Genomic DNA, 141998 nt, shown 5'->3' on the forward strand with positions numbered 1-141998 from the left:
ACTGCTTATTGATCCCTTCGGCAGCGATCTGAACCATTCTCCCGCTACTCCAGTTAACGTGATTGGGAAGTACTTGCACCAACAAGCTTCGGAGTAGGGACTTAGGAACATTTGCTGCTCGTAAGAGATGACATGATCCCTGTTCCGTTATACGTTAGGTGCGTCGGCAACCTAACCTTTGGGATCTCCTCCATGACCATCTCTTTTGTGAATGGGGAGGACGTTGGGGTCATGATTTTCCTCCCTAGCCTCGCTCTGATGTCCCCACTTTTCGAGGTTCTGTGGTTGGAACGCTCGGGAGTTCGTCGGGGGCTAGGGGTTCGATCACTCCTCCTGTCTCTCCTTCTCGCCGATCGGCTACTGATCTCAGGTCGTTCGCTGGATCTGCTTGACTCACCTATCCTTGAGTGGACCGATGGCCTCAGTCTGTTGTGCACCGAGCTTCGGATCCGAGTATTCGGGGCCGTTGACTTGCTTTGGAGAGCTGATGGGGTAGGCGTTGGTCTTGTAAACCAATCTGGCTGTAGTTGAGCCCTTTTCGTTGTATCCCACGTGCTTTCCATCCACCTCAATGTTAGGCGAGTTCCTGTCATGGGAGGTAGCTCTTGTTCGGGTCTGGAAACCTCTTCATTGGGCGGCATGTTCAGCTTTCGCCTAGTTCTCCTTTCCTCTCGGCGGTCGTTTGCCAATCCCTTCTCCTTCTCGTTGAAGAGGAAGTTTTGCATGATGGTCATGGCCGCGTTGAGTTCCTCCCGGGAAGGAATTGGAGGTCTTGCGATCGTGGAGGTCGTAGCTCTTCTTGGCCGTGACCTCGCCGCCGACCGCGGTTGCGCCTCCGCCTCCAATTCTGAATCTGTGTGGACTATAATTTCGTCATCATTATTGTTGACATTGTTGTTATCAATTTTCAAAGAAAAGATGGTTAATGTTTCAAGGCTTTGAAGTGTTTTTCCCCACAGACGACGCCAAATTGTTCCGGTGTTGGAACAATGGGCTTCGTATGAAGGCCCTTCTTGTATGTGTTGAAAATCTTGCTTGCTTGAATGATTTGGGTCCGAATTCACCTGCACAATGACAAAGTCACTAGCCTCGGGGGTGTTTCTGAGGAAAGCCCCTCCGATTCCTAAGTAAGAACGATGATCGGATTCTAGAGAAAAGTTCTCTAGAGAGTAGTCTTAAGGCGGTAAATTGGACGTACCTTGAAGTGTGAGCCTTGGCGGTTTATTTATAGTGTTTGTGTAATAAATGCCCATAGGTCATTTATTGCTATTGGGCTTTGGGCCTTTGTTGGTGGTTGATCAGCCATGTAGAGTAGAAGTGGGTTTGATGTTGTTGTGTTGAGCCATTGGGATTTGGACTTAGTGGCCCAATTGGGAGCCCAAACAGTTAATAAATATTATATCCCAGTATCAGGGATGAAACTTATAAATGTAATGCTTGTTACCTTTCTAATGTTAGGGTTGTTACTTTTTTAATGTTAGGGCTGTTACTTATTAGATTATAGTCCGGTACTTTTCTTCTAGTATTGTAGCTAGTTTAATAGTTTTAGGAATGTTACCTAAACATTAAGTAGATATTACCTAAGTTATAAGGATGTTACTGATAAGACTAATATATGTTACTTTATAGTGTTAGGAATGTTACCTCTAAATAGATGTATTGTTATAAAGTAGATAATATCTAGTGCTAAAAAGTTAAACCACCTTTAATATTATTAGTGCTGCTAACAACCAGATACTTTTTTAGTCATAAGATGTCACTTTTTCTAAAATCCCCATAATATAATTGAAATACCTTTTTCATCGTGAACTGTCAATGTTAGTTCTTCCTCTTGTTCCACCATGATTGTTGGGTCATCGATTTGATCTTCCATTGTTGTTAGATCTTCGATTTCGTCTTCGGTGTTACTTATTATGTTTCTAGTTTCACCGCAATCCCCAAGCTGTAGATTTTTCATTGAAACTTGAAGAGATTGATCGATTTCCATTTGTACTTGATTCTGATATGTGTGGAATTCCGATCCCAAAGCCTTAGATCTGGTATTTTAGCAGAGCTCGAAAATCGAAAACATATGATTCAATGCGGCGCAAAAAGAGAAGAACTCTATTTATTAACGGCGTTAAGTTTGTCGTTTCCTTTTTTGAGGGACGCGCGTTTTCCAACTGATGAAGCCCACGCGCGTCACATCATCAACTTGATGATGTTGCCAGTCTCACAAAAGACGCGCTGAACCTGTAAAGAGGGTTTAAGCCTAGCTAGAGAATAAGGGGGAAAACACATTGGTGAGAGGAATCATCAATTGAGTGTTATTGTATTATTTTGCAAGAACTTAATAATACAATAATATTTGAGGGGAGGAAATCTAAAATTTTCACAAACACTTGTGTCCTTTATTTTTGTTATTGATATTTGTTCTATATTGTATTTGCAGGGTTTGTTCCCAATCGTTCGTGGCACGTATTTGTTTATAACAAACTATTTACGGGTTACTCCATGAAACCATTTACGGGTATAAAATCAAATACCTCTTAATAAATTATATATATATATATATAAAAAATACAATTTAGATTCGTTTATAAAAATAGAGTGAGTATGTGTGAATGAGAAAAAAAAAATTACAATTAAACATTTATTAACAATATTGTTTTAACATTGTAAAATTTGTTTGGATTAAATTGTAAATTATTTCATAAAACCAATTACGGGTACAAAATCAAATAGTAAATTATATTTAAAATATAGGTAAATTCAATTTCTCCATTTTCAATTCCTATAATTTTCTAAAATATTAAAGCAATTGGTATCACTAATCGGAAAATTAACCTAAACCTAGCAAGGTAATCCGAATCCCTAATAAAAACTCACTATGATTCAATCAAAGTTTCTACCTTTCTAAATTCAATATTCAATTCCTATGATATTTTCATTTGAGTACATAATAACTAGGAAAAGTGTTCAAAAGTGCAATCTTTGGGAGAATTCACTCTTGAAATTTCTCTCAAATGATTTTTTAAGCACATTTTCAATATCAATATGCAAGTTTCAAGCTTTATTTTCGAAAATGATTAGTAAAGTGAAGAACTTTCATGCTTGAAAGGTTTCCCTTTTACAAAAATCATCATACAAATTTACAAAATACAAGTTTTTTCAAAAGTTCAAGGATGTTTGGAAAAGTTCAAACCTTTTCCAAACTAGAACACATGAGAATTTCAACTTCTATCTTCAATATTCAAGTTCTATATTCAATATTTAATGATGTTTAAGTGAGATAAATTTCTACTTAAACTAGAATCAATTTCAAGTCATGGAGCATACTAAAGGTGAGGCTTTTTAACATGGAAATGTCTAATCTTTAAGAGCCAAAACTCCTAATTTCAATGTAATCCCCCGTAAATTTATAAACGTTATTTATATATTTTAATGTATAGTTGATTATATTTAAATAGAATTTGCGAATTTTAGAAATAAAAATGTAATTAACGGATATTTATTTTTATACGTTTTAAATATTTCATCGATTTATGAAATTAAAATATTTTAAATTTTAATGTTGAAAAGAACTTGAATTACGAAAACACGTTCGAAATTGGAAAACAATCCTAATTGGTTCTGGATTCAAATTCTAAAACTAAATCCTAATTCTAACCCAATTGGGTGAAATCCAAAATAATAAAAACCAAAATCTCTCCTCCCTTCCCTTTCAATTTCACGTGAAAACAATCAAACCACCAAAACCCTTCCCTCCTACTTCACTTTCAGGTAAAATAATAAAACCCTCAAACTCTCCTCCTTCCCTTTCGATGTTGCTTCCCTTGCTGCTATTGCCCAGCCACCGCCACCGGCGACCTCCGTCGCCCATCTCCGTCTTACCGCTGATAACTTCTCCTCACCTTCGTTCTCTCCTCTTTATTGGTTCATTTCTTGAATCCTAAGTAATTAATTAAATATTTTAATTATATTTTATAAATTTAATTTATGTTTTGATTGAATTAAATTTATGATTTTTATGATTTATTTACGAATTTCAGATTTAATGTTTGCAAAATTGAAATATTAATTTTCAAATTTCATAAATTGATTGAAACGAGAATTTGAATTAATTAAAGAGTGAATTTTAAGTTTTTAATGGTTTTAAATCATGGTAGAATGATTAGGAATGATTAAAACTATTATTTTTATACTCTAAGCATGATAATTTGGTGTTGGGGAAGTTTTAAACAAGTTTATGCTGGAAATTTAAAGTATGATGTTTTGAAGAGTTCTCAATGAATTTCAACCATTAATTCAATAATTATTATGCTAGGAAATCAAATATCCAAGTGTTGATACTGGGGAAGGTTCTAAATTTGTTTAGGATGTATTTAGAATCCTTTATTATTGTTGTGAATGATTAGAAGTTGATAGGGAATCTTTTTTGGTTGTTAGGCAAAGAATTCTCTATAGGCGACTTTTGAAAGTGCTAAAGTGGCCTATCAATTTGTTTACACAAGGTACGTACATACCTGTGTGTTTGTGGATGTGTGCTATTATTGAAACCATGTTGAATATGTCTATGAACTGGGTTGTATTGAAATGTACATGTTTAATGTCGTTGGATGAACATGTTGAACATAGAGTTTATTATGAGAACTATAACATGTCAGCATGTATGATTGATGCAAGCATGTCAGTTGGGAACATTATATTATTTTATAAATATTGGTTTAGATCGATTGATCGTTGTTCCCTTTTAGCATTTCACTACTTTATGAGGGTCGAGTACCTTGTTTAGTGAGTTGACACTTTACGCCTACATAAAGGTGGTTAACCATTATTAAAGGAAGGATTGAATTAATTGGAATACATTCTTGATTGACAGCTTTGTGATCACTTATTTAATTCCAAGATAAAAACAAGTGTGAATACTTATTGATTATATGATTTACGTGATTGTTGAGTCATAACAAAGTATTAATCGGTAAATCATGTAAAGTGAAACTGAGTAGCAATAGCTTTAGACTGTGCATGTCTGAAGTGACGGACAATCATAAGTTGGGGTCATGTGTCGCCTATGGCTTTTTCCGGGGTCGGTGACAGGCTTAAGTCGTTTCACCTAATCAAAGATAAACCTAAAATCACTAGCTAAATAGCAAGGGAAGTCAGGATCGAATCCACAGGGAAACAACGTTCTTTCTATTACTAAGAATAAAGTCTAGACTATTGCGAACAAGAGTTTGGTTGGTTTTGATACTAAAACTACGACAATAATTAAACAAAGAGGAATTCGGATATTAAAAGGTCTAGGGTATAGGTTCACCAATGAACAACAATCCAGGATGATAAACGATCGATAACAATCAATAAAGCAGTTAATTAGACTAGCATGCTCTCTCGAATCGATACTAATCATAGACTTAGAATTAACGGGCCCTTGCTACGTATTAATTCCAATTCTACCTATTGACACAAGCCTAAACATCAAATTGCACGCATCTCTCGAATCTTAACTTGATATTGCTTGACTAAAACAATTAAACCTGCGCAAATTAATTGCATAGTAAATGAAACCAATCAATAGGAATTAACCACAATATTAACAATCAACAACATTCAATTATCCCTTCATATTATCCCCAAACCCTAGAAATTGAACTACTCACTCATATTAATAATAAACAAAGCAAATAATACTATTGAAAGCATGATTAAAACAAATGAATAATGCAAAGTAAGAATTAATACCTTAAATGAAGAACAATGAATAATGAAAGCTTGACTTTTTGATTGAAATTAAAAACTAAGTGTTGCAACAATATGAGTGAATAAACTAAGTGTTTAAAACTAAGGAATAAGATGTCCACTAAAAATAAAAGGGCCTAGTATTTATAGTTTGCCCAAAATACAACCCAAAAACCGGAAATAAACTCGCGAATAAGTGCAGGGGGTTGACGTCGCCCGATCGGGCAGATGGCCGCCCAATCGGGCATTCTGCTTGACAAGCAGGTCGATCGGGCGGTTGCGAAATGCCCCACATAGCCTCCAGAATGGTCGCCCGGTCCGGATCGAGCGAAGCCCGCCCGATCGGGCGCGCGTTGAAACTTCAAGAAATCTTTTTCTTCGCCTAGTTTTCTCATTCCGCCCTCCACTCAAAGGGCGATTTGCAGAATGCATCATCCTTCATTCAAAGTACCAAGTCTAACTCTCGGGGCTCGAACATAGGCACCTAGGCTTCCAAAGGTCGATCATAATCATCCCGAACCTACTCGTGGTCCGTGTAGTGGCCTATATCATCGCGAAACGAGCCTAAAAAGGCTAATTTCTCATCGAACAAATCCTGAAACTCAAGGCACACTTACAACACATATCAGTACTAAAAACGGCTCCTAAGAGCTCATTTGATGCAGAAAAGTATTAAGGGACGGGGGTAAAAACTCTATATAAAACACACATATCAGTCGGATTGATCACCAGTTCTATTTTATTCAAAAGTTCCTCGATGTCGCAGGTCATTGGGGTTACGGAGTCGCGCCCGTACCTCGTCTTCCTTAGTGAAGGTTTCTAGTAGACAACTCGGTCCATTGAATATTTCAATTAAAAATATTAATGTTATACAAGTCTAGTCCAGTCTAGTCTAGTCTAGTCAAGTCAAGTGTGGTCTTCAAGTTAATATGTTTTGGTTTTCCTTACCTATGTTTTATTAATATCATGTTAGGATTGTTCGTTTAATAGAATCATGTTAGGACTATTATTGATTTAGTATGTAGTACTCAGCTTTGTTGATTACGTGATTTGTTTGTGTGTGTTGATCATGGCTATGCCTTATTGATCATGTGATGACCCATTTTGGTGAGCAGTCTCTAAGGATCAATAAGCATTGTCCATCTGCATGTTTGAAGATTATGCATCATTGGGTTCGGGATTGGAGAGCTTGTAGTTTAGTTTAATATTCTAAGTAAGTTGGGTTTGTTTTAGTGGACTTTAAACTTGTTGAACTAGTTACATCGACTTTGCTTTCGTTGGTTGGTTTTGGAATTAATTTCGTAGTTGACTATTTATAATTTAAAGTTAGTTTTATGTTTTCCGCTGCAAAATTCTGAATAAGCCGATACGTTTTCACACGGGCGGTAATGCCTTGACAATTCTCTACGTTGTATATTAAAAGGTTATTCTAGAAAAGAGAGAATTGTCGGGGTGTCACAGAGTGGTATGTTTGAGCTATAAGTTTTACTGACTTTTCGTGTCTACTTTTTAAATTTTAAGGCGCCTAACTAACTAATTATTTACTTACAAATTTCGTTGAATTAAACTGCAACTATTAAATTAAATAAATTAAAATAACTTTTCGCTGAATTCAATTCAGCCTATTTCAGATTCGATTTTGCTCTAAATAACGGATACTGAGATAATCCGTAATGTAGTTTTTACCATTTTAAATAAGAACTAGTGTGTGGCCCGAGCGATGCCTCGGTTGCTACATTGAATAACTAAAGTTTTAGATTTTTCTTGAGCTCAATATTTGACCAAAATACTTGTATTCTCTAGAATGAAAAATATTCGTTAAGTTCGTCAACTACACAGGCACACTAAGTCATTTATCATGGCAAGTAAGTTTTCAATCATATCATCTTACAATTTGTATAATTTGTTTTCTCGTGGAACTAAGTGTGTCAAATTAGTAAACACCAAATTAGATATATATGCAGCTATGTAAAACAATCCTATAGTTGATTCTTATGAGACTTATGACATCAGGTTTCTTCACGGTTGTCATAATGCTTTAATTTTTTTCCCTTTTCAAAATAGTCCATATAAATTAATAAGTCACATAAATATTTATTTGTTTTAGATTTCATGTGAACATTTATTTATAAATTAATGTGAAGAGATAAACCACAATTGGTGGTTGATTAAGATGGTAATGAGAATTATCATCCAAACTGGAGGTCTGGTGTTCGAACCTCATTGTATTGATTTTTGGTTGTCCATTACATAATACATGGTGAATGGTGAGTGGATGATGTGGCGTGAGGAGAGTACTACGTGACACATATATATTTTCCACAACGCCTTTTAATATATTAGTATAGATAACTCACAATCTCACATGTGGTACAAACTCCAAAGTGAATTTTACTACTCTAACATACTGCAATTTAATTTAATTTTTCGAGATGATTTTAGCTCTTCTTTTCACTTGTATGCTTTTTACCCCCTCTGAAATTCGTTTTCCTCAAGTATTAAAAAATTAGTACTCAGTAATTAAAAAATTAGGAATGGGTTAATTGTGAGTACAAAAATGGTAAATGGGTCAAAAATAAATGGACCGGGCTGCAGTGTTTAGACATTCTCTGCATTGACAGGTCTGCTAAATGCGAAGGCTCAAAAATTAAGTGTCGGGTGGTCTTTGGGCTTTTTCTGTGAGTGGTGGGGTCCACTTGGTTTAGACCCAAAACATTCCTTTGGAATTTGGGACGCAACAGTCACACCCCGTCTATCATTAGATCATTAGCGCCTCTTATTTTGTTCAACTAATTATACCAATGGATTTTAAAACTTCAATTAATTACTCATACGTTTTTAATTCTTCATTTTAAATTTTTGTACTTGTGTCATTGTGTGTTGGGGGTTCTGGAAGGAAATAATTCAGTTCAAAATATTACTCGTTATGTTTTATTCGTGTTTTAATATTTTAATAATTCACTGACTAGACATTTTACATATCTATATTCTCAAACACTTTGTATCTTAAAAGTGTTGATTAAATAAACATTATGTATATGTATCATTTTAGAAGGTCGGATAACTCAAGTGGTATGGAGGGAAATAATATTTTTTTGGTATGGTTCTAATTTCATTTTATATGGAGTTTTAGTTTAATCCTTCATATATAGAGTATATTTCTTTGTTTTTTGTAAATTGTTTTCGGTGCAAAGTATTCAAAATTTTGAAGGTTGGTGACGTTCATATTAATGTATAAGGTCTTGATAATGTTAGCAGCGCGTCTCCTGTGAGACCAGTTACACCATCAACTTGATGGTGTGACGAGCGCGAAATCAATAGCGTACCTCCCCTAAAACTATATAAAAAAAAGTAACAGATCTAAAATATAGAAGTAACATACCTAAACTAAAAAAGTACCTCCTCTAAAATTATATAAAAAAAAGAAGTAACATGTCTAAACTATAGAAGTAACATACCTAAACTAAAAATGTACCTCCTCTAAAACTATTCCGTATAAAAAAAAAAAAGTAACATGTCTAAACTATAGAAGTAACATACCTAAACTAAAAAAAATACCTCCTCTAAAATTATTAAAAAAAATTTAACATGTCTAAGCTATAAAAGTAACATACATAAACTACTCCGTATAAAAAAAAGTAACATGTATAAACTATAGAAGTAACATACCTAAACTAAAAAAAGTACTTCCTCTAAAATTATATTAAAAAAAAGTAACATGTCTAAACTATAGAAGTAACATACCTAAACTAAGAAGGTATCTCCCCTAAAACTACTCCGTACAAAAAAAAAGTAATATGTATAAACTATAGAAGTAACATATATAAACTAAAAAAAGTACCTCCTCTAAAATTATATAAAAAAAAGTAACATGACTATAGAAATAACATACCTAAATTCACAAGTGTGAACTGATCTCACCATCAGTTGATGATGAGGAGAGTCTCTTATAAGCTTGGGTAATGCTAGTTGGTAATCTTGATTGAAAGGACAAAGTATAGGGGTAGTAAGCTAGGATAAATTTTATGTTTGAGACTTTGAGCCAAGATATACTACTAGAAGGGATTGGATTATTGGAAGAAACAAGTATCATTGTTGATGTAACTTTACATTCAATGGTCCATTACCTTTTTATTCTTTTCACACTAATTCAACCTTTGTTCCCAACAGCCTTTTATATATATTTTAGAGAAATTACGCAATTCCTTTTTCTATACACCGTAAATAAATATATACAGAGTAAATTACATTAAAAAAAATACTCCATCCGTTTCTTTTTGTTCTTTACGTTTAGCCTTTTGCAGGTTTATTAACGTCTAATTAATGTGCATTGAAATTCCTCTATTTTTTTTATTTAAATAAGGAAAATTACGTTTATTTATAATGTTTTTTACTTTTATACAAAATCTGATATTGAAAAAATGGGAAAAATTAATGTCCCAATAGAAAAGTGTGAGAAATTAAATAATCCAATAAATTTAATTGGTTAAAATAATCACTTGACATAAATTTTAATAAAATATTAAATGATAATATAAAAGAAAATGTAAATAACATTTTAAAACACCCAAAAAGAAAAACGTAAAGAACAAAAAGAAACGGAGGGAGTAATTATCAGCGGTGGACACTTCAACAAGAAAATGCCAGCCAGGATGATGAAATTACCAAGTATTTATATGAAATTATGAATGCATGCATTAAATTACTTTGAAGCCCTATTTATTGTGCATATTTCATATGTGAATTGTCCATTGAGAAATTACTATTCTCAAGCCATTAAGTACCTTTAGGTAGAACTTTACCTCGTCTTACCAACTACCCTCTTTCTTTTTAGGTATCGTATATCCAAAGTCATTTTTCACATTTTCTTTAAACATCATCCAAGATCCATTAGGACCATTACAACATTGGAAGAGAATTTTTGTTGAATGGACTTGTGTATAGTATCTATCATTGACATGATGAGAGGCTAAGCTTATTTAACCAATGAAGAATTGACTTCTTATCCAATCATGCAAATTTAATTATATTTATTGACATAAAAATGATAAAATAAAAGGAGGAGCATACTTGGCAAACAAAATCTTTGTAATGGGATTTAAATGGGCTTTTAACCAACAAAAATAAAGTGAAAAAAGAGACTTTGCCTACTTATATGGAAATTACTCGTACAAAAAACCCAAATAAAAATATAAAAAAAATTAAGTAGAAAAGAAAAGAAAAGTGATGACATTGCTAAATCTTTGATGCCGTTGACCTCATTCTCAACGGCCATGATGAGGCGTGTGGTGTCTTAGGGAGACAGAATTATAAGCTTTTTTTTTTTTGCAAGCTCTTAAAAATTTAGAATCTTTTTTTTCCTTTTTTCACTTCCTTTTCCTTTCTTTTTCTTCCAAGAATAATGGGCCAACTTTTTTATTTGAAGTAATATTAATGGGCCAACATTGTTACCACAAGTATACAAATGATGAGTTTTTTTTCAGTAAGGAAATGAAAATTATTAAGATTAAAACCTTATGTATATTATTTCAACTTATTTTCATTTACTTCTGGAAAAAAATAGATTTTGATCAATTTGGAAAAAATAAGTCCATGTAAGGAAAATAAGGGATATCCAAGTACATTATATAATTAAAATAATAAAAATTTGTCAAAACTACCTTATACAATTGGAGTTTGCGAAAAACTACCTTATAAAAAATGTTGTAATTAATTATCTTATAAAAAAATGTTGTAATTGGAGTTTTTGCAATAGTACTCTGCAAATGCAGAGAGCTTAAATGTAATCTGCGGCCTCACCGCAAACTTTGTACTTTCGGAAGCAAAGCATTAATTAAATGATCCAAACAATTATCAAACAAAAAAAAAACTATCTTATAAAAATTTTTAGTTGTAAGATACTACCTTTGGTTGAATTATAAACATTGTTGAAACATTCCAGGTTGACTTTACTAGGTGCATCTCACGAGAAATGAGTAATTAAATGACACGTGAGATGCATATGATAAAGTCATTCCCGGAATTTTGATTTAACGTTCATAATTCGGGAAATTGTAGTATCTTACAACAATTTTTTTTTATAATGTAGGTAATTACAACAATTTTTATAAGGTAGTTTTTTGCAAAAGCCCAAATTTATAAGGTAGTTTTTGATAAATTTCGTTAATATAAAATTAAGTTCGAAAAAAGAAGAAGTGAAAATCAGGTGAATAGAATGCAACTTAACATAACTCATCTTCGGGGAAATAGAGGTGAGCAAATCATTATAAGAGTTAAAACAATAAAACATGAAAGAAGAATGGATGATTATGGAAAATGTAATGTCTAATTTGCCTCTCTAAAGCAGTGGTGAAAACTGAAAAGAATTAACGAACTTGCTCGAACTTCGAAAGATCCTTCTCCGCATCGTCAATTATCTCAATTCGAACTTTGCTACTACAGTGTACAAATGATGAGTGAAAATAAAGCCACCTTTTTCCCCTTTGATCATTAATAGTGTGTTCATTTTCTTCCCACCTAGCAAAATAAAAATCGAAAATGGGGCTTCTTAGGCATTGTTTAGGCAGACATTTATAATTATTGCATTTTAAAGTAAAATTATAACAAGTAAATAATCCATATATAAATTAAAAATGCCGGTTTAAAAGGACCTCCAATCATTATTTTGGTTTAAAGTATGCTTCATTTTTCAACATCTTAATCATAGAAAACATTATAACATTCAATCAAATTGGTCATCTTTTATGAGTTAAGTTTGTTTTTGTGCATAAAATGGATAATTTCAAATCTCAATTGGGTCAAGATGATAAGATTGATCATATATTGTTTTGTGTTGATAGGCCAAATTTAAAGGGTATATACAGTAATGTTAATAAATGATTTGAGAGGGAAAGAGGTGCCTAAGTCAATATTCTCATACATGGAAAAGGAGATTATGTTTTTTTGGGGACCATTTTTAATTTGTATTATTTCATTGTTTTTGAATTTTAATCATTAAATTTTCGTTAATTGTCCTCATATATGCAAGACACCTAAAATCAATCTATCCAACTTCATAACAAATATGCTACAATGGTACAAATTTGGCTACTCCTAAGTACGTACGTCTCAAACTGCATATAGAATTATCATTTACTACTCATACAACATTGTAAATGTAAAGTTGTCATCAGAGAAAATTTATGTATACATAAAATGACACGAACTTGAATGCGCATGTTTTTTTTTTAAAAATAGCACGCCTACTATGTATTCTGATTTAATCTGGTTCGTATGAAGAACTATGAATGTTCACTCTTTATATGGAGAAAGTGCCTCGGATGCCCTTGACTCTCCTATACACACATTATTAGAAAGAAATATGTGCCCAAATTTGTTTGGTGGACTTGTAATATAGTGGCCGGCTATTGTTTGTTATGTACTCCGTATGATGAAGAGCATGATTATTTTTAACCCCTTTTTAGTTTTTACCCCACCTTATATATTTACTCCGTACCTTTAACTATTACTGGACTAACATGGACCAATAGCCTGTTTTCTGCACATTAATCTGGTAAGAATACTATGGAATTGGATTTTTTCATGCAAAACATTCTCTTTTTTTAAAAAATAAAAATAATAATTTGATGAAAGGAGCCAAGGCTACGTACTACTCAATCGTATTTCGTATTATTTATTGATAAAAACAAAAGTTTGTAACAATTACATGTTCTACAGGTCTAGTCATATCCTTTATTAAGAAAGAGAGTCTACGTCACAAAATCAAAAGAGGTACATATATGACAATAAGAAGAGTAACCCCTCATTGCCCAAAAACAAAAACAAAAACAAAAAGAAAAAGAAAAAAAAGAAAAGAGTACCCCTTTGACTTTATTAAGTAATACTTTCTCATCTTTTATCAATATGTAACGGTCATAATATGATGTTTTGTTAGTCAAATCTTAACATTACTTATGATCAACAGGGCTAAACGACATCTCCTACCCGAACTCTTGTGGAATACTCGTAATCAAGTTGGTTATGTTAGGTGAGCCACGCCATTTCATGCAAAATTAACATTCTCTATATATGCAGCCATATTGCTAATAATGGTATAGAAAAACAAAAAACAAAAAACATAATTTTGTTAACATATAGTACCGCATAGTACGGAGTTGAATAATACAATAATCTTGTCTTTGAACACAATTGACTGGGTTAAGAAAATGTGATGATTCAATTAGTATCAGCTGGTATAATTTAAGATGAGTAAAGTAACAGCTAATTAATTAAGATTAAAAACAAAGAATTGACTTTGTTTGTGCAAATATTTAATTTCTATCTTATTGGATTGTTCTAGAATATTTGGTGGAATTATATATTATTGTTGAACTCACAAAGTATAGTAATGTGTTGCTTCGTTCTTTTATTAATTTCCTCCAACAAAAAACAACAATTTGTTTTACAATTCATAAGTTATTTTTATTAATTCTAAGGATTGCTACACAAGTACACATGTTCTATTTGCAATTGCAACTAATAATACACATGTATGTCTTGAATCTTTTGATGAGGTCGGGTTGATAAGTACAGATAAAGAAACAATAGGCCAATATAAGAAATACGTAGTACTCGGTAAAGCTTAGATCAATAAATTAAAAGAAGTAGAAACTTGAGTTTTACTACTCCGGCCGTTTCATAATAATCTTTACCGCTATTATATTATTTGCACAAATTAAGAGAAATTGGAGAAAACATGTAAAAGAGTGGACTGGTATAATAAAATATACCCCGTATATGGATAAAGTATCGAAGAGAGAGTGTAAAAAATTAATAAAATAAGAGAAAGTAGGTGAAAATTCATAAATTTTGTGTGTAAGAGGATAAGATGTTACATATTCATGTATAAAAGTACGGAGTAGTATAAAACACACATTATAAAAAGGTCGACCAAATTAAAAGTGTAAAGATTATTATGAAATAGGGTACGATATGTTAGGTTATGATACATATGACAATTCATAAATCATGCGGAAAAACCATAAACCCAGGAATACATATTATTTACACATAATCATTTAGCATAGATTAGATGCATACTCTTTGTTGCGTGCCTACCCTAGCTGCGCCCGAACCGAACAAGAACAAGTCTTTAGGACTCCAAGTGTCGTCCCTCCGTAGATAGTCCACAGCACGTCCGGATCCGCCTTAAGATTGACCAACTAGAATCGCCCTTAAGGTACTATTATTTTCGGCACTTTATAGGCAAATGTGTGACTGAATTTTTCTCTCAAAAACTCACTTTGAATACTTTGAAACTTTTTTTTTTATAAATTGTGAGCCCTAGCCTCATATTTATAGCGGTATGGAAAGGGAATCGAAATCCTATTCAGATACAAATTAATCAAACCTAGAATCCTACAAGAACTCTAATTTAATTAATTTATCAAATAGAATTAGGAATTTAATCATTAACCGAACTCTGCATGTTTTAGGAAACGTGCACGAACACAAACACTTGCACACACACGCACGACAGCCACGATGGGCCTCATGCGTGCGCGCGAGCAGCAGCCCACTCAGCGCCCGCGCGCGCTGCGCGTGCTGTGCGCGCTGTGCGCGCTGCGCGCTGCGCGCAGCCTGCTGGGCCTGGCCTTGCTGTTTGTGCGGCGCGCTTGGCTTGCTGGGCGATGGCCTGGCTTCGTGCTGGGCCTCGTCCGGCAGGCCTCGTCCGATGCTTATTCGTACGATGCGCTTCCGATTAAATTTTCCGATTCCGGAATTCATTTCCGATACGAACAATATTTAATATTTCCGATTCCGGAATTAATTTCCGTTTCGAACAAATATTTAATATTTCCGTTTCCGGAATTATTTTCCGATTCCGGTAATATTTCCGATTCTGACAATATTTCCGTTTCCGGCAATATTTCCGATTCTGGCAATATTTCCATTTCCGATAATATTTTCCGATACGTACCATGTTTCCGTTTCCGGCAACATCTACGACTTGGATAATATTTATATTTCCGATACGATCCATATTTCCGTTTTCGGCAATATCATCGTTTCCGGAGTATTCATTTCTTGCCTGTGACGATCTTAGCTCCCACTGAAACCAAGATCCGTCGGTTCCGAATATTCATAGATAGAGTATCTAATGCCATTAGATACTTGATCCGTTTACGTACTATTTGTGTGACCCTACGGGTTCAGTCAAGAGTAAGCTGTGGATTAATATCATGAATTCCACTTGAACTGAAGCGGCCTCTAGCTAGGCATTCAGCTCACTTGATCTCACTGAATTATTAACTTGTCAATTAATACTGAACCGCATTTATTAGACTTAACATAGAATGCATACTTGGACCAAGGGCATTATTTCCTTCAGTCTCCCACTTGTCCTTGGGGACAAGTGTGCATTTCCTAATTCCTTTGTCGCTCGATGCTTGCTCTTGAACATAAGGTAAGAGTTGTCATCCTTATTATGTCCAGAGGTGTTCCTCGGTTTCAGAGTTCAACTGATCAAATAAACAGATAATCATAGCCTATGATTCATCCGAGCACGGCCATGCATTTCACAGTTTCTAGCTCTCCGAGTGGCCTTGTACAACTTTTAAGCATCTCATCCCGATTTATGGGAGGACAATCCCAATCTTGCGATCTTGAGATTAGACTTCGTTTGATAGGTGATTACCTGAGCGTTGCCTTTATAGCCTCCTTTTACGGTGCGACGGTTGGTCAACGTCAAAGCAACCAGTTCTCAAACAAGTAATCTCAAATCACTCAGGTATTGAGGATTTAGTGTCTAATAATTTAATGAAATTTACTTATGACAGATTTTCATCTCTTACAGTAAAGTTTCATAGGTCTTGTCCGATACTAGTCTTCCCAAAGTAAGTATCTATGCAAATGATTATAACATTGCCATGTCCACATAGTTCAAGAAACAGAACTACTAGTCATCTTGCATTCTAATCGTCTAACGTTTTCTATGCGTCCAATTTTATAGAAAACTCCGATTAGGGACCATTTTCAACCTTTGACATTCAAGTTCACTTGATAGACATTTCTTAGTCACAGGACTGGTCCTGACAGTCTATCTTGAATATATCGTCAAATTTGAAGGGACTCATCATTTAATAAACCACAAATTAAATGGAAAAATGAATTCCTTTCATTTATTGTGAATGATTAACCAATAATGTTTTACAAAGATTTAAACTCTAAAACTTTAAAACATTAAACAGAGACATCAAAGCCATTCTCCAATATGCTTGATTCCCATAGCTGCAGTGTGCGAGTTGTGCTTCGCTTGCGGCAGAGGTTTAGTTAATGGATCTGATATGTTGTCATCAGTTCCAATTTTGCTTATCTCGACTTCTTTTCTTTCAACGAACTCTCGTAGAAGGTGAAATCTACGAAGTACATGCTTGACTCTCTGGTGGTGTCTAGGCTCTTTTGCCTGTGCAATAGCTCCGTTATTATCACAATACAGGGCTATTGGTCCTTTAATGGAGGGGACTACACCAAGTTCTCCTATGAACTTCCTTAGCCATATAGCTTCCTTTGCTGCTTCATGTGCAGCAATGTACTCCGCTTCAGTTGTAGAATCCGCAATGGTGCTTTGCTTAGCACTTTTCCAGCTTACTGCTCCTCCGTTGAGGCAGAAGACAAACCCAGACTGTGATCTGAAATCATCTTTGTCGGTTTGGAAACTTGCGTCCGTATAGCCTTTAACAATTAATTCATCATCTCCACCATAGACCAGGAAGTCATCTTTGTGCCTTTTCAGGTACTTCAGAATATTCTTGGCAGCAGTCCAATGCGCCTCTCCTGGGTCTGACTGGTATCTGCTCGTAGCACTGAGTGCGTACGCAACATCCGGGCGTGTACATATCATAGCATACATTATTGAACCAATCAATGATGCATATGGAATCCCATTCATTCGTCTACGCTCATCAAGTGTTTTTGGGCACTGAGTCTTGCTTAGAGTCATTCCATGAGACATGGGTAGGTAGCCTCGCTTGGAGTCCGCCATCTTGAACCTATCAAGCACCTTATTGATATAAGTGCTTTGACTAAGTCCAATCATCTTTTTAGATCTATCTCTGTAAATCTTGATGCCCAATATGTACTGTGCTTCTCCTAGATCCTTCATCGAAAAACATTTCCCAAGCCAAATCTTGACAGAGTTCAACATAGGAATGTCATTTCCGATAAGCAATATGTCGTCGACATATAATACTAGGAAAGCAATTTTGCTCCCACTGACCTTCTTGTATATACAAGATTCGTCCGCGTTCTTGATGAAACCAAAGTCACTGACTGCTTCATCAAAACGTATATTCCAGCTCCTGGATGCCTGCTTCAATCCGTAGATTGATTTCTTTAGCTTGCATACCTTTTTAGCATTCTTTGGATCCTCAAAACCTTCAGGTTGTGTCATAAACACAGTTTCTGTTAAAACGCCGTTTAAGAAAGCAGTTTTGACATCCATCTGCCATATTTCGTAATCGTAATATGCAGCGATTGCTAACATTATTCGAATAGACTTTAGCATTGCAACTGGTGAAAAGGTTTCATCGTAATCCACACCGTGGACTTGCCTGTAACCTTTTGCAACCAATCTAGCTTTGAAAACTTCAAGTTTCCCATCCTTGTCCTTTTTCAGTTTGAAAACCCATTTGCTTCCAATGGCTTGGTAGCCATCTGGCAAATCGACCAAATCCCATACTTGGTTTTCAGACATGGAGTCTAATTCAGATTGCATGGCTTCTTGCCATTGCTTGGAGCTAGGGCTCGTCGTAGCTTGCTTGTAAGTCGCAGGTTCATCACTTTCAAGTAATAGAACGTCATAGCTCTCGTTCGTCAAAATACCTAAGTACCTTTCCGGTTGAGATCTATATCTTTGCGATCTACGCGGGGTAACATTTCTAGATTGACCATGATTCTCACCAGATTCTTCTAAAGATCTCTGAGTTTCATCTTGAATGTCATCTTGAGCATTCTCTAGAGTTTGTTGTTCGACTCGAATTTCTTCGAGGTCTACTTTTCTCCCACTTGTCATTTTGGAAATGTGATCCTTCTCCAAAAAGACACCATCTCGAGCAACAAACACTTTGTTCTCAGATGTATTGTAGAAGTAATACCCCTTTGTTTCCTTTGGATAGCCCACAAGGATACATTTGTCAGATTTTGGATGAAGTTTGTCTGAAATTAATCGTTTGACATATACTTCACATCCCCAAATCTTAAGAAAAGACACATTTGGAGGCTTTCCAAACCATAATTCGTATGGAGTCTTTTCGACAGCTTTAGACGGAGCTCTATTTATAGTGAGTGCAGCTGTATTTAGTGCATGTCCCCAAAATTCTAATGGAAGTTCGGCCTGACCCATCATTGACCTGACCATGTCTAGCAAGGTTCTGTTCCTCCGTTCTGACACACCGTTCCATTGTGGTGTTCCAGGAGGAGTCAATTCTGATAGAATTCCACATTCTTTCAGATGGTCATCAAATTCATAGCTCAGATATTCACCGCCTCTATCAGACCGCAGTGCCTTGATCTTCTTGCCTAATTGATTCTCTACTTCACTCTGAAATTCCTTGAATTTGTCAAAGGATTCAGACTTATGTTTCATTAGGTAGACATAACCATACCTACTGAAGTCATCAGTGAAAGTGATAAAGTAGCTGAAACCACCTCTAGCATTTGTACTCATTGGTCCACATACATCTGTATGGATTAAACCCAATAGTTCATTTGCTCTTTCTCCAACTTTAGAGAAAGGTTGCTTCGTCATTTTGCCAAGTAAACATGATTCGCATTTACCATAATCCTCTAAGTCAAATGGTTCTAGAATTCCTTCCCTTTGAAGTCTTTCTAAGCGTTTCAAGTTTATATGGCCTAATCGACAATGCCACAGATAGGTGAGATCTGAATCATCCTTTTTGGCCTTTTTGGTATTTATGTTATATACTTGTTTGTCGTGATCTAATAAATAAAGTCCATTGACTAATCTAGCAGATCCATAAAACATCTCTTTAAAATAAAACGAACAACTATTGTCTTTTATTATAAAGGAAAATCCCTTAGCATCTAAGCAAGAAACTGAAATGATGTTTTTAGTAAGACTTGGAACATGGAAACATTCTTCCAGTTCCAAAACTAGCCCGGAGGGCAACGACAAATAGTAAGTTCCTACAGCTAATGCAGCAATCCGTGCTCCATTTCCCACTCGTAGGTCGACTTCACCCTTGCTTAACTTTCTACTTCTTCTTAGTCCCTGTGGATTGGAACATAAGTGTGAGCCACAACCTGTATCTAATACCCAAGAAGTTGAATTAGCAAGTATACAGTCTATAACGAAAATACCTGAAGATGGAACGACTGTTCCGTTCTTCTGATCTTCCTTTAGCTTCAAGCAATCTCTCTTCCAATGCCCCTTCTTCTTGCAGTAGAAGCATTCGGATTCAGAAGTGGGTTGACTGACCTTTCTCTTTGCAGATTTGGCGCCAGTTTGCTTAGTTGGGCTGGCTTTGTTGCCACCTTTCTTAGCATTCCTCTTCTTTCCAGATTTCTTGAACTTGCCCCCACGCACCATAAGCACATCCTGCTTATCACTTTTGAGCGTCTTTTCAGCGGTCTTCAGCATACCGTGAAGCTCAGTGAGCGTTTTGTCCAGACTATTCATACTGTAGTTCAGTTTGAACTGATCATACCCGCTATGAAGAGAATGGAGGATGGTGTCTATAGCCATTTCCTGAGAAAATTGCTGATCCAGCCGACTCATATTCTCAATGAGTCCAATCATTTTGAGAACATGTGGACTTACGGGCTCGCCTTTCTTAAGCTTGGTCTCAAGAATTTGCATATGAGTCTCGAATCTTTCGACTCGAGCCAGATCTTGGAACATGTTCTTCAACTCACTGATGATTGTGAAAGCATCTGAGTTGATGAACGTTTTCTGCAGATCCGCACTCATGGTGGCGAGCATTAGACATTTCACATCCTTGTTGGCATCAATCCAACGATTGAGGGCTGCCTGAGTGACCCCGTCGCCTGCAGCTTCGGGCATCGCCTCATCTAGGACATACTCCTTTTCTTCCTGCATAAGAACTATTTGCAAGTTCCTTTGCCAGTCAAGGAAGTTTTTCCCGTTCAACTTCTCCTTTTCGAGAATTGATCGAATGTTGAATGAATTGTTGTTTGCCATATTAAAAACTACAATTGAAAAGAATAAACAAATAAATAACCATTCACAGTTTCTCTTAATAAACTTAAATTCTAGCATACATGCATAATTCAATGTTTATTAAGCATTTTATTCAATTTATGTGTTCCGGCAGGTGTGAATAAAATGATTCCAAGATCCTAAAATCATTGAAGAACTAAGCACAGTTTGTCGACTTAATCCTAGAACATCTTAGGTAAGCAAAAGCCTTTTGCTAATAGTCTAGAAACTATTCTTGGTTGATAGGTACGTCTAAGAACTTATTAGGTAAACCTATCGAATTTGCCACGACATAAAAGGACTCCTTACTTATATCGTTGAGTTTCACCAAAACTAACATGTACTCACAATTATTTGTGTACCTTGCCCCTTTAGGACCAATAAGTAACACCTCGCTGAGCGAAAACTATTACTAGATTGATGTAAAGGATATCCAAGCAAGTGTATATTTTGGCATGGCACCTTTTAACTCAATTTTTAAGTTTGGAACTTAAGGCTCTTACTATGTTGGTTAGATTTTAAGTGAACTAAAATCCTTAATCATGCAACATAATCAAGCTTTTGATCTCATGCATTTTAAGACATATTTAAAACAATAAATAACTTAAAACATGCATAAGATATTTGTGATCTAGTATGGCCCGACTTCATCTTGAAGCTTTGACTTCAAAGTCCGTCTTGAAAATCTCCGTGGGAGGCACCATTTTCTTCAAATAGGATAAGCTATAACTAATTACAACTATTTGATGGTTCGCAGACCATATTTGAAAAATAACTTTGGTACTTTAGACCAATTACATTCAAATTAATGGTACGCAGACCATATTTTCTATCCTATTTGGGCCATACTAGTCACTTCATAACCTGCAAAACAGTACATATACAATATATACCATTCACCCATTCATTATCATGAATGGCCCACATAGCTGGTTAGTAAAACACATTATGCATCACGTAAACATTTGCAGCAATTAATCAAGGGCACCAATAATCTACCAATTATTCAGTCCTTATTAATTCTAATCAAGTTGTTTTAACCTTAAGGATTTGTAGACCTAATCAAGAGTTTATGACTAAAAAGCGCTCCCACTTAAACCAATAAATTCATATGCTTTACCAATTTTAAACATAAAAATGTATTTCTAGTCCAACCGGAAACATACAAATTTAATTAAAATTTAAAGCTCATATCAATTTATAATTGAATCCAAAAATTTAATTTAATTTCAGTCGTATTTAAATTAATTCATGATTTTAATTTTAGTAAAATAATTAGAATAAATAACATTTATTATAATTATAATATTCAAAATTAAAATCCAAGAAAATAATTCAAATTATTAATTTTAAAATTAATTAAAATTACGTGAACTGAAATTTTCAAATTAAACATTCAAAACGATCTAATCGTAACGCAAACACCCTACGCGTTGCACGCCCATGGGCCATACGCACACAGCCATTGCTGGCCATGTGCGCGCAGCCCATGCGCTCGTCGCATAGCTGCTGCTTCCCTATCGCAAGCCTCCGCACGCATTGGTGCTCGCTGCGCGCGCCAGCGCTCATCGCACGCGAGCTATCGCTCGCAGTGCGCGCGCGCGACATCGCTCGCTGGGCGCGCGACATCGCTCGCTGGGCGCGCGAGCCATCGCTCGCTGGGCGCGCGACATCGCTCGCTGGGCGCGCGACATCGCTCGCTGGGCGCGCGACATCGCTCGCTGTGCGCGCGAGCCATCGCTCGCTGGGGCGCGACATCGCTCGCTGGGCGGGCGACATCGCTCGCTCTGCGCGCGAGTAATGCTGGGCGCCGCGCTCGTGGCACGCGAGCTTGCGCTCGCTGCGCGCGAGGCTGCGCGCTCTTGTGCGAGGCAGCGCGCGTTGTGGCGCAGCTCGCTTGCTGCCCACACGCGACTGCCTTGGCTCGCTCTTCGCCCATGCCCATTCGTTCATTGCTCGTGGCACACGACACAAGGCAGGGCTGCTGCCTTGTGCTCGTGCACTACGCCCTTGCTCATTGCATTCGTGCCGCACGGGCGACGAGCTCCCTTGCTCGTCGTCGCATGCCCGCATTATACAACACCCCTTAAGGGTAACACGAAGCGTCCATTGCTTCGTGCGTGCAAGTTATATGAACGAATCGCATAAAATTTAAAATTTATATTTAAAATTAATGACAAATTAATAAATAATATTAATTTCATAATTTTAGGGCGAAAAATCGAAAATTTATTATCCAATTGATTTCCGATTGTTATGGATTCAAGTCTAGGTCATAAAAATTTAAAATTTATTGTAAATTTACAATTTTTATGGTGGTTTTTAATCATAGGTTTCTAATTAAATTACAATTAATTATGAAAATCAAATTAATTCTAAATTATTCTAATTTTCAACAAATTAATCATAATTAATAATTAGATTGCATAATTAACAAGACTAGGCATTCAAACTTGTTAAACATATGCAGTAGGTCAATCAAAAATTCAAGATTTATCAACAAGAATCGCAAATATTTAATTTAACATCTTAAATTTACGAAATTTTGCATTCGAAAAACTAAAACCTTCGAAAAGTCATAGTTAGGCTTCGAATTTGAGAATTCTGGGTTCGGCAGAAAAATACTATTTTTGTCAAAATTTTTAGAATGCCTTTTACATGCGGAATTGACACAAAAATCACTCAATTCGGATGAGTAACGAAGAAACTGCCGAAAAACTGCGTACGTATAATTAAATAAACGCAATTTGCAATTAATTAACAATTACGAAAATTAATCACCCCTTTTAATTCTTGCAAATTTGTAATATTTAACCATGTTCATGCAATTTAGATTATGAAAATAATAAGGGGCTCGTGATACCTCTGTTAGGTTATGATACATATGACAATTCATAAATCATGCGGAAAAACCATAAACCCAGGAATACATATTATTTACACATAATCATTTAGCATAGATTAGATGCATACTCTTTGTTGCGTGCCTACCCTAGCTGCGCCCGAACCGAACAAGAACAAGTCTTTAGGACTCCAAGTGTCGTCCCTCCGTAGATAGTCCACAGCACGTCCGGATCCGCCTTAAGATTGACCAACTAGAATCGCCCTTAAGGTACTATTATTTTCGGCACTTTATAGGCAAATGTGTGACTGAATTTTTCTCTCAAAAACTCACTTTGAATACTTTGAAACTTTTTTTTTTATAAATTGTGAGCCCTATCCTCATATTTATAGCGGTATGGAAAGGGAATCGAAATCCTATTCAGATACAAATTAATCAAACCTAGAATCCTACAAGAACTCTAATTTAATTAATTTATCAAATAGAATTAGGAATTTAATCATTAACCGAACTCTGCATGTTTTAGGAAACGTGCACGAACACAAACACTTGCACACACACGCACGACAGCCACGATGGGCCTCATGCGTGCGCGCGAGCAGCAGCCCACTCAGCGCCCGCGCGCGCTGTGCGCTGCGCGTGCTGTGCGCGCTGCGCGCGCTGTGCGCGCTGTGCGCTGCGCGTGCTGTGCGCGCTGTGCGCGCTGCGCGTGCTGTGCGCGCTGCGCGCAGCCTGCTGGGCCTGGCCTTGCTGTTTGTGCGGCGCGCTTGGCTTGCTGGGCGATGGCCTGGCTTCGTGCTGGGCCTCGTCCGGCAGGCCTCGTCCGATGCTTATTCGTACGATGCGCTTCCGATTAAATTTTCCGATTCCGGAATTCATTTCCGATACGAACAATATTTAATATTTCCGATTCCGGAATTAATTTCCGTTTCGAACAAATATTTAATATTTCCGTTTCCGGAATTATTTTCCGATTCCGGTAATATTTCCGATTCTGACAATATTTCCGTTTCCGGCAATATTTCCGATTCTGGCAATATTTCCATTTTCGATAATATTTTCCGATACGTACCATGTTTCCGTTTCCGGCAACATCTACGACTTGGATAATATTTATATTTCCGATACGATCCATATTTCCGTTTCCGGCAATATCATCGTTTCCGGAGTATTCATTTCTTGCCTGTGACGATCTTAGCTCCCACTGAAACCAAGATCCGTCGGTTCCGAATATTCATAGATAGAGTATCTAATGCCATTAGATACTTGATCCGTTTACGTACTATTTGTGTGACCCTACGGGTTCAGTCAAGAGTAAGCTGTGGATTAATATCATTAATTCCACTTGAACTGAAGCGGCCTCTAGCTAGGCATTCAGCTCACTTGATCTCACTGAATTATTAACTTGTCAGATAATACTGAACCGCATTTATTAGACTTAACATAGAATGCATACTTGGACCAAGGGCATTATTTCCTTCACGATATACTATGTAGATCTTAATGAGTGTATAAGCGCGCTTAGTCTCTAATAATTTGAGTTATTTTAATTTCATCTTAATAAAAATATTGTATCTTAGAGCAACATCAGAGCAACTCCAATGGTGGGCTACAAGGTAATGTGGCTAAGTTTGCCACATCATATTTCTAGCTACAATTATTTTAAGCTATAAACTTTCACATTGGTGGGCTACAATCCCTTGTAGCTCCCTATAATATTTAATTCATATCTTTCCCCATTTATTTTTTGAGCTACCTGCCCAAAATAGCTACAATGTTTTAGTAGCTGTTGATGTCATTATTGCAACAATGGTGGGCTACCTGCTCATATATTTTTTTTTTTTTTTTCGTGAGCAGGTCCATTTTCCAACCATTGGAGTTACTCTCAGCGTCAAGTCTTAAGACTTGAATTTTGCTGACATGACATATATATGACCCACCTAGCTAGTTTTAAGATCAGACATATCATTTTGTAGTATTGAAGTGGGTTAGTCTTAATAAAGTCTTAAATCGACCTTTAAAAATTTAAGACTCAATATGGGAGTTAAATTAAAAATAATAATCATAATGTTATATTATTTGAGATGTTTTAAATGAGTTTGAGGGGTGAAGAGTTAAATATGGATAAGTCTGAAAAAATCTTAACAAAATTTAATTAATTAAATATTAGTGAAAATCTAACATGGCATATGAGATAAGTTTTAAGATAAGACTCCTAAATATTGCACTTAGAGCAACATCAACGCTAAGTCTTAAGATTTGAATATTGCTGACATGTTATATGACTCAGCTAGTCTTAAGATTACATATATCAATTTGTTGCATTGAAGTGAGATAGTCTTAACAAAGTCTTAAATGGATTCTTGAAAAACTAAGACTCAACTTAAGACTCAATGTGTGAGTTAAATAAAATAAAAATTAAATATGTTATATTATTTGAGATGTTTTAAATGAGTTTGAGGGGGTGAAGAGCTAAATTTGAATGAGTCTAAAGAAGTCTTAATAAAATTTAATTAATTAAATATTAGTAGAAAGCTGACATGACATATGAAAAAAGTATTAAGATAAGACCCCTTGATGTTGCTCTTAGCTTGAGTGTTGGCCTAGTTTAACCGCATTTTGCGTAAATATTAAAAAGGGTTAAGTGTTGGCTATATGCATGTGGTCTTCTATTAACCTTTGATAAATTAAAGCTACCCACGTAGGTTATAGTTTGTGTCGATTTATTATTTTAGTTTTTTGACATATAAATTATTTAAATAAAATACGGATACTCCATAGTACTTCATCCGTTTCAAAAAGATCTTTACAGTTACTATCTGCACAACTCTAATGCAATATTTAACTATTAATATATCTAATTTCGTATGTGAAAAAATTATAAAAATTTGGTATTCTGAAAATACATACCGAGATCAATCTGACAAGATCTTACATACAACGTTTTGATGTATATAATAGTGAGAATTTACGGTCAAATTTTTTATACTTTGGACACATTTTTCAAAGCGTAAAGAACTTTCAGAAACGGAGGTAGTGGTTTCCGAATACGTAGTACTCCGTATTTGATTGTAGTCGTCATGTCGTCCATTTTGTAATCACGATTTGCACGTACGTAGTAGTAACGGTGTCTGGTCAAATTTATTACTCCGTATAACATACGTAGTACTACGTATACGCTTAATCTTTAGGCATATATAGGTATATACCGACAAGACAAAGATTAGATTTTACATTCCTAATTAAGAAAAAATATGGATTCTCACGTGGGAATGTATATGTAAGCCCTAAAATCAGAATAAATAAAATAAACCTAGATTCTAATTAATAATAATCCATACGTAATACGTCGTTTAGCAAGTAAAATTGTAAATATATAACGTGTGCAACAATTATGTCACGCGTGGCTAATGGGTTAACAACTCTTGTCATGCTAATTTTAGAAACTAATACATAAATGCTTTCCCTTCTAATAATAGAATATTGTATTTACTACTACGTATTACTATATCCTAATAATATAAGAGTATTTTACACCCACGTGGCATGTGTTATTTCCGTATGCACCTCACCCTTAATTGTCCAAAATACTAATAGTAGTTGAACTCCATTTTTTTTTTGTTAGGAAACCTTAGCTTGTGCTCCATATGTGTAGAACACCAAATATATATATGATCAACGATGATGATTATATATATTCAACATTATTGAACGCAAAACTTGCATGAGTGTCGACATGTATTCGATCAATCCGTTTGAATTTGGTTGTCTCGGTCATTTCAAGTCTAAATTACACGAATAATATATATTTAAGTGAATAATATTACTTGAAGTTTAACTAAAAAAGACATTTAGAAATTAAAAAAATCATAGCCGTCCTCCTCCCTTTTTTTCTCTCTAGGGTTTACAAATTTCAAAGGGTTTTTAGGGCGGAGTTAGTCAAATTTCTTCGGAAAAAGTCAAATTTCTTCGGAAATTTGGCTATTTTTGGCCCTTTTGGTTTAATTATTCATGTGTTTGTATTCAGATTCAATAAAACTACATCGTTTGAGTGTAGTAAGTTCCCCTATGGTGGGATTAGTGAGTGTAGTAAGTTCCCCTATGGTGGGATTAGTTGAGTATTTGGATTTTAGTATTAGTATAGTTTTGGTGGAGTATCGTCGTGAATTCGGTTCGTTGATAAAGAATTATACGAGATTGAACCAGTTATCAAAATTTTCAAATTGACTTAGATGAATCGGATGGAAACCGTCCTCGTGGCTACAACAAATCGTTAGACCGTCTCTCCGAAAAGGCTGTATGTTCCAGCGATATGTGCGAGAGATGTCCCGCAGTGCAAGATCTTCCTAACGATGGTAGTTTTGATGAAGGAATACCTATTTTTGATTCAATTTGTTATGTATTTGTTAAATTCAATTTCTGTTGTAGATGCCGTATGACTTTCTATTAATGAATTGATTTTACATTCAAAAAAAAAAAAATTACTTGAAGTTTCAACCGTATTAGGTCGCTAGGGTTCCATCTAGCTTTAAAACATTGAATGTATATATATATCTCAATTACTCCGGTGTTGAAGATTGAGTCTTCTAATTCTAGGTAAACAAATTAAAGCTTCAATTACGTTGTTAGTTGTTACTCATCATGCATGCATATAATTAAGCGTACGTACTAGCTGCTCCCTTCAATATGATATTTAGATATAAAAACACAATAATTTTTTAAGAAATTTAGTTACAACTAAAACTAAAAAGAATCATTCTAACAACACACACATAATTACAAATAAAAGTCTAAAATAAAATAAAATGAAAAGCTAAAGAAAATCTAGAAAGGGAGCAATATCTAGCAATTGTGAGTTGTTGAAGTTACAAAATGTAAATTATCTAATAATGATGTTCATATACAATCTCATTTTTGTCTCGAAGGAACAACTTTAGCCGTAACTAGCTAGTTGTCCACAACTTAGACAGGGTACAAAATCGATGGACATCTTCAATTCACATCAATATGGGGCCAATGTAAAACAAACAAATTAATAAATGTGGGAGAAACAAAGAGAATCCTAGATCTTATTATCCCCCAAAAAATTAAAAATTAGATCTTTAATTATATGGTGTGGAGAAAAAAATTTGGCATCTCAAATAGTAGCGGATCCATAAATTATAGGAGTATAGGCTTAGAAATTCTGTTAAAATCTGACCCAAAACTCCACAAGGCTACGAAACACCCCAAATTGATAAAAGAATAGAGAAATGTTACTTTATAATACTCCCTCCATTCCTTTTTGTTCTTCCCATTTCCTTTTTTAGCATTTCTTTTTGTTCTTCCCCTACTGAATCTTTACTATTTTTGGCCATAGTTTTTTTACCAATTTACCCTAAGATTCCCCACTATTTACCAAAAAACCCTAAGATTCTACCCTTTTTCCACCCTCTTTTTCCCCACCACCCTTATTTAATTAATTTCCCATCCCCCATAACCCCACCCCACTACCGTCACTTTCACTCTCTCTCACCTCTCTGATTTCTCTCTCTCTTCATTTCTTTACTGATTCACTTCAACCCCCTCACCTCTCTGATTTTTCTCTCTCTCTTCATTTCCTTACTCTGTTTCTCTCCTCCTCTCATTTTCACTATCTCTCCTCCAAAACATCTCTCTGTTCTTCAGAGATCTGGAATTGAGATCGCCGCCACCACTACAACCAAACCTCCGCCGCCGCCGCCCTCCATTGATGTTGTAGAATACGAAAAAATGGCTTTAGATGGTGAAATTCGACCATAAAAACTCTAGATCTAGAGTTTTCATGGTCGAATTTGACTTCTAAATCCTTAAAATCGTGAGTGATAGTAAGGATCAAGTGGGTCTTTATTTATTTTTGTGTATTTTATTTGTTGAATTTTCTGGGCAAATTTTTTTGTCGATTTTTCTGGTTGAATTTGGTCGAATTTCTCAGTTGATTTTCGTCGAATTTTTGGGTTAATTTTGGTCGATTTTTTGGCTGAGTTTTTGGGTTGAATTTGGTCGATTTTTGGGTTAAATTTGGTCGAATTTGTGGTTGATTTTGGGTTGAATGTGTTCGTATTTATGGGTTGAATTTGTTCATAATTCTGGGTTGAAGTTTGCTCGATTTTTGGTTGAATTTGTTCGAGTTTCTGGGTTGAATTTGTTAGATTTTGGTCGAATTTTTGGTTGATTTTGGTTGAATTTTGTGGGTTGATTGTGGTCGGAATTTTGGGTTGATTTTGGTCGATTTTTTGGGTTGATTGTTGTCGAATTTCTGGGTTAATTTTGGTTGAATTGCTCGTCGAATTTCTGGGTTGATTAACTCGAATTTTCGGGTTGATTTGGTCGAAATTTTGGGTTGATTTTCTCGAATTTCTGGGTTGTTTTGGTCAAATTTCTGGGTTTAATTTTGGGTTGAATAAATCTCGATTTTCTGGGTTGAATTTTGGGTGTAATTTTCTCGAACTTCTGGGTTCATTGTACCGAAATTTTCTTCTGGGTTTATTTATGTCGAACTTCTGGGTTCATTGTACCGAAATTTTGGGTTTTATTTATGTCAAATTTTCTTGATTGTTTGTTTTGTTTGTTGATTTGTTGATTTCGAATCTGGTTTTTTTGTTCGAATTTAATTTGGTTTTTTTGTTCGAATTTAATCTTGGTTTTTTTGTTCGAATTCTTGATTGTTGATTTGGTCGAATTCTTGATTGTTTGTTGAATGTTTTGGTTTGATTTTTCTTGATTTTTTTGGTTTGAATTAAACTGGTTTTTTTTATTAATAATAAAATATCTCCTATTTATCTTATTTCTTTAATATTTTCTCTCTCCTTAATTTATTTTAAATATATAATCCCTTACACCCAATCATTATTCTTACACTCAATCATTACTCATATCCCAATACAAACCAAGATTCAGTTTTCTTAAACCACACCCAACATTCTTTAGGGGAAGAACAAAAGGGAATGGAGGGAGTACTAATGAATTACATCCCTTAGTTGTCATATGGTTTTACGGTGAATTTCATTTGGTTTTGTAAAATGAACTCTCTCTTTTGATGAATATTCCCATATTTGGCAGGCTCACTGTTAAAAATTAACGGAAAAAATAGTAAAATTAAGTTTTTAAAAAAATATTAAAAAAAAATAACTAAAATTAAACAAGTTTATTTTATCAAGTGGAGTCACGTGACCCACTTACTAGTTACTAACTTACTACATATTGATTCAGCCGCTGATCTGAAATACAAATCAAATTAGCATTTAGATGATGTACGGGTAATGATCTTGCGTATTTATTTTCTTTATATTTTTTATAGACCATATAATTTATTTTCAATTAAATAGGTCATATCCACTAATATTTGTATGACAGATTTAATTAAATAAATATTATTCACCCTACATGAAATTAAAATCAGTAAAAGCATTATGCATTAATTATTTATTTATTTATAATTTTTGGTTTAGAAAATCCCGTTGTATGTACAAAGGGATTATTACCTTTAGATGCAATCATGCAAACCAAATGTATACTAGTTTCACTAACAAGGAAATTAATTGTCATTCAAATAAACAAATATGGAACAACTTCTAAAGGCCGGACGACAAAAAAGAAAACGGGAAAGTTTTTAAGGAGGGGAAGGAATATGAGAAAAGTAATTAATACTCCGTACGCCATTCATCTGACTGAGAAATATAGTGTAGTAAGGTTATAGAGGAAGATAAAACCCTCAGTATGACTCTGTTCTGTTCGACTTATTTTGACTTATTTTAGACTAAATAAGTTCAGATAAGTTCAGTTAAATTCAGATAAATTCAGTTAAGTTTAGTTAAGTTCAGATTATATAAGTTCAGCAAAAATAAGTTTTTTCTAGACATTTTCACACACAAATAAGTTATTTTTAGACAAAATAAGTTATTTTTAGATAAAATAAGTTTAGTTTAGTTAAGTTCAGATAAGTTCAGTTAAGTTTAGATAATATAAGTTCGGTCAAAATAAGTCCAACAGAACGGAGCCATAGTTTTTTTTTATTCAAAATGTTTTGCAAGTATAAGGTGTACAATAAACTTATTGTATACCGGAAACTTTTATATAATACAAGAAATAAAAACCACGGCTTTCCAGTTGATGGTTTTGTTTTTTTTTTTTTTTTTTTTTTTTTTTTATTTATTAAAAACACTGACTGTTATGATGGTTGGTAAAGTACCGACTAATATAGTAGTCGGTCAAATATCGACTATTATGGTAGTCGGAAAAATACGACTGCTATTGTGGTCGGTATTTTAACGACTACCATTTCGGTCGGTAAATACCGACTACCATGTTAGTCGGAAAATACCGACTGCAAGTGTCGTAAACTAGTCGGTAATTTTTTCCGACTACTTTTTAGTCGGAAATTATCTAAACACCGACCAGCTTAACTCCGACTACCCTTTACCGACCAAAATCAGTGTTTTTCCGACTGTATTTTACAGTCGGAATTTTGCCGTTTTCTTGTAGTGTATTCAGCTATTTGTAATTTTTACCCTATTTTTTTTATAACTTTTAAGTATGTTTTATTAAATTTTATATTAGGAAAAAAAGTTGATGGATAATTTTTTTTTAAAATGTTAAATAGTTACATTTATACATCATCAGTTATTTTTGAAGGAATGATGTTTATTAAAATGAAAAAAAGATTATCACTAAAAATATTTACATATATCGATGTAACTTTTAAGCATTTTAGCTTAAAAATTTTATTCCGATATACAATATTTATTTTACATTAATTTTAAATAATATTTTTTTTTAAAACTTTTTTTTTTAAGTAAGTAGAAAGTTCATATATCCTTGATAAATCCTAAAATAAGTTTGGTGGAGTTTGATCCCTAACCTCGCCACCTTGGGTCTAGAAGTTGGAGACCTAACCAACTAGTGTATCCTCTTATCTTGAATAAATACTTAGCTAATACTAGGGCTCCCTAATTACTTAATTAGACAGTCATCTATACTTAGTATTTAAAAAGAAAAACCACAAACAATTAGATGACACGTGTCATCCTATCTTACATCCACAATTTTTTTTCAATTTTTCCTTTTGTTGTTTGTTAACTATACAAAGCATTTTACAGTTTTTATACATGCATCTTTCTCATTTAACATCAATTCACCATTTAGTTTATGTATTTATTCAACCTCTTCCACTCCATTTGTCTATTTAACACTCAATATAATTAACCATCTATTTTATATTTCGTATATTTTTTCAACTTCTAAATTTCAAACTTATATAAATCATATATATATATATATATATATATATATATATATATATATACATATATATATATATATATATATATATTCCCACTAGAATCACAATCCCTCAATAAAACTAGCACTTTAAAAGACGGCTTAAAAATCACTATATAATTGTCCGTTCATTGAACGGGCTTAAAAGCTAGTTAACATATTGGTATTGCATACATACCGTACAGAGCACCCAAAATAAAGTGACATAAGCGAGGTGAGGACCAGGGTAGACAAGTCCAAAACTACGGTCAATAGTGGGGAATAATGCCAATTAATGGCAGAGGCTTGGTTATATTAGGAAATTTGGATGACTATATAATTAATTGAAATCTACCTGCATTTAATTATTTACCCAAATTCTTATATGAGACTGTCCTCACCATTAACTGATGGTGAGACCAGTTCATACTTGCGAATTTAGGTATGTTACTTTTATAGTTTAGACATGTTACTTTTTTTTATATAATTTTAGATGATGTACTTTTTTTAGTTTAGGTATGTTACTTCTCTAGTTTATACATGTTACTTTTTTTATACGGAATAGTTTTAGGGGAGGTACATTTTTAGTTTAGGTATGTTACTTCTAAAGTTTAGACATGTTACTTTTTTTTTTTTAATAATTTAAGAGGAGGTATTTTTTTTAATTTAGGTATGTTACTTCTATAGTTTAGACATGTTACTTTTTTTTATAATTTTAGATGAGGTACTTTTTTAGTTTAGGTATGTTACTTCTATAGTTTAGACATATTACTTTTTTTTATACAGAATAGTTTTAGGGGAGGTACATTTTTAGTTTAGGTATGTTACTTCTATAATTTAGACATGTTACTTTTTTTAATATAATTTTAGAGGATGTACTTTTTTAGTTTAGGTATGTTACTTCTATAGTTTAGATCTGTTACTTTTTTTTTTATAGTTTTAGGGGAGGTACGCTATTGGTTTTGCGCTCGTCACACCATCAAGTTGATGGTGTGACTGGTCTCACAGGAGACGCGCTGAATTATTTACGTGTCCAATATCGAAAATAAGTCATACGATAATAATTAAGCAAACAGTCATTTTGTATATTATCACATAAATGTTTTAGTATTCTATCAAAATCTGTGTTCAATGATTATTTTAACCAATTAAATATATTGTATCATCTAATCTCTCACACTTTTTCATTGTGACATTAATTTTTTCTCATTTTTCCAATATTGAAATTTTGATAAAAATGAAAATATTATAAATAAACGTAATTTATCTTAATTAAATAAAAAAAATAGAGGAATCTCAATGCATATTAATTATTTGTTAAAACGCATGCAAAATATCAAAGGTGTAAAGAACAAAAAGAGACAGAGGGAGTAGTAAACATTAGGAGAGGCCAAAAGGAGGATTTTTTTAAAAGGAAAAATAAACTGAAATTAGGACGGTTTTTTCCAGTGGCGTATCTTTAACTGTTTTACGAGGTGAGCGAGTACAATAATTAAGTAATATAGAAAAAATTTATACAACTATATTCAAATTTTAGGGGGAGCTAAAACTAAAAATTCAACACGAAAATACAATCGATACTACGTATTAAATATAAAAAAAAGAAAAAAAAGAAAAAGAGGATGAACAAGAATGAGGAAGTGGTTAAGAACCGTTGGTAAAACAAACAATAAGAAGTAAGAAATAAGAAGTGATCCAAATTAGTTTTGGTCCCCCAACTGAAACATTATTGTAAGCATTAGCTTAGGGTATGCCTCTATCACCTATATTCCCCTTTGCCCTTCTAACTTAAAGAGGTCCCTTATTATTAAGTCATTTTCACCATTATCAAAGGTGGGAAAGGAACTTAACACAAGGGACATCACCTTCGATCTTTATTGTATTAATGTTTGTTTTTGTACGGGTACGTATATATCATGGCATTCTTCTAGCTAGAAAACTGTATACTCTAACTTATTTGAAGAAATAAAATAAGAAATTTTCCTGTATATGTAAAATATTATTCACTACAAGAATTTGTATCTTTAACGACAACCTAATTACGACGGGTCAAAAATCCCGTCGCAAAAGCCTTTTGCGATGGGGCTAACAACCAAACAATGACGGGAATAACCGTCGTAAATGTCTTTTACGACGGGTTTACGACGAATTTACGACGGGATTTCTATTAACGACGGCCTCTTTTTATGACGGGTTCGCGACAGGAAATCCCGTCGTTAATCAACGATTACTGGCCTTTTGCGACGGGATTTCCCGTCGTTAATAGTACAATTTCTTGTAGTGATTGATGGAAAAATATATTGTTGTGTTGTGTGTTTATTATTCGTGGGCATACGTCTCTATTATACAAATCATATATCCTAAGCATCGTAAGTTTCTTAAGTCATATAGAATTCTATCTTATATCATATAACACTACAAGACATTGTACTATTAACGACGGGAAACCCCGTCGCTAAAGGTCAATAATTGTTGATTAACAACGGGATTTTCCGTCGCGAACCCGTCTTAAAGGGGGTCGTCGTTATTGAAAAATCCCGTCGTTAATCCGTCGTAAAAGACATTTGTGACGGTTGCTCCCGTCTTTGTTGGGTTGTTATCCCCGTCGCAAAAGCCCTTTTGCGGCGGAATTTTTACCCGTCGTTATTAGGTTGTCATAAAAAATACATATTTTTGTAGTATAACTAGGATGTAACACAACTTTACCACATACGATATTCTAGGATAACCGTTATCTTCAATAGTATACGTAAGAATTAATCACGTCTGAACCGATTGTAATAAAAATTTGAGTTTCTTGAATATTAAAGTGGAAGGAACGGATGAGAAATATCAATTATGCATATATTGTGGTTGAAGGACCCAAGCATTATCTCTCCTATTTTCATACCTATCATGCAATGATAAATTGAAGAATTTGTTTTGCATTTTTCCTCTTAGGGAAAGGCTACACTAATGTTGCAAAATCGGCTACCTATCAAATTTTAGAAATTCAATATCAACTTGAATTGGTTAGGTTTAGGGGATATGTATGGGCTTAGTGTTCATTGTTTGCATTGAACTTATAATTGCAAGTTAAAAATTTCATGGGCAATTCGGCGTATTTTTATTGGAACGAGTCATGAGTAGATGATACTCCGTATTATCAATGGATTGGACTCTTAAGGATCTATACGGCTATACCCTCAAATTTTATATCCGATGGATCGTTTTGACGGAATGTATTTGGATTTTAGATAGATCTTGTTTTGGAGTTATGAATCAAACCTGAATCGTGAATCCATTATTAGTACAATATTTATTTTTAATTTTTTTTATAAAAAAAACATACTACGTATAAAATTTAACAAATTGAACTTTTAGTGTTTTTCATGGTCTTGATTACTTATATATTTTGTGATGCTAAATTTACTACTTTTATACATTATTCCAAAAGAATGATGGCACAAATATCAGATACTCACTTTGTATTCCATATTACAGCAATCAAGAAGATAGATTTAAATATAATGTGATCTTATATGAGCTATATAAACATATAGTACTAGCACTATTATAATAAGTCCTAGTTTTACACCAATCTATGAGACTGTGAGTATTTGGATGACCATTATTAACTCATTCTTTTCGGGTATATGCTCTCTTGTATCTTTGACCAAGACTTGCCTATAGTCGCTAGACTCGTTACCCTTGGCCCTAAGGCAATAATTAATTTAATTTACTCCTTTCATTTAGGTTGTGTTTAGTTCACCTGAATTAACTTATATGAAGTACGTACTACGAATTTATCTGAATTATTTATGCGTTAAATTGTCTAAAATAATACCAATTAAGGTTGGCATGAGGTTTTAAAGGCCTTTTGCTCCTTAATCGAGGTCTCGGGTTCAAGCAATGGGTATGGAAAAAATCTCTACTGTGAAGAATGTTGGCCATCGAGGTACCCATGCAAACTTCCGCGCAAGATTGCTCCACTCGCCGAAGACGGTGGAACTCCTTATAGTAAAACCAAAAAAAAATTGTCTGGAATAAACTTATTTTATTGAACTTATTTTTGTTAAAATAAGTCAAAATAAATTAAAACATGTTAAAATAACATACCCTTGTACGAAAATATTTGAATTGAACTTATCTTATGAATTAAACCTAAGTACTCTGTAACTCTTGTCAAACTTACTTAACGAACTAAAATGAACTTATCTAAATAGATCGAACTTTTAACTAGACTTTATTTTCATAAAATTAGTAAAAACACGATTGAAGCCTTTGTCAATTTTTGATTCAAAAGGTCTTGTACGCATGTACACAATATAACTTCTACCCATTTTTTTTTTTTTTAATTTTACCTAGTTTTTATAACTTTTAATATGTTTTAATTAACTTTCATATTATAAAAAAAGTTGATAGAAATAATTTTTATTAAAAATAAGATAATTTTTACGTATATAAGGTTAATTTTATTTTGATGTACAATATTATCGTACTGATTTATACACTACTTATAAATAAGAATTTGTGTATTTGATTAGGCAAAATGGTAATCCGACAAAACGATGAGTAATAATTAGGATTATATAGGATTTGGAAATGGTTACTCCGTAGTTGCAGAGCCGTGTAGGGTGACGGTAAAATGATGTAGTGCCTACAAAATCACCATTTCTCGAAAATTCGTTGGGTAAATTCCCAAGACAATGGCACCCCTCAGTGCCTACCATGACTGATAAACATCGAAATAACAAAGGACTCAAAGCCCCATCAAAAAATTGGAAATGTAGGGTGTGATTTTCATGGTCCTTTCATGGATCCCAATTACTACTATAGTAAGAATCCACTCAAGAGAAATAAGAAAGTGGTAGTACTGTATTATTTTGTGTCTTTCTTTTTGAACGATTTCCCTCTATATTGTTGTTGAATACATAAGTTAATTCCTTCCTTGTGCCTCGAGCTGTTAAAACGGTTATTCGAGTCGGGTCCGGGTGTGGTCATCTCGGGTCATAATTTGGTCGGGTCGTATCGGGTCATTTTATCACCACGGTGCAGGTCAGGTTCAGGTCGGGTTCAGGTCGGGTTCGGTCAGGTAGATTATTTGTCGGGTTATTTTTTCATTTCGTTATAGGTCGGGTTCGGGTCAGGTTCAGGTCTGGTCTTTTTCTAGTCAGGTACAATTTCGGGTTCGGGTCTTAACGAGTTGGGTTTGAGTCAGATTTGTACTCCCTCCGTCCCATAATTATAGTCCCGTTTGACAAAAACACGGGTTTTAAGAAAAAAGGAATATAGTACATGAAAAAGTAGAATAAAATACAAATGATGATTGAGTTGCATGGAAAAATGGAATAAAGTACAAGAGAAAGAGAATATAGTACATGGGTGCGGTTTTTAATGCATTTTTAATTACTCCGTAATATAGTACATGAGAAAGTGGAGACCTTAATAGCCAAAATTAAAAATATAACTATAATTTTGGGACGCCCGATTTAGAAAATAGGACTATAATTTTGGGACGGAGGGAGTAGTAGTTAATTTCGGGTTCGGAGTCAAGTTTGGATCGGATAATTATCGGGTCGCTTAAAATTCAGGTCGAGTTCACTATTAGACACTGGTTAAGACCGGGTCCGATAACTATCAGGTCTAGTCAAGTTTTAACCTTATAATTAACTTTTATAAATTTGGTTAAATTTGGTTTAACACTTTTCGCTTGTTCTAGGTCAGGTAATTATAAAAAATAAAAAATAACTTGATTTAAGTTATTATTTAGTTAGGTAAATGACAAATCGGTTCATGTCATGATATGTGACTTAGTTTTACTGTTGATCGCCACCAACCTACCGCATCCCTCCTCCTTTATATGAGCTTGGGACCGACAGTGAATGGCGCATATGCGACACTCACATGCGGAGTTAAATTTTAAATTTTTTTTAATTTTTTTAATTTTACATGTTATTGTGAAATGTACTTATTTTACTTATTCATTTTTTAAAAAAAACTTACTTATTTTTACTATCTCTTATAATATTTTTCCTGTAATATATATATATATATATATATATATTCCTCTTATCTTACTTTCATTAATTCCACTTTCTCTTCCTTGTTTTGTATTTTTTAACTTCCTGCTCCTTTCTGGTTTGATTGGTGACAGTGACGATCTCCTACGACGATTCATGTTAGTCGACCCAAAACATTTTGGAACTAAGGCTTTGTTGTTGTTGTTGTTGTTGTTGTAATGACAAATCGGGTTGTAAAAAGGTCGCGTAAAATCAGGTAACGAGTTGTCACGAGTTGGTTCAATAACAGGTTTTATTGAATTATAATCGGTTTCGGGTTGACATCGGGACGGGTGTTGAATCAGGTTCGGGTCATTTTTCCATTACGTCAGTTGACTTAGTTGTGTTATCGGTTATATTTCGGTCGGGTGTCAGGTACGGGTAATGCATTAACGTATCAAAATCGATCGTCGATTTTAACGGGTTGGATATGGTCGGATTATGGGTTTCCTATTTTAACAACATTTAGGGTCTCGGGTCGGGTCCGGATCCTTAAAATTATAGGTCGGTTCAGACCGATTTCTCAAATCGGGTCAGTTTTTTACAACTCTTTTGTGCCTACGTACATTAACTGTTTTAGTCTAAGAACCTAACAAGTGTTATTGGACTCATGTTGGAGGCGAGTCTAATCACACACAATCCCAACGACACTACATCCTAAAACCAATTGGTAATAGATAGTCTCTTACGGATGACAATCTTAGATGAATATCCACTAACCTAATTCATACGATATTAGTAAACAGATGAATATCCGATTTAAATGGATAAAGGAGGGTGGTCGATTGGGTCGGATTCAGGTGGAGCTCCAAGTCATTCGTCACCCATCCGTTTAATTTATATACTTCATAACCCACAACTTTGAGTTCAAATTAAATGAGGATTAGAGTTTTTTGACTAGGAAATACAATTGATCTTTTTGAAGTATTGGTTAGAAATAATGTTGCTTTCATAAAATTAGGAATTATAATTATCACCCGTTAAGCACCCGGTCCACTTTTCAATCTGCGAGCGATGAGTGGATCAGATGCGGGTGTTAGGTGGATAGGAGGTAGCGGATCGGATGCGGGTGTTAGGTGGATAGGAGGTAGCGGATGGATGCGGGTGAAACTCCATCCAACTCGAATCCGATACATTGTCATCCCTAGTGATGAAATAATCCACCAACTCACATACGAGTTTTTCTTCGCAATATAAACACTAATAAGCAATGAGTAAATGGCGTTAGCGGTTCTATAATTTTCTTTGTGATTCAATAAATTCTCTTATTTCAAAGATTGACTTATCAATCATTTTAACCTACCCACAAAACTTTACAGTCTAACCACTTACAAGTCTAGTACAACCCTATTCTTAAAATGAGACGGATTAGCTCACATCTTAGGCCCTATTCTTTTGGACTTTATTGCAGTTTTATTCAATTCAGTTCAGTCCAGCCAAATAAAGTCCAGAAGAACAGCGCCTTATACTAACTTATAATAGGGTATGTAAGGGCCCACATACCCCCGGAGTATATATAGCCTTTGCGAATATATGGAGTATAATTTAAGTAAGTATTAATAAAGAAATAATGGTAATTAGTTGGAGTTGGAAGATCGAGAGAAGAGGCAAAAATGACAGAAGATAGAATCAGAAGATGATCCCTACAAACCCCACAATAGATAAAGGGGTCCACATTGAATTCCCCTTACTATGGGTCATTTTAAATTGCCCCCCTCCCTACATTATTCCCTTCCCTATATAATTATCCCGAGGCAATGGCATAGTTTTGGACCAAAACCTAATCAAACCTTGTCTCTATAATTCTAATAATCACCACTTATTCCCTATCTCGATTCTCTTCATCATCAATTATTTTTTTTACAGTTTTGTTTTTTACCTTGATTCTATCTAATTACAGCTGGCTGCGGGCTGCCCCATTTTGTATTAGGAGTATGTTTGTTCTTGTTTATTGTGTTGCTAGGTGGTCTATACTCTACCCTCGATCATGACACACAAATTTTGAGATGAATTAACTACTTCCTCCGTTTCTTTTTGTTTGTTACGTTTGAATTTTTGCATATTTATTAACGTATAATAAAAATTCATTCTTTTTTATTAAAAAAATAAATCCAAGTAAAACCTCAATCCACTAATCATTACAAGTTTACAACAACTAATAAGATTGTTTTATTTATCAAAATGAACCAATAATGGAAAAGCACACAGATTGTTAACTTAACATACTTGGGAAATTGAAAAGAAATTTAATGAGTTGAAAAAATGGACCAATTGAAATTAAAAGTTGACACAAAAAATGATAGTATAATAATTTTATAAAGGGAAAGATTCTCCAACGTAACAAACATTTTGAAACACCGTAAAAAGGAAACGTAACAAACAAAAAGAAACGGAGGGAGTAGGAGTCTAAGAGTAATTAGAAATTTGGAATGACTAAAAATGAAAAAAGCCCTAATATGGAGTGTGGTGCACATAATCAAGGTGAATCGGACCGTTCATCCTTGGAATGACTTATCATGTACATCAGTATGTACAATTTGTTTGTGTGTTTGTAATAGAAATATAGAGTACTACGCATTCCATTTATATTATACATGGGTACGCCTTTTAAGTAAAGATGATAGTGGATCGGGCCTTGTTTTGGGTTGTGCCCGGCCACGTGTTGAAGAACTGAACGGATCCGACACACACCAAACCCATATTCTACGTGTCGAGTTGGGATGAAATTCCAAAAATGCGGCCCAAGTACAACCCAGGCTCACGTGCCTCGTGCCTAAACTTAATTTCACCAAATTTAGCGTATTTTGTAGTGCTTTTTCTAAAAAAATAAACAAAAAGCGTTTCGAGTCCAGCCTGCGGCCTACGACTTCGTGCTCGTAATGGACCTTGTTTTTTTGTGCCCATATATGTTGGCCCGTATTTTTTTGATATTGGGTCATGTCGGGCCTCGAACCGGTCTAACCTAGTGCCATATTTGTATTTAGGCAGCGAGATCATGCTTTATAATTTGTATCCTGTATTCTTTTTGGAGATGGTGATCTATCATATATTCATATGCATTCCTTAATTTGGAAATGAGGAAATATAAGAAAATGAGGCAAAAATTTAATTACCATGTTAAGAGGTGTTTTAATGAGGCATCATGGATTGGGTTAGGTGGTGGTCCCCACTCTCCTGGGTATGGCTTATAGTATGAGCTCCATCTCCATGGAAGCAGTTGGATGCTGAGCAACACCAAGTTAGAGGGTACCTTTTGGCATTTAATGCATTTTTACACCATACCCTCACTACTGTTTTTGAGTACAAAAGTAAAAAAATCACTGTTCATACTCCGTATATATAGTACACCAAGCAAGGTTTGGATTTATTGGAAAAGTTTGCATCTTATGATCTTATCCCTTAATTAATTAATTAATTAATTAATTTAAAGGTGGAGAATCATTTATTTTATTTCTTTCGTTTAAGAAGTCTGGTCTGCTAACTCAATATAGATTGATCTATGTGAGATTTTGACTCGGATTGACTCGTAAAGGTTCCAATTTAACACAATTAACCAATTTGATTTGAAATATAACACGGTTACATAAAATTTTAACTTTCACAAAAATTGATGGATCAAATTTTAGCTTTTTCTTTGTTACACCGTGTGTAATAAACTTGAAGTTATGACATTTATTTCTTGATGTGTGCTAATTTTGTAATTTTCTTTGATATCCAAAAAATAAATTAATTTACGTACCAAATTTAATTATGTATTTACACTTGACCAAAAAATGCCTTTAGTTGGCTAAGTTTGAATTGTGGATTTTGGATAGTGGCTTAAGATATGTGTGATCTTTGCTTTAGCATTTGGACTATGACTATAATGCCCACAAATGTTATACTATTACAGTACAAAGTACTGTAACTGTAAGTACTTAATCATGTATTACGGCTCTAAATCTTTATTTATTTCTTTCACCTAATACTTATCGCTTACTTATACTAATCCAGAACAAACATTTAGGGTATTTCTGTATTTTCTTAATGAAATTCAAATATCATGGATTAAACAAATTCAAATGATATTTTTTTATTTTTATTTTAATGTGAATATTAGTTAGAACTTAGAAACTCGACTTGATAAATCTTCACTAGACTAGACATAGGCGCATGTTGGATAAAGTTTATTTGGTTAGAACTATGGCGATAGCCCACCGTATAGGGTATTTTCACCTTAAAATCAATTGTTAAAATGAGATGTAATTAGCTACCTTATTGTTAGTCTACATTTCTCTTTAGTATAATTAGTCTCAACTCACATACTTCATAAGTTATTTTCCCACAACAGTTACCCTATTTAAGAGAGGGATGAACAAATAACTAAGTGAAACTTTAAAGGGTTGTAGCTTGTAGGAACTTGGTAGCACTTCTCTAATTAATTGAGAAATATTTAGGATATCTAATTATTTTAAAAGATGATTAATGTTAAAAGGCGACCCTTCCTTATTAATGAAAATGGATTTGCTCATTAATGTTGTTAACTTGTTTTTTTCCTTTTTCCAATTTAAGGAATATTGAAGATTCAAGTGATAAAGGGTGATTATAACATATTTTTAGGTTTATGTTAATATGTACTCTGTAATTAAATGTAGTTGCTTAACTTCGATACATGCGAATTTTGTCATCTATAATAAATTGAATTTTTTTAAAGTCTATTTCAAAATCACTAGTACAATACACTCTGTATGACCGAGTCCATACAAATTGATGGAATCTCTCGTGCAGGACTATTGAACATGACAAACATCAATGTAACCAGAAGTATATCTCACTAATAACTATCGTTGTTTAGTAAATATACGGAGTACTCCATAATTTACCATCGGCTGAACTTCACTTGCTAATATTTTTAATTATAGTAATTTATTTTACAACAAGTTATAACAAAAATTCCAAAAAAGAACAAAAGAAATACAAGTAGCAAATGGAATGGACAACACCAAGAGCAAGATATGACATCAATTAATAAATAAGGGAAGGATCTCCTCGATCCCTTTCATAGCATCTGATTTTTGTATTTAGGAGAGAGACAAAAACAATAACTAAATTACAATTATAAAGGAAAAATCATAATCCACTTTTGGTCCCTCTTCTTCTTTTACTCATTTCCTTTCTTTCTCTTTTTATAAAACCCCCTCTCTTCCTTTTTTTTAATTTAATCTTCAATTCTTCGCACTTCTGCTCCACTTAGCTCAAAGAACACTCCTTTTGTTTTTCATATTGCGAATTCAGCAAAACCCAGTTTCTATTTTGATCTTTAAAGTTGAAGAAATATTATTTTTTTTCTCGAGGAAAATTAAAAATCCAGCCTTTTCTGTGTTCAGAAAAGCTCTGAAATCAGAAATTACTACTTGGGTGTTTCTTGGTTCTTTTACCCTGTACTTGTATACTTCTGGGGTGAAAAAAGTTCCATTTTTTGGGCAAAATTTGATCTTTAGAGGGTAAATTTTGTAGCAGGAATATGATTGTTTTATAACAGGAAAAAAGATTGTAATTTGAGAAAGAGAAAAAAAGATTTCTCTGATTTCTGGGAAAGTTTAGAAGGAAAAAAAATGGGGTTGGAAGTTGGAGAGTCATTTGTTAAGAAGACACTCAGGAAATTATGTTTGAGCCATGGTTGGTCTTATGGTGTTTTTTGGCGTTTTGATCCACGGAATCATATGTAAGTTCATTTTTTTTGTATGCTTGCAAAAAAATAATAAAAAAAAGGGGTTGTCTTGGAATTTCTACAAATTACTTTTTATTTTGGAAATTTTGTTTCCATACTAGTATTAAATTCTTCCGTTTGTTCAGCTCATGAAACGAATTAAAGAGAAAGTTAATGTTGTAGTTAATTTCTACTAAAATAACCATCCAAAGATGGAGATTATTTTTAATTAAGGAGTGTATTATTATTATTATTATTCATGTTAATAATCCTAGGGTATATTTGTTCTTAAAAGTTGTTTTATGCTAGTGAAGTGGGGTTGGTTACTTTGGATCGTTCCTTAAAAATGTAGATTTATTGTATAGGATGTACAACTTTCCCTTTAATTTCACTTTAAGAATCGTAAAAAAGTAATAAAAAAAATGAAATTTGAGATATAATTAATGTACAGTTTGTCAAAATTAACCAGTGTTGAAGATTAGTGAAATTGGTTGAATTATTTTGAATGACTGAACCCAATTCTGGAAATTTTTGATGTTATCAGGTTGTTAACTGTAGAAGATGCTTACTATGAGAATCATGTTGCAACTGTAATGGATAATATGCTTCTGCAAGTCCACATGCTTGGTGAAGGGTATGCTCTAGATTACATTTTACCATCTTTTTTTTTGTAATTTTATTTTAGTTTTTTGGGTTTTCCTCATCTTGAAAAATTGATTGTTTAATCTTGAGGTATAAATTTCTTCAGATTAATCGGTGAAGCCGCTCTGGATGGGAGACATAGATGGATGTTTGTAAATCCTTCAACAGTAAATTACAACCTAAATCTCCAGTTTTCATCTGGGATTAAGGTATTTCCTTTTGTTTTAATGTGTCCTGCAAAATGCAGTTCAATTAGGCAACTCTGTTTAGAGTTTATGCTTGAGTAAATTCTGCAATTGATTAGCTATAATAGTATATTCATGGATGATTTCATTGGTTTTGCAGACTGTTGCAGTAATCCCAGTCGATTTGCGAGGCGTGGTACAATTCGGGTCCACGAAAGAGGTTAGTGCTTGAAGAACTTGCATTGTGCTTTTGCTTTAGAGGTGATCAACATCCGGGCTGGGCCGGGCTTTAACACAAAAATCATGCCCAAACCTATAAATTTGGTGTGGGCAGAAACGGGCTTTTTCAGCCAAGGCTCGAGTTTTGGTCTAAAAGTGCATATCTTAGGCTACCCAAACACACTTTTTCGGTCCGGGTTGTACGGGCCAACGGGCTGGGCTATAGTTGATCAGCTCTACTTCAATATATGCTGTTATTGTGCTCTGTTGCTAAATGTATGTGCTGTTTTTTTTGCTGTGGTAGATTTTTGAAACACCTGAGATGTTGGATCAAGCAAGGAAGTGTCTTCTTCAAGACAATGATTCTTTTTCCGGGGTAGCAGGAAGTCATCCTTTGTTGTCCAATTCCGATACCGGGGGCCCGAACGGGCTGTTTCCTTCCTTGTCTACATCTTGGGAAACCGGCATAGAAGACTGTTCGTTGTTTGATTCGTTACAGTTTCCTGGAGAATTGTACGGGATCGAGCAGTTTGAGCCCGTTCATCTTCTACCACCAGTATCATTGCCTGATACATCTCAATCAGATGATCTTTCACAGTGGCTTGCAGATTCATCAAAGCTTTGTGTTACTGGGTTAGATCTAGAAGCCATGCTTTCTGATGACATCCCATCAAATAACCAAGGAAAACAACCAGCTTCCTCGTCACAAAACTCATTAACTAACGCGTTTGATTTTGGCTATGGCGAGTTGGGTGATGTGGTTAATGCTGTTGAAGATAATAAAATCAACACCTTGTCGGGCCATGGCCCGAAAAAAGGGTTGTTCTCTGAGTTGGGTTTGGACCATCTTTTGACAAATGGTTGTTCTAGTGGAAGTTCTTCTATAGAAGATCAATGGCAGTCATCCAAAAAGAGGAAAACCGAACCCTATCAAACCACGGTCAATAATAATAACCAAATGCAGCAAAGTTTCCAATCTTGGGGAGTAAAAGTGATGCAACCTACAAGTACTGGTGTACAAATGCAGGATTTCGGGTCATTAAAAGAATGTATGGCGAAATCACAAGGAAGGTTGTGGATTGATGAAAGCTATAGTGGTGGGGATGCTAAGAGCTGCATCAGTGGTGCTAATATACCAAGTAAGCCCGAAGAACCTCCAAAGGCCACTAAGAAAAGAGCCAGGCCCGGTGAAAGTACCCGTCCAAGGCCCAAAGATCGACAATTGATTGCTGATCGTATTAAAGACTTGAGAGATCTTATCCCTAATGGTGCAAAGGTATTGTTCTACTACTTTCTGTTTTAGGTAGATTTTGTTATTCCTAAAATGCTCCTGAATGCTGATTATGTTGTTAATGTTGCAGCTAAGCATTGATGCGTTGCTAAATCGCACCATTAAACACATGCTTTTCTTGCAAAACTTGAACAAGCATGCAGACAAACTCAAACAAGTTGATGAACCTAAAGTAAGTGATAATTTTGCTGAATTGTTATACATTTTTCTGAGAGATTAATTAATCAAAATATGTTCTAACAAATCTAACAAATCACTCCTTGTTTTGATTCTGTCAGTTGATGATTGGCCAAGAAAATGGCTTAATTCAGAAAGCTATTTCAACCTCAGGATCTTCGGGTGGTAGGCGTAATGCTACTTGGGCATACGAAGTTGGAGGATCGAACCTTCTTTGTCCAATTATAGTAGAGGATCTTAATGAACCAGGTCAAATGCTCATTGAGGTAAGATCTTGATTAGAATGCTGATTATTCTGTTCCTCTTTTAATCAATAATAAGAAAACACTGGATTTAACCTTCTCCGATTTCACCTATGTAGATGCTCTGTGAAGAACGAGGATACTTCCTAGAGATAGTTGATGTAGTTCGCGGCTTTGGCTTAACCATACTCAAAGGAATCATGGAAACGAGAAACGACAAAATATGGGCACACTTCATTGTTGAGGTACATACTTTCCTCAAAGTTAATCAACAACTTAGGGCCTATTGGCTTTACCTGCAGTTTCAGGACTTATCTGACAGTTCAACTCAACTCAGCTCAGCTCTAAAGAACAGGGCCTTAGTGTAATTAGCAACTAATCATTGTTTATAATCGTGCAGGGAAACAAGCATATAACGAGAATGGATGTATTCGTGTCCCTAATGCAGCTATTGCAAGGCACAAACACGAGTGAAGTACGAAGCACAACGTGTGAGGCGGCTAACATAGTCACCAACGCAGCTCCATTATGGTGCGATTTCCAGCAACATGTGGTGCCACTTCCCATTTAAGCATAATGACAAACACTAAAAGGGAATTCAAGTTGCTTAGTATTTGGTTAATGTATAGAGATCTAGGAATTTAACCCAAGTGCACAATCAGCACGAAGAGGAGTAATCAACAAAGTGTAATCAACCTGTTTATATCGATCCTCGGGCTTATTGCAGTTGTAGCTTAATTTAGCTTGTTGTTATATAGTGTTAGAAATTTAATTAGTTGGTATACTTAGGCCTGACCCTTGAGGCTCTTCTTTGTTTTGCCTCAATTTTTTTCGTAATCTTTCTTGTGGCTATTTTGGTAAGTAAATGGAAGATGATTAATCTCTTTCTTTATTCTCAATGCTTTCTGGTTCGAGGTTTGATATTATTTTCATATAAGTTATGTCATTCTCCACAAAAACATGTTAAGCTTGAAGTTTTACTGAAGTTCCATGTATTATTTTTTAAGGTAACACAAGCCCACAACTTTAGCCTAATTTGATCATCTAGGATATTTGGGTTGGTCAATCAATCTACCCTTTTTGGTCCCTTTGTCTGGAGCGGAGTCTATTAGATGGTTGGGTAGGGACGGGTCGGGGATCTTTTACCAAAATGACTACTTTTATAATTTTATTTACCAAAATAGCTACTTTTGGTAAATCAAAATATCTATTGAACCGGTTGGGTCGGTTTGGGCCATGTTTCTATTGAGGGCACGTCTCTTGGGCCTAAACGGGTCGGTGCCATGCCAAACCACCTGTTTTGTGACAGGGCGTGCCAAAAGTTTAACATGACGGCCTAGGCACAACCAATGAACCAAAGCCCACGTTCCCAGGTCGGGTCGGGTCGGGTTGTACATTCGTGTCTAAGCTTAATTTCACTCAATTTAACGTGTTTTATCGTGCAAGGTCGTGTCGTGCTGCACCTGGTCGTGTTTTTTCCTTAATAAAGACAACCCCAACCCAGCCCACAACACCTTTTCCATGCTAGAATGTATCGTGTCTCAGCCCTGCCTGACCCAATGTCATCTTTCAGTCTATCCTTGGGTTCCCTCGGCGGATCAGGGTTAGACCAATCAGATCAATCTAAACTATCGATTTCTAGCCGGAATTTCCCACGATGGTTACGTATCGAGGTCGTCGATCTCCATCGAATTGAAATCACCATATCTGCTAAAGATGAAAAATGAAGAGGACACTGGCATTACTAGTCAAGTATAGATAACATTGATGGAAACAAGTGGTACAAAGTTAGGTTTCCATATATGATGAAACACAAGCCTAATCTATGTGAATACTGTGGAAATGCCTGGACAATGTATAGACACCATTATTCGTAGGGCACTACCCATTTATTACTCAAGCAACTATACGCACATTATCATTGCAACTTCTGAATTCTAAGTACTTTTAGCCTCTAAAATTGAATCACCAAAATTGTAGCTTTAGTAAGTAACACTACTGTTATTTTTTACCTATCAACATACTCACAAAGTAAGTTAAGTTAAAGTCAGAACATATATATGTCATATACCCTAAAGAATTGACAAATTGACAATACATAAGGCAAATCATATTCCCTGTATCAAAGAAAATTGTGACTTGATGTTCTACTATGTTGGAGTAGTTTTACTGCTCATTTAGGTAGCCGTATCCGTAATACGGTTTTGATATATGCAATCTTAAAGATCGATTTACAATAAGTACGTACAAGTTTGATTAGAAATTCAAGACAAGATTATGTATCTATTACTCTATTAGTATTATTACATAATTACGATTTACGGAGTACTTAATGTTCACACTTTTAGCTTGCAAAATAGTCTATCGTATTTAATCTAAGATATTGTATTCTTCCATATTACATTTTTTTTTTGGTTATAACTACCCCTCCGTTTCTTTTTGTTCTTCATGCTTTAAAAATTATTATGAGACAAAAAAAAAAAAAAAAAAATCAAATCAGGTAGAATATTTAGAGACAAATGGAGTATTATTGATCATATCAATTTTAACACATGTGTAATAAATTTAGTGTACACCAGTTGCGTATAAGCTTTTTAAAATCTAGTTTGTTTATTGACTAAGACCCTATTCTTTTGAGATAAATTTTATAAGAATTATATTGAATTGTTAAACCGTACTAAACTTTAAAAAAAAGAAATTCAACCAAAAAGAACAAGACCTTTTTTTATTCTTTCTTTCTTCGAGGCGTGATATGGCTAAAAAATAATAAATAAACTCGATATCTCAAATTGAACCCTTACGGGTGTTTGGTTCGCGGATTTTAGGTATGAGGTATGAGTTTGGAATTGTCTAAACCTTTACCATGTGTTTGGTTGGAAATTTTAAGAGATTTGAATTTGAACCCATAACTCAAACCCCCAACCCCCAAGATTTGGGTTTTAGAAACCTAGGTGGAGGTGGGTGTGAGTTGTGACACATACATTTAAACAAAAGGAAAAAAACTCATTCCTAATTTGAACCAAACACATGGTATTAAGAATCAAGTTCCAAACCAATACTATCTTAATATCGTTTCTAATTCCAACCCTATACCAGTTTGCGAACCAAACATCCCTTATAGTTTTTCCACTCTAATTTAAATATTTCACAATCTTGTTTAATCTTATTTTGTTAATTCTATTCTCTGTACATTGCATTTTACTCCTAATTACTGCGTAACAATTAATCAGAGAGTATCTGCACTAGTGTGAGTATGTGAAATGCTAATAAATTTTGTGTGTATACGAAAAGATCATACATTAAGTATAACTTAATTTCGGCGCGTTTAAAAAAATTCTATAGCATAAATTATTTTCGATCACATAATCACATAGTATAAATTTTATACTAATTGCTTGTTGGTTCAGTGGTGATTGGGGCTGAACTTGGTAGGGAGAACCCGTGTTCGATCCTCCGCAACAACAATTGGGAGGAGACTGAAACCTAACCACTCAGAACTCGCCCCGAATCCGGATTAGCCCTAAGGGTGAATCAGGTGCAAACACCAAAAAAAAAACATAGTATAAACTTTATCCCCTTAACAAATAAATAAAAGGAAATTTGGTGAAACACCAATTCAAGGATCTGTTCGATTTGACTTATTTTGTCTGAACTTCTAAAACTTGTTTTATATGAAAAATATTTTGTCGTAAATAAACTTAGTTGTGTGTAAAAATATCGGAAAAAAAAACTTACTTTTTTGGGAACTTATATTATCTGAACTTATCTGAACTTATTTTATCTGAAATAAGTCAAAATAAGTCAAAATAAGTCGAAGAGAACAAAGTCTTATAAGGTAGTTAATTTTTTTTGGTTAAAACGTAGCAACTCACAAAACCTCCAAACTTAAAAATAATATTTTACCATGTTTCCTAAATAAAACATATAAAAACCTTGTTGACCGTTTGAGATAACGTACACTACAAATAATCATTTTATAGAGACGATAAATTTCGTCTCTAAATAGTCCTAATGCGTCTCAAAATAATGATTAGAGACGGAAATAGGGTGTCTCAAAAACATTGAGACAGAATTTTGGCAAATGCATGACAAATTTGAGAAGGAATTTTTGAAACTCCTTATACAATTCCATCTCAATTTTAATTTAGAGACAAAATTTTAGTAATTTTTCTCAAGTTTGAGATGCTTATAGCATCCGTCTCTAATGGTGCATAATTTTGTTACAAACATTTTAATAAGACCGTCTGACCGGTCAGACCACCCTATCCACGGGTGGTTCGCGGGTCAGTTCGCGGGTCGAAAGGGTTCGTGGGTTATAATTTACGGGTCATATAAATACTTATTTTTCGCCCAATATCAAAGCCCTAATTCATTTCCCCACTCCCCTAAACTCGCTGCCTCCCTCTCTCTCTCCTAAACTCGCTGCTTTTTTCTCTCTCCTCAAACCCTAATTTCAATTGGTGTTGGCTTGTGGTGGTGGCGGCTTGTTGTTCGTCATTGTGGTGGTGGCGGCTTGTTGTTCGTCGTTGTGGTGGAACGAGAGTAAGATCGGTGAATCAATCGCAAGTCGAGAACTAGATTCGGCGAGAAGTCGAAATTCAAAGCCATATTTCTACGATCAGGTATTACTTGATGTAATTAATTTGCTAAATTCTAGTTTGCTAGTTTTAGAGGCTTGATTCTAGCCGTGCAGCAGAATTTCTTGCAAAGTTTTGGTTAGCTTAAGCAATCGCAAGTCGAGCACCAGAATCTGTAAGATCGGTGAATCGGCAACGGTGTTGTCGCCTACTCCGACGAGGAGGATGTGATTAAGGTTTCGATTGCAATGGTTTTAGGTGTTTTATTTTTCAGATTTTAATTAATTTTGTTGATTTTACAATTTAGGTTTTTGTTTAATTTTTTTCGTTTTTCCTAGCATGAAGGTGTCGTCGATGATTCGCCTCGTCGCATCAGCCGTCGGAGATGGGAGGAGATCGGAATGGAACGGAGGACTGAACGGCGGTGGCGACTGAGTTGGAGAAAGAATGAGCGGCGAAGGAGATTGGGAGAGAGTCGCGGGAGGAGAGGCGACGATTAGCCACCTCGCAATCTGCCTCGTTCCCTCGGTGCGGCCAGACCTAGTTCAGTGTGGCTGGAGGTTGTCGGCTCCTCTTCGCGAGGCTGGTGGTGGTTGTGGTTTGGGGCTCCTCTTCACCCGTACCAGGCTTTGGTGCTGCTGCATTTTTTTTTAGTTAATAGTTGTAATTTTTTATCCTTTTTGTTACATTTTTTTGCGTAAATATTTTGTTTAGTCAACAATAATTCCCTTTTAGTTAAGAATAACTCTATTTTAGTTACAATTTTGGTTCATCTCCTCTGATTGTGAGCTTCGGTTTAGTTATTCATATTCATTGTTTTAGGTAAGAATTTTATTGTTTTAGTTATGTTTTAATTATATTTAGTTATAAAATAAAATGGATTAGTTGCGTTTATTTTTCAATTATTATTTTAGGTATATTTTTTTTGTAATTAGTTAAGAAATAAATAGTTTTAGTTATTTATTATTTTCAATTAGTTTTGAGATTGAAATCGGTTAGTTAATTAATAAAACCAATTAGTTGAGGAATAGATTCAATTAGTTAAGCAATAAAACTAATTAGTAAAATATTGAAACTAATTGGTTTATAGATTTGAAAAAAAAAATGTTAAGCCTAAAATTCAATTAGTTATTCACTTGAACTAATTAGTTAAGCAATTGAACCAATTAGTTAAGTAATTGAACCAATTAGTTAAGTAATTGAACCAATTAGTTAAGTTTGAAATTCAATTAGTTAAGGTTGAGATTCAATCAATTAAGCAATCGAACTAATTAGTTAAGCATTTGAACCAATTAGTTAAGCACTTGAATTAATTAGTTAATCAATCGAACTAATTAGTTAATCATTTGAACCAATTAGTTAAGCAATGAAACCAATTAGTTAAGCACTTGAATTAATTAGTTAAGCAATCGAACTAATTAGTTAAAGCAATGGAACTAATTAGTTAAGCCTAAAATTCAATTAGTTAAGCCTAAAATTCAATTAGTTAATCCCAAAATTCAATTAGTTAAGTTTTGGAACCAATTAGTTAAGCAATGAAATCAATTAGTTAAGCATTGTAATTAATTAGTGAAACGTTGAAATTCAATTAGTTAAACATTTGAACAAATTAGTTAAGCAATCGAACTAATTAGTTAAGCATTTGAACCAATTAGTTAAGCAATGAAACCAATTAGTTGAGCACTTGAATTAATTAGTTAATCAATTGAACTAGTTAGTTAAGCATTTGAACCAATTAGTTAAGCAATGAAACCAATTAGTTAAGCACTGGAATTAATTAGTTGAGCATTTGAACCAATTAGTTAAGCAATGAAACCAATTAGTTAAGCACTTGAATTAATTAGTTAAGCAATCGAACTAATTAGTTAAGCAATGAAACCAATTAGTTAAGAAATCGAACTAATTAGTTAAGCATTTGAACCAATTAGTTAAGCATTTGAACCAATTTGTTAAGCAGTGAAACCAATTGGCTAAGCACTTGAATTAATTAGTTAAGCAATGAAACGAAATGGTTAAGCACTTGAATTAATCAGTTAATCAATCGAACTAATTAGTTAAGCATTTGAACCAATTAGTTAAACACTTGAATTAATTAGTTAACCAATTAGTGAAACGTTGAAATTCAATTAGTTAAACATGCATTTGAACCAATTAGTTAAGCAATCGAACTAATTAGTTAAGCATTTGAACAAATTCGTTAAGCAATGAAACCAATTAGTTGAGCACTGGAATTAATTAGTTAATCAATCGAACTAGTTAGTTAAGCATTTGAACCAATTAGTTAAGCAATGAAACCAATTAGTTAAGCACTAGAGTTAATTAGTTAAGCAACCAAACCAATTAGTTAAGCAATGATACCTATTAGTTAAGCAACCGAACCAATTAGTTAATGATTTTCTTGGAAAAGGGTTTTGGCTCATGTTGTTCCTATTTCGTTAAAGTGATTATTTCTAGTTAAAGCAATAGAACCAATTGATGAAGGAACGAAACCAAATAGTTAAGCAAATGAATAAATTAGTTAAAGTAATATAACCAATTAGTTAAACCGGAAATTCAATTAGTTAAGCAACGAAACCAATTAGTTAAGCAAATGAATGAATTAGTTAAAGTAATTGAACCAAGTAGTTAAACCAGAAATTCAAAGCTAACGAAGCCAATTAGTTAAGAAAATGAACGAATTAGTTAAAGTAATTGAACCAATTGGTTATGATTTTTTTCCAGTTCCTTTTTTAATAATTTTGTTGATTTTATATTTAGGTGCTTCAATTTTTGTTTCGATTTTGTTTTTGTTTAGGTTTCGCAAAGGATTTGGTAACATCAACTGTATTCGCAAAGTATATTTTTTTTTAATCATAACTAAGTCAAAATTACTCTTCACTAATATATATTTAATCTTAACTAAAACACAATTATTCTTAACTAAATATAATAAAAGTTTAACTAAAACAAAAAATAAAATGTAAAAAAAAATTGTACATAACTAAAATCCTTTATTTCATAACTAAATATACAAAAATTATAACTAAAACAAAATTTATACAAAAAGCTAGTGTATTTCCCTTGCAATCGACTGAAATACAACGCAACTGACATCCTCGATCAAACATCCGCCGCTCCACCCCAATCTCCACAACCGAAGCACGGCGAGCTCTCGGAGCCGGCTTGGGAATCGACAGCCTCTCACTTGGCTGGGATATAGCTCCACCTCCACCACCGTCATCACCGCCTATTATCATGAAATCAAAAATCAAAAATATCAACCAAATCAATCAAAAACCTAAATCGTAAATTCAACAAAATTAAAGGAAAAATAACCGCAAAAACCTAAAAATTGGTGAGTTCGACTGTTTGAAGAGGGAGTAAGGTCGTCGGCGGCGACGAATATGATGGTGGTGATGGTTGTCCTCTCCGGCGATGAAGGAAGTTTTGCACGTTGAGAGGAGAGGAGAGATATCGATGGGCGTTTCGGCTGCGCCAGGCGACGGCCATGGTGTAGGTGGTGGTGGTTTGGCGATTGGAGCTTCTTGGTGGAGGAGATCTGGGGGAAAGAGGTGGAGGGTTTGAGGAGCGTTTAACCAGGAGAGGGGAGAGGAGAGAGAAATGAATCATTTAGAAGAACAGAGGAAATGAGAAGAGAGAGAAAAAATTGCTTTCATATAGTGCGCGTGATCTCACGCGCGCGTGGGATAAGCGATGGTCTGACGTGCGCGTGAGCGTCAGGCGGCCTGACAAAAAAGTTTCTGTAATTTTGTAGTGGTAGTATACGAGAAACTACAGAGAATACATAAAGAAATAATTAAATAATAATAATAATAATAATAATAATAATTTACTTTTCTTAATTTCCTGTAACTGTATGCAAGCATAATGAAAATGTTTGATAATAATTATGGTCGGACCAAAAAATAAAAGATGGAAATAAAATGGAAATGTAAATAAAAAAAATAGCCGACTTAAAAGCAGGTATGTAGTAATTGGGGTGGGGGTGTGGTGAGGTGTGTAAAATGTGTGGGCAATATTGGGGTTTGTAGGTCTATGCGTTATCATTTTGCCTTCTAATTCAAGTTTTCTATTTTCCACACGTACTATAACTATTGATTTTCTTTTACAAACTACTGTACCAATTCTAGCTAATTAACTACGTACGACATGCCAACATTCTTTGATCTTAAATACGTTCTTGAGTTTAAACTAACATTGAACATCGATTGATTCAAAATCTCGATCGGCTTCATTACATTTCTAACTTTTTTTTAGTATTTGTTGATACAATATCGTTAATGTTATCCGAAATATTTACGTACGCATATATCGATTTATACGCAAAATGATACTCCGTAGTATATATACAGAGTATTTATATAGCGATGAGCATAATCTATTTTATGGACGAATCTTATATATTACACAAACTTTTCAAAAAGACCGATTTACGATAATATATTGTGCGGCGGTCCAAAAAAGAAAAGTTATCCGTACATGTTCTGTTATTTTAGTTATCCTTATTTATGTTTTTCGTTTTCTTTATTATAGTTATAAGTTACCTTATTTTCAAGACTATTAGCTTAAATAGTTAAATTGTAGAGCAATGTATTATATTGTACATGGTGTGGGTCAAGTCCCACATAGCCTACTATAATATTACACTTTTGTATTGGTGTATTCTCATTGTTGGTGTTGTATTGGTCATAGTTATAACTTTTAACAAGCATATCACTCTTGATCAGGGTCACTTCATTGTTTATCGTTAGGGTCACATTTTCATTGGTTAGCTAGGGACTTGTAATCACATTTATTCTTGAGTAAGATAACTTTAGTCCTCAAATAAGGTCACTTATATCTTTGGTTGGTTTCACTTTTATCTTTGGTCTGTGTCGCTTTTTACCTTGAATGAGTTCTATTTTTCACTTTTTACGCGCTAGGTTGGATGTACAGTAAAATACCGTAGATCGGAGGCACACAATTTTTTTTTATATATATTATACAGAAGTTTGTGTATACGAATTAATTAATTGATTAATTAATATAGATATTAATAATTAATATAGATATTAATAATTAATATCTAGTTTTGATTTTTTATTTTAAAGGGCAAGTTGTTTTTTGTTTAGTTGTGTGTTGTGTAGTATTTCCTATTATGTATATTTATTATAAAGATCCCTAATTAAGTAATTATAAATCTAGTATTTTATCCCTCAGCTCAAAAAAATAAATATAGTATTTTAAAGATCCCTAATTAATTAAGTAATTATAAATCATGGACCTCCCTGGCTCCCTCGATGTGTGATAGTATGTGGAGATAATGCACAACCCTATTAGGCAAATCATAAATCATCTCAATCAAGCGATTAACTTTGTGATTTTCTTTGTTATAACGGAAGCAAGAAAGATTAAAAACAACGTATATAAAGAACAAAAAAATTTAACGTGGTTCACTAACAATGTGTTAGCTACGTCTACAGACAGAGAAGAAGAAAATTTATTGATCTTGAGGAGTACAGATTACAAAATACAACCAGCCCATAACCTTGAGAGTTTATATAGTACTCTTTAGACAGATGCGGAAAAACTCAGAAAATAAACCCAAAACAAATGACCTTAGTGTTAACGCGTTGTAGTAAGGGATTTGACCGATTCCAGACATATTCTAACATTCTTGCCCAATAATTTTTAGTTCTTATCATTAGTTAGTTCCTTCAAACACCGAGTAAAGAATGTTTGACTTAGGGAAGATACTACAAATATGAAATATGGAGTGTTGTGGTGGCGAGGTCGGTGTTTGAATTAGAGAGAGAATCCTTTTACATAGACGTACGTACAGTTTTTAAATCTCTGGACTATGGACTCTGGTTATGAGGTCGGTTCTTTATGTCATAATCAAATTCTGAGTAAAGGGTAAACTATAAGAATTTCCCAAGTCTAGTAGTAAGTCTAGTGCAACTGGCTTTTCCCCTAGCTAGGTAAGGCCGTGTTTGATTTATTTACAAAATGTCACATCTCTTTCCATGATATTGGTGTTGATGGACACTCAAGTTGTGGTTTTTAAAGTCATTACTTTTTCTTCTACCATGATTCTAGAATTTTATATCAAGTTGACTAGACCATCATCTAATGATATGGATCATATATATCAATACATGGTGTTAAAAGTGAGTCAAATTTAATTTTTGTGTGTGTTAAGGTTATTTAACTAACATGTTTGTTATCTACCACTAAATAAATCATCAAAAGGTCACCTTTTTTCTTCTTCCTTTTCCAACTCCATTTATCTGTTAATTTACTTAGCTAGTCTTGTATGTAAGGAGATCAAACTGAAAATATTAATATTACCTCCTTAAATTAAATTAGACCTGATCAAATGGGTGATTGGTCCAGGTTTGTAACATATCAAAAAATCCAGTTGATCATACCGGGCCAAAAATAGTAGGCTTTCAGGCCTTTTTTCGGACCAAGCTCAAAAATGGGCACATAATTATAGCCAATCCCAGGCATGTTTTGGATCAGGCCAATGGGTCGTCTGCATACGATAAGGTCTAGTTTCAACGTTGAGTATAAATTTAGAAAGGCCCTGTTTGGTTAGGAGTTGTTAGCTGGTTTGACTAGCTGTTAGCTGTGTATTAACTGGATTGACTACTTGGTTGAATTAACTATTTGTGTAAAAGTGTTTGGTAAATTAGATGTTAGCGGTTAGCTGTTTAATATGTGAACTGACCTTTAAGGATACTTTGTTGTTGGATACTTTGTTTCTTATTAGTATTAGACAATAGTTTATTGTGTTAATTATCTTCTTTTTATTTTTTAAATAAGCATAGAATAAATAAAACAAATTTATTTTCCCTTTTAAAAATTAATATAAAAATATATTTTAAAAAAAATTATTCTTAATTTAAAATTTTAAATATATAAATTATTGATATGCAAAAAAAAGAAAAAGAAATGTTAGTAATGATATTACAAGCATGATTGCAATAGTTTTAATTAAGTACTTCAACGTACTAATATAAATTTTATTACAACAAATAACGAGTAGTTAATGGGGTAAAGGAAATAATGTAGAACGCTAAGGTTGTTAAGTGTTGTAATTTTAGGCAATATTAGGACAAATAGTAATTTTATATTCACTTTCTCAAACCTCTTATTGTAAAAAGCTCATATGATGAGTGTTTTGAGAATTAACTTTTTCACCTTAAAACTCTCTTCCAAACATCTCCTAACCAAACACTTTCAATTAGCTTTTTTAAAAAAATCAAACTTCTAATGCACCTCAAAATGTTCTTTTTGTCTCAAACACTCTCATAACCAAACACCCCAAAATATATTTGATGTTTTACGGTCTTAACTCCTTAGGAGTTATGTGTATTGAGTAGACTTGTTAAATGGTCTGGGGAATCAATGAATCATTAAAAGCCGGGCTAAGCCCATAAATATTATAAATGAACCGAACTTTTAAAGGGTTTATTTTAATGGGATTTTAAGGAGCTGGATTCAGCTCTTACGGGGTTATGTGTTATGGAAAAATGAGTAGTCAATGCCGGAAAAGACAAAAAAGTTGTCTCTCGCAATTTTTTTTAGTTTAAGGTCCTTTTTTGCAAAAAAAATTTTAGTTTAAGGTCCTTTTTTGCAATTTTTTTTATAAAAGGTTATTTCTCGCTAAAAATGGGTTATAAAAGGTTGTTTTTGGCAAATTTGCCTATTTAATTTTGTTTTTTGATTCATGGTGGTTGCTTTGGTATGGTTGCTTTGACTTTGGTCAAGCCCAATCCAGCCTCTTCCTATGTAAAATTGAAAAACATGTACACCAAACAATGCCCACCCTAGCCTGGCCCGTTTAATTCCGACCTATTCCGGCCAGACAAAATTTAGAATAAGCCCAGCCCAACCAATTTATTCTAACCCGATCCTAACCTGGCCCATTGGACATGTCTAGTATTAATCTTTGGGCACGTAGCATAGGATTTATGTGCTTGATCTAGATCTAGAATAAGAAGTGTAAAAACATAAATAAATTTTTTAATATTTACGTGGTTAGCTTTCTCATTATTATTCAATAAAGTTTTTGGAAACGAAAAAAATCCAAAATTCTCCAGTATGTAGGTTATATTTAGCAGTTTTCACTTTTCAATAAAACCTAAAAACATTGTATACATGCAAAGTTATTAATATAAATGTGAACTTCGAATAAGTTTAAGTTCATAACCCAACTTGTATCATTGGGATATAAATTACGTAGTATAAAATATAAAATCACAAAATCAAAAACCGAAAACCGAAAACCGAAAACCAAAAACTTGTCGGGAAATAGATATTCATCCCTTGTAGAGAGTTGTAACCTGTTGGCAAAGTTTTTGTTATTGCTACCAATTGCATGTTGGTTCAGTGGTGATTGAGGCTGAACTTGGTAGGGAGGACCCGTGTTCGATCCCCCACAATAACAATTGGGAGGGGACTGGAACCTATCCACTCAAAACTCGCCCCGAATTCGCATTAACCCTAAGGGTGTACCGGGTAGTACACCGAAAAAAAAGAAAGTTTTTGTTCTTGCTTGAAAAAAAAAATCAATTGGGCTATACAAATAACAAACACCTATAGGAGTCTCCCCTCTCTCCCTCTTTTCTCTCTTTTTAGGGTTTACAAAAATTAGAGTTTTCTAGGGCGGAAATAGCCAATTTTCTTCGGAAATTTGGTTATTTCCACCCCTTCTCTTTCAATTCTGTTGTGTTTTTGCGTTGGATCACAATAAAACTTCATAGTTTCAGTGTAGTAAGTACCCTATGGTGGGTTTGTTTGTTTCAGTTTAGTAAGTACCCCCTATGGTGGGTTTGTTTCTAGTTAAGTTTTGTGTGTTTAGTTTAATTCAGGTTGTTTCTTTGGTAAAGATTCATGCGGGATCGAAGAGGATGTCAATCTTCCGACTACAATCAGACGAATCAGACGAAAATCATATTTGTCACGGCTACAACAGATCTATAGACCCCCTCGTCAATGAAGGCTGTAAATCTCAGCGATACAAAAGAGGGTATACAGAATGTTTGATATACTACGATCGTAGCTATGGTGAAAGAAAGTGTTTATTTGATTCGATTGTTATGTATTTGTTAGATTTAAATCTTTATATATGTAGATGTCGTAAGACTTTTTATCAATGAATTAATTTGTTTATCAAAAAAAAAAAAATAACAAACACCTTCAACCCACTAGAGGCCCAACAACTTAAACGTAGCCCAATACCTTCATTAGAAAAAACAGTGATTTCACGACTTCACAACTTTCCATTTTCCAGGTTTTTCTGGGACTCCGAATAAACTCTTCAAAGGTGTTCTTCATCTTCTTCCTCATCCTCTCTACTAAAGTTACAGATATTTCAAATTGGCGTTGTTGGAAATGGAGGAAACTATTGCTATCTCTGAAACTGACAATTCCTCTCAGTCTTCGCAGTTTAACTCCGCCACTTCTCGCGTTATCTGCCGTGTGTAAGTTTAACCAAGTTTCATCAATTTGTTGTATTTCTTTTCTAATTGTCACCAAATTCAAATCGACAACTGATCAATTTCAGTAATTTTATTTTGTTCTAGATTTTGGTTGAATGTTTGTTGATTATTCGATGTTCAATTTGGGAAATGTAGATGTCAGAAGCAGTTTTCGCAATATACTTGCCCTCGCTGCAACACCAGGTACTGCTCCCTTCATTGTTACAAGGTATGCGTATTTTTTAGCTTTTAGCAACTATGTTCTTCGTTTTCGTTTTTGCGAATTTAGCTGATTTTGTAATCCCTATATCAATTGAACTCCCTAAATGTTTTGTTGCTGTTCTTGCAATTAGATTATACTCCCTCGCCCTGAAATAATCTTCCTTTTCGAATTGTTAGAAAACATGCTAGGAGTTGTTTGGTTGATAAATACGAAGTGGCGTTTCCTAGCCAATTGTAGAACTCATTAGGAAATAGCAAGTTCTAGCAAATTGTTTGGAAGTGTAATGAGCAAAGAGCTGTATATATAATTATAGATTAGCTCGAAGAAGTTCGAGGTTAGGTTAAGAGGAGTGAGGGATGGGATTATGACCTAATTAGGTAATAGCAAGTTCTAGCAAATTGTTTGGAAGTGTAATGAGCAAAGAGCTGTATATATGAAGTGGAGTACTATTAAGGATATGGCTGGTTTTTGTATTAATTATCAATGTAAACTCAATTGTTTTTACAATAGTCATTTGTTTCACTTGACTGCTTGATCTACTGCTAGCCATAACATTTTCAATCGTATTTATCTAAACCCAAATTCCCTTGGGCTTTCTTATAAGTTTAGAAGTGATTTATGATCTAAGCGATGTTGTGATAGTATCTGAACCATTATGTGGTTGTTTTGGCAGACTCACAGCCTCCGATGCACTGAATCTTTTATGCGGGAGAATGTTGTGGATGGGATGAGGCAGCTACGCCCTGATGACGAGAGCAAGAAAAAGATGCTGGAAATACTCAAAAGATATCATGCTGAAGATGAGGAAGATGACATGGATGAGGATGGTATGTTTCTTTAGGGATTGAGAAGTTCATCTGTTTAATACTACCAATACTGAGGATAGTGTTTGTGAATAATACTAGATAACAGTAATGAGTTAATGCAAAATAAGCATAACAAGGTGGTAGAAATCTATAAGAGAAGCCACAATGGAGTAACTGATTAGGAAGCCGTTTTTGAATTTCCGTTTTAAAATTGTTGCTGGTTGTGAGTGTATTGGTTCCTTTCTTCTTCTTTAATATCATAAGTTTATTACTTGGGTAGTAGTTGTGACTCTTGTGAGTGTTCATCTTCAGATTGCTTGCTCTTAAGTAGCATCTTGTGTTCATTGGAATCCACATATCTCCTCATAGTAATGGTCGAGGCTCTTTAAAAGATTTGTTACTGGTCATTTATGAATTTGAACTTTTTCTATTCTGCATAGTTGCATTTTTCTTTTCTCTAAGCTCAGTTATATTATGAGCTCTTCTTTGAATATGTCATCTTACTCCATATATCTTAAATTGCAGAGGCAACCCTCTCTGAAGAGACAATTGAAACGGTTCTATCAGGTATATCCTTTTCAGTTTCATCTTTCCTAATGGCATTTATTGTAGATAACATATTGTTTGCCTGGTCATTTTAAAGGCAACTATCAACTACACTATCCCTATTGTCTATTGCTATGACCTGCTTCTCATTCTTTTTCAATATTTTCCTTGCACACTGTCTCATTGAAAACTATGCCACTTTTCAATTTCATAGTATTCGTACTTCCATATTAAACTATGAAGTTGAAGACTTTCTTCAGTTTTTGTGAAATGCTTGTTCATTAGAAGCTAGAGACCTTTACTTGTTCATTAGAAGCTAGAGACCTTTACTTGTTCATTAGAAGCTAGACCCTTTATTTTGTTTAAGGAGAGTATATTCGTTTTGAAACATAAAATCTGTTTTCAGGAGGTGAAATAAATTATGACGACCTAACCGCTGAAGAGAAGAAACTTTTCCAAAGAGCTATAGCAACTGGAGAGTTGAGCAAGATGATCGAGCCATGGGAACCATGGTGGTTAAAACCTTCTGCTCGAACAATATCTCTGAGTCACAACGGAACCCAACTTATCCAGCCTTTAACAAGTGGAGAAGAAGCATCAGGATCAAACTCCGATGAAAAAAACCTAGAGAGTGAAATTCCACCTGGACCAGAGACACCATTACCGCCACTTAAGAAGCTTACTTCCGCAGAGCCTTCCCCACTTCTCGCTTTTCATCTGGTTGACATTCTATACAGTTACTGTTTCACCCTCCGTCTTTATAACGGGGATTGGTCATCAGATGCTATCGGAGCTTCCACGGTAGTCACTACTGTATCCTCTGTTTTGGGCCAAAGTGGTCAACCAGAATCCATGTTAGAAACTGTTTCATATTGCTTAGAACAGACTTGTTCTCCGGCGTTTAGACACATGGGTGGTTTACAGTTTGGGTTTGGTGTTATTGATGATGTAGTGTCCCTGATTTCCCTTGGTAGGGCCGGTTTAGTCTGTGGTTTATGCGACCTGCAGAGGATGATTGAGGCAGGAGAGATGGAACTGAAAACCGAGAAATCAAGAAAAGGGACGAGATTAGAGGTCAAGAGCAGGCTTAAATCTGCTGGAAGGAAGATCTACTTTTTATTGTGTTGGGTGAATGAGCAAGACGAAGAAGTTTGGTCTTCTTTGTCAGTTGTTGTTCAGGCTGAAAAGGCTTCCCAGTTGGAATATAAAGGCAACGAAAGGAGGAGATCCGAGAAGAAGACAAATGACGAAAATAGAGCTCTAATAGAAGAGGTTTAATCTTGATAACTTTTGTGTTTCAGATGTGCTATTGCTGTATTATGTTATCAGTATTCAGTAGTTTAGGATTCGGAAGAGTAAAATATAGCTGAGCATAAGATGTACATTAGTTTTTTCTTGTAATAGGTCTTTTGAATGGTCTAAGTTTTTTGGCCAATTTGTTAAAAAGGACCTTTTATAACCCAAATTTTGCGAGAAAGGACCTTATATAATTTTTTTTGTGAAATCACACCTTAACGTAAATTTTTTTGCGAGAAAGGACCTTATATAATTTTTTTTTTGTGAAATCACACCTTAATGTAATTTTTTTTTGCGAAAGACAACCAAAAGTAAATTTCCGGCATTGACTGAGCTTTTTCGGCCATTGACTTGCACGTGAGAAGCACGTGTGACTTTATTTTGCTAATCACACCCAATTTTCCTCCAAAATTCTAAGCTTTAAAACCTAAAGTTGAAAAAAAAAATCGAAATAAAGTCAAGTTTGAAAATTCAAGACTCGGGAAAATCTATGTCTTTAGCCAACGTAAGCCACACGTGCTGCTCACGTGCAAGTCAATGACCGGAAAAGCTCAATCAATGCCGGAAACTTCCCTTAGGTCCTTTCTCGCAAAAAATAATAATTTAAGGTGTGTTTTCACAAAAAAAATTATATAAGGTCATTTCTCGCAAAATTTGAGTTATAAAAGGTCCTTTTTGGCAAATTTGCCAAGTTTTTTCTTCCCCAAAAATACAACTTTGGCTTACATGCAAATATTTGTTTTGGTATAGAGTTATAGACTAGTATTCAAATCTTTCAAAAGACAGGAACTGCGTTTGCTGATAAATTGCTACGGAGTACTATAGTGGTTTTGGTCTATCATATTACTCCGCTATATAGGACTGATGTAAAGATCATATCGCATGGAAGCCATAGATGGTCCTAAGTTATTATGGAAAATTAATAATTGACAACTTTTAACAAACTAGACTAGATACTCCCTCTGTCCAGTACGCAATTTAATATCATAAGTTAGTACATGGGATAGTGGTGACAAAAAAAATTTAGTGGGAAGAGATAGATAAATATAATAATTGTGGGTCATTCCTACTTTAGAAGAGTAATTTACAAAGTTACACAAAAAATCTAGGTAGTAATTTGCAAATTTTCAAGATAGTTTTCTTTCCATATCTGATTTGAACTTGTTTTTTCTGATTTGATAAGGAAAACAACAATTCAATTGCCGATGTTTGTGAAGAAAATTGGCCAGAAACATGATGATCAATAGCATAAACAAATAACAAAGATTCAAAATTTAATTTCCCAAGAACTCTCATGGACACATAAATAAACAATTAATTCCCCATTGATACATCTGAAAAAAAAACCCTAATTAATCATCACATCTTTATTTCCCTAATAAACAAAAATCCTCCAGATTAAGAACATATTAATCTGCCTTTCGGCGAAAGGAGCAACCCTCAGTAAGCCTAGCTTTACCACCAGTAGGCTGACAAATAACGGTCTTACAACTAGGGCACATAATCACAGTCTGAGAATGGCTGAACACAGTTGTAATGAACAAGCAACCTTGGCACTTTACGTCCATGAAATACGAGTTCGGAGTCTGCACCAATCTTTTCAGTTTATGCTTCCTCTTCTCCAACTCCGCCGGCGGGTTCAGCAAATCTATGTCGTTCTGTAACACCATGTTTGTGAATTTTAATTTGATTTGATTTGCTCCTTAATTTTCTGAGTAAGAATAATATGAATATGATTTAAGAGAAAAAAGAAGAAGCAGTGTAGAGGTGTTATAGTCTACTTGTCTTGGCCTCCAAGGTGTGTTATAAGTAGGGTTTAGGGTTTTAATAAATAGAGTTTATGGAAAATCAAATTCGTTAACCTTATAGGCTTTGGGTTTATGGGTTGCAAATTAAACTCGTAATGACAAAAGTTTGGGCTTCAGATGGATGTTGCGTTGATCGATCCATAATGTTGAGAGGTCGATATATTTAGTCTGTAAATCACTTCTCTATATCTAGGGGTGTAAACGAGCCGAGCCGAGCCGAGCTTTACCCTGTTCATGTTCATGTTCATGTTCATTTAACTTATGCGAGCTCGAGCCCGAGCCCGAGCCCGAGCTTTTAACCGAGCTCAAAAATCTGTTCAAGCTCGGTTCGTTTAAAAGATTTTGTGTTCGCGAACTGTTCGTGAACGACTCATTTATTAATCGAGCCGAGTTTATAAACGAGCTTTTTTCATGAACGAGCATTCTTAAACGAGCTTTAGAGTATAACCACTTGAAAATCTAACAAATTATAATCATATCTAATAATAAAGATTAAAGTACATTACTTTATTTAATAAACAAACTAATAATTTAAAAAGAGTCAAAGAGCACTAATTTAGCAATTAAAATTTTATTTCAAAATATTTTTATTCTATTACAGATTTCAAAAGTCAAAAACATGATTTTTATTTATATTTGAAAAACGTATATATGGTAAAATATGATACATAATATAACTAGACGAACTTGTTCACGAACATAAATGAATGAGTTGTTCATGAACATAAATGAACGAGTTGTTCATGAACTTAAATGAACGAGCATACCTATGTTCATGTTCAAGCTCGTTTATTAAGCGAGCTTCAAAAGTTGTTCAAGCTCGGCTCGTTTAATAAATGAACGAACATGAACGAGCTTTAAACGAGCCCGAGCCCGAGTAGTTTATTGACCGGCTCGGCTCATTTACACCCCTACTATATCGATTATAATGACTATAAAAATAAAAAAATAAAAAAAAAATTATTTTTATTTTTTCCAATTCAGTTGTATTAAGTTTAGTTCTGTTCAAATTAAATCAATTCAATAGATCGATTGTAATGCACTATCAAAATAAAATAAAAATAAAGCCTTTTTTTTCTAGTTAAGTTGTAATCGGTTTAGTTCCGTTTAAATTCATTCAATTCAAAAGAACATGGATTAAGTTGAAAATCATTAGTAGGCAGGAGAAATCAAATCCCACCTACTAACTCTCATGCCTGGGTAATAGTTTGGTGGGATTAGGAGGGATTTAATCCCAGTTCTCATAAATTATCTTATCTACTAGCTCTAAACAAGCAACCAAAACATATGCTTTTTTTTGGATTCACCTACTTTTCTAAATAAATGCCACACCCTACATGAAAGTGGCCCATATATACCGTGAAGGAAATCGTGTGGCGGATTGGCTAGCCAATCAAGGAGTCTTGCAAGAGAGTAGCATCAACATTTTACAAGTAGTCCCTGTAGCTTTACGTAGAATCTTAGATGAGGATGTCCGAGGTGTAGCTTTCCCTCGTTTCATACCTCCATAGGTTTTAAGCCTTGCTTTTAATTCTGTTGTTTTTTCTTTACTTTAAGTTACCTTCATTTGAATAAAAAAAAAAGAAATTCTTTTGAGTGTTATCCTTTTCCATTGTCAATACACGAGTTTGATATTTGTTTCTGAGGTGAATAAATAACTCATCAGTAAGACAATAACAAAAAAAAATTAGATGAAATGACAAACATTAAAAAAAACACCTATGAACCGAAGCCACATCTTGTACGAGTCACAACTTACAACTAAGGCTCTTCTCTCCACCTTATTTTCACTTATTTCAGGTCTGATAAGATAAGATAAGATAAAATAAGATAAGGTGAGGTAAATATTACATAAGGTAATACTATAAGTTTCAATAAGATAAGATAAGATAAGGGTCAATAAGATAAGATAAGATAAGGGTCAATAAGATAAGATAAGGGTCAATAAGTTCAGATAAGATAAGATAAGATAAGGGTCAATAAGATAAGATAAGATAAAATAAGATAAGTTCAGGGCCAATAAGATAAGATAATATAAGATAAGATAAGTGAAATTCAGGTGAAGAGAACACTACCTAATAAGCTAGAATTCTGAGATTGAGGTGATTATGAGACTATGAGTATAATATAAGAGTACTATGAGTATAATATATGAGTACTTCGAAGCCACAACTAACAATTGGGGTGATTATGAGACTATGAGTACAAAGTGCACTTCTACAATAAAGGAATAGTAAGAACAATACTAATATATGAACTTGTAACACTTGTGATAAAATACCAATTTATTTTTATTTTTTCGCCCAATTTAATCTCTTTCCATCTAATATCTTAATAAATTCGTCAATTCTACTCATTTTATCTCTCCCACGTTACCTTAATGGGTTTTACATGTTCAATAAAGAAAATTAGAACAACTCGAATTAAACGAAGTATTTTCTTATTTTGTACTCCGTATTCCATAGTTTTAAAGGAAGGTTGTGGGTTCGATGACTAATATAAGACAAATATTTTTTTCCAATGTAATTATTAGTGTGATGAGATATATATGCGTATATAGACACCGATTTTTTAATAGTACTTTTCAAAATGAACCAGTTTAATTTATTTTATGTCATACTTTGTATTATGTAATTATCAGAAAATGTCTACCATATTTCAAAATTTTAGATACGCCACTGTACAGAGTAATATCCTATTATCTTGGCACGGAGTACGAAGTTGTTATAAACTTATAATTACTTCAATTAATAGCGCAAGGACTCAAGGAGTAGCTACTAGTCAAATGGCATATCTGTAATTTTAACCCATCCGTTGCCAACATTTCCGGTACCCTCCGTTCTTCTACCGTCACTTTCCTCTCCCTCTTCATGTCTGATCATTTTTCTCACCATAAACCTCTCTGAAAAGTCAGAAAATATCCAAAAAAAAAAGCTCCATTAACAAATTACACAGATAGAGGAGAGAGAAAATCATCATTTTCCGACGCCGACAATACTCGAGTATATAGAAATCTAGGGTTTGATAGACTGCAAAAATGGTGGATGCGAGCGATAAATTGGCGTATTTTCAAGCAATTACAGGGTTAGAAGACACAGATTTATGCACAGAGATTCTCGCCGCTCATAATTGGGATCTCGAGCTCGCAATCGCCGCTTTTACGGGTAATCCTGATACATCAGAACCTCCATCTGATGTCGGCAGCAGTGGCCAACAATCTCTGCCTAGTGCGTTTCCAGACGACGCCGTTGTAAGTTCCGATTATGATGCCGTTGTAAGGTCCGATTTAACCCCTGGAAGCCCTAGTTTAGCGTGGAGGGTTATAACTCTTCCCATTTCGGTTGTTTCTGGTGGTCTAGGGTTGGTCTCCGGCGCGGTTGGGCTAGGGTTATGGGCCGCCGGTGGGGTATTGTCTTATTCGATTGGGATGTTGGGCTTGGGGGCCCGCCGGGGTGTGGAATCGTCGTCTTCTGCTAGCCCATTGGTTCAGGTATCGTCTTCGGCTACCGAGGCGATGGAGTTTGTGGCAGCATTGGAGAGAGAGTATGGGTCTGCTATGAGGGTGAACTTTGTTTCGGAGGGGTTTATGGATGCGCTTCAGCGGTCAAGGCACGCATATAAGCTGTTGTTTGTGTATTTGCATTCGCCGGATCATCCTGATACGCCCATGTTTGTGGAGAGGACGTTGGGGAGTGAAGTGTTTGCCGATTTTGTGAATGAGAATTTTGTGGCATGGGGCGGTAGTATTCGTGCTTCTGAGGGATTTAAGATGAGTAATAGCTTGAAAGCATCTAGGTTTCCTTTTTGTGCTGTTGTTATGGCTGCTACTAATCAGCGGATTGCTTTGCTTCAGCAGGTAGGATTGCTGGTTTTTGCTAAAGTTCATTTGCTTGATAATGTTGTTGATTGTAGCTTTAATTGCAATTTACCTGGTTTTTATTTTTATTTTTTATATGACTACTTGGTGACAAGTGAGAACTTTTGATATGTGATTAGTTTTGTTCTAGGTTGGGGTAGCATTGGAGGTTTAATTTGGTTGTTGGAAGAATATAAAGTGGGTTTTATGATAATTGCATTGTAATGTACTCTAGGTGCTTAGTTGGGCTAACTTCTTGTCGTGATGAATAAGTTGTAGTGGCAGTATTTGTAAGTTGCTAATCAACTGATTATCCATGATAAAGTTAATTTTAGCTGAAATATTTTGTTGTATAGTAGTATGATCAAGTGTCTGTCTTTTGTGTTTAGTGTGTGTAATCCATTTCGTTTGGCATCATTGGAAGCAAGTCCTATCTAGTTGGTGATGTCTGCAAGTGCATGTTTCACTGTTTGAAAGCTTTGTTTATAAGTATTGGTGTCATTGCTTGTATTGCTAGGTAGAATGTACATTGCATTGAAGTTGATATAACCTTTTACTTGAGGTTTGATGGCTGTCTGTGCGAGCCTTATTTGGACTGTGGTCGGGCATGTCGATCATGAAAGGCATTTTGGATATAAGGAGAAATAGGCATCAACAAGCAAAAACAAGCCTTTCCGTTGAACTAATTTCTGCAGATCTACTTTTGTGCTTCATCTTGTTATAAGTATTTTGGAAGGGCCCTTAAGTTTTAGTTGTAAATCGTACTAGGTTAAGGGTGCTTTCTATTATCAAAACTTATTTTAGCTATAAATTGTACTTGAGCATCCCTTATTTTTCTGAACTTATCTAAAGTAACTGGACTTATTTTTCCTAAATTAAGTAGAAATAAGGTGAACATCTTAGGGCCTAAAAGTGCACTCTTTGGACTTACATACGGAGTACTTATTAGCATAGCCTCACATAGAGAAAACCTGTGTCATCAAAAATGACCAAATGAGCTATCTAGCTGACCTGGCTGGCACAACAAAGCCACAGACTTTTTGATAGAACATGTAAAGGTAGGACGTCTATTACTGTTAATTTAGTTTGTGCCTAGGGTCCTTTTTGGCAAATTATTCAGATCAAGTGGTAATTTATTTACCAACCAGCCTATTTTCATTTAGAAATTCTACTCTCTGAAATTCTGGGTAATCTATACAAATTTCGTAAAGTTTCTCTGCTATTGGTTGCCCTTTAATCTTCCTTGAACTAAACAATGAATCAATCAATCAATAGTTGCACCATATGGAAACATGGAATTATTCTTCAACGAGTTTGAATTGAAGAAAGACTGGTAAGGAGGGTTGTGAGAGATAACTGTGACTTCGAGGAAGGTGCATTTCGGCTCATTTCGTATCTGGATGCAACTTAATTAACACTAAGCATTGGCTCGCAATTCCTAGATTTTTTATTCTTTTTTGACGTGGAGTAGTTTGCAAGGAATTTCTTTGCTGGAAATATCTTTCTACTGAAACCTTTTTCTTTACAAATTGGATGTTTGTGAAACAAGACGAGTCTGCATTTTTGTGTGTGTGTGTATGTGTTTTTGGGTCTGGGACCTACGAAGCCCAGGTGCGCCTCCCAGGTACCGAATCCCGTACCGGGTACGGGTACGGGACGGGTACGCCCCAAAAACGTCCCCGGGCCGAATCTTAATAGTGGGTACGCGGGTGGGATTTGGGTACGGTTGGGTTCGTTTTCGGGGACAGGTGGGTACACATTCGGGGTTGAAATCACGAATGCAGGGGTATTATGGTAGCTGGGAAGCCCAAAATCATAAATTAGGGTTTTATTTTCAAACTCACCAAATTGGTCACCTGCGTCATTGGTAAGTGGTTGTTGGTCGTCGCCGCCGGTTGTCCCAACTTCGAGGAAGTCGTCGGTTCTTCCTGTTCGCCGCTTCGAGGAAGCTTCGAGGAAGTCGAAGTTCTCTTCGAGAGTTCGAGGAAGTCGCCGCCTCGCCGGTTCTTCTTCTACGCCGTCGTCTTCTCCGTGTTTCCCTCAGTCCTTCGCCGGCGATGAGTATTGATTAACTTTCTCTGTTTTTTTTTGCCTTTTTTTATTGAGGGAGAAAGGCTGGAATCCTCGTTATTTTTTTTGTTTGTTGCTGTTTTCTTTTCTTCTTTTTTTTTGGATGGGTGAGTGGGGGGAATACAATTGTCACCCACTAAAGTAAAGATGACTTAATGTCTCTAGTTTTGTTAAAGGGAAACTATCTTTATTTGTTGAGTAAAGACTGATGAGTATGAAACATTATTCTTTAATAATCTAATTTTAATTGTGATTGAAATAATGTAAATTAATAAGCTTATTTCCATTTAATTTACAAAAACTAAATTTAAGGTAATATTATACATTAAATGTATTATATTTATTTATTTATTTATTTATTTTTTGCCGAATCCAAGCCGTACCCGTTTTTAGAAATTTTGATTTTGCCGTTTTCTGTCCCCGTATCCGTACCCGTATCCGTATCCGTGCTACTTAGTCTGGGACTATGGGGAGAAGGGTGCCTAGGGCTGATTGTGTGTTAGAAACTTGTTGTGGAGTTTGGTAGGGGTCTCTAGGAGGAAGTGTTATGTCATTTGGGCAATGGATCGAGGAAGGAGAGAGAAATGAGAATCGATTGGTGGAGGTCCATTGATGGTGAATAAGCTGGTTACTGATTGCTAAATGGAAGTGGAGATTGTTTGGACGAAATTGTCGGGTTCAGAAGGATTCTTGGCAAAATCTAGAAATGTGACATGTTTGTTGCTCTAAGTTGAGTTATGGCATATTTAATTTGGTTGGGAAAATGTGATATGGGTTTTAGTCGCACATCATTTCACAAGAGTGCCTCATTATCTTACTCGTGAATCAACTAGTAATCAATGTGATGTACATGTTTAAAGTTTTTAACCCAGCTTGTTAATGTATATCTTGATCATCGCTTGACAGTTTTCTGTTTTGGTTCTTTGTGGGTGTGTGAAGTGGTTAAGTTCAGCATTTGACTTAGGCCGGGCGGCCCGGGTGTTACTTCCCTTAATAACTCTCCACTGTCCAGTATCGGTGTATTGCAACCATTTTTAAATCGTTTTTTTTTTGTGTGTGTGTGTGTGGCAAGTAACATTTTAAATTGTTTTTTAACTTCTAGGGTAACCCTAGTGAAACAAATTCGGAGTTTTCGAGAATGTCTGGGATAAGCTGTGTTGCTGCTTTTCATCTAACTTTACCTTCATGTTGACGGCAGGGTAACAGTATCAATAACCTTATCTTTCTCTTGCCCACTCACTCCTTATGTTCTGCTCTCCTGCCACCGCGATGCTCTCTCTCTATCTTGGCCTTCTTCCTCTTCCAGTAAAATCCAAAGGCTGAAGTGTGTGGTTTATTTTCCTCCAGATTTTCCTCTTCCAGTTTCAAATCCTACAAAACCAGCCTGCTCCTTGCCTTCTCAATTAGAACCACCAAGTGTACCCAATAGTATCAATTTGTCCACCCCTCACGAATCTCCCTGCTGAAAATGGAGCACTTAAGCAAAATTTTCTTAGGGTGGCTTTGCAAGTGAAATTCGCTGCTCCTTAACGATAAATTTGAGCCTATAGTTACAATTTAACACCCTAACAGGGATATCTTATCGCAATTAGGTGATATAGCAATTTATGAGTGTGGCTATTGGGGTGCAAGCCAGGTATTCAGGGAGGTGGGGGTGTTTAGCAGAATAGCACAGTTGTTCTGATTGTGTTGGCTTGAATCGAACTTTTGCATTTCTTGGGTGGAAAAAAAGATGTCTAGTTGATTCTACTTCCTAATTCTGTGTGCTCAGAACTTGAAGTTTGATATGAAGCTGCAGTGGCATGGAAGTGGGTTGAGATTATGGGAGAGAGTGAGTGATGGGAATGAATGTAATAAGGAGGAAGAAGACTAGCAAAGATAGAGAGAGTGTCAAAGGAGGAAGAAGACCAGGACGATAGAAGGAAGAGAGTTGGAAGCAGAAAGCAGGCCAGACAGATAGAACAAGAGGGAATTGGCGGGTATATTTGTCAGGATCTGATTATTTCTTTGGGGATAGAGGAATGGAGGTGAAATTGAAATGGAATTTGAACTTCAAAGAATGGGAGAGGGAGGAAAAGTTTCTTAACAACGGTTTACCTGACCTCATCAATAGTGATTATTAAGGTCATTTATGTACTAACACTAATCTTCGGGCTTTTGTTAACATTGCAAATGCGTGGTTATTTTATCCTAGGCTACTAAGAACTTTACGTTTAAAGAAACCAGGTGAAGAGTGGATTTTCTGGACTTCATGTTTTTAATTTCACTTTTCCGAGAAGTAGTGATTTCTTAAAATGATCGTTTTCATGACAATTCTTTTAACACGTAAATCGATGACCTTTCTTTTTGAATTGGTGGTGGAGAAGAAATATCATTTGGAAATATGAATGATCTACTTTAGGCTCATGTTATATCTTTATATTAGCTTTTGTTGGCTCTCTATCAAACACCCCCCCCCCCCCCCTCCTCCTCCCCTGGATCGAACCTTGTAGAAAATATCACTGTCTTTATTATGTCCCTTTATTGGCTAGATGCAGGACAATTACAGCCTTTCTCTATATTTGTATTAAGGCATATGGCTGCTTTAAATTTTCTTTCAGCTGTTTGAAGTGAGGTATGCTGTTGCATCTTACCATGTTTATTGTAATGAATTGCAATACATGTTGTGGGTGTTCCAGAAGTAGTTTCTGTATTAATTTAGACTGGGCTAGCATAAGGCTACAAACATCTGAATTTCAAATATAGGCCTGCAGTTATTGTTGATGTTGAGTCTTGTAAGAATTTGCAATAAGTTGATGCCATTGTGCTGTCTGAGAACTCTTTCATAATAGGAAATCAATAAACAAAGTTTAAAACTTTCAATAGATTTCCTTGCCTGTGGAAACAAAGTTGTTACTAACACTTGTGGTCATCATGTTACACCTAAGTCATTTAGTTCAGTCACGTCCATCATTAGCTGGTTGTTGGTGTTTTCTCTCTCTCCTGTTGTGTGATTATTGGGTGTATCTGTTCTGCTCAACTTATCTAGATAGCAGAATCCGGTTTGAAATAATTGACAAGATTGACTGGACCAGTAGTTCTATAACATTTTGGATCTGATGATGGGATGTGTAGTCTTTGATAATACTGTCTCATACCCTGATGCGCTGCTGTGAGTTTCAGAGGCTAATGATGTGCTAGCCTTTCTTTGGGTTGGTACATATACGTGTGTTTTAATTCTTGTCAGCATTTAGGTAATCTTTAGTCCGAATGTAATCGTTTTATTCTACGTGCGAGTGTGTGCTGTCATTAACTAGTTGATTTATGCTGTTTCATTGGTATTCGGCGACCTACTTCATTCGCCTATTCTAAATTGTTCGTAATTTATTGCTCTGCTGCAGATTGAGGGCCCAAGATCTCCTGAAGAGATGCTTTCTATGTTACAGAGAGTTCTGGAAGAAACTGCACCTGTACTTGTCTCAGCCAGGGTTGAAGCTGAGGAGAGGAGGACCAACATACGCTTGAGGGAAGAACAAGATGCTGCTTACAGGGCTGCATTAGAAGCTGATCAGGTACCACAGAATAATCTTTTGCTGTTGTATGTATAATGTATTTGTCTACTTGGTCGTGATGCCTTTGAGTCTTCAACCTTTTCACTTTGTACAACTGGGTCCGTGTTTGTGCCTGAAGATTGCCTACTCTTCCTTGAAATAGTTTCATGGGTTCTAAAAAGGAAAAAGTGCGATTTTTACATTTTTTGGAGGTGTCTTGTAAAGTTTTTGCAGATTTTTAAACAAATATTTTTATGAATTCGGTTGCTACAATGTGGTTTCAAAATTTAAAGGAAGATTACTATTGTTGCTGTATGTACGATGAGATGGTTATAAGATTCTTTTTTAGAACTAAAGATGGTTATAAGATTTATAACTTGTTACTTTGCTTGTAATATCAGGGTTTTAGTGTTCCATAGACATGTAAGGTCCATAGGTCTTAGCAGAGTCTGTGATAGCTCAAAAGGTTTTGTGATGTGTTATTGGTAATGGCAAAGCCAAGATAAAAAAGTATCAGTGGATTCAAACAATAAAGTAGTTTTGGGAGAACATGTTAATTAGAGTGAAAGTATACCAGAAAGATATAAATCACTATAATTAATCCATGATACACTAGGAAAGAACTTGATTGCTAACTCAGCTATTGTTTCTGTCCTCCTATATATTCCCCTCGTTGAGGATCAGTTTTTACATTGTTGCAATCCTCATATAAAGGATATGATAACATTTATTTTTTAACAAAAGGACCCTTTATAATAATAAGCTGTGCTATTTCTTTCATCTCCTCATCTGTCTATTAAAGTAGTGGGTTATTGGGAAAATTAAGCATGCAAGAACATATACTTCTATATTTGGGAAATTGACAATGTTAATTTTTTTTAACATCTAAAATCGTACTATATACGTGACTATTTTTCCGGGGACGGTGTTGTATCTAAAGAATCTAAAATTTCAACCCCTCCATATTGTGGGTATGTATTCCATGGCATTGCTGTTTGAATATTACATTAATTCTCCTCCCAGGCTAGGGAACAACAGAGGAGAGAAGAACAAGAGAGACTTGAGAGGGAACGGGCTGAAGAGGAGCGAAAACTCCGGGAGGAAGAAGAGGCACTTGAGAGAGAAGCACGTGAAGCAGCTGAAAGAGAAGCTGCTTTAGCTCGTAGAAAGCAGGAAAAGGCTTTGTCTCTAGGTGCTGAACCTGAGAAAGGACCTGACGTTACTCAAGTAAATCCCATCTTTATCTTGCAACTGTTTTCTTCTTTCCTATCATATACTGATAATTTTGTTTCAAGATTGCTTTTATATGATGGCGGTTACCTTTTTCCTATTATTTGGTGATATTTGGTTGACATGAAATACCATGGGAAGTATGACTTCCTAGGAAGTGGAAGATTGTAGGGTTGTTTGGTTTACAAAAACATGGGAAGTCACACGTCCTACAAAATTGAGGAAGTTGCTTACCTAGGTTCTCCTAGGTAAGTGAAACTTCCTATGGGAATTTACTTCCCATGTTTACCAAACAATACCATCTAATCCTAGGAAATGCTTATACATGGGAAGAACTTTTAACTAGGAAATTCTACTTCCCAAGATCATCCAAACGACCCCTTGGTTTAGTATTTCTCATGCTTTGTTTCATCATATATTTGCTAGATCGACCATCTTTTACATCTAAATTTGATTAACAGGTTTTGGTGCGATTCCCAACTGGAGAACGTAAAGAGAGGAGATTCCAAAGCAGTGCAACAATCCAATCTTTATATGACTATGTTGATTCTTTAGATTGCTCAAACTTCGAGAGCTACAATCTAGTCTCCAACTTCCCCCGAACAGTATATAGTCCAGAAAAGCATACTTTGACCCTGAAAGAAGCAGGATTGCACCCTCAAGCAAGTCTTTTCGTGGAGCAAAACTTGTAAGCAAAAATGTCATCCATCAATCAACACTGTTTACAACTTATGATATCGGAGTTACGTAAGTCTCTTTTATTCAGTCTATGTCTATCAAATAATTCTGATGATTTATATGCGATGTATTTCTCACAAATTCATAGCCATTTACGCTCAAGTAGGTGAAAATCAGAATAAGGAATGTTTAGTTTTTGTAACGACCCTATAAGTTTGGTACTTGTAGGGAAATCTTTAGATATCCTTTTGCTGGAAAGAGTGTTGTATATAGCAGCAGTATAGCTATTGTGCTAGAATGTGTTGTTAGATTTGTCACCTTCAGAAACACATAATACAATCGACTATTTGTGACGGCAATTTGATGCGGTTGACAAAGAATGCACAGGATTTTCTGGCTTTTTTTTAATTTAATTTAAAGAAAATTTGGATGATTCGGTATTTTATTGGATTTAATCACAATTCACACACTATTATTAGCTACAAAACGTTGACAATTTCATATCATTGGTTTTTCTAAAAACCAAAATTAGTTGGTTATTTATGTTTTATTTCTAATTCAAAGTCACAATATCTCTTTCAACTCCTTGTACTATATCATTGTAGTACTTGTTAATTAGTATTTTCTATGTTTTTTTAGTATTGTTATATTATCTTTTTAAATTGTGACCTATTTTTTTTATTCTTTACAAAAAGTGACTGATATCACGCAACAATTATTGAGTTATGTATATATTTTTTAAAATATGCGCATTTTATAACTTACCAATATATAGTAAGTACGGAGTAATAAGTATAAATAATCATCCAAAGTAGGTGTTGGCAACCCAAAACCTTGATTGATAGAGCATGACGTTTAAAAAATGTCGGATAATGTTTAATTGAATGTTTCTATAGAGGATTATCATTTTCAAGTGGTTTGTAAAAAGGTAGTTTTTTAACTTTTTGTTTTGCAATTGACTTATAATCTCGATAAGGAGGGTGTGTTTTGTAGCTAATCAGGAGAATGGGTTGTGAGACGTAAGATTTATAATTAATTAAATTAAATTAAATCCCACATACAATTTTAGAAATGTGTTTATGAATCAAATTTATAAGAATATTACGATATTAATGATATTTCTATATAGTTTGTCGAAAACTCTAAACATTTTGTCGCATATACTCATAAGATAAAAAGGAAATAAATCATGATAAATATCAGGGGAAAAAGCTCACTAGACACGTTTGTATAAGCTTACTAACACGATTATTATTAAGGAAAATATACTCCGTAATATTATGGTCGAACATTAATTTTTTACTTTAGGTGCAAATGAGCCATAAAGACAATGTAAATTATAAATGATGGAGTATTGCAGGAAGAATTTAAATCCATGACCTATCGTACACATGCTCTCGGAACACTTTACCAAAACATCATTCGTTATGTTCTTATATCTTACTTACATACCAATTGTCTGTTAATTCAATGGTGATTGAGGCTGAACTTGGTAGGGAGAAACTCATGTTCGATATCCCGTAATAATAATTGGGATGGGATTGAAACATATCCATCCAGAACTCGCCTTTCGGGTGATAAAAAAAAAACATCTTACTTACATTTATGATGAACATATGTATGGAATTATGTAATCCATAATCCATATCCACCGGCCACAAATGCATAGTTATCGTACAATAGTGGAGTAGTGACAAAACACAAAAAAAACAACCACAAAAACAAAAGAAATCTTTATGAAAGTGCGTGGGTCCAAAGAATGTTATGACACTGTTAAAGACCTGACCGCCACGGGGCTCCTCAGGTGTTATAAATGTCGACGGACTACTCTTTTTATCCACCCACAATTTCTCATTCTTTACGCTCCTCAATTTTCAATTTCAAAAAGCCCAAATTCCCAAATTCTAGGGTTTGTTTTTCCAGAGATCCTCAAATCATGAATCTGTTCTTCTCAAATTAAGATTTGTTCTTCTCTAATTCTAGGGTTTGAAACAATTTTTTCATTTCCTGTAAACAAATTTTGATTGTGATATGGTGATTTTAGGGTTGGTATGAGAGAGTTACGAATCTCGCCGTTTATGGATTCTCGAGCTTTGAAATTACGAATGGATTCATCGAAAATGGATTTAATCGCGTGTCGAATCGGCTTTAAATCGTCGTTTGACTCGTATTTAATCGCTTGCGAAGCGTTTTTTGAAGCAGCGATGTTGATTTCGATTCCCGTTGAAGACGTTCTTTGATCGTTTGTTTGTTTGTTTCTGTTTTCTCTTTCTCCTCTCGATTTCCTTTCCTTTCTGAAATCAAATAAGATTTCTACGACATCGTCCATGGCGAAGCCACTTTCTGATGATTCTGACGGCATCGTTGAGAGGGATCCCTCCGGCCGATACGTTCGGGTATGATTCCTTAATTTCGCTATATTTTATATATATAATTTGGTAATTAGCTATTGATTAGGGAAACATTGGATATTTTTTTTATTATTCTAACCCTAATTTCTGGAAATTTTCATCATATTGCTTTAGATCAAAGTGATTGTTGATTGTCGCCTTAAGCCTGATTTTTTATTGTTCAATAAATTCCATGCCTTTTTTGAGTTAATATTATTAACCTTATTTTTTATTATCGGATTGCCGATTGTTGGTGTTATTAGAGAAACTCGGAGTAGAGATATAGTGTTAATGAACTTGCAGGCTTTGTTTTTTTTAATGTTTGTTTACTGAAGTATTATGTTTTATTTTATACATTTGTGATGATAGTTTCTTTTTTTTCTTGTTGTCTCTTACTCTTCAGTATTCTGAAATCCTGGGGAGGGGAGCATTCAAGACTGTGTATGATTTCTTTCCCAGCCCTTTGGTTTTATGTTATTCTTTTCTTCATTTTTTCGCGATTTTTTTAGGTTAAAGGTAGCTAATAGTGATCGCTTTCCTAGCTTTGGATAGGGAATCAAAATTGACCATTAATTATTTTTTCCCCTAAATTATTTTGTGTGTGTTTGTTTGTGTTATTTTGCTTAATAGTTACAAGGGATTTGATGAGGTCAATGGAAAAGAGGTTGCCTGGAATCAAGTCGACATTGATGATGTGCTACAGTCGCCGCAACAGCTGGAGCGGTTGTATACCGAAGTTCACCTGTTGAAGTCCTTGAAACATGTAAATATCATAAAGTTGTACCATTCTTGGGTGGACGATGGTAGTAAGACTATCAACATGATCACTGAGTTATTCACTTCCGGAAACCTGAGGCAGTGAGTGTTTTTCTTTTAACTCTCAGTTGCTAATAAATCTACATGTATATATATATATGTGTCCACTTTTTCAATCCCTTGTAATGTTGTTACTTTAATATTGTTTAGGTATCGTAAAAAACATAAGTATGTTGATATGAAAGCTATCAAAAAATGGGCAAGGCAGATCCTCAGTGGTTTACAATTTCTTCACAGTCAAAGTCCATGTATCATACACAGAGATTTGAAATGTGACAATATCTTTGTTAATGGGAACACTGGGGAAGTTAGGATTGGGGATCTAGGATTGGCAACTGTTATGCAGCAACCTACTGCTCGGAGTGTTATTGGTACTTCCAAATCCGATTGCTAGTATATTTTCTCGAACAATTCATATAGTTCATGTATGTAACCTACGGTCTCTTCTTGACACAGGTACACCTGAATTTATGGCCCCTGAATTGTATGATGAAGAATACAATGAACTTGTCGACATTTATTCTTTTGGTTTGTGCATGTTGGAGATGGTAACTTGTGATTACCCTTATTCTGAATGCAGAAATCCCGCACAAATTTACAGGAAGGTTACCATGGTAGGTGCCTACTTCAATTAGCTTGCAAGTTGATAAATATCTATTTATATTGTAACTCCTGTTTTATGACTTTTATTTTCTATTTGGTCTTCTTCCAGGGTGTCATGCCAGCTAGCCTTAGCAAAGTAACTAACCCGGAGATGAAGAAGTTCATAGAGAGTTGTCTGGTTCCAGCATCTTCGAGACCATCGGCAAAGCAATTGTTGAAGGACCCATTTCTTGCAAGTCCAAGTCCTCTTCCCGTGAACACAGTTGGACATCAAGTAGCCCATTCTATGGACATAGACAATCCTCATCGTATTAGTTTTAAATTAAAGGTTAATGATGACAAGACCTTCAAGTTAATTGGAGAGGTGGAAGATAACAATTCAATTTCAATGACCTTCTTGTTTCCTGATACAGCTGGTAAAAACCGAAATTCTAGCTACCCTTTTGGTGAGATGTCTTGGTATATATCTTGATGGAAACTGAGTTTTATGTTATTTGTATCAGGTCGTAAGAAGAATGTACATTTTGTATTTGACCTCCAAAATGATGTCATCCCTTCCATTGCTTATGAGATGGTTGAAGTGATCGACGACTTATCTGGAGAAGATTTGCTTCCAATAGTTCAGTTGATGGAGCAGCTTATTGCAAGATTGTTGCCTCACTCTAGGTCCCCTTCTAGTTCCTGCCATACTGAATTCACCAGTACACTTGAGGAATTATCTGGTTCAAGCAGTACCACGAACTCACCCAAGTATCCATTAGAATCTGGAATGTTCAAGGTCTTAACAGAGGTAACTGGGATTGGAAAAGACCATGGTGCTGGGGAATCTCTTGTTACAGGGATGACGATTGAACACAATCGCGTAAATTGCTCTCATAAGCCTGGTTCAAGTGCTTGTGATTGCTGTAAATTTTCGAACAGGTATTAGTTGTAGTGTTTTTGGAGTGTTAGACTTGTTGCTATATTTTTGTTCTTAAACATATTCATTGTTACCTGATGCAGTTTAACTTTGGATGGTTTGAGGTTATCGAGCATGTCTTCATTAACACAGATGGAAAAAGATCTTCACAACGAAGAACTGGAACAAGAGCTTGTTGCAATTGATTGTCAATACAACGAATGTATCCGTGAACTCTTGAGGAAAAAGGAGGCGGCAATTGAGTATGCTAAGAAGAGGTGGGCTTCTCGGAAAGTTGATTGTTGAAATTTCTATTCTAGTTTAGGATTTCACCATAGGAGAGAGTGCAAAAACATTTTTTTAGTCTTAGCATTTTGGAAGTTTTGATTGTAGAGTTGATTTTTTTAGTTTTTATCCTTTATTACTTGTTCATTTAAAAACCGTTGCCAAGCAGCAATGTTGTAAATTTATTTGAGTGGCAATGAGATGATGTTTTTTCTGTCAGGCTAAAAATATTCTTGAATGTTGATGCGCTGAAGCCTGTCAGGGAAATAGATCAACATGTATTCAGAAAACTAAGTTTTCTTCTCACATGTGAGTAGGAATCGGCCAAAGATTGCAGAAAAACAGTTCAGACCTCAATTTCCAAAACCTGTACGGATTATTCTTGCGTGGAACTGGTTCACAATAATATTAGTATGGATCCAAAATCAATAGTTTACTCTAGCATCTTTTAACCCTTATTGTTCTTAAAAGCAAATTTTCACTTAAGATCACATTATTCAAACACAATATGTATCAACGACACTAATTTGATTTTTTTTTTTCATAATATCCTAATAAAATACCAAAATAAATTAAGTGTGGATCAAGTCCATTTAAGAATTGGTGAACCTGTACTAAGATTAGTCAGGCAAGTGTGTATGTATATCACTGCATATATTCTGACTGCACAAAATTAGGAAGTTACAGAGAAAAATGCACTTTTAGTATTTCAGAGAGCTACCACCAACACTGAGTAAGCTGCCATCTAAGATTCAGAGAACAATGCAATTTTAGTAATTTCTGAAATGAATAGGACTTTGTTGGCTGAAAAGTGAAAACAGATGATCTGAGAAATCCATAAAGAAACTGGTTATGCACCAACAACCAAAAACAGATTGAAGTAATATCATGTTATAAGTAGAGGCCACAAGCACAAAGGGAGGCGTTTTCTGAAAATTACATTATCCCCTTTGATAGATCAACACTGAAATATTTCGAATCAATCGGATAAGACAACTTGAAAACTGAGAAGTATTTACAAACATTTTTACCAATGTCTTCACAACAATCAACAGATTTTAAACTTTCCCTTATATGCATTTGTCTTTCCTGTATTTCTGCAATTCTTCATCAGTTAATCTTCCAACTGATAGCTCAATTATCATCAGGAGTTCAGGACAGTATACATCGGTAATTTGACAACAACTACCAATTATCCTTGACGATTTTAGACTTTTCAAGTATGTATTTGCCTTCCTTGTACTTCTGCGATTCTTCATAAGCTCGTTCATATTTCCAACCAAGAACTTCACGACAATCAGAACAGGAGACATCCGCAACTGTGTGGAGACCCGTCATGAGATGTCTGTCTTCTTTTGGCCCCACATCAACGTTCATGGCATGGGAGAAGAGAAAAGCTCTACTGTTTCTTCCCTGAATTATGATTCAAATAGAGCAGTCAGCACATATAAAACAAAGTTGCATCATATTATCCATCATTTGCATTGAGCCACAAAGGTAATTAGGACTTGAAATCTATTGTAGAACATTAACCAAGCCCGGTCCCGTCTCCTTGCCTGCATATCCTACAAAAGAGGCGTATGCAACAGAAGTTCGGACATTTTTAATGTGCTCCACATAGAAAATAGTATGATGCCAACAACAACTCCTCAAAAGGTTAAAACTTCAATTTCTGGAATGAACAACAAACTCAATATTAAAGGGCGAGGTAGTTTAAATCATAAGCGAATATATCATTTGCATTTTTTACAAATTTTCGAGGGTAATTTTGAGGAAGAACTTAAACTGTGTTTGGTGGGAAGGAAAACAACTTTCCCATTTTCCCCTGTTTGGATCAGGGAAAATGATTTTTGGGGGTTGAAAAAAGTACTCTGTGTTATTAAGGGGTGGAAAAGGTTTTCTTCGATTAAGGAAGGAACGCCACATGTTCCTCTCTTCTCTCTTCATCTCCCTTCTTTTATTTCTTAGTTATTCTTGCAAGGAACCAAACAAAGGACAGTGAAGTATGAAACTGAATATCCATTGAAATAATCTCTAAAATAGATAAAATTCAGTACAATATATTTTCCTGCAAATGAAATACATCCTTGAGATACTAGTTACTCCACAAACATGATAGAAAATATCAATACAACCTTTCAAACAACATGCATAAAATTTTCAAACTACACCAATGATGTATGAGACCCATAACATATTGAAGTATAAATGTATAATGATAATTTTTTGGTTCCTTTGCTTGATTCTAGTTGTACTTATACTAGTATACTGCACACAAGAACAATCAAACAAAGAAAGCAACTGGTTATAATAAACAATCATCAACTTCTTTACCTGAAAAGCTTTAGAAACTATATCATCATGAAGTGCAACATTGTTTCGACAATTGCTGCAACTATACAGCCTCGGACCGATCAATCCTTCCATCAAACCTACAGAAGACCCTGAAATTTTCCGATAATCAAGATTACATACAGAAAAATGACAATGAGAATTGAGAATCATGATCAATATCCCAAAACAATAGAGTATTATTCCTTAATCCTCAGGGGAAATGCACATGATTGTACTTACTTTTTCGAGTTTTCGAGGGCGTTGGGCCTAAAGATTGCTTTTTTATTAATCTTTGTTTGATCAATGGCAACTATTGGAGACAGAACAAGTAATGATCATACATCAGAATCAGCATAGAAAAAAGCCTAATTATTTTGAAAAGGGCCAAAATTATACATTTTAGAAATTAACAATCAATTGAAATAGTACTGATTAAAGACCCAATTCTTAATTATGGTATACAAATTCCTTGATTTAAAACCCCAGTTTTTCAGCTGAATAAACTTAAGGTAAAAAATTAGGGTTATTTTGATGAAAATAAGATACTTGAACACATTAAAAATGAAAAATAAACGACAGACAGACAAACCTTGGCATAGGAGATCAAACTATGTGAGAAAAGGCGAGAGAAAATTAGGGTTTAAGAGGTGTTGAAATGTGAGTTGTGTTGGCGGAAAAACACCCGGGAGAAAATTGGGGGAAGAGGTTGATCAGATAATCATTATTTGCCGACAGTCTCCTCTTCTCGCTGAAGGCTGCTATGACCCGACCCATATACAATTACCTGATTAATACTATCTCCGTTTCAAAATGAGCTTTATACTTTCCAGTCCGTTTCATAATGTTATTTATATTTTACTTTATTTTATTTTTGGACATAAAAACTTATCACCTTATCCTTCTTAATCCAAAATATTTACAATTTTTCAATCATTTTCTCTTGTTTTATTTTATTTACTTACATCCACCCACTTTTTTTAACACATTTCTCTTCAAAAGGTCTTGCGCGTACAAGGTGTACAATAAATTTATTGTACACCAAGATAACTTTAACCCATTTTTTTGTAACTTTAACCTAGCTTTGATTAATTTTTTATATTAGTAATAAAAAGTTGATAGATAAACATTTTAAATAATTAAATGATTAATTTTATACATTATTAGTGATTTTGAAAAAATAAGTTTTATTAAAATGAAAAAAATTATCACTAAAAAATAAATAACTTTTACATATATAAGCATAACTTTTAAGCATTTTGAGTTAACTTTTACTCCGTTGTGCAATAATTATTGTACAACCCTTGTAAATAAGAATTTGTGTTTTCTCTTACTTTATCCATATTTTATTATATTCAACCAACTTTTTCATTTTTGTCTTAATACTTATGACAATAATAACTTTAAAGATATTTATGAAACGGATATAGTATGAAATATGAAATCATTTGTTTAGAAATCTATGTTTCTATGGGTTGATATACGTATTTAATTGGTATATCGTTTTTATTTTCAAACTTAAAATTGTTTTCGTGATATGATTCGACCCGTTCGTGTTGCATTGAACTATTGACTTTCCTTGCAACATGACAACATGAGTGTCATATTTTTGAGTCACTTTTACCAATGATTACTTGGTTTAATAGTTAAGAACAAAGACCTGAGTGTCATAAATTCGAAGGAACAGAAGAATTAACCTATAGCCCCATTAGATAAACGTATATTCCAATGAAAATAAGAAATTCCTTTAACCAAACAAACCTTTGACGTATCCTATGAATTATATTTTCGTGGACATTGAATTTCTTTAGGATATTATTTTAGAGCAAGATCAAATTCACATTACTTGCGTTGTGTTTATCAAATTCACAAGAGTCAAGAGTCAAGTTACTGCCTAATTACGAAAATGATAAAAGGTCGCAACATGCGATCTTTAAGCCGTGTCACAATAATGACGTGGCATGCTTATGTGTCATGATTTAAATTGGTAACTAAAATATTTAACTTATATAACCTATTATACATGTTACAAAAAAAGGTAGGAAAATCTTAATATTTTAATTTGGTTACTTCTTTATATCGATTAACTTATTTACATATTTCCATAGTAAAAATATTGCATTGATAGTAAAAATATTCTGATGACGCAAAACCTACGTGTCGCCTATATGTACCAATTAAACTCCGACACGTAAGATTGTGACAACTAAATGTTGTCGCAACTTGCGACCTTTATCATCACCTGGCTAATTAATGTTCTCAGATTAAGTCCCCGTTCATTTTGAACGTCCCTGGTTAGAATATACGGGTAAATTCAATTATACCTAGATAACGGCAACTGAACAAGTACGTTTCGGTTTACCATTTGACTTATAAAAAATTAGAAAAACGTTTCTTTGCTACTGCTATATTCTGGTTTTTAGTGAATGACAGGCTTAGAAAATTCACAAATGTAAGCCGGCAAATCAATTAATAATCCGATTTGCTAATTGCAGGCAACAAATTTGAATTAATCCGAATTCACATTTTGATTTCTATCATTAGGAAATGATCCCATTTTGAACTGCTAAATCCCGAGTCATAGCAGCCAACAGGAGCAAAATTCGTTTCCAAAATGGAAGACGAAATACAAAATTTGCAGACACCCTTCAGTACTAATCCTCATTGAAATCTCTTTTTTTTTTTTTTTTGTTACCTTTTATATGGTGTATATGATCTTAAATTCTTACATGTATCATACGTTGACTTTATGCAGTTCAAAAAGACAACAACCATGAACCACAAAATCAGCAAAATGCAGAAAGTCAAACATCAGAAAATCTGCCGGAAAATTCTCCGGTGAGACAGGTGGCAATGACAGTCCCTACAACAGACGATCCTAACCTACCAGCACTAACATTCAGAACATGGGTTTTAGGGATACTTTCATGTGTAATATTATCATTCCTGAATCAATTCTTCTGGTACAGAACAGAACCACTCAGTATTACTGGAATTGCAGCTCAAATTGCGGTTGTACCACTCGGGCATTGGATGGGTTCTAACCTACCTAACCGCGTCTTTCTACAAGGGACGCGGTTGGAGTTTTCGCTTAATCCGGGTGCTTTTAATGTGAAAGAGCATGTACTTATCACCATTTTGGCTAATTCTGGGGCTGGAAATGTTTATGCTATTCATGTTGTTACTGCTGTTAAAGTGTTTTACAAGAAGGAAATTAGCTTTTATGTTTCATTGCTTGTTGTTTTAACTACCCAGGTAAGCTTATTATATTGTATTAGCCTTTTTTTTAAGAGATTATAATGCTACAACTTTTAGCCTGATCTTTTGGTGTTGTGTGAATTGGGATTGACAGGTTTTGGGGTTTGGATGGGCTGGGATTTTCCGGCGTTATTTGGTGGAGCCAGCTGAAATGTGGTGGCCGGCTAATCTAGTACAAGTTTCCTTGTTCAGGTTGTTCTTTTTATCTTATTCACTTAATTTTTTTTATATTTTTTTTTACCACCCGGTTCACCCTTAGGAATTCGGATTCGGGGCGCGTGTTTTGAGTGGATTGGTTCCAGTCCCCTCTCAATTGTTGTTGCAGGGGATCGAACACGGGGTCCTCCCTACCAAGTTCAGCCTCAATCACCACTGAATCAACAGACAATTGATTATTATTCACTTAATTTAAGTATAGAGAATTTACATTCATACTTCTATTGTCCCTAAAAGATTGCTCATTGCTAGTTTTTGAATCAAACTTTGAAAATGTTGACCATGAATTCTCATTAGCCTATAAGAAAAATATAGTCTCGTGGGGTCTTATTATATTCGTTTCAGTATATATTTTTGTTATATCAATTTTTTATACGGAGTAATTTTTACGCGGGTAGAATTAGAGATACTTACTTCTTAAGGGAATTAGAGATATTTACGTTTTAAGTAGTAGTAGTTACTTATTTCCTCATTTGTAGAAGTACATGTTTTGAGTGCTTAATGGTAGGGTTGAGAACAACAATGTTCCCGGTCAAACTTTCAGAACCGGAACCTTACAACGGATCACTAAAAATGGTATCCAGAAACGGAAGTTGTTGCAATTTTGCAACAGGTTCCGATTCTGGTACCATGTTACATTCTAGATATACTTAAATTGTTGTCATTTTTTTATATATAAAAAAAACTCTAATTTATGATTTGGGCTTAAATTTTTTTTTTGAAATAAAATTAATTCATTAATAAAAAGTCATACGACATCTACAAAAGAAATCTGAATCTGTTAAATACATAACAAATTGAATCAAATAATACTCGTTTTCTGCAAAACTACGATCATCGCGCATCGAACATCTTGTATACCCTCTAACACATCGTTGTTTGATACAACCTTCAACGAGGGGGTCTTTTGATCTGTTGTAATTTTGATATTGAATTAAATCAGATTCAATTGATTGTAGATGTAGAACTGACATCTGCTGCGACACCGCACATATCTTCATCGCTGAATTAATTTCTCCTGTGAAATTAAATAATATTCTCCCTCGTACACCAGAAATTTAGGATCCTTTAACCTAAGAAAATTCTCCCTAAAAGGAGAAAAAAAACCCTATCTTTCGAGGGAGAACAATCCTCGCACAAAGAGGAAGTATTATTAAAACCCTAAAACTCAAACAAATTAAAAAAGAACAACAAAATAAAAAGATCGGGGCTTTCCACCGATAAAATCGATGGAAGCCCCTTCAAAATTCACTAAAGGAGGCTAGGGTTTGAGAGAGGGAGAGGAGGGAGAGAGAGAACGATGCAAAGTTGGCTTAAATTGTTATTCTATATTTATATTTTTCTGAAAACGAGTTTGAATCGTTTTATGTTATTAGTTAAGGTACTGTTTTTATTTGATTTTGGATCAAAATTTTGGGTACTCAATATTGGAATCGTTTTTTGACATAGTTCCAAAAAAATTGGAACCAGAACCTGAACATGTTGCTACATGTTCTCAATTTGTTACCTGGAACTGAAACTTGAATAATATATTCCGATTCAGAACACCCTGATTTTTTTTCTCACTCCTACTTAATGGCTTGTGCATTTATTGGCTTCCTAAATGCTGTTAACAGGGCCTTGCACGAGAAAGAAGAACGGCCCAAAGGTGGTCTAACTCGGACCCAATTCTTCCTAATAGCCTTCATTTGCAGCTTTGCATACTACATCTTCCCAGGCTACTTTTTCCAAATGCTAACATCCCTTTCCTGGATATGTTGGCTTTGGCCCAAATCCATACTAGCCCAACAGCTTGGTTCTGGGCTACACGGGCTTGGAATCGGCGCATTTGGGCTAGACTGGTCCACCATATCATCCTATCTTGGAAGCCCACTTGCAAGCCCATGGTTTGCCACAGCTAATGTGGCTGTTGGATATGTGATTCTCATGTATGTGGTTGTTCCAATTACATATTGGATGAATGTTTACAAAGCTAAAACTTTTCCCATATTTTCAAATCACCTCTTCACATCAACAGGCTCAGTATACAATGTCTCTGCAATTGTTGACTCGAATTTCCACTTCAATGAGGAGGCTTATGGGAAACAAGGTCCTCTTTATCTTAGTACCTTCTTTGCCATGACTTATGGGGTTGGATTTGCAGCTTTAAGTGCCACTATTGTGCATGTAGCACTCTTTCATGGCAGGTAATTAAATACTACTCCATGCGTTTTTTAATAGATGAATCATATTCTTTTCTCTTTTTTTGCATGTTTTCTTAATAGGTGCATCATTTCTCCTTTAAGTAAGTTATTGTGTGCAAAATTACTTTCTTGTCCGCTGCTTTGTTTCTTAAAAAGGGGACATAAACCACATGTTACATAACATACTCTCTTACCAACAAATAATAGGGAAAATATGTGAATAACACACTCTATTTCCTTCTCCTTGGTTCATGTGTCCAGTACGGACTTTTACGTGTCTAACGTGATATAAAGAATATGACCCCATTTTTAAAAAGCTCCTAAAATTAGCAACGTTTGAATAAAAAAAATAAAAATCTAGAATAGCTTTGTAGATTTGCGTGTGAGTATGACGGATTTATACTTGGCAGAAAAAACACTCATATACTTTCCCCCTTTTCTTGTTTTACGTAGCCCAATTTCCCATTATTGAGCCAAAAAATGTTGTTAGAAAAAAATTACTTCATAATTTATAGGGGACTTTTATTAAACTATAACACAGACCCCTATAGCAGTTGAGTCGGACTTACATGTGTCATTTCCATATGATGCATCTAGTAAGAAACGGAGGAATTAAAATTTTACAGATGTTGTATATATATACTTATGGCCTTAACTGTTAAGGATAACGTAGTTATCCTAGAGGATATAATATCATATGAGATAGAGTTATGTTATATGATATGAGATAGAAGTCTATAGGACTTAGGAATCCCATCTAGTTTGTAATTATCCTTAACATTAACACAACCCCTTTCCCTTACAAAATACAGGGAAATATGGAAGCAAAGCAGGGCAAGTTTTAAAGAGAAGAAAATGGACATACATTCAAAGCTTATGAGAAGGTATAAGGAAGTTCCTGATTGGTGGTTTTGGGTTATCCTGGTAGTAAGCATTGTGGCATCTATCTTTGCCTGTGAGTACTACAAAGAACAACTACAGTTACCATGGTGGGGTGTTCTGCTTGCTTGTGCCCTTGCATTCATCTTCACACTTCCCATTGGGGTTATAACTGCTATCGCGAATCAGGTAAGGAAACTCAAGTATCAATTGAGTCTTGTAAATTTGTAATTTGTGGATATTGGACAAGCGTGCACAATAATCATGGTACAGTCAAAAGAGCATATGTACACATACAAAAGAACATGACATTACAAAGGAACATGACAAAAGAGGGTAATTAGTTTGTTGTAACAAACTTTGACTTTCTCAGTTGACCGAGATATTCCTTCATATTACGACAAAAGAACATGAGATATTTTATTCCACTTTTGTTATTGTATTCATGTTCTTTTCACGTAAGGTAATAATGTTCTTTTAGCTATGTACATGTGTTCTTAAAGTGCACCATCCTCACTGTGTACCATAATCCACCATCTGAATTGTGTTTTGTATAGTGTACAATGAAGTATGCTTTTAATTTACTGATCTTTTGCAATTTGCAACATGCAGTCACCACATTTGAACATCATTACTGAATACATAATGGGATACATCTACCCTGGATATCCAGTAGCAAATATGTGCTTCAAGGTTTATGGAAACATTAGCATGAAACAAGCTGTTACCTTCTTGCAAGACTTCAAACTCGGCCATTACATGAAAATTCCACCCAGATCAATGTTTATTGCACAGGTATATGTTTATATGTTTCATCCTATGATTTCTTCTAGCCTATGTTTTGCTTAACATGGTCCTTACAGTAGGTTATATATATGTTGAAACCCACATGTGAGTTGTCCTACACTGAAGAAAGATGATAGAAAATATCGACTTATAAATTTGCGGAGTTATTCTCACTATTGCTCATTGGTTTAAATGTGGAATCTCTGTTGGGTTTATGAGTGGACCGAGCATGGTATCAGAGCCCAATTTTGTTACTCCGTATAAGTTTGAGGAGTTGTCAATTGGTTTTAGTGTGGAGACTCCGTTGGGCTTCTGAGTGGACCAAACTTTCCTTCTCCTTGTTAGGTTGCTTATGCATTAGGCAAAATCTTGTATGAGACGACCATTATCTATACTAATATATTAAAAGGCGTTTGTGAAAACGTATATGTGTCACGTAGATTCCCTCCGTATTACGCCATGTCACCACTAATAAGCATCATGGTATGTTATTGACAACCAAAAAAGCATGCATGTAGCAAGGATCGAACATCAAACCTCATGGATTAAAAGTTTCACTTCCTACCATCTAAACTACCTACAATGTTTGTCATATTTTCACATATAAATGTAAAATACAATCTTTTAAAATTGGGCACTTTTTAGAAAACGTAAACCCGATTAAAAGTAAAACCCGGAGCAACGCCCGGGCCACACACTAGTTAGTCATCTATAACTTGCTCTGAATGTATATTACTTCGTATTTAATAATTAAATGTTCCTGGTTCAGGTAGTAGGAACCCTGGTATCTAGTTTAGTATACCTTTGTACTGCATGGTGGCTCATGGAAACAATTCCAGATATTTGTGAAAGAAAATCATCAAACAGTGTCTGGACTTGTCCTGGAGACACAGTATTCTACGATGCATCAGTCATATGGGGTTTAGTCGGACCTCGAAAAATCTTCGGAGATGAAGGCATTTATGGAGAAATCAATTGGTTTTTCCTTGTAGGAGCAATTGCACCAATTTTAGTTTGGGTTGCAACAAAGGCCTTCCCTAACAAAGAATGGATTAGGCTAATTAACATGCCAATCTTAATCGGTGCAACTTCGTCTCTACCACCAGCAACTGCAGTGAATTACAGTACATGGATTCTTGTTGGTTTCTTGTCTGGTTATGTAGCATTTAGGTATGCTCCGAATTGGTGGAAACGCCATAATTATCTGCTTTCGGGTGCACTTGATGCTGGTTTAGCTTTTATGGGGGTGGCGTTGTATCTTTGTTTAGGGTCAGAAGATCGTAGTATTAATTGGTGGGGAAATGACCTTGATGGTTGTCCTTATGCGTCTTGTCCTACTCAAATAGGTGTCGTGGTTTCAGATTGCCCTGTTGTTAACTAATTTATACTTCTACATGATGTATAAAGTATTTTTTTTGTACATTCTTTTGCTTTTCTATCTGTCAATTTTCCTCTCACAAGGAGGGTCTTCTAATGTTCCTTTTTAGTTTTTATACATGTAATTTTCATCTTATACAATACTCCGTATACATGAATGTAATAATATTCCTTCTGGTTATCATAACAACTCTTTATTTCATATTTCAACTTGGTTAGATTACTGTTATTTTAATTGGAAACGTAAATCCTGTCACATCACCTGTCACATCTTGTCACATCTTCACCATGGTGCAATTAATATTTAAAGAATGGAGTTTATCTAGCGTGTTACATCACCTGTCATGACTACAATTAAAAGATTTATTACACTTTAAACGACCAGTGGAGATTCTAAAAAACCCATCTTAACACTACAATAGTCTGTATCAATTTAAGGAACTTGAATTGGGTGTAGACGTGTAGTTTCTGATTTGGGTAATCAAAGATCATTGCGATTAACTTTTGTTAAGTTCCAATTTAGGTTTGCAATGAGTTTTGCTCTCATTGCCTTAAAAAATCAAGATTGTAGGATTTAACATGTTGAATACAGAAAGCATATTTATTGTATATGATTTGACATTGTTGAATCGAAGCTGTGCTACACTGGCCACTGCTACCTACAAAATGGGTCAAACGTTCAAGGGCCAATAGAAGCAACAACTCTTATTTGGACTACTTTTTAGTTTGTAAGAGCAAGTAATGCTCAGTTTATTAATTGTTAGTTTGGTTTTCTATAAGGGTCAGTAATTAACTAATGATCCAATAGTAGACCTGTCAAACGGGTCGGTCGGGTCGGGTTGTAAAAAATTATTTTTGGGTTCGGTTGTATCGGGTCGGTTACTTTCGGGTTCGGGTTTACAAATGCTTGTTCAAGACCCACAATTTTCGGGTTTGGGTCGACCCAACGGGTTGAGAGATTTTGAAACGCGCATTATATTTTCATTAATTTAGGTGATAAATATACAAAATATGGGCACAAATTAACAAATTTTCCTAAACAAGTTTATATTTAGTCAAATTCAACCCTAAAATGACGTATAATTCAAATTAAATTCATATTTCACAGAACAATAGTAAAAATAACGTGTCTATCATGCTTAAATTTTCTCATAATCTTATTTATTACTATAAATACAATGATTTTCAATCGGTCGGGTCCAAAACGGGTTCGGTCGGATTTTGACCCATTCCTTTTCGAGTTGTTCGGGTTCGGATAAAATCGGATTACGGGTCACAAAATCTTGTTCATGACACATTATTTTCGGGTCGGGTTCGGGTCGATTTTCGGATCGGGTCGATTTTTGACAGGTCTACCCAATAGTATTTGTGTTATTAACCCTATGTAAAACAAAATAAAAATCGGGTCGAGTATTCCGGGACGGAGGGAGTACAAAGTACAAATTACACACATTCAAAAAAAAAAAAAAAAAAAAAAAAGGGAGTACAAAGTACAAATTACACACATTCAAAAAAAAAAAAAAAAAAAAAAAAAAGAGTACAAATTACACAATTAGTGATACAAAAGTGAAAGAGACGTTTACTAAACTCACGGATAGATACTCATGAATGATCTGTATCATTTGGCATCTAGATTAATAGAGATTCCCTTTTGATAAGAGACAAAAACAATACCAATTTTGTGTCATTCGTTACTTATCAAATTAGACTTGGTTTAAGTGGTTTGGGATCATCCAACGGTCTCCATTCATTCTCGTAGATAACACTTTCTTAATTGCTCCGTGGATACCATTTTTGCTACATGAATCTTTTTTTTTTTTTCCTTTCTTAAAACTCATTTATAATTAGATGTCTGGCTATATTAATTTGGCAGTGTAAATTTAACGTGTTTGGACCATTTCTAAAATATCCAATACCCTAAGTGTTAAATGTCAACTACTCCCGTTAATGTCAACATTGTCTTGATCTAGTGGTTAAGACTGATAGACTGTTTATTATAGGTCACAAACTCGAATTTCCCTCCTCCATTTAAAAAGTACTCCCGTTCAATAGAAGTCGTTGAGCTATAATTGTACGGAGGAGCTAGGTTGTTGAAGGTTGAGTGTATTCATTCCTATTTTAATTAAGTCGGAGACACAATCCAAAAAATAGTCAACAATTTGGTAATAACTAATAAGAAGTGATTTATGCCACAAACCAACTCCACGGGGCCAAAAGTTGAATAAAGAACAATGTTAAAAACATTACATATAACATACTACGGAGTACGTAGTAGAATTTATCTAAAGCGTATAATTTATCTTTGTATTACATAATCTAAACTATTAACCATGGTGCACGTAAATGTATCTTGTATTTCCTATAAATTTATTATCTAAATAAATTTTGTTTTGTATGTTAGATGATCAACCTTACCCAACCAAAACCCAGGTCGTATCTGGCTAACAAATACTCATGCACAAACTTACCAAATTAGACTGGAATTTTCGGGTTGAGCTCAAGCTTTAGCATATGAGCATACTACATACATATATTGATATACTCAAACCCGCACTTATTCAGGCCGTGAAGGATAAGGGGACCTTACCCCCCCAAAGTAATCGTAGTGTGAGATTACATACGTTACAGAATTTAATTAGTCGACCACATTTACAATTTATACCATTTTGTTTTACTCATCCATTTTGATATAATGGCACTTTAACTTTTTTGAAATTTCAATTTGAGTTTCGTTTGTGATATACACAAGGAAAAATAGTCGGGTGAAATCTTATTTGATTTTAATATTTACTTTTAGAATATCAATTTTTTATTTATAATTTTTACAAATTAAAACTCTGATATTAATTTACGTTCGAGCATTTATATTGACAAACATGAAAAAGATAAAGTGTAATCATTATATCGAAATGGAGGAGTATACTAGTATAGTCATGAATATGTGACTACACGAGATAACCTACGAGTAACATTTATAGTTTTAAACCAATTGTCAATCTTAAAATATCACGTGGGACAACATGCACCTGAAATTGTAGTCCCCATCTAACTCTTTCCATCACTTATTATCAAATTGCATAAAAATATAAAAATAATAATTATTCTCCTACTTTTCCAATTCCAATTCCAATTCATTAATCGAAATAATTGCATCAATTTTTGGCATTTTGCTTATCAAAAAATATCCAAAAAAAAAAACTTGAGTAATCCTCTCCACATTTCACTCTAGCAACAAATTACGGAACACCACAACATTGCAAGCTACCTTAGCTTGCCAAACTCATGGAAGATCCAAATGAACGCACCCCTTTAAGTAATTTAAACATTTTGTTTCCGAATTCAATTTTTCTTTTCCGGGTTTATTTATTCGAATTACTCCACTTTTTTTTTTTTTTTTAATCCCCTAATGCAGTATCAGAAGAAGAAAAGATCGAAGAAAATGAAGAAGAAGAAGAAAGTCAAAGGCTACTTAATCCAATATCAAAGGAAGAAAATTCACCGGTGGAGCAGGTGGCAATGACGGTCCCAACCACCGATGACCCGGACTTACCGGTGTTGACTTTCAGAATGTGGGTCCTAGGGACGTTATCCTGCGTGGTCCTTTCATTCTTAAACCAGTTTTTCTGGTACCGGAAAGAGCCTCTTAGCATAACCGCCATCTCAGCTCAGATCGCCGTCGTACCTCTCGGCCAGTGGATGGCGTTACGGCTTCCAACCCGCCCGATTCTCCGAGGGACCCGGTGGGAGTTTTCGCTTAACCCGGGTCCATTTAATGTTAAAGAACATGTGCTTATTACCATCTTTGCTAATGCTGGTGCTGGAAGTGTTTACGCTATTCATGTTGTTACCGTGGTTAAAATATTTTACAAGAAACAAATTACATTCTTCGTTTCGTTGATTGTTATTCTTACCACTCAGGTATATATGTTGGTAATTAAGCTGAAATTGAGGTAGATTAGATGTTAAACTTTTTCTAATGGCGAAAATTGGAATTTTTTTTGAATGGTTATAGGTGTTGGGGTTTGGATGGGCTGGTATTTTCCGGCGTTATCTGGTGGAGCCGGCGGAAATGTGGTGGCCGGCTAATCTTGTCCAAGTTTCTCTCTTTAGGTAAAGTCTTTATCAACTACTTCCAAGTTACATTGCTAAAGTCATGACTTTGACTTAAATGTTTAAGTATTTAATTTGCACATTAATTGTTTGCGTCTATGTACACAAGTGCTTTATTAAGATTCGGTAGTGTAGAAATGTAGAACTGAAAAAAGATAAAAATAGTGGATCATAGGTATTTTATGTGAGAGTAAAGTTGTGTAGCCTTGAGCTTTTGCGGCAATGAGGCAATATTTTAAAGACGATCTAAAACGGAAAATGAGGCAAACAAAAAGGTACAGAGGGAGTACAAAATACTACAGAGTAGATAATTCACTGCGTGTGAAATGTGAATCATGTAAGATGAACTCTTATAATAAGATTTCACATAATAATACGAAGTATTGCTTATCACTTGTACAAATTATGAGTGCGAATAATATTTTATTGATAAATTGTGGAACACACAAAAAAAAATTAATGGATACTTTATCCATGAGAACATACATAGACACATCTGTAGGACCATGGTTTACCCTCTTGCCCTCTTGGTCCGGTCATGCAAATCACATGTTCATGAATTATAATTAATGGCCCCTTGAGTCCTATTCTGACAATTATGAACTTATGAATGTCTAAGTCTAACTAGTTGCATCCTTTTGTCATGCAATTAACATGAATCACAAAAATCACATTTCTTAAACTCTTTTATACTTATTAATGCATGATCTTTGTTAGGGTGCAAAATGTACAAGTTTGAATTGAGCATGTGAGGGGAGCTTAGACACATTTTTGTTTTTCCTTGGTCACGAGTTCGATGCTCATCAAACGTAGGGTTTGGGCGGAGTTGGTTGGATTCGGATCCTCTAGTTTTTCTCCAATGGTTCAAATTAATCACAAAATCCTATAAAAATGTGGATTTTATCCAAATCATAAGTTATATCATAATTATATCTCTATTATATGAGTGAATAGATGGGGTTATTTTAGTAAATCCAGTTTTGGTGTCCCCCTTTGATTACTAAAATACCCCCACACACTCATAGAATAGAAAATATAATGACAACATATCCAATAGGAAAAGCCCAAAGAAACATTTTAATCAATCCAGCCCTTGAATAAAATTTTACCATTTTAATCAATCTGCTTATATGCGTTCGACTCTATCTACCTTATATATTTCTTATATTCGCACACATCGCATTTATATTATAAATTTTACATTGTTATTTCATGTTTAAATGTAATAACACAAATATATTTTATGCAACAGGGCTTTGCACGAGAAGGAAGAACGGCCCAAAGGCGGTCTCTCCAGAACCCAATTCTTCCTAATAGCCTTCACTTGCAGCTTTGCATACTATGTCTTCCCAGGCTACCTTTTCCAAATGCTAACATCCCTTTCCTGGATATGTTGGTTTTGGCCCAAATCCATACTAGCCCAACAATTAGGATCTGGACTATCTGGGCTTGGAATTGCAGCATTTGGGCTAGACTGGTCTACTATCTCATCCTACCTTGGAAGCCCACTAGCAAGCCCATGGTTTGCCACTGCCAACGTGGCAGCTGGATATGTGCTTATTATGTATGTGCTAACCCCAATTAGCTATTGGTTTAACCTTTACAAAGCCAAAACTTTCCCCATATTTTCAGATAGTCTGTTCACAGCTTCAGGATCAATTTACAATATCTCTGATATTGTTGATTCTAATTTTCATATTAACCAAGATGCTTATCATAAACAAGGCCCTGTTCACCTTAGCACTTTCTTTGCTATGACTTATGGAGTTGGTTTTGCGGCATTAAGTGCTACTATTGTGCACGTAGCTCTCTTTCATGGAAGGTACGTACTACTCCAATTTGTATATCTTTGCAACATTCCTAACCCTCCGTCCAAAATTAATAGTCATGTTACAGTATGGGAACATAGTTGTTAGTCTCGTCACATTTCCTGATTTGTTATGGTTTATAATATCGGCCCTGTTTGGCAATTGGTTGTTAGACTGTCAGTTGTTGGTTGTTAGATTGTGAGTTGTCGGTTGTTTGACTAGCTGTTTAAGTTGACTGTTTTGTTCGATGTTTGATTATTGATGGTTTACAAATATATTTGGCAAAATCAGTTGTTGGCGGTTGGATGAAGCTAGAGCTGTCAAAAATTGACCCGACCCGAGAAACCGACCTGAACCGACCTGTATTTTTAAGGACCCGGACCCGACCCGAGACCCGGAATTTTTTTAAAATAGGAAACCTGTAACCCGACCGTATCAAACCCGTTAAAACCGATGACCGATTTCGACCCGTTAATGCATGACCCGGACCCGAACCTGACACCCGACGGAAATATAACCGATAACAAAAATGAGTCAGCTTACCCGACCGAAAATTACCCGAACCCAATTCAACACCCGACCCGATGTCAACCCGAAACCGATTATAATCCGATGAAACTTGTTACTGACTCAATTCGTGACAACCCATTACCTGTATTTACGCGACCTGTTTACAACCCGATTTGTCATTGACCTAACTAAATAATAACTTAAATCAAGTTAATATTATTTTTTATAATTACCTAATCTAGAACAAGTGAAAAGCGTTAAACCAAATTTAACCAAATTTATAAAAGTTAATTATAAGGTTAAAACTTGACTAAACCTGATAGCTATCGTACCCGGTCTTAACCCGTGTCCGATGGTGAACCCGACTTGAATTTTAACGGACCCGATAATTATCCGATCCAAACTTGACCCGACTCGTTAAGACCCGAACCCGTAATTGTACCCGACTAGAAAAAGACCCGACCCAAACCCGAACCGAACCCGACCTATACCGAAATGGAAAAATAACCCGACATGACCCGACAAATTTTCAACCTGACCGAACCCGACCTGAACCCGGCCTACACCCGATGATAAAATGACCCGGCACGACCCGACCATATCTTGACCCGTGACCCGAGATGACCAGACCCGGACCCGACTCGAGTAACTGTTTTGACAGCTCTAGATGAAGCTATGGGCCTGTTTGGTAACTGGTTTTTTCATTGGTTTTTAGCTTTTTTGTCAAACAACCAATATACATGTTTGGTAAATGACTTTTTTCTTGGCTAAAAAGTCAATTTTTTTCGCCAAAACTCAAAGCTAACAACATTAACTTTTTATACATTGGTTGTTGCCTTTTTATTTTAAGTATTACTCAGTACATTTTATCCAATTTTTGTATGAAACACCTAGTAGTCAACAATCAACTTTATCAACACACATTTTAAGAAAATATACCGTCAAACGGCCAACATAAAAAGTCAACAAAAACAACTGGTCGAACAAGCAAGTGAAACAGCCAGATAGACCCATTAATTTGCGAGCTATGAAAAGTTGGGGAAATGTGACAACTAGTTTCGGATGGAGGGGAACTGTTAAAGTGAAACAATGGAGTTATTTGCACGAGCTTGATTTTGTGTATTTTCCTCCTTTTAAATACAAAATTATAGCGAAATATGGGAGCAAAGCAGAGCAAGTTTTAAAGACAAGAAAATGGACATACATACAAAATTAATGGCAAGGTACAAGGAAGCTCCAGAATGGTGGTTTTGGGTCATCCTAGTTGTTAACATTGCAGCTACCATTTTCGCTTGTGAGTATTACAAAGAGCAGCTCCAACTTCCATGGTGGGGTGTTTTGCTTGCTTGTGCCATTGCCTTTGTCTTCACACTTCCTATTGGAATTTTAACTGCCATCACTAATCAGGTATACACCAATTCTTGTGTACTGTAATTATCTCAGAAAACAGAATGGTAAAAGTTTTTTTTTTTATCAGTTCATGAATCTTACTGATGAACAATTAATGTACAGAGTCCTGGTTTGAACATCATCACTGAGTACATAATCGGATACATCTACCCAGGATACCCAGTAGCAAATATGTGCTTCAAGGTTTATGGCTACATTAGTATGACACAAGCTATTGCCTTCCTGCAAGACTTCAAACTCGGCCATTACATGAAAATTCCTCCCAGAACAATGTTCATGGCACAGGTAATGTTTCTTCCTTGCAACATTGTTATGTTAAAATGTTAACGAAGCAATGATAATTAATTAGGGGTGAGCAAAAAGTTAGGGTACCCTGAATAGGAATCGTAACCTGTTAGAAACCTACAGTTCCGGATCCGGGTAACAAATTTGGGAACTTGTTGCAATAGGTTCTGGTTCTCAATTTTTTTGGAATGGGTATCCCGTGGGGTACCATGTGTTACACTAATTCTAAGATGGAGTTCCCCACATAAGGAACCGAACCATATATATATATCCAAAATATAAAACAATCCAATTAAGCTATTTTTTGTAAAATATAAATATAGAATTAAAATTTAGCCCAAACTATGAAACAATCAAGCCCATACCACAAAGTAGATTTTTTTTGCAATAATTTATTTAAAATTTTAAATGACAGTGTACCTGAATTCTTGCAACATGTTCCGATTTTCATTTTCAGGAACCTGTTGAACACATTCTGGTTCCCATTTTAAGGAATCTGTTGTAACAGATTCCGATTCTAATTTTTGAAATTTTAACCTCAAATGATAACTATGATTATATATGAATTCTTCAGGTTGTAGGAACTCTAATTTCTGCGTTTGTGTACCTTGGCACGGCATGGTGGCTAATGGAAACAATCCCAGACATCTGTGTAAAAACTGCCACAAACACTGTCTGGACATGTCCAAGTGACACGGTGTTTTACGATGCATCAGTCATATGGGGTTTAGTAGGACCTCGCAGAATCTTTGGAGACGAAGGTGTATATGAGGCAGTGAACTGGTTCTTCCTAGGAGGAGCCATAGCTCCAATCCTAGTTTGGGTTGCAACAAAAGCATTCCCTAACCAAGAATGGATTAGGCTCATAAACATGCCCGTCTTAATTTCTGCAACAGGGATGATGCCACCAGCTACTGCAGTGAACTACACTACATGGATTCTTGTAGGTTTTCTGTCAGGATTTGTTGTGTTTAGGTACGCGCCTGAGTGGTGGCAACGACATAATTATTTGCTTTCTGGTGCACTTGATGCTGGTTTAGCTTTCATGGGGGTTGCGTTGTATCTTTGTTTGGGGTTGGAAGATGTGAGTCTTAGTTGGTGGGGAAATGACCTTGATGGGTGTCCTTATGCATCTTGTCCTACCGAGAAAGGGGTTGTGGTTCAAGGTTGTCCTATTGTGTATAGCTAGTGATCTCATGTGCTGTATGATGTACATTTGTAATTTGTAACAATGTATTCATTCTTTGTAATTTTATTAGTTGAAACAAGATTGATGCTGTTGTACATTGAAAACTTTCTGATTTGAACTAAATGTGAATTAAAAAGTTTGGCTTTACAGAAAAGTTTTGGCACCTCATATTTTGAATAAGAGACGTTAAAAAATAAACATATGATGAATCATATTTGTATAGGGTATTTTAGGCTCATTTAGGTTGCATTATTAGGCATTTATATCATTTTAGTTGCATTTAGGATCACATTTGCATAAGTTATCGTTGTCGTACTCTATTACGCCCCGTTTGTGCTTTCTTAATGTTTCAGGTGATTTTACGGTCATTTGGATGCTTTCGGAGTGTTATGAGTTGATTTGGATGATGAACGGATGGAATGTTGACTCGATGATCATTGCATGTCTCTAGGGATAATTTTGAGTCAACAACGAAGCTAAACGCTACTTTTCTAAGCATCAAAACGGACAAGCGTTCACTCTTTTGATGATATCTCAAGTTCTACATGTCGGAATGAGACGATTTTGATTTGGCTAGAAAGTAGGCTTCAAGATCTTTCCAACGACAGGTCACACGTCCTTATAGGCATTGTAAAACAAGAGTTATGACATAAACAAGATGGCTCGACTATCCGATTCGCCCACAGCCCAAACCGATGGCCCGATTCCACTCCTTGGGCGCGAAAACCAGCGACGGACCAGCGGGCCCGCTGGTTTCTCCTCCCAACTTACTTACGAGCGAAATCGTGTGCGTTCGTTTCGTGATCGTCCAATTAAATCATAGCTTATGTAATTGTTATTTTTTCCTATTTTGTTTAGAATTTAGGAAGCATATAAATATTTCAAGGGAATGTTTTATTTTCCTTTATGCTTTTATTTTCCTTTACGTTTTCAATTCCCTTGGAACTCCTCTTTCACGTGTTTTTCTCTCTTTTCTTTTTCATGAACCATAGTTTTTCTACAAACTCCATTAATGTAATTCTTTGAGGTATTATTGATTTTCGTTTTTATTTTATTTATTGCTTTTAATTATGTTTTCATTCTTAGATTTGATTTTCATTGTTCGTTTCATGATTGAGTAGTTCGCTTTCTAGGGTTTGGGAATCCATGTTTATGTTATGAATCTTTATTATTATTGTTGATGGTTTAATTATTCATTGATATTTCTAGTTGATTAGGTTTATATTGTTAATCTTTGCAATCTGATCAATTGTTTGATTAAATCATGCTAATAGGATTTAGAATTGAAAGATCGAATTTTAGAGGCTTACCTACAACTAGCAATTCTGATTATGTTAGCGATCGTACTGCATATGTTGAATTGAGAGTGTTAAGACCCGACCGTAGGATTAACTTGTGCTCTAAATAATTTGAATATTTGAGTTGTTGATGATGTTTTGATTGATTCTGAACTATGAACATGGTGAACCGTTGCCCTAGATCTTTTAGTTTATTTTTCTATTTATTTTAGTTTAAACATTGAATCCTAAATTTCGTGACATTGTTAGTTTCGCCATACCTTGAAAGCTAGATTTAAATAGCCATCTCTCTGTGGATTCGACCATACTTACCCTACTACATTGTTAGGAGGTTTCGTTAGGATTTTATTTTTGACGGGTGTACGACAGCCTATCAACATACCATACTGAATTTGTGCCATGATACATTACACATGAGGTTGGTCATCCTTCTTTGGTCAAATGTCAACTTGCGCCAGATCTTAGAGCAAGTGTTCAGTTAAATAAATAGTACGTCAAGCCAAACAAATCAATGGGCTTTTTAATTTTACCATTTATGATTTTTGTTTAATTTATATGGAGTACTTGTTCCAAGTAATTAAAATCGAGCAAAACTATCTTTACAAGAATTTGTCATGCTTGATAATCTTGTACAATTGTACTCCTAAATAAGGTTGGATGTCACCTTAAACAAACCAAGTCGTATGAAAGTCATAACATGTTCACATGTGTCAATGTCTCAGCTACACCAATCTTTAGTTGGACTTCCACGTATCACTTCATCTGACCATAAGTGTTCACCTTATGTGTTGATAAACCATTCAAGAATTCACTTCTACTTGAAAATTTCCCCAGTACCGTAAATTTTCCATCGTCTTTAAAGATTCACATTATTAAAAGATTAATTTATAGTTACCGACATCAAAATAAAAAAGGGACTAGAGATAAGATGAGACATTGATTTCAAATTTTCAATCTATTAGTATGTCAATTTATTTAGTAGTGGTTAGGTCTTAGCCTCTTTGGTCTAATTGGGGTTCATAGGTCTAGTCTAAGTAAAACCGCATCCTCTACTGAGACTGCGAGAAAGAACGAAATCAACCAAAAAAAGAAAACAATGGAAACTCAAGCGGATAGCAATTCCGGCGACGACATAACCGCCATCAAAGAGCTTCGCCAACAGCTCGAAGCTCGCATCGAAACTCGCCACAAAGAGCAACAAGATCTCATTGCCTCACTCCAAACCCTAGTTCCCGACCTCGTTTCCTCTCTCAATCTCTCTCTTCAAGTTATCTCCACCATCAACCACCGCCCTTTCACTCCTCTCTCTCCTCCTCCCAACCCTAACCCTACCACGCCTCGTCCCCTCCTCCTCAAGAAACACCCTCTCGATAATCGCGCCAAACCGCTGCCTCCGTCAAAGCGGGTTGCGAAACCGGAACCTCCATCTCGCAGGGAAGATGGTGCTACCGGAAGTCCGTTATCGGTGGTTCGGTCAATGGTTGCGCGGTGTTTGCTGGAGAGGAAACCGTGGGACGCGATTGACTCGTCGACGGTGCTTCGGAAATTGGAGAATTGTCCGAATGTGACGGCGGTGGAGAAGGCGGCGCTTCGCGATGTTGGTGGCGAATCTGGAGATATTTTTGCTGTGGAGACGGCGTTGCGATCGTTGGCGGAGGATAATAGAGGTGTTGAGTTGGATGAGTTTGGGGTGAGCGGGAAATCTGGGGTCATGGTCATGAATATTGACAGTACCAGGCTTGCTAAAGAGTTGCCGGGGAGTGTTGATACTGCTGATGCGAACAAGGTTGTGGTTAGTGATGGTCCTGGCGACGGCGGGGAGGAGGCTGGGTTGGGTTTCAGGACAATGCACAGGCCTGGTATGCCGGAAATGTGGCCTGGAGATCCTCATATGCAGGGTATGCCACCGATGTTTCCAGGCCCGATGATGGGCCATAGAGGTGGTGGTCCTAGGGGAATGGGAATGATGGGGATGCATAGAGGGATGGGTGTGCCGCCCCAGCACAGGCCGCCTTTCGGGCCAAATACACCAATGGGCGGGTCAAATTCCGGTGTGCCTGTCAAACAAGTATCAGAGGAGGAGGTAATGAAGGATCTTGAGGTTCTATTGAATAAGAAGTCTTTTAAGGAAATGCAGAAGTCTAAGACTGGAGAGGAGCTCCTAGATCTCATTCACCGCCCTACTGCAAAAGAAACAGCCGTGGCTGCAAAGGTTTATTTGATTTTTATTCATTCTCTTGGATTTTTGTTTTTGTTTTGCTTTTGCATTTATGGTTGAAGTGTCCAAATTATCACAGTATGTGCTTGTATGTGGAAAATCTTATCATAACATTTTGAAGCTGAACCAATAGGAATTATATAGAGTAGAGACTAGAATTAGAGTTTTCAGTCACTTGAGCCTAGAGTGGATCAGTTTGCTACCTGAATAAGGAGGAGATGTTCTAGACTTCTAGTACCGTTACAAAATCCATAAACTAATGAGAGTAATTAGATTATTAGAATGGAAGTGACAGTCGACCTTCCTGCAATTTATTCACAAAAGTTGATCATTGGAAGAAAGTTTAAACAATGGCACGGACTCACGTTAGTGAAAGTAGGTTTTCGGTGGTTTGGGTTTATAGTACACACCAGCTTGGAAATGTACTCAACTTATATTGAAAGTATTGAAGATGTGAAACTTTAAATTGTACATGTCGTGAATATCGCTTGGTTAATAGAGTAGTTCGCTATGAAGCATGGAAGAATCCATATTTTTCAGATTCTGTGATGCAGACATAGAACATATGTTTTCCATTGCTACAATGCCCTGTACACCATGACAATTCTAAAGTTCTGAAACAAATTGTTTAACTTTGAGATTATAAGGTGGTAGTGAAATTTTAAGCAGACAATACATTTTGGGGATGAAGATGCATTACCAAACACGCCTCAAGGGATCAATACATTGAAATGGACATGTCTTTCTTTATTGCTATCTTTTTTTTTAAAACTTTCCATGTGCCTAAGTTGTTAACACCTACTTCGTACTTTTTTTAAGCATATTGTATTGCTTGTGTCTCAATGCTTTCTGTGCTTCACAATAAGTCAGATAACGGAGCTTTTTATATGCCTTAAGGTCTATGTTCTCTTGTTAGTGTGACTCTCTATGCAATTTATTCCTCTTTCTGATGGTTGTTCTTCTGCGTCTGGAATCCTGACATCTAACTGCAAAATTTCCCTGTTGGTTGAATCATGAGTTTGTGGTTATTGATGTCTTGTTTCAGTTTAAGACAAAAGGTGGGCCTCAACTTAAGGAGTACTGTGCTTCTTTGACGAAAGAGGACTGTCGACAAAAGGCTGGATCATACATTGCATGTGAAAAGGTACATTCCACAGCATGCTCTGTATCCTCTGTTTTATTTTATAGCTATGCAGCCTATGCTCCTGTGAGTTTATCAGTCACTATCTCTCGAGATGTATTGCAGACCCAATTTGATTGTTATAAATCTGTTGGCTATCCCAAGGTTGACCCCCTCCCGTCTAGTTGTGTTAGCACATCTAGCAGTTATTAGAAACATCTATCTTTTCACTATGACACACACACACACACATACACACACAAAGAGTGAGAACTACACTTGCATAGCATGATCACCAGTACCAAACTGGATGCTATGGACAGAAGTGTTGGTACTCAGCGAGAAATAAATGTCGTGTATTGCATGAGCACTCGTACAAGACTGGATGCTCTAGACAGCAGGATTTCTACGGTTGCACCACTTATGTAGACTACTAAGGTGGGACTAGGTGTAACATAGACACCTAGGCATATACTTGCATTGTGTCGGTCATTACTTGGGTGACACGGTCAAATGGTCAATAAGAGAGGTTAACTGGCTGACCAGTATGGCTTTAGCTTCATGAGACTATACGATTGATACCGGATAATCAAATATGCCCTGCATTCCTAATCAAATCTGGCAACTTCCGCGATGACTAAAATACTTGTGAGTGTGTGGGTTAACTGGGGATGTGCGATCACACCATATCTCCCTTGAGACGCGCATCCAAGCATGCTTCACCAGGCCAAAGAGCTGTTTATATGTCCTAGAACATAGGAAAAGAACGGAGGTGCACCCATGCGACCCTGTAGTTTTCTTGTTGATGGCTTAATAAATTTTGTGGTGTGGTGTTAGATGTTTTGAAACTTCGGATCCTGCATTGTAAAAGGGCTTACTCTTTCTTTGACCTTCAACTAAGGCTCTGAGCCGGGGCCAGGGCCCCAATACGGTGATGACCCTGAGAACCAGGTACCCACATTTTCAGGTGGTGGCAAATTTGGGCCATTTCTTGACTCGATAACACTAGTTATCCAAAATTTGCTGTGCGATCATAGGGTACAGGGAACTTTCATACGGCAATTCACATACCACATGTTCCAAAAAAAAATCAGCCCATAAATCAAATCGTGTTTCCAAAATTATTCAAGAAACAACTGATAAGGATGCGGCGATTTCAACTACAAATACTAAAAGAAGATTTTGTACAAAAGGATTAAAATAGTGTGGCCCCTCAAATCGAGTAGATGCTGGTTAAATAGCATCTACCTCCTTTATTTGTGACCCATCTGCATGGCGTCAGTTATGACACACATAGGCCAGTGGTGAGTGGAAGTGTGGAATGAGGTCTTGATTGTTGACTTGAGTGCCGAGAGAGAAGCCATTAAGCAAGATAGAGTAATAAGTTGAGAATCAAAGAGAATAACAAAAGGCAGATTTGGGATCCAGAAGCTGAAAAATGAAAAATTTCTACTTCTTAGTAAGAAGTAAAAGCTGAACTGGAGGTCGCATATTTAGCATCTCTATGGGGCGAAGGCCGGCGGGGCTTTAAAGATTTACTCGGTTGGGGAAGTACGAAGGAATTGGGGCTATCTGTAATTTAGTTTTCAAATGAGAGGACTGCTTGTCCTTGTTGTTTCTTCTCATTTTTCCTACTGTTAATATAATCTCTTTTACTATTAAAAAAAAGAGTTGGGAGATAAAAGTATTACTGGGTGTTTAGGTACTCGATAAGTGACATGGACAAGACGTCTCTACAATTATGAGTTTATCACTGGGATCGGGTCCCCGACTTTGAATCTTCAATTTTTTTAAGAAAGAAAAACATGCTGGGTAAGCAGAGCCTGCCTTGACGAAGACACTGCTTTTTTCACTTGAAAAAGAAAGGTCAAGTTCTAGATTTGGCAGATTCAAGTAAATCAGTTTAGATTAATAAGTTCCTTTTACAGCTAAATGTAAGTTAGATCAGTTTACAAAAGTTAGACCCGTTAGGATGAGTTTACTGAAGTTAATGAGTTCCGGTGTGCTTGTCTATGATAATTTAGGAGGTTTCAGACAAAAAGAGCGCATCTTATATGCAGGGAAACTATTTCTAAAAGCGCTGCACAAAATAATTTATAAGAGGTGTGAAGGTTTGGTGCTTCTTTAGTGTAAGTAGAATAGTGCAAGTTTAATCCGACGTAACATGTTAGCCTTTTACTGTTCCTCAAGAATATATTCATTTCCTATCTCCGATAAACTATGAATACTATCCTTACTTGATGAAGTTATGCATTTCCTCTCTCTGATGGATCTGTGGATATGGTTTATCCCGTGATATATTAACCCATATATCACAACTTTTAATCCTTTATCCTTTTCGAGTGTTCCCAGGTTCATTTCAGGCGAATAATTGCCCTACATACAGATATCAATTTGGGAGATTGCTCTTTTCTTGATACATGCCGACACATGAAGGTAAATCTCTTCACTACTTGAATTTTCCATACCTTCTGCGTTGACTCAAATATTTGGTATAGTTTAATACTTTAATTTGTAGTTTGGAGTTCATCTGGACTGTTTCTGGTTTTTTGTTCCAGACATGCAAATATGTTCACTATGAGCTTGACCCGACTCCAGATGTGCCACCAATGATGATGGGGACTTCGTCTCTTCCTCTGTCCAAGCCATTAAAGGCTCAGAGAGCACATTATTGTTCACCAGCAGAACTTGGTGCAGCACAGTGGATTAATTGTGATATCCGGAATTTTAGAATGGACATCTTGGGACAATTTGGAGTTATAATGGCTGATCCACCCTGGGATATTCATATGGAATTGCCATATGGGACAATGGCTGATGATGAAATGCGTACTCTTAATGTTCCTGCATTGCAGACTGATGGTCTGATCTTCTTATGGGTCACTGGACGTGCAATGGAACTTGGTCGTGAATGGTAAGTACCTGTTTCCCCCGCCCCAGAACTTGTCCATCACATAGCTGCATTGCTGTTGCTTCATGCAATCATGTTACTCGTCGAATATTGTTTTGATTGTGTTATAATTTTAATTTTAATTTTAGTCCTAGTTTGTAGAGGGTATTTTGTTACTCATAATGTGATTAGATTATATTGTCTTTGTTTGGCAAGGATGGAGATGATAATGGCTGTTTCATCATCCATTTAACCACTTTCCTTCTTTATTAGCAGCTATGTCACATATGCATCTGACTTTTGTAAACCAAATAAGATATTTTGAGTGGTTAAAATGTAGGCGTAGGCCAGGTATTTCAACTTTTTGTAGAAGTGTTTAGCACGTTAAATTCTTAAATGTTATACTTCCACATGAAAAGCTGCTTCCATGAGCTTTTATGATTTAGTCAGTATATTTTGCTTCATGTTCACCCCCACCGCCTATGTGACATTGTATGTGCCATTTTTGTATGCACTTCTTATTAGTTGTAGTAGTAGACAACCACAGCCTATGTGACATAGGGTCAATTGGTAATGACCTCCCTGTTATCTGTCTCACAGAGGTAAGGCTGCATTTGCCAAGCTGTCCAACTCCCCCTTCGTCTGTCGATTGCATGGCCTTCATTAAAAAGAATTAGTGATTTGGAATAGCGATGCTGATGATTTTTTTCAAAGTAAATTGATCATTTTATACATATCCCATTAATTCAAAGCCATTTTGCCAAATTTTCAGTATATTTATTTGGCTACATTTTTAGCTTTTAGCTATTCCAACAAGTTTCTAGCGAGCAGAGTCTTGGAATAGTGAGTTTTGTTATTCATCTGGGCTGAGAAATAGTCGCATCCTTGCCTTCAATATGTAACAGGATCAAATGAGAAGCTTAAGGAGATTTTTCTTGTATCTAAACAATCCAAGTGTTGAAATCTTTGTCCAAAGACTTTATCTTTTCTTGCTCTGTTTACCTGAATTTGGCTGAAATGAGATCCTTTGTAACATCTTGCAGTTTGGAGCTGTGGGGTTATAAACGTGTTGAAGAGATCATTTGGGTGAAGACCAATCAACTTCAGAGAATTATTAGAACGGGCCGCACAGGACATTGGCTTAATCACAGCAAGGAACATTGCCTCGTTGGCATCAAAGGAAATCCCGAGGTGAATAGGAACATCGACACTGATGTACTTGTGGCAGAAGTTCGGGAGACTAGTCGAAAACCAGATGAGGTGATATTGAAATTGAGGAAACATGTAACCAATTTGTTGGATTTCATATTTAGTTTGTGTTGTTTATGTTGTAATCTGTTATATCTGCAGATGTATCCATTACTTGAGAGGATAAGTCCAAGAACAAGGAAACTGGAACTCTTTGCTCGCATGCATAATACTCATTCAGGGTAAACTTCTTTATCTTCTTAGCTTTAGTTATATATGCTGAAAAGTGCATCTTGTTTATTGTAGTGTGCATACTGTTAATACTGTTACTTGCAATGATTGGTTGATCAGCAGTCAACGAACATTTTTCCCTAGAATTTTAGAAGCACAATGATCTATCTTGGAATAGGTTTAATTTGGTTTAGGTTAATTACAAATATTTATTTTAGTGTCAATATAAGAAGGGGAAAAAAGATGTGTGTGTGTGAGTACTGAGTAGTGTGATTTTTCATGCATGTTAAACATTCAAAAATAATTATTAGTGATGTTATAGATCAGATTCATCAGAATTCTCATACTTTAGTGATTTTGTAGGATCTACAAAGACACGATTCAGTGATACGATTCAATCCCGTGTGTCCCTTCTGATCCAAGATAAAAAAAATCTTGATCCTGATAACATTTGCATAGAACACAATTTCATGCGAATGTCTATTTAGCTGCCTATTACCATATTGTACTTTCTTACGAAGTAATAATCCATGATTTGTATGCTTTTATTGTCACACTATATACTATATGAAGCTTTTAGCCTTGTCATTATATAATGCCCTATCTTAATTGTTAACAAATAATTTCGATTTGGAAAATAGGTGGTTGTCAATGGGAAATCAACTGAGTGGAAATCGGTTGGTAGATGAAGGACTAAGAGCCAGGTTTAAAGCTTCATATCCAGAAGTTGAGATTGAACCACTATCACCTCCAAGAATCTCCACTATGGATGTAGACCCAACTGGTAATCAACCAAGAACTCCAATTTCAGGTCCTGAAACTACACCCGTGCCACAATCCTCCTTTACTCAGGCTGCAGTTACAGAAGCGGCTAATGTTTCCGAAGAAAAGCCTCTGATTATTAGTAAAGATGTTGAGATGGTAAAAGCTGAGTAGTTTCATCCTCTGTTTTCAGTAGTTTGAGCATCCAGATGAGTTATAAGGTAGGATTTAGACAGTAGAGATGGTTTGTGATCACTAAAAATATTAGGAGAAACAGGTTGATGCCTAGTAATTTAGAAATTAGTGGCTTTTTGGTTAAACTTTTCAGGATCCTTCCTCAAGTAACTCCTCATCTTTTCCATCAGCCTTTTGAGTTGTAAACTGCATTATAATGATTAAGCTATACTTCGTATATAATGAGATGATGTATGTTAGTTAAATCTTTAAAACTTTTGTCTTAATGGACTGGTGAATTCTATTTTGTTCGTCTGTAATTGTCAAAATATAAAGTTTGTTGAATCAAACAACTTTTACGTACTCTTTAAAGTATTACTCCACTTACTTTGTTCCTAAATACTTGTAACAGTTTCAAATGACACTTGTCGAGGTACTAGTTTGACCGTAGTTATATGCAATAACACAATAATAACAAATGTACATTAAGACTAAATCAACTAGTAAGAAATTTTACACAAAAACATTTGATTTTTTATATACTAGTAAGAAATTTTGGTCAAAGTTAATGTATGAAATTATAAATAATGTAAAAGTTAAATTGTTACAAGTATTCAAGAATGGAGAAATTTTATTTGATGGAAAATGTCTCTTGGTACACATTAAAACAATCTTTGATTTTTTTTTTAATATTGTTATATTTCTACGACATTGTTGCACATTTTGTAATTGTTGTTATAAAAGCAATAGACATTAGACCGACAGACACAAAACCAATGCATGTTTATGCACTAATCAGTAATCACTGTAATAAATTATAAAAAGAATAATAAATTAGGACCCCAAAGACTTCAGATTTTTTATCAAAAAAATGGGAGGCAATCAATTTTACACATTTGCCCTTTCGTAATTGGATCTCATCTCAATTATACTATAAACTTTCACCGACAAAAAATTGAAAAAAATAATAAATAATAAAGTTGAACACATGATATGCCTTCGATTACAGCAATTAGGCAAGAACCCAGATTGCAGAAACAATCAAAGAACCCAAAAATGCAGAAAATCTAAGGATTGGAGATGAAGTAGATGGAGTTGGGATTGACCCAAAATTTTGATGATAAGAAGGTGCATCAGCAGTTTCTGACATTGCACCTGGACTTTCTGCTGGTGCATAAACAACAGCTCCATCTCCAGAAATAGAAATTTGAAGCTTTTGGCCTTTTTGGCAATGCCCTGTTTCTCCACTAGTGAAGTAGAAATTTCCTGGTTGAGTTATGTTGAACAGAGAGTTTCCATCATTCATGTACAAGATTGGATCTTTAAGCTTGCATGATTTGTAAGCTTGTGGTGTTACTTGTATTACTGAATCTTGGCTTGGTGGGTACAAAAACACTGCATCAAATCCCAATTAATCATAACATAATTAGTTCACATTGATCACAAAATCCTACATCATTGCGACTAATCTAACAAGATTCTACATGATAATGTTATACATTTTAGAACAAGTTGAATAATACCAAAAGGAAAAATGGCTTACAAAGAGAATCTCCAACTTTGAAAGTGGTTTTGTTGGACCATTTGGCGTAGATATCGTGATTAGTTGCAGTTGGGATTGTCCATGAATTCAAGTCTCCAACTTTGTGCTGAAAACAGAACACTTTGGCTTGCAATACAATCAGAAGCAGGAAAGTATAGAGGAACAGACACTTTGAATTCAACATTTTCTCTCTCTGTTTTTTGAACTGTCTAGATATTCTTCACTCGATCCTCTCGTATTTGCAACCCTTTCAATTTTATAACAAAGGAATTTAGGAGGGAGAAGTTTTGCTGTGCGTGCCAGCGATTGGACAGATTGGTTTCTCAAAAGAAGACACTGTTGTTTTGCTGATTGACCTTAATACCCTTCATTTTATTTATTGGTGGTAGAGACTAGAGAGAGTCACTAAGGGTATTACAACATATGATGTAGATAGGGGTGTGCAAAGATTGGTCCGGACCGAAAAATGGACCGGACCGGACCGACTCAGACCGGACTAGACCGGACCGAAGACAATCGATCCGGTCATCGGGTCGAGAAATATCAATTTCCGGTCTTCGGTCCGGTCCGGTCTGGTCCGGTCCAAAACCCAATTTTGGACCGGACCGATTTTTTCTTAATAAAATATAATATAAAATACTTAAAAGGTTAATTCTCTCCTTTAATATGTTGTAAATATTATTATATTGTGATATGTTTTATTTTAGCTTCCAAAAAAGGCCTTAAAAATTAATTTTTTTATATATATTTTTTCTTTTTTACCATAAATTTTTATATATATATTTTTTAGCATAATCGGTCCGGTCTTTGGGTCTCAAATTATCAAATTTCGGTCTTCGGTCCGGTCCGGGTTTGGACCGATGAACACCCCTAGATGTAGACGAGATTTGATCTCCTTAAACACCCGACTCTTAAAACTTTACCAACTAAGCTAGTTGACATCCACTTTTTCTTTCGTTGAGTTATATTTAGTTATCTAGGCTAGTTGATAACCAAGTCTAGCAATACTTGTAAGTTACTTGAGTTTGACTCGGTCGAAATTGAATTTGACCCGATTACAAACTTGAAAAGAGGATTTAAATAAAGTATCGAGCTAATCAACAAAAGATTAGTCCAAAATTCTTTAAAAAGAGCTCGAATATAGAATTAATAATATTTCGTATAAAGTAGCCTCTTACATAGCAGTGAGAAATATGAATATCGGTTATAACACGGCTTAAAAAATGTAACATTTTCATTGATGAAACTCGTTCTCGGGCTATAGGGAGTGACGAAGCCAGAATATTTAAAGCGAGGTGTAAAATGTTAATAAAATTAAAAGATCTTGTGCGCACAATGTGTACAATAAATTTATTATACACCAAAATAACTTTTACATAATTTTTTGTAACTTTTACTATGTTTTGATTAACTTTTATATTATAACAAAAAAGGTTGATAGAAAAACATTTTAAACGGTTAAATAACTAATTTTATACATTATTAGTGATTTTGAAGAAATATTTTTTATTAAAATGAAAAAAAATTTAACTAAAAAATTTATACTTTTACATATATAAAGCTAAATTTTAAGTATTTTAAGTTAACTTTAATTTCGGTGTACAATAAATATTGTACACCACTCGTAAATAAGAATTTGTGTAATAAAATAACTATCTAATCCGAAATAATTACTTTTGTCTCATAGTGGTTTTGCCACTGGCTCTAGGTCAAGTCGAGCCTAAAAATTCTAAGCCTCTTGTCAAGCTCTGCCGGAGAGTAAGAAATATGAATATTAGTGAGGCGGAGCTAGAATATCTAAACCGGGTTGTCGGTATGTTTATAAAGTAATTATTTAGTATACATTAATTACTTTTCTAATAATGTAAGGTATAACTGATTATTTTTTTTTAAAAAAAAAAAATTAGGTGGTCGGCTGACCACCCTTGTCTCGAAGCCACTGATTATCTAGTTCTAGGTCAATTCGAGTAATAATTCGAGCCTAAAAATTCTAAGCCTCTTGTTAAGATCGGCCTCAATTAGTTATCACCTACTCGGCTACTCCCTCCGTTCATTTTTATTTGTTATGTATTTCTTTTAGGGTGTTTTACAATGTTTGTTATGTGGGAAAATCTTTCCTTTTATAAACTTATTATACTGTCATTTTTTGTGCCAGCTTTTAATTTTAATTGGTCCAATTTTTTCAACTTATTAAATTTCTTTACAATTTCCCAAGTATGTTAAATTAGCAATTTGTGTGCTTTTCCATTATTGGTTCATTTTAATAAATAAAACAATTTTATTGGTTGTTGCAATGATTAGTGAATTGAAGTTTTTACTTGGGTTTATTTTTTTATTTTTTTTAAATAAAAGTTGTTTTGCACTATATTCAAAGAGACAATAAATGTCGGATTTTGGAAAAATGGAATCAGGATTAATGATAGAATCTAAGCATTTAAAATATAAAAGAAAAAATCTTTATTATATGTTAATAAACATGCAAAACTCCAAACGTAACAAACAAAAAGAAACGGAGAGAGTAGTTGGCATTTGGAAAGTTTGACTAGTTATGGTGTATAATTGTAATGCTAATTAGTGGAGAAAATTGGAAGGTGGATATTTTAAGTAGGTTTTGACTTGTACTTGGTATTATTTTGAGCAGATCTAGTGAAAGGCATCATAATAGAAAAGGAATTTATTGAATTGAAGAGGGTAAGGTTGGAAATGAATCATTATAAGCAAAATAATAGCACATGTGCCAGATGGGTTTAGCACCCTTCCAAGACTGCAACCTAACATGGCAAGTGAATAAGTGATTACCTATCAATTAGGAATTAAGGATGCTCAAGTTGGGGTCCTTAGGGGAGATTAATTCGGACGCTTTGGCGATTAATTTCAAGTTAACAACGACACATTGGACTAGGGGCGGACACGAATAGAACGTGAATAATTTGGAGTTGGTTCGATAAAAGTTCGGCTCGAGCTCAATTCCTTTGTAAATGAACCAAGCTTGAGATTAAATTTATGGTTCAATAACTAAACGAATCAAACTCAAACTCAATGGTTGTTCGTCTTGAAAGCCCGCTAGCTCGTTAACTTAAGAAAAATGTCATTGTCCAAACTATTAATGAAATGACAAATAAGAGATAATATTTTAGTATTTTACGTAACTTGTCCAAGAAAAACACTATTATAATGTTATATTTAATAAAATTATTAGCAATATTATTGTACTTGTTGGTAGAATACAGTTTATCAGTTTATTAGTTTATCGAATCAAGCTCGAACAAGCTCGAAACTCGGCTCGAACTTGAAAATTTCTTATCAAGCCTGCTCGATAAAGATTTTTAAGCTCAAGGTAAGTTCTGTTAAAATATTAATCTAGAAAATTCTAGATAATATGTTTGTAAAAATCTAATAGGAGAAATGTCTAGAATTATCTTAAGAAAAATCTAGTAAGAAAAATCTAGATAAATGATAAGTGTAGAAAAATCTAGAAACTAGGATACAACCACTATAAATATGTTGTATGTGCATGAGTTGAGAGATGAGCCAATCACGAGAGCTCCCACAAAAAATATGAGTGAGGGGTAGAAACAAGGGTTCTACCAAAGAGATAAGTGAGAGACATGAGCCCTCACAAATATTCTTGTACAATTTTTATTAATGTAATCAATGATAAAAATGCAATTTTGTTAGATTATTCAGGCCCATCAAAACTTCCGCGTGCGTCCTCAAATTTCTATCAGAGCTCGAGTTCGAACTCGGAAAAAATAACCAAACCAAGCCGAACCTATTAGAATTCGGCTCGGTTCGACTGTTGTCCACCCCTACATTGACGACTTTTCTTGTTGTGAAATATGGCCATTGATATCCTTCTAGCCACACTACACTAAGGTTTTAATCGCGAGCCAAAAGTTAGATGTCCTCGATCTTATGAAGGTTGTGTATTCGGGTAGACTGTGTAGTGTTTTTCATTAACATATCGTACACACCAACCTATTTCATGTTAGAATACATAAGAGCATTAATACTAGTTATCTCTTAGCCCTCTCTTAGCTTTTATCTTTCCTTAAGATTTAGCTCTTAGCTAAAATGTGATAACTCTTAGCTTCCTCTTATTTAGAGGTTGATTATGACATCCGCTAAATAAGAGGTAGCTCTTAGAAGATAAGAGGGGGTGAGGTGGAATATTGTGGGCTTTTATGCTTGCTTTTTGATATTTTTATATTAAAAATAAAATAAAAAACTACATAAGAGGTAGTATATAAGAGTTAGTATATTTCTTGTATTTTTGGTAGCTAACTCTTATTAAGAGTGATGTTAAGGTGGATGAGGAGAGAGACTAAAAGGGGAAAAATAAGAGCTACCCTTACAATTGATGCTAGACGCGTTTCCTGACATGAGGTGCTGACGTCATTAATTTTTTTCTTTCCCTTCAAGAAAACGGAATACTACAGACTCTCAAACTAGTACTCCCTCTGCCCCAAATTAATCATCATAATTTCCACTTAACACTTGACCACTAGGCCAAAACCTTATTAATACCTTTTTTTATTCATTTCTACCTACACGGTTACACTTACACATGTCGTTAGTGTTAAGTGTTACTCCCATCATTCAAAAGGTCTTGCACGCACAAAGTGTATAATAAATTTATTATATACCGGGATAGCCTTTATCAAATTTTTTAGAACTTTACCCAGTTTTTTTTATAACCTTTAATAGGTTTTAATTAACTTTTTTATTATAAAAAAATTGTTAGAAACTTATTGTAAAATAAATGATGAATTTTATACATGATTAATGATTTGGAAGAAATATTTTTTATTAAAATAAAAAAGGTTATCACTAAAAAATAGATAGCTTTTACATATACTATCTTCGTTCCTGAAAGTTCTTTACGTGTTGAGATATGTTTTCAAAGTATGAAAACTTTTGACCGTAATTTCTCATTGTTATATACAACAAAAAGTTATCAGGTAAGATCTTATTAGATTGGTCTCGTTACATATTTTCAGAATATCAACTTTTAATAATTTTTTCACATACGGAATTGGATATATAAGTGGTTAAATATTGTATTGGAGTCCGTGCAAATATTAAGCGTAAAGAACATTAAGGAACGGAGGTAGTATAAGAGTAACTTTTGAAGATTTTTAGTTAACTTCACTCCAGCTTACAATATTTATTTACACCACATGTAAATAAGAATTTGTGTATTATTAGGCTAAGACCTCATTTATTGGATAAGGTATTTTCGAATTACTTTCATCGATTTGTTGCCTAATTGATTCTTTTTTAAAAAAAATAAAAAATAGATATTTGGAAACGTTGTACAGTATATTAATTCCATTCCATTGTTGATTTGTTTCCTAATTGATTTTCTTAAAATAGATATTTGGTGACGTTGCATATTAATTTCCTTCCATTGTTGATTTGTTGCTTCTTTTACAAAGTTTTTATTCTATATTATTAATAGAATAATAGTAACACAAACTATAGCCTCATTCTACCATCTCATAATCAAAATAGTGAAAAGTGAGTGAGAGGAAAACCCTCAAGTGGACAGATTTCGGGGCTAGAGGACGTAAAAGGTGAAATATAATTCTAAACTAGATTTTAGCCCGTGCGATGCACGGATTCTATTAAATTTTTATGTTTAAATAAATATCCTATGTATATACCACTTTTATATTTTAGAAGATTAGTCTTTTATTTTGCATTGAATTTCATTTTAGATTTTTTTTTATTATGAGAGTGTTTGTTTTTGGATGAAATTGTATATGCGTAATATTAATAATTAATAAATAAATAATATCTACGTGACACTTAATCATTTCTTTACGTGGCACTCGACTTTTTTAATTCAAAATTAATTTTATAATCTTATTTTTCATTGGCTGAAACCATTAGATTTTTCTACGTTGCACTCTAATATTGGATTAATGTTTGATTTTAAATTGAATTGTATTTATTTTATTTTAGATTATTGTTTGATTTTGGATGAATTTTATTTTAGATTTATTTTTTAATTATTAGAGTGTTTGATTTTAGATGGAGTTGTATATTATTAATTAATTAATTAATTAATTATAATATCTACGTGGTGGAAATCGATTTTTAATTATTAGAGTGATTGATTTTCGACGGAGTTGTATATATATTAGTAATTATTTAATTAAAATATCTACGTTGAACCTAATTAATTATCTACGTGGCACTTGATTTTTTTAATTCAAAAAGAAATTAGTAATCTTATTTTTCATTGGCCGAAACCATTAGTAATCCTAGGTGGCGCTCTAATATTTCAGCAAATATGCCTCGTGAGGCCGAAAACATTAGATTTTTCTACGTGGCGCTCTAATATTGTATTAATGTTTGATTTTAAATGGAATTTTATTTATTTTATTTTAGATTATTGTTTGATTTTGGATGAATTTTATTTTAGATTTATTTTTTATTAGAGTGTTTGATTTTAGATGGAGTTGTATATATTAGTAATTAATTAATTAATTAATTAACATGTCTATGTGACACCTAATTAATTACAGCGCGTCTCCTGTGAGACCAGTCACACCATCAACTTGATGGTGTGACGAGCGCGAAACCAACCGCGTACCTCCCCTAAAACTAAAAAAAAAAAAAGTAACAGATCTAAACTATAGAAGTAACACACCTAAACTAAAAAAGTACCTCCTCTAAAATTATAAAAAAAAAGTAACATGTCTAAACTATAGAAGTAACATACCTAAACTAAAAATGTACCTCCCCTAAAACTATTCCGTATTAAAAAAAAATTAACATGTCTAAACTATAAAAGTAACATACCTAAACTAAAAAAGTACCTCATCTAAAATTATAAAAAAAAGTAACATGTCTAAACTATAGAAGTAACATACCTAAACTAAAAAAAGTACTTCCTCTAGAATTATATATAAAAAAAGTAACATGTCTAAACTATAGAAGTAACATACCTAAACTAAGAACGTATCTCCCCTAAAACTACTCCGTAAAAAAAAGTAACATGTATAAACTATAGAAGTAACACACCTAAACTAAAAAAAAGTACCTCCTCTAAAATTATAAAAAAAAAATAACATGTCTAAACTATAGAAGTAACATACTTAAATTCGCAAGTGTGAACTAGTCTCACCATCAGTTGATGGTGAGGACAGTCTCATATAAGAATTTGGGAATTAATTATCTACGTGGCAATCGATTATTTTTTAATTATTAGAGTGTTTGATTTTTGATAGAGTTGTATATATTAATAATTAATTAATTAACATATCTACATGGTACCTAATTAATTATCCACGTGACACTTTATTTTAGATTATTGTTTGATTTTGAATGAATTTCATTTTAGATTTATTTTTTATTAGAATGTTTGATTTTACATGGAGTTGTATATATTAGTAATTAATTAATTAATTAATTAACATATCTATGTGACACCTAATTAATTACCTACGTGCCAATCGATTATTTTTTAATTATTAGAGTGTTTGATTTTTGATGGAGTTGTATATATTAATAATTAATTAATTAAAATATCTACATGGTACCTAATTAATTATCCACGTGACACTTTATTTTAGATTATTGTTTGATTTTGGAAGAATTTTATTTTAGATTTATTTTTTATTAGAGTGTTTGATTTTACATGGAGTTGTATATATTAGTAATTAATTAATTAATTAATTAACATATCTATGTGACACCTAATTAATTATCTACGTGGCAATCGATTATTTTTTAATTATTAGAGTGTTTGATTTTTGATGGAGTTGTATATATTAATAATTAATTAATTAAAATATCTACATGGTACCTAATTAGCTACGTGACACTTTATTTTAGATTATTGTTTGATTTTGGATGAATTTTATTTTAGATTTATTTTTTATTAGAGTGTTTGATTTTACATGGAGTTGTATATATTAGTAATTAATTAATTAATTAATTAACATATCTATGTGACACCTAATTAATTATCTACGTGGCAATCGATTATTTTTTAATTATTAGAGTGTTTGATTTTTGATGGAGTTGTATATATTAATAATTAATTAATTAAAATATCTACATGGTACCTAATTAATTATCTACGTGACACTTTATTTTAGATTATTGTTTGATTTTGGATGAATTTTATTTTAGATTTATTTTTTATTAGAGTGTTTGATTTTACATGGAGTTGTATATATTAGTAATTAATTAATTAATTAATTAACATATCTATGTGACACCTAATTAATTATCTACGTGGCAATCGATTATTTTTTAATTATTAGAGTGTTTGATTTTGATGGAGTTGTATATATTAATAATTAATTAATTAAAATATCTACATGGTATCTAATTAATTATCTACGTGACACTTGATTTTTTTAATTCAAAAAGAAATTATAAATCTTATTTTTCATTGGCCGAAACCATTAGTAATCCTAGGTGGCGCGCTAAACTTTCAGCTAATATGCTTCCTTTATATATGTATATTAGATTCTTTCATCGTGTTTATTTTACAAAATGTCAAATTTATTGTACATCAAGATAACTTTTATCCATTTTTTTGTTACTTTAATTTAGTTTTTTGGTAACTTTAACATAGTTTTAATTTACTTTTATATTAGTAAAAATTTTGATAAATAGACATTTTAAAGGTTTAAATGATTAATTTTATACATTATTAGTGATTTTGAATTAATAATTTTTATTAAAATAAAAACTTATATCAATAAAAAAAAAAATAACTTTCACATACATGTATAAGTATAACTTTTAACCATATAACTTTACTAAAATATTTATTTTACACCACTTGTAAATAAGAATTTGTGTTTACTTTATCCAAAAGGTCTTACACAATACCGTTTTATTTTAACTGGAAACATTTTAAAACAAAAAATAATATTTTTGTTTATCAGAGTGATGGGTATCAAGACACCGGCGTACTTTATGATTTGGTGCTCATTTCTAATACATTATGGAATAAGTGGCCTGCAAATTTCTAAGCAAGAAGAACTTCAATGGAACAAGGAATTTGAGCTCTTGAAGAAGCCAAGTGTCAAGACAATCAAGGTTCATTCAATTATTATTTTGGTTCTCTAACGTGTCATTTCGGATTTAAATAAGCCGAATTTTCAATAAACAATTTAAATTTGGACTCGAATAAAACTAATTTATGTTCGTTTTATTTAAAAAATGAGCCGAATTTGAACAAAGTTTGAAGCCCGGTTAACAAATGAGGTTGAACATGATCAACATAAATATACTCAAGTGTTGTTGAACGACTCGTTTATTTATGTTCGTGAAAAAGCTCATTTATTTATATTTACAAACAATTTTTTATTTTTGTTTTGGAAAAAATCTAAATATTTCACCAAATTACCATATACGAAGTATACAATTTCCACTATAAATAAAAATTGCGTATTTGACTTTTGAGATCGATTTACAAATATTAAAAGCCAAAACTTGTTTAAAGATGAAAGCTCGTTTGTGTAAAAAATATTTGTTCATGAACTCGGCTTATTAATTAATTACTCGTGCACTAACCATTCATGAACATAAATATACTAAATGAACCGAGGTTGACCAACTTTTTAAGCTCAAACTCAAACTAACCTAAGTGAAATAAACATGAACATGGTAGTGTTTGGCTAGACTCGTTTACACCCATATGTTTCATCAATGTGGAGGGCGTAGTATACTTCAGTCCAGTTCCATTTAATGTTTTGTCCCACAATCTTCATACACTTTTTCGTTTAATTTTATATCTTTGCACACTGATTAATGAATTGATTTTGCAGACAAAATATGGAGCCATATATAATTGCGTGTATTTCTATAAACAACCTGCATTTGATCATCCGTTGTTAAAAAATCATTCTTCCCATCCTCAGGTTCTCATCCTATTACTTTATAATTTATTTGACGAGATTTAGGTATGTATATTTAAACAAAGAGAAGTATATAATTTCTTCATATATTTTTTTTGTTGGAATTTAGATAAGACCTAGCTTTAATCCTGAATGGTTAGAAGCTAGGTCGAATTTTACAACAGGTGGGAGTATGATGTTGGAAGATGGAGGTTGTCCTTTCGGAACAGTTCCCATTAGAAGATTGAACAAACATGAATTTTTCCAAATTAAACAATTTACCAAAGATTATGCTTCAAGATCAAGATCCAACCCCAACTTTATTGAAGACCAACCTGGGACTCATGTAAGTAAGCTAACCCTTTTGATTATCGGAAGATCTAAATCCCTTCTCGTGTTATTAATGGCATTTTTTTTCGTAATTTTGTAACTCATCAAATTGATTCTAAGTTAATTTCTTTGCTTATTAAATCGTTTTCATCAGTATTTAATTCGTTACTAAATAGTTATACTTTTTAATTAAATAGTTAATTATTAATTATACTATCCAGTCAGATAAGTATATTTTCTAAACAAATAGGTATATTTTCTAGTCAAATAGTTATCTTGGTAATGCTGACATCAATGGTCTTGTGCGTATTACGGTCGACATGATCTTTTTTTTTTTTTTTTGTCTACTTTTAAACTCAAAATGAAGGAAAACATTATTTAAAAGAGATTACAAGTTGATGCCAAATCTTCTATTTGATAATTAACTAGTTTTTGGGCCCGGACGATACCCCGGGTTATTTTTGTTAACCTGAAACATGTAATAGATTAGTGGTAAAAACTTTATTGTTTGAACTCAAGGTCAGGGGTTGTTCAAACGTTACGCAAACCATGTTTGACATTTTTATTATACGAAGATTACATGGAGTGAACGACCCATAATCAGAGTATCACGTGTCATGTATACTTTGTTATAGACGCCTTTTAATGTATAGTATAGATTATTCACAAAAAAATTATATAAAAGAGATTACAAGTTGATGTCAATGCATCTATTTGATAATTAAATTATTAATTGAGTATAAAACTTGCACCGTGGATATTAATATATAAATCATCAAATAATTTTTGTACAAAATAATTCACCACCAACACATTTTTGCATTTAGCAATTTAATCATAAATCGATGTTATGGATTTAACAAACACTTTGTCCCTCTCTATTAATAATTGAAGTATGTTTTTTGTTGTTACAGCGCTCAATTGTTCAAACAAATTCTGACATAAGAGAAGTGGATTACCATGGCGTAAGATGTGAGTTTAATGTTTATGCTCCAAATGTTACTCAATCACAATATACAATGGGAGAAATGATAATTCAAAGTTTCGAGGATCAAATACAAGTTGGATGGATTGTAAGTTATTTTTTGTTTTCTTTCTTAATTTTTTTTAAAAGTAGAAAGAAGTGTGACCACTTAAAATCATTTTTCATATGGAGAACTATTTTTCAACGTGGGACAATTGTCTCAACTCACATGAAATCTTCAAATCTAATCTCACTCTGACTTAATAATTGGATTGGTTTAAGTTCATGCTTTCATAATTGAGTTGATTTGAAAATTTCATCTTTAACAATTGGTTTGTCTATTTGAATGTAGGTTAATCCTGGATTAAATAAAGATAATCTCCCTCATCTTTTCCAGTACATAAATGTAAGTTTACTACTATGTATCTTTTTATTTTATACGGTACGTACACATTATAGTTGCTCTATGGTGTGCTCGTAATAAACTGAAAACAAAAGGGTGTTCATAAACGTATTAGTAACTTATTTTCCTTTTTCAGGCCGGTCAATCCCATTGTTTCAATACGTTATGTCCTGGATTTGTTAGCACCAATCCGCGTTATCCAATTGATATTGCGTATGTCGGTGGTGCATCAGTTAGAGGAGGCCAACAAAGGACTATGCAAACTTCCGTTTATCAGGTACAAAACCCCATTTTAAGACTGTACTTTAAGACCCCATTTTATTTGAAGTTATCTGATCTTAACTCATCTAAGTATCCAACTTATTTTATCGTAAATTAAATCTTATCTAAACTTAACTGAACTTATTGGAACTTATTTTAGTTAAACGGCAACTTTTGTGTAAGACCGCCTTTAGTGCTTAACTAATTAGTTTCAGTGCTTAACTAATTGATTTATTCTGTGTAAGACCGTCTTATATAAAAGTTTATATTAGTTAAAATAAGTCAAAATAAGTCGAACAAAACAGATCCTTAAATGTCAATTTTGATGTTATTTCTTTCCTTAAAAAGGATCCAAAGACAGGGAATTGGTGGCTAGAGGTACAAGACGGAGTATTCAGTTACGTAATCGTAGGATATTGGCCAAAAGAGATATTTACAGGATTAGGAGATTCAGCAAGTTACATTGCAGTTGGGGGGGAAGCATATAGTCCACCTGATCAGCCTCTTGCACCAATGGGGAACGGTTATTTCCCCATTCAAGACGCTTCTAAAACTGCATATTGTACTGATTTTGCTGTTCTTGATGGTAATCATAAAAAGATCAACCCTTCACAAACCGAAACATTAACCTACGATTCAAGCTACGGTGTCTCTGATGTACAAAATTATGCACATTTAGGGCGGACTGTTTTCTTTGGTGGACCTACTAGAGATTAGAAGAATGTATCATTATATCAAGGATTTTAAAGTCAAGAAATAATAACAACAATGGTGATAAATGTTTGCATCAACTAGTTTCTTCTTTCTTCTTTCTTCTAGATCTGTAAATTGATGGTGTTCTCTTTATTGCTGTTGTTTTTGTTCCTGTTTCATGTGTCTGATTGTTGAGCAAAAATGGTACTCTGTAAAATACTAATGAACATTGAACAGCCTTGATGAAAATTGAAAAAACAGAGTTACCACAACAACCGGACTCATGTAGGCATGCTAAAGAGATGGCCGTGGTCCGGCCAGGGAGGCCCAGCCCACACAACCGGACATGAAAAAGCATGAACACAAAGTTGTGTGTCATGGGCCGGGCCTGTGCCATAATTATTTGGGAAAACATCAGTCCCGACCCAACAAGACAAAGCCAGCTAAATTTAGTAAAGTTAGGCATAAACACGACGGTCCAGTCAGGCACAAGGGCAAGTGAGCCTGGCCCCCGTTTTTTGAAACTTCTGACCCGGCTCATTAGAAAGGGGGCTTGGTATGGGCTGGACCAGCCACTTGGCCCAAAGACCGACCCAGCCCGACCGACAGCCATCTTTAGGCATGCAGCATTACAACTTACAAGGGTCATACATTCTAACAGTCCAAATCTTATTGTCGATAATCATAACACAGGATGCAACCGAGATGATTGTATCAAAAATTGTAAGAAAGTACTCTGTATGCATCATGTAGGCGTAGTCAGATCTATGAAGAGTTTCATCAACATTTTTACTTCTGTAAAAACATATACTCCGTAATTCCGTATATATATATATATATATATATATATATATATATATATATATATATATATATATATATATATATATATATAAGCCATAAGCAGCTAGTTTATAAATCACAGCTACAAAGTACACTTTACAGCTCGGGAAAAATATTACGGAAAATATAACAGGAACCGGAAAACTACTACCTGAAACTTCATCCTACTCATGCTCAATGATTTAATAAAAAATAAGAGCAGATCCTCAGCTAAACCTCTGACAGAGTCGCAGCACTAATAGCAGAAAATGCAGCAGCGACAGAAAGAATCCAAACCTTGTCGGTAGTGTAAGGAACCATGACCACCGTCAACAAATTGCCACCCCGTAATCATCTTTGAAGAAATATTCCGTATGAAGTAATCTTATTCTTAACAGAAGTAAGTAGACCATGAATAGAATCATTTGCAGTGAAATGTGCCCAAATTTCATAAATTAGCTTGTTAATCAGGCATTTAGTGGTTCGTCTTCAGGATCTCTCTCCTTCATTGCTGTCCAATCTTGTGGTTCTGCAGCAAGATACATCTTAAATTACTAAAGCTCTAACTTTCTAAGCACGGAAATCAATTTTAAAATAATAAGATTCGATTTCAAGAAATCACAAAAATCAGTATGTAAAATGACCATTGCAAATGATCATATTGCATCAATGTAAACAACAGTACTAACTTGGTTTTTGACTTTCAGCAATGACCAAAAGCCGCCTCTGCAATATGGATGCCACGAAGAGGAAAATGGAACACATGCCGAACATCACTGTTATGGGGAAGGCCTCAACCTGACCAAACCACAAGAAATAAGCTAAGTCAACCTTCCGTTAAAAAAAAGTCAAAATTGGGGAATTGAACCAAAGCTCGGCTCAACTTACGTTGTACAGCACGATGCAGACGAAGATATTTAGAGGTATGCGGAAGAAGTTCATGATTGTGCTACGTGCCTCTTCGGGAATGTATTGTGACCTCATTTTCATGATTGATGGCCAGAAGATCCCGACACAAGCCTCAAATACGCAGAAACCAAGGACCTGGATATACCCGCCAAATGACATACCTTCGCCTTTTACCTTGGATGGCGCTACAAGGAACTATTTTGCACAACAATATATTAAAAGGCAAGGTTAGATAAGGGCATTCAAAAAATTACAAGACAAGAAGAATCAAATTTCATGTAATAAACGTATCAATATAACATACACTGGTCACAATTGGGAGCATGAGTGAGGCAGAAGAGATGGTGAAGACAATCTGCATATAGCTCTCAACTTTGGCAGAACGGGCCAGCAATCGTGATGCAATTGAACTTCCCAACATTGAGGCCAACATGAACGTTGCAAAAATGAAACCATGAGGAATCTCTTCGTCATTTGGACTCAATGCAGGAGTCCACAGAAACACAAATGTATACATGGAACCTTCAAACAAGGACTGTATGGCACCCAGCAATGCAATTTTCTCATCTGTTACAAAATAAGCTGAAATATAAGCCACCTACAAAGCTGATAAATCTTGGGGGGAGGGAGGGCCGGGGAAAAAATTAAGTGACAAATGATTATCCTGATATAAGAGACTGGAGGACGACATGGGTAGCTGAGCAAAATGCAAAGAAGAGTAGAACAATAAAAGCAAGTATCTCATCTTCATTGATCCTTTTTCTACACCTCAAATATATATCAGACACAAGTCACACATTTGGAAATAATATACAGGCATGAAAAATAATGCTTTATTCATTATACCCCTACGGCCTACTTCATGAATCATGTTGAATCATATGAGCAACAATGTGTGACATGTGTCATGATAACAAGGCACGATATACAGAATTCCCTATTGTAAATCATGCTAAAATTTCAATAGTAAGTGCGGGTCCGGTCATTCTGTCAATAATGGGATTCTGAAGATTTGTACCTTGACAGGCTGAAAAGGTATAACCAAAATACATCCCTGATGCAACAGTGAAGATTGTTTTTGACAATGTGATGAAAGAAAGAAGAAAATACATTTCTTTAATACTAAATTGTAACTGTCAAGTGTCGTTACATTTTTTATATTTTCAAGTATATATCTGTTAACATGACTAATGACTAATTGACACAACTATGGGAAGTGTTACATGGAATTATATTTCAAAAGGGTAAAAGGAAGGGTTTTCAATCAAAAGGGCAAATCTCTTTGGAAGAATTCCTTTCGTCCTCCCCTTGGACTCAGATTCCCTCATGACTACCCCCAATAACAGAAGTCATACAAGAATGAAGCTTTATTGCAGTCATTGGCTACAATACATTAATTCTGGTCACACGCCCGTCAGAACTGCCTCAGTAAAAATATAGCAACTTGGGGTGTATAACACCACCAATAATATGCTTCTTATACACAAAACTCGTTCACACTGAATCACTGAATTTCACCATGATGCATTCAGTTTGCAGAAAATGACACTATTTAAGCAAAATTCATATAAAAAAAACTACAAACTTGGGCTTTAAATTGGGCAAAAGGAAATAGAACTTTACCAGAAGCAATAGCAACGGCAGCACCCTTGAACTGGGTGAGCAAATCTTTATTTTCTGAAGAATCCCCAAAGTTTTCACCCCACGAAGTCAATATGATTATCATACCAATAATAAGGAAGCAGGATGCTGCATCAAATGGAGCAACAGCACCAAGCCCAAAAGTATCAACAAGAAAATTCCCCAATAATCCAGACAAAATGGCAACCAGGCCATTGCCAAAGAAAATGGCTTTGGAGAAAGTCACAGAAAGCCACTGCTGTTCAAATCCTTTCTGCATAAACCACAGCATCATTATGATTAAGATACATCAGTAAGAGAAATTAAAACACGTTAAAAGAAAATAGTCTATTGGTCTTCTTCAGTTCGATTTAACATCATACCTAACAGTTTCTTTCTTGACTGTCCATATAAAATACAACATACTATAGCAAACACACTTCCCACCAGCAAAAACGGATTAAACCACTTTTTCTCTGAAACTCTCACAACATTTTAGTTCGAAAAAGCAACCCATCTCCCCCTAAAAGTTTAAATCTTGCACTTGTTTTGACCAGGTGCTAAATGCAACATGGCAGTCCATTATCAAAAATATTCCTCACCTTATTGTGTTCTGCAACAAGCCACGACTCAAAAGCCGAAAACAGAAGGGAAGTGGCAATGCCTCCCAAAATTCGACCAACCATCAGAATTTTGTATTGAGGGGAATGCTTGGTCATGCAGCTCAAGATGTAAGTAATACAGTAAGTAACACATGCCCTCTTACGTCCCCTAAAAAAAGACCAACTAAATCAGTCAAACCATCAACAGAGCTTAAAAGAACCTGCAAATCATCAATGAGGGTAAGAAAAACCATACTGCTTATCAGCAAGGGACCCGACAATCGTCCCGAACAACATGGAGGATCCAAATCCGGCAATAAAAAGCTGCCCAATCTCTCCCTTGCCAAAACCATAGGTAGTGTAAAGATAGTACACATATGGCCCTTGTAGCCAATCCCCAGCTGTTACCAATGATTTTAAATCAGCTCAATTATTACTCTAAATCCCCACCCCCCCAATTTATAATCTAAACAATATAATACATACCCCCAACATGCCAATTATCCAATCTAATCAGAGAATATCTTACTAATTTAATTAATTTAAAAAATCAGCACTAAAATACACAATAATAAGTCGATTTCTAACATAAAAGGCACAATCTATAAACCCATTTCATAACATCATTCAAATAATTCATATAATTCTTAATAAATGGAAGAACCCAATATCAAAGATCTGAAGGTTTAAATATAATATGATCATGAAAAAAATATGAAATGGGGAATTTCTCAATAGGGGAAGAGAGTTTAGATCTGAGGAGATAGAAAGATACCCATCATAAGAGAGTAGACGAGCAAGTAATTATTCTTGAAAGAAGTGAAAGCAGAGGAGGTAGTGATGCGATCTTTGCTGGTTTTGCTGAGCTCTAATGCAGCCACCACTGCAGCCATTGCTCCGAACAGCAGAATATAGAAAATCTCCATTGTTAATACGCTTCTCTCGATCTGCTTCTGTGCTCTGCAATTTGCCGCGCGCTACACTGGGAGTGAGGAGAGGAGAGAGAAGGGGAATTTATTGAAGGAGTGTGAGTGCCAAAATGAAGGAAAGATTGAGTGTAAAGGGAAAAAGATGAACGCGAAAATGCGATGTGCCTAATTTTCAATTTAGAAGAAAGTATAAAGAGGGGAGATTGGCTTCATAAATACTCCACAATTTTTTTTAATTTTTTTTTCTTGCTTGAATAGATGGCCATTAATCAACTTTGTTGATTTTGTTATTAGGTTTATTGCATAATTTATGGACTCGCTAGAGTGGTATTATTTTCATAAATCTTAGGGTAGAGTAATACTTTTATGGAGTAGATGACATTTAAGGCTCTAGAAGTCTAGAATTCTCGACGGTTTAGCTGTATTCAGTTTGTTACACTGTTTTCGAGTTTGTTAAATCAATATGGTTTAACTTCTCACTTGGTCACGTGAAACTTTGATCATTAATTTTTTTTTAATGAACAATTAGTAAAAGTGAAAAATTGATATTTGAAAACAATATATTTGAAAATTATAAAAATATTAATATATTTGCACGAGTTGTGGGAGAAATTATTCATTGTTTGTATACATTGTAATCCGACACATTGGTACTACTTTGTTGCTAAGTTTCTTTTCTAGTATACCATTTAGGCATTCATCATTCTTTCATAAGAAATTTTAGCACTTTAGTGTGAAAAAGTGGATACAAAATGAATGATTATTTTATCGACTCTTAAAATCACCATTTAATTTAGAGTAGGCATGCTTATTTTCTTTATTCGTTTCTTAATAAATCAGATGAAAGCATGACACAATCAACAACACAAGTATAAAACCATGGACCTATTTACAAAAGAACAACATAACAAGTCCATGCCATGGTGGCGACAATATATGCCCTTGAATTGTTAATCGGTTTGTCTTAAATCTCTAATATTGGCGACAATATACTACTTTTGTTTTCTAAATATATTCTACACATTTTATGTTTGTTAATCCAATTTTTTGCTAAATTCTACTACAATACTTTTATAATTTATTCCATTTTCAAATTACTATAAGCTTCAATTTTCATTTTCATTTTCATTTTCATATATATATAAAGAATTTCAAATAAGTCTTTTTATTGAGAAATTATTTCGTTCAAGACATGAGATAAATTAGATTGTACAATTGTGTTTACACACTCATTGTCATAGTTATGGTAAATTAGATTGTACAATTGTGTTTACAGACTCCGTTCATGTAGATAATGTTGAAAATGATATAGCTACATTTCAAACCTTGTTTTTTTCATTGCCAAAACAATACCAAAAAAAAAAAGCATCAATTTTGTCAATAACATGTTCCTTTGTAAAATTCAGGATACATGTACTCATGTACCAATATCTAGTTCTTAGGCTAACAATTATAACAATAACAATTAAACAAAATTGAAAAAGATTACATAAATTTAACAACTTCGGGCCAACATTTGATAAAATTCTTCAATTGACTCTTCCCTTTGAATTTGCAATTGTTCATAAAACTTGCGTATAAACTCTTCTGCCCTATCATCAATCCCTAACGTTACTTGTTCCTCCTTCGAACAATCCTTCACCATGTTCACATTATTCCTCGATTCTTGACAAACCTCTTGCTTTGAAATCGTACATTCATATATAAGGCTACTGGTTTGTAATGAGCTATAGACTTCGTTAAATGCAACAATTTGTGATTGTTTGTTTCGAGTGAGGCGTTTCAAGCCACAAATTGACATCAACCCATGGCTAACTCTACGTAGTTCCCCTTTTAAGGCGCTAGTTAAGCTTTGCTTCAACGCTCTTCGCCTTTGCCTATGCTTTGCTTCCATGGTAAATCACAAAAATGCATAGAAGAAGCTAAGATTGTTAAGTGATTAGGGATGAATTTGTCACAATTTCTTAAACCACCTTTTAATAAGGGAGTAACGCATAAAACAATAAGGAAATGGAGTCAATTATTGTAGGAAGATTAAGGTATACGAAGTATATACATCCTAAATGTCCTTTTATGGATCCAATTATCTCCATATACGAAGTATGTTATTGTAAATTTGTTGAAGAAATTTGTAACTAAAATCTGTTCATATTAGTATTTTTTTATTTTGATTTATGATATGATTTATTTCCTATTTCATAAGATATCAAAATAATTCAATGATATCAATATATCTACTCTAGACTAAATAAATTTAGCAATGTTTTATATGGAGTGATTAAAAAGTTCATTAAAAACTTGCAAAAGTTGAAATGGAAGTAACTACTTTTACTTTAAGATGTTAAGCGCATTATTAGTATAAAACTTTAATTAAGTAGTGCAAAAAAATTCTAGTAACTTATTTTTTTGGAAAAGACTAGCTAGTTAGTTCATTAATAAAGGGACAAAATATACATAAATGCGTGCATGAAGGATATATGGTAATTTTTCCACACTTGTTCAACTACAAACAGAACTAGCTTAGCGAGTCTAATAATTTCAACAACAAAAAAAGGTCTTGTAAATTTCCTGTCTTTTTCTTAGTGTCCATTCCTTAGGTAAATCCATAGTGTCCTTTCCTATATTATTATCCCAGATTTCATTCATTTAGAATTTCTTTTATTTTTACTAATGATTTTGTAATATCCTGGAAAAATTTGAATCAATTTTTCTCTCTTGGATAAGAAATGTTTTGTGTCATACCAAAATAACATATTTCTTATATCAAGTTTTGTTTTGTCAAATAATATCTAATATTTTCTCAATAAAAGTCGTACATAGAAGTACATAACACAACAATATGTTTAACATACTGAACAAAAATTCCGTTAGTTGTTTCGGAGAAGTACATAACACAACAATACGGAACAATTAAAAAGATCTCTTATGTTCCTCGTATTCTTCATTTCACCTTTTGTACCCATGACCCATATTAGATACTCGACAATACAACTATACAAGTACTGAAAGTCCGAGTTCTTACTTTTTAGAGATTACCTTGTTATCTAATTAGACATCTAATTCAAGCTATGATCACACTAGGTGTGTATGAAGGCAAATTCCAATTGGTTCGAATTTCTGATACCATGTAAAATATTATTGAAGGAAAAAAAATATGTTTATTCTCGTTGATGACAAACTTTATACTGGGTACAAAAGAGAAGTAATAAAGGTAAACTATAACTACTGTAAACTATCCTAAACAATATTAATTACGTCTTATATTGCATCTCAATAGGACTTCGCATAACATAATTTTCCTTATCGTAACATAGTACTACTAATAAGATATTAAGATCAATCTTACATGCAGGCAAGCCACTTAAAAAGTGTATTGTTGGAAGTTTTATTAGCTGTTAAGCCATGCTATACTAGGCCTAAACTGCAGTTTTGAACTTGAGGACATCCTTAACAGCAGCATCCCTATAGAGTACAATATCAACCGCACCACAAACCATATGATACCCACGCTTCTTCAGCTCACTTGGTTCGTCATGTGGCATAGCAAACCCCGCTAGGTAAACCCTTCTATCACCCTTATCCTTCATACCCAACACCGCGTTCTCTACAGTCTGGACCATCTTCACCGCATTCTCATTACCCGGGTCGCGAATATAACCCAAGTTAGCACTCAGATCAGTTGGCCCAACCATGATGCAGTCCAGCCCATCGACGGCTGTGATCTCCTGAATGTTGTGCACAGCCTCCTCTGACTCAACCTGGCACATGATAAGCAACTCTTCCTCACACCAGTCCAAGTATGTCGGGTCAAGACCGTACTTGGAAGCCCGAGCAATAGGATGAGCCACCCCTCGAACACCACCTCGTGGGTAGCGGCAGTAAGAGACAGCCTCTTTAGCCAACTCCGGGGTGTGAATCATGGGGAACATAAGCCCGTGTGGGCCCAAATCCAGGGCCTTCTTAGCCCACATGGCAGAGCATTCAGGTAACCGGAGAATAGCTGGAGTTTGAGAAGCGGCGAGGGCGTTGAGGCAAGAGAGAGCCTCGGGTATCCCACCATAACCGTGTTCCATGTCGATAACAATAAAATCATACCCGGCATGGCCGGAAATCTCGGCGAGTGTTGGAGAGAAACTGTCAACGAAAAGACCATACAGGCAATCCCCGTTTCTAAGACGCGATTTGAGTGAGGGAATTGGACTAGAAGCTGAAGTAGTAGCCATGGTTTTTACTAGTTTTGTGGAATGAATTTGTGAAATAACCCTTTTGATATCACCCAAGCCCCAAGGTGGAGTTTAATATGGGATTAAATTTGATTGCATGCATTTTATGATAGTGCAAAATTGAAGTGAGCTTTCTTTGTCATGTTTGCCATATGCAACTACAAGAGGGAGACGTTTTTGGCACTTGGCATAATCTGTAGGTAGGATTGTAGTGATTTGGAAAGAGTTTGTTTTCTTTAGCTATCAAGATGACACACTTTGTTGTACAAAAATGTGAGATATGACAAAACTTGCTAACCTCTTTTAACCAAACTTCCATTTAACAATTGGCTACATAACATAATCAATTAATCATACTCCTCAATCTCATTTTACTCAAGTCTCATTTGACTCAAAGAACACTAAAACAAAACAGTCAAATGGGGAAAAGAAATAAGGCGGATGAGTATATCAAATTTTCAAAATCCATCAAGATGAAGATACAAACTAGACATTTTGAATGAGCATACAAAGCACTTTACAGAACATGAAACTCTTCTTTATAGGCAAACCATCCAATCTCAAGTATTTGGCATTACAATGAGTAATACTCCGTACTCCGTAAGTAATAACCCCAACTCAGAGACGGACATACCAATAAGGCCTTGACGTAGTGGTTAAGTACAGGTTCAAATCCTTTTCTCCCGTTTGTAACTTGTGTTGCCCTATTGACTCGTTAAAAACAGGCCATCACTAACTAGTTGTCTACATTTAAGCTAGAATGCTCAAGTCAAGTGTAATTGCAATTAATTAGTCAAACTACCACATTCACAAACTTTAAGTACAAGATTATTGCTACAAATCCACTAATCTAAACCAAAGTAAATGAGAAGTAACAAAGAAACAAGACAATAATGATTATCAAGACTAAAATCACTCACTCCAATACTTTTCATCAGCATCTTTACTCTCAGCCGTTTGATCAACATCACCATCACCATCATCGGATGATCCCACCCCGATCTCTAAGCTCATCTTAAACTTCTTCACATCTTCAACCGCAGCATTCCTAAACAACACTATATCCACCGCACCAGACACCATGTGATACCCACGTGACTTCAGCTCCTGTGGGCTGTCATGCGGCATAGCAAAACCCGACAAATACGCTCCACCGCCACCACCACCATTTTTCATGTTGCCCTTTTTACCCTCCAACACCTCTTTCTCCGCCTTCCTCATCTTCTCTATCACCTTCTTATTCCCTGGGTCCCACAAATACCCCATACTCGCACTCAAATCCAACGGCCCCATCTGAATGCAATCCACCCCTTCAACGGCTGCAATCTTCTCGATTTTTCCAATTGCCTCCTCGCATTCCACTTGGCACATGATGAGCAGATCCTCTTCGTAATGACCTAAATACCCCGCGTCAGTCCCGTACCCAGAAGCCCGTACAATTGGGTGAGCTGCCCCACGGACTCCGTTGGGCGGGTAACGGCAGTAGGATACAGCCTTTTGGGCCTCCTTTGCGGATTCAATCATGGGGAACATTATACCCTGTGGGCCTAAATCAAGGGCCTTCTTGGCCCAAGCTGCGGTGCTTTCCGGTAACCGGAGAATCGCTGGTGTTCCGGTAGCGGCGAGAGAGCGAAGACACGCGAGCGCCTCCGGGATACCTCCGTATCCGTGTTCCATGTCGACAACTACGAAATCGTAGCCGGCGAGGCCGGCGATTTCGGCGAGTGTGGGAGAGAAGGAGCAGAGGAAGAGACCATAGAGAGTGTCCCCATTTTTGAGGCGTGATTTTAGAGTTTCGGGTTTTGCTGCGTCGCTGGCGGTGGCGGATGTGGCGGAGGGTCGGGTTGTTAGGGTTAGGGATTTTGGATTAGGGGTGAACTGGGAATTTTTGAAGGACGTGATTGAGGAGGAGAAATTGGAGAGGGTGGAGGAGGTGGCGGAGAAAGAATGGATTCGGGGTTGTTTGGAATAGGAATGGTGAAGGATTAGGAGAGAGGAATTGGGGAAAATGGTGGTTGCCATTTTTGAGAGTGTGGAGTGGTTATGTGGGAGTGTAGACTGTAGAGTATAGTAGATTAAAGATTAGCAGCCCGTCTTCTCTGAGACCAGTCACACCATCAATTTGATGGTGTGACGAGCACGAAACCAATAACGTACCTCCCCTAAAACTATATAAAAAAAAGTAACAGATCTAAACTATAAAAGTAAAATACCTAAACTAAAAAAGTACCTCCCCTAAAACTTTTTTTTTAAAAAAAAGTAACACGTCTAAACTATATAAAGTAACATACCTAAACTAAAAATGTACCTCCCCTAAAACTATTCCGTATAAAAAAAAGTAACATGTCTAAAATATAGAAGTAACATACCTAAACTAAAAAAGTACCTCATCTAAAATTGTAAAAAAAAAAAAAGTAACATGTCTAAACTATAGAAGTAACACCTAAACTAAAAAAATACCTCTAAAATTATTAAAAAAAAAAGTAACATGTTTAAACTATAGAAGTAACATACCTAAACTAAGAGGGTATCTCTCCTAAAACTACTCCGTATAAAAAAAGTAACATGTATAAACTATATAGAAGTAACATACCTAAACTAAAAAAGTACTTCCTCTAAAATTATATAAAAAAAAGTAACATGTCTAAACTATAGAAGTAACATACCTAAACTTAGAAGGTATCTCCCCTAAAACTACTCCGTATAAAAAAAGTAACATGTATAAACTATATAGAAGTAACATACCTAAACTAAAAAAAGTACTTCCTCTAAAATTATATAAAAAAAAGTAACATGTCTAAACTATAGAAGTAACATACTTAAACTAAAAAAAGTACATCCTCTAAAATTATAAAAAAAAGTAACATGTCTAAACTATAGAAGTAACATACCTAAATTCGCAAGTGTGAACTGGTCTCACCATCAGTTGATGGTGAGGACAGTCTCATATAAGAATTTGGGAAAGATTAGTGACCGTGAAATTGAAAAAGAAAAGTGTGTAAACAGATTAGAGAAAGTGTTCTAGATCGTTGCCAAAATTATCCAGATTTTTTTTCATTTTTTCGGGGAAAGTTTATAATATTAATTCTACTTTTGATCGATTTTTTTTTAATTTAGCCATCTACTCCGTATGACATATTGTTGGTAGTAAAGGTAGGAATTTAGGGGTGGACACGAAGAGAGCCGTTCGTGAATCGTTGGAATCGGTTCGATAAGAGTTCGGCTCGAGCACGATTCGTTTGTAAATGAACCAAGCTTGAGATTATATTTATGGTTCGATAAATAAACGAACCAAACTCAAACTCAATGGTGTTCGGCTCACAAGCTCGTTAATTTAAGAATAATAATGCATATATATGAGATTTTTATATATCGTTTAACTCCATTATCCAAACTATCAATTAAATGATAATTAAAGGATAATATTTTACATAACTTGTCCAAGTAAAATACTAATATAATGTTAGATTCAGAAAATTACTCTCTCCGTCCCAGATTAGTTGTTACACTTTCCTTTTTCGTCCGTCCCAGATCAGTTGTACACTTCTAAATTAGGAATGATCCCACAATTATTATATTGTCTCTCTCTTCCCACTAATTTTTTTGTCTCCATCCCTCTCTCATTCAATTAAAAAAATACCCCACTAACTTCTATCTCATCTACTTTTTCAATACAATAACAATTGATATACAAACAACTACTTATCACCTAAAACTTTGTGCAAAGGTAAGTATAACGATTAAATTGGGATGGAGGGAGTATTAGTAATGTTATAGTACTGTTGGTAAAATATGGTTTATTAGTTTATCGAAGCAAGGCTCGAACAAGCTCGAAACTCGGCTCGAACTCGGAGAATTCTTATCAAGTCTGGCTCGATAAGGATTTTAAAGCCGAGGTCAGTTCGAGCTCGAGTTCGAACTCGGGAAAAAAAAAATCAAACCAAGCCAAGTCTATTAGAGTTCGGCTCGGTTCGGCTCGTGTCCACCCGTAGGTAGGATAACTAAAGGTACTTCCTCTGATTCTTTATTGTTGCAACATATTCCCCTATAGGGTATTTAAGAAAGTGGTACTTAAGTGGAGCCACAACCACTTTAGTCACATTATTTACTTCATTTTATGTGTAAAATTGTAGTTTTGTGTAAAAAATATTTCCATGTTTGGTGTGTTGCAACTATTGTGACATTTCCATTTTAAGAAGTGTTGCAACTATATAGAAATGGAGGAAGTACTTCTTTCCTATTTAAACCGCTGATACACATGGCCGGGTACGAGAATTAGAGAAAAATAATTGAATGAAATATAAAGTAAGTGAGATTGGGGTAAATATTTTGATTAACTAAAATAATGGATAAATTAATTTTTACCACCTAAAAAAATTGATAAATTGTTTCTTACCACCTAAACAAATAAAATTGATTTTTTACTCCCTCCGTCCCTTAATACTCACACCGGTTTGACCGGTGCGGAGTTTAAGACAATTGAATAGACTTATTAATTTAATAGATGTTAGTTGATAGTGAGATTTTTTTTTTAATATAGTTAGTTGGAAATGTGTAAGGGGTGGGGAGTGGTGGGTGGGGGGTGTGAATTTTTAAATGATTTTTTGTAGGGAGTAGATCTCTAGGTGGGTTAATAGGTAAGTGTGAGAAATAATATAATATTGGTAAAAAATTTCATTTATAGAAACGGTGCAAGTATTAAAGGACGGCCCGAAAAGGAAAGTGGTGCGAGTATTAAGAGATGAAGGGTATACCATCTAAAAATAAAATAAAAATTGTTTTGTACCACCTCTTAACCAGAAATATGGACGAAAACGTTGTGATCTCATATATAAGAATATATTTTTAATTTCCTTCTCTTCTCCCACGATTTTCATGTATTTAAGCTATAATATTCCCTTATTTTTCATTAATTCACATAATGTTTTCATCCATTTTGTAGTTAGGTGCTAAAAGACAATTTTTTATTTTATTTTTTAGGTGGTAAAAAACAATTTTTATTTTTTTAGGCGGTAAAAAACAATTTGTCAATTTTTTTAGGTAGTAAAAAACAATTTAACCTAAAATAAGAGGGACCATTAAATTTTAGAGGGGTGTGCGTGGGATGGGGGTTTATGAAATTGATTATTTAAGGCGTGGGATGGGGTTTATGAAATTGATTATTTAAGGGGTTAGTCCTCATAGAATAAATTAGATATATTATTTAATTAGATGGTGAAGTTGAGAAATTACTAAAAAAGACGTGTATCTCTTATTTAAATACGACCGGAAATGTAGGGGTGTAAACGAGCAGAGAGTACTACCATGTTCATTTAACTTATACGAGCCCGAGCCCGAGCTTTCAACTGAGCTCAAAAATTTGTTAAAGCTCCGTTCATTTAAGAGATATTGTGCTCGCAAACTGTTCGTAAACGGCTCATTTATTAATCGAGTCGAGTTTATAAACAAGCTTTTTTCATGAACGAGCTTTCTTAAACAAGCTTTAGAGTTTAACCAACTTGAAAATCTCACAAGTTACAGTCATATCTAATAATAAAGATTAAAGAACATTATTTTACAATCATGAATAACATTATTAAAAAGTAAATTATGTCCTATAGAATAACTCAACTATTTAAGCGACATCATAGTTCCTAGATAACTTTATTGTTACGTCCCTGACTGCTTATAATCTAAAGAGATATGATACATAACATAACTAAACGAGCTTGTTCACGAACATAAATGAACGAGTTGTTCATCAATATAAATGAACGAGTTGTTCATAAAAATTAATAAACGAATTGTTCATGAATTTAAATTAACGAGCATACCTATGTTCATGTTCAAGCTCTTTTATTAAGCAAACTCGTTTAATAAATGAACGAACATGAACGTACTTTAAACAAGCCCGAGTAGTTTATTAAACGGATCGACTCATTTGCACCACTACAAAAATGATAAGTGCACGTTTTTCATATTTAAATACGGAAAGAATATGTCATACGTG

General features: G+C 34.7%; 14 protein-coding genes across 22 annotated transcripts; 8 read left to right on the forward strand and 6 right to left on the reverse strand.

Moving 5' to 3' along the window:
* The first annotated feature begins 44142 nt into the window (after positions 1-44142).
* LOC110796447 (transcription factor bHLH157) lies at positions 44143-48441 on the forward strand. Its single transcript, XM_022001510.2, has 9 exons — positions 44143-44801; positions 45331-45420; positions 45535-45637; positions 45774-45833; positions 46137-47108; positions 47194-47295; positions 47402-47566; positions 47662-47787; positions 47943-48441. The coding sequence occupies exons 1-9, from the start codon at positions 44692-44694 to the stop codon at positions 48111-48113; spliced, it is 1899 nt and encodes a 632-aa protein (XP_021857202.2). The 5' UTR covers positions 44143-44691; the 3' UTR covers positions 48114-48441.
* Positions 48442-61366: 12925 nt separating this feature from the next.
* On the forward strand, positions 61367-64668 carry LOC110796425 (uncharacterized). Of its 4 annotated transcripts, none has more exons than XM_022001487.2 (5): positions 61367-61589; positions 61743-61815; positions 62483-62636; positions 63141-63182; positions 63568-64668. In XM_022001487.2, exons 1-5 carry the CDS (start codon positions 61501-61503, stop codon positions 64437-64439), a joined length of 1230 nt encoding a protein of 409 aa, XP_021857179.1. In that variant the 5' UTR covers positions 61367-61500; the 3' UTR covers positions 64440-64668. The 4 variants fall into 4 exon arrangements, with proteins under 4 accessions (XP_021857179.1, XP_021857187.1, XP_021857195.1 ...); XM_022001495.2 differs by having other exon boundaries at positions 61449-61589; positions 61743-61790; XM_022001503.2 differs by having other exon boundaries at positions 61450-61589; positions 61692-61790.
* A 997-nt stretch (positions 64669-65665) lies between these two features.
* Positions 65666-66246, reverse strand: LOC110794947 (40S ribosomal protein S27-2-like). Its single transcript, XM_021999918.2, has one exon. The coding sequence runs from the start codon at positions 66125-66127 to the stop codon at positions 65867-65869; it is 261 nt and encodes an 86-aa protein (XP_021855610.1). The 5' UTR covers positions 66128-66246; the 3' UTR covers positions 65666-65866.
* Positions 66247-69079: 2833 nt separating this feature from the next.
* LOC110796415 (plant UBX domain-containing protein 10) lies at positions 69080-77988 on the forward strand. The gene is made up of 4 exons (XM_022001477.2): positions 69080-70121; positions 75572-75742; positions 76745-76948; positions 77413-77988. Exons 1-4 carry the CDS (start codon positions 69303-69305, stop codon positions 77641-77643), a joined length of 1425 nt encoding a protein of 474 aa, XP_021857169.1. The 5' UTR covers positions 69080-69302; the 3' UTR covers positions 77644-77988.
* Positions 77989-79429: 1441 nt separating this feature from the next.
* LOC110796404 (probable serine/threonine-protein kinase WNK11) lies at positions 79430-82840 on the forward strand. Of its 4 annotated transcripts, none has more exons than XM_056833270.1 (8): positions 79430-80025; positions 80423-80460; positions 80650-80877; positions 80986-81206; positions 81292-81449; positions 81548-81854; positions 81942-82359; positions 82462-82840. In XM_056833270.1, the coding sequence occupies exons 1-8, from the start codon at positions 79957-79959 to the stop codon at positions 82640-82642; spliced, it is 1620 nt and encodes a 539-aa protein (XP_056689248.1). In that variant the 5' UTR covers positions 79430-79956; the 3' UTR covers positions 82643-82840. The 4 variants fall into 4 exon arrangements, with proteins under 4 accessions (XP_056689248.1, XP_056689249.1, XP_021857161.2 ...); XM_022001465.2 differs by having other exon boundaries at positions 79441-80025; positions 82441-82840; XM_056833271.1 differs by lacking the exon at positions 80423-80460 and having other exon boundaries at positions 79439-80025; positions 80657-80877; positions 82441-82840.
* A 606-nt stretch (positions 82841-83446) lies between these two features.
* Positions 83447-85703, reverse strand: LOC110794933 (protein yippee-like At4g27745). 2 transcript variants are annotated; one of them, XM_021999900.2, is made up of 4 exons: positions 85545-85703; positions 85196-85265; positions 84956-85065; positions 83447-84034 (listed from the first exon to the last, which is right to left on the reverse strand). In XM_021999900.2, the coding sequence occupies exons 3-4, from the start codon at positions 85046-85048 to the stop codon at positions 83807-83809; spliced, it is 321 nt and encodes a 106-aa protein (XP_021855592.1). In that variant the 5' UTR covers positions 85049-85065; positions 85196-85265; positions 85545-85703; the 3' UTR covers positions 83447-83806. The 2 variants fall into 2 exon arrangements, with proteins under 2 accessions (XP_021855592.1, XP_021855599.1); XM_021999907.2 differs by lacking the exon at positions 85196-85265 and having other exon boundaries at positions 85545-85702.
* Positions 85704-87354: 1651 nt separating this feature from the next.
* On the forward strand, positions 87355-93841 carry LOC110794926 (oligopeptide transporter 7). The gene is made up of 7 exons (XM_021999894.2): positions 87355-87603; positions 87708-88207; positions 88305-88402; positions 90043-90612; positions 91422-91677; positions 92101-92283; positions 93044-93841. Exons 1-7 carry the CDS (start codon positions 87567-87569, stop codon positions 93653-93655), a joined length of 2256 nt encoding a protein of 751 aa, XP_021855586.2. The 5' UTR covers positions 87355-87566; the 3' UTR covers positions 93656-93841.
* A 2937-nt stretch (positions 93842-96778) lies between these two features.
* LOC110796389 (oligopeptide transporter 7-like) lies at positions 96779-103117 on the forward strand. Of its 2 annotated transcripts, XM_056831521.1 has the most exons (7): positions 96782-96964; positions 97064-97569; positions 97664-97761; positions 99014-99583; positions 101231-101486; positions 101592-101774; positions 102349-103117. In XM_056831521.1, exons 1-7 carry the CDS (start codon positions 96934-96936, stop codon positions 102961-102963), a joined length of 2259 nt encoding a protein of 752 aa, XP_056687499.1. In that variant the 5' UTR covers positions 96782-96933; the 3' UTR covers positions 102964-103117. The 2 variants fall into 2 exon arrangements, with proteins under 2 accessions (XP_021857147.2, XP_056687499.1); XM_022001455.2 differs by lacking the exon at positions 101592-101774 and having other exon boundaries at positions 96779-96964.
* Positions 103118-105201: 2084 nt separating this feature from the next.
* Positions 105202-113155, forward strand: LOC110796381 (N6-adenosine-methyltransferase MT-A70-like). Its single transcript, XM_022001443.2, has 7 exons — positions 105202-106473; positions 107525-107623; positions 109952-110035; positions 110158-110513; positions 111533-111749; positions 111840-111919; positions 112550-113155. Exons 1-7 carry the CDS (start codon positions 105358-105360, stop codon positions 112842-112844), a joined length of 2247 nt encoding a protein of 748 aa, XP_021857135.1. The 5' UTR covers positions 105202-105357; the 3' UTR covers positions 112845-113155.
* Positions 113156-113671: 516 nt separating this feature from the next.
* On the reverse strand, positions 113672-114689 carry LOC110794918 (mavicyanin). Its single transcript, XM_021999886.2, has 2 exons — positions 114388-114689; positions 113672-114239 (listed from the first exon to the last, which is right to left on the reverse strand). The coding sequence occupies exons 1-2, from the start codon at positions 114569-114571 to the stop codon at positions 113857-113859; spliced, it is 567 nt and encodes a 188-aa protein (XP_021855578.1). The 5' UTR covers positions 114572-114689; the 3' UTR covers positions 113672-113856.
* Positions 114690-123303: 8614 nt separating this feature from the next.
* On the forward strand, positions 123304-127083 carry LOC110795273 (uncharacterized). Its single transcript, XM_022000282.2, has 7 exons — positions 123304-123453; positions 124185-124277; positions 124384-124599; positions 125498-125656; positions 125900-125953; positions 126087-126227; positions 126560-127083. The coding sequence occupies exons 1-7, from the start codon at positions 123304-123306 to the stop codon at positions 126926-126928; spliced, it is 1182 nt and encodes a 393-aa protein (XP_021855974.2). The 3' UTR covers positions 126929-127083.
* Positions 127084-127797: 714 nt separating this feature from the next.
* LOC110796370 (uncharacterized) lies at positions 127798-131977 on the reverse strand. Its single transcript, XM_022001435.2, has 8 exons — positions 131633-131977; positions 131114-131258; positions 130858-131026; positions 130259-130529; positions 128940-129202; positions 128615-128830; positions 128416-128524; positions 127798-128255 (listed from the first exon to the last, which is right to left on the reverse strand). The coding sequence occupies exons 1-8, from the start codon at positions 131781-131783 to the stop codon at positions 128194-128196; spliced, it is 1386 nt and encodes a 461-aa protein (XP_021857127.1). The 5' UTR covers positions 131784-131977; the 3' UTR covers positions 127798-128193.
* A 3047-nt stretch (positions 131978-135024) lies between these two features.
* On the reverse strand, positions 135025-136622 carry LOC110795261 (uncharacterized). Its single transcript, XM_056831319.1, has one exon. It carries the CDS (start codon positions 136007-136009, stop codon positions 135203-135205), a length of 807 nt encoding a protein of 268 aa, XP_056687297.1. The 5' UTR covers positions 136010-136622; the 3' UTR covers positions 135025-135202.
* Positions 136623-136773: 151 nt separating this feature from the next.
* Positions 136774-138069, reverse strand: LOC110796363 (uncharacterized). Its single transcript, XM_022001429.2, has one exon. The coding sequence runs from the start codon at positions 138029-138031 to the stop codon at positions 136922-136924; it is 1110 nt and encodes a 369-aa protein (XP_021857121.2). The 5' UTR covers positions 138032-138069; the 3' UTR covers positions 136774-136921.
* Between the last annotated feature and the right edge of the window lie 3929 nt (positions 138070-141998).

The sequence above is a fragment of the Spinacia oleracea genome, chromosome 6 (assembly GCF_020520425.1).
Source record: "Spinacia oleracea cultivar Varoflay chromosome 6, BTI_SOV_V1, whole genome shotgun sequence".
Taxonomy (NCBI): domain Eukaryota; kingdom Viridiplantae; phylum Streptophyta; class Magnoliopsida; order Caryophyllales; family Amaranthaceae; genus Spinacia; species Spinacia oleracea.

Excerpts from the sequence above, each read along its gene's own strand:
- LOC110796415 (XM_022001477.2), top strand. The coding sequence starts at position 69,303 with ATGGTGGATGCGAGCGATAAATTGGCGTATTTTCAAGCAATTACAGGG. Across the intron at positions 70,122-75,571 it reads GGATTGCTTTGCTTCAGCAG|ATTGAGGGCCCAAGATCTCC; the intron begins GTAGGATTGCTG and ends GCTCTGCTGCAG. Across the intron at positions 75,743-76,744 it reads CTGCATTAGAAGCTGATCAG|GCTAGGGAACAACAGAGGAG; the intron begins GTACCACAGAAT and ends TTCTCCTCCCAG.
- LOC110796381 (XM_022001443.2), top strand. The coding sequence starts at position 105,358 with ATGGAAACTCAAGCGGATAGCAATTCCGGCGACGACATAACCGCCATC. Across the intron at positions 111,750-111,839 it reads CTAGTCGAAAACCAGATGAG|ATGTATCCATTACTTGAGAG; the intron begins GTGATATTGAAA and ends TTATATCTGCAG. Across the intron at positions 111,920-112,549 it reads ATGCATAATACTCATTCAGG|GTGGTTGTCAATGGGAAATC; the intron begins GTAAACTTCTTT and ends TTTGGAAAATAG.
- LOC110795261 (XM_056831319.1), bottom strand. The coding sequence starts at position 136,009 with ATGGCTACTACTTCAGCTTCTAGTCCAATTCCCTCACTCAAATCGCGT.
- LOC110796447 (XM_022001510.2), top strand. The coding sequence starts at position 44,692 with ATGGGGTTGGAAGTTGGAGAGTCATTTGTTAAGAAGACACTCAGGAAA. Across the intron at positions 45,421-45,534 it reads GTCCACATGCTTGGTGAAGG|ATTAATCGGTGAAGCCGCTC; the intron begins GTATGCTCTAGA and ends AAATTTCTTCAG. Across the intron at positions 47,109-47,193 it reads TTATCCCTAATGGTGCAAAG|CTAAGCATTGATGCGTTGCT; the intron begins GTATTGTTCTAC and ends TTAATGTTGCAG.
- LOC110796363 (XM_022001429.2), bottom strand. The coding sequence starts at position 138,031 with ATGGCAACCACCATTTTCCCCAATTCCTCTCTCCTAATCCTTCACCAT.
- LOC110795273 (XM_022000282.2), top strand. The coding sequence starts at position 123,304 with ATGGGTATCAAGACACCGGCGTACTTTATGATTTGGTGCTCATTTCTA. Across the intron at positions 123,454-124,184 it reads CAAGTGTCAAGACAATCAAG|ACAAAATATGGAGCCATATA; the intron begins GTTCATTCAATT and ends TTGATTTTGCAG. Across the intron at positions 124,278-124,383 it reads ATCATTCTTCCCATCCTCAG|ATAAGACCTAGCTTTAATCC; the intron begins GTTCTCATCCTA and ends GTTGGAATTTAG.
- LOC110796404 (XM_022001465.2), top strand. The coding sequence starts at position 79,957 with ATGGCGAAGCCACTTTCTGATGATTCTGACGGCATCGTTGAGAGGGAT. Across the intron at positions 81,855-81,941 it reads CTTGTTTCCTGATACAGCTG|GTCGTAAGAAGAATGTACAT; the intron begins GTAAAAACCGAA and ends TATTTGTATCAG. Across the intron at positions 82,360-82,440 it reads TGCTGTAAATTTTCGAACAG|TTTAACTTTGGATGGTTTGA; the intron begins GTATTAGTTGTA and ends TACCTGATGCAG.
- LOC110796370 (XM_022001435.2), bottom strand. The coding sequence starts at position 131,783 with ATGGAGATTTTCTATATTCTGCTGTTCGGAGCAATGGCTGCAGTGGTG. Across the intron at positions 128,831-128,939 it reads TGCTCCCAATTGTGACCAGT|TTCCTTGTAGCGCCATCCAA; the intron begins GTATGTTATATT and ends TGTGCAAAATAG. Across the intron at positions 128,256-128,415 it reads TGCTGAAAGTCAAAAACCAA|AACCACAAGATTGGACAGCA; the intron begins GTTAGTACTGTT and ends ATCTTGCTGCAG.
- LOC110794947 (XM_021999918.2), bottom strand. The coding sequence starts at position 66,127 with ATGGTGTTACAGAACGACATAGATTTGCTGAACCCGCCGGCGGAGTTG.
- LOC110796425 (XM_022001487.2), top strand. The coding sequence starts at position 61,501 with ATGGAGGAAACTATTGCTATCTCTGAAACTGACAATTCCTCTCAGTCT. Across the intron at positions 61,816-62,482 it reads GCTCCCTTCATTGTTACAAG|ACTCACAGCCTCCGATGCAC; the intron begins GTATGCGTATTT and ends TTGTTTTGGCAG. Across the intron at positions 63,183-63,567 it reads AATTGAAACGGTTCTATCAG|GAGGTGAAATAAATTATGAC; the intron begins GTATATCCTTTT and ends ATCTGTTTTCAG.
- LOC110794933 (XM_021999900.2), bottom strand. The coding sequence starts at position 85,048 with ATGGAAGGATTGATCGGTCCGAGGCTGTATAGTTGCAGCAATTGTCGA. Across the intron at positions 84,035-84,955 it reads TAGTTTCTAAAGCTTTTCAG|GGAAGAAACAGTAGAGCTTT; the intron begins GTAAAGAAGTTG and ends ATCATAATTCAG.
- LOC110796389 (XM_056831521.1), top strand. The coding sequence starts at position 96,934 with ATGGAAGATCCAAATGAACGCACCCCTTTAA. Across the intron at positions 96,965-97,063 it reads AAATGAACGCACCCCTTTAA|TATCAGAAGAAGAAAAGATC; the intron begins GTAATTTAAACA and ends CCCCTAATGCAG. Across the intron at positions 97,570-97,663 it reads TTGTTATTCTTACCACTCAG|GTGTTGGGGTTTGGATGGGC; the intron begins GTATATATGTTG and ends GAATGGTTATAG.
- LOC110794918 (XM_021999886.2), bottom strand. The coding sequence starts at position 114,571 with ATGTTGAATTCAAAGTGTCTGTTCCTCTATACTTTCCTGCTTCTGATT. Across the intron at positions 114,240-114,387 it reads CAAAGTTGGAGATTCTCTTT|TGTTTTTGTACCCACCAAGC; the intron begins GTAAGCCATTTT and ends GATTTGATGCAG.
- LOC110794926 (XM_021999894.2), top strand. The coding sequence starts at position 87,567 with ATGGAAGACGAAATACAAAATTTGCAGACACCCTTCA. Across the intron at positions 87,604-87,707 it reads AAATTTGCAGACACCCTTCA|TTCAAAAAGACAACAACCAT; the intron begins GTACTAATCCTC and ends GACTTTATGCAG. Across the intron at positions 92,284-93,043 it reads GATCAATGTTTATTGCACAG|GTAGTAGGAACCCTGGTATC; the intron begins GTATATGTTTAT and ends TTCCTGGTTCAG.